This window comes from Salvia hispanica, chromosome 3, assembly GCF_029641045.1.
Source record: "Salvia hispanica isolate PSC_SH4W2 chromosome 3, Shi_PSC_v1, whole genome shotgun sequence".
NCBI lineage: Eukaryota > Viridiplantae > Streptophyta > Magnoliopsida > Lamiales > Lamiaceae > Salvia > Salvia hispanica.
Genome location: NC_142694.1, coordinates 9,793,475 through 9,907,363, shown reverse-complemented (window position 1 = coordinate 9,907,363; position 113,889 = coordinate 9,793,475). Strand labels below are relative to the sequence as shown.

The window sequence follows — 113,889 nt, the reverse complement described above, 5'->3', positions numbered from 1 at the left end:
TCGCCGCTTTCTTCTTCTCCCTGTAAGTTTTCTTTTTCACTGTATTTTAATTTCTCTTCCTTCTCTTCTTCTATTATGATAAATATGAATTGATTTGGACTTGAATGCAATAACTCAAACTATAAAAAATGTGTTTGGTATATTTTTAGTGCAAACCTAAAGATATGTATTTTTTCTTCAAAAACCTATAATATGATTGGTTTTGCAGTACTATTGGAGGATATTATTCCACTGCATTTTAGGTTTTGCAATACTGTTGGAGATGGTTTAAGAGTACAAATTTGGGTTGTTTGTTAGGATTAATCTGGGTTTTCGTTTTTTCAATATAGGAGTATAAATTTAGTTCGTTTGTTAGGATTAAATTTGGTTTTTGTATCCGGCAGTATCAAATTGTTAATGATTTTTAATTTTTATCAATTATTATTATTTTAGCCTGAAAATATATTTTAAAAATTTTTATTTCCCTTTCTTTATCTTTTCTTTTTCGTTAAATTATAAATAATTACTGTTATTTTAGCCTGAAAATCTATTTTAAAATTTTTTATTTCCGTTTCTTTATCTTTTCCTTATTTATACTTGAAAATTTTATTTCCCTTTCCAATTATCTTTTCCTTATTTATTTGTCTTTACAAGGGATTAAACCGTCGCTTCCTTCTTTAAACCCGCCGCTGCCGCCTCACCTCCTCCTCCCTTAAATCCTTCGCCGCAGCGTCGCTTCACCTCCTTTCACAGAGACACCTTTCACAGAGACAAATAATGAAGCCGTCACAAAATTCTAACGCCGTTGTTGGACTGAATTCAAGGTTTGAATTCATTTACTATTCTTAAAATTTGATCGGTGGTTTGCGCAAGTCAATTTTGGTTACTGATTTGTCGATTTTGGATGAAAATTAGCTCGGAGATTGGTGGCGGTGACTTAATCATATTGCCGCCTAAGAAAATGAAAGATAAGAAAGGGAAAAGTCAGGTTAGTTTTAGTTTTAGCTTGTTTTTATGATTTGGTTAGTTTAAAGTTTTGATTTTTATTTAATTTTAATATTGGGTGTTGGAATAGCTCAATGTGAGGCAGCAACCGAAACTAAGTAAATCTCAGAAAAGAAAGCTAAAGAAGCTTGAGGTATGTGTATTTAGAAGCTTGAGTGATTCTATTACTATTGTTTGTTGTTTAATTGGACCTTTTGCTGTGTAGGAAGAGAAAGAAAAGGAACTCCTTATGTCAAAAAGCATTGAGACATTGGAGTAAGAACATTGATTTCAGGCCTTCTTAGGATTGCTTATAATCACATTGATCGGAGGCATTGGGTGTTAATGGGGTTTGGTTTGTGTTTTCAGGAAATACAAGATCAAAGATGATGTTTTTTCACTCATGTGGTCTTCAAGGAACTTGGGGCAGGTATTCCATTATCTGATAATCTGATTAGTATGTTCTGTTTGATGTAGTAAGGGCTCTTCGAATTAATAATATAATATTCCCATTGCAGGTTGAGACTGTTCGTGAGAAACGGAGAAGAGAAGTTGAGTTTTCGAAAGCTGGTTTGGAACTCCCACATGCTGAAAAGGCTCACACTAAAAGGAAAAGAGATGTTGTGTCTCACAATGATGATATTGAAGTGTCTGAGGATGATGTCTGTTTGCCGGATAGAAATGTGCATTCAGATGTCAATATGCAATCGTTGAGTGATGAACCTGATACCTCTGATAGACGAGTTGGTGATTCATTCGAAGAAGTGGCCAACGGCAATACTCAACCATCATTGCCAGGATCTGAGGAAAAATCAACTGAGTCATGCCAAAATGAAGAAGTCATGAAGCCTAAGGTAGCTAACTATATTTGTTTCTGAAGTTGTGAATTGTTTTACATATAGGAAGTAAATAAAACAACAGCATGCTTGTTTCTATGTTTCGTACAACATATTGTCCTCTTGCGTTATTTGTGTCCTCATTTTACAACTACATGTACTCCACTCACAATGACTCTAGCTTTACCTGTTTCTTTGATTTACAACTACACGTACTCTACATTGTAATGACTCGTGCATATCTTGGACAGGATGTGATGGATGAAGATCCAATTTACAATCGTGAAGGTGAAAATAACCATAGCAACTGTAATTCATCGAGAAATCATGTTGCTCCAACTGTGGTTCATGTCTCAAGACCTAAGGATGTTGAAAAGCAAAGGATGGGTCTGCCCATAGTCATGATGGAACAGGAAATAATGGAAGCTATAAATGAGAATATCAGTCTCATTATATGTGGTGAAACTGGTTGCGGAAAAACAACCCAAGTTCCTCAGGTTAGCCATGTTTCAAAATTTGTTTGTAACATGAATTTCTTGGTGGAACTTCTTTTACTTATTGCAAATATGGAAAACTTTCAGTTTCTTTATGAGGCTGGTTTTGGTTCGCGTGGTTCAAACACTGGAGGTGGCATTATTGGCGTCACCCAACCTCGCCGAGTTGCAGTACTTGCAACAGCCAAGCGGGTGGCTTATGAGCTTGGGCTTCGATTCGGGAAGGAGGTGGGATTTCAAGTAAGGCATGACAGAAAGGTTGGAGAGAATTGCTCAATCAAATTTATGACTGATGGAATTTTGCTTCGGGAAGTGCAGGTTTGTTTTCATGCTTTACAAAATGAATTGTTCTAGCAGTTTTATGAATGTGAAAGTTAAGTAGATTTTCTGACTGATTGTAATGGTGATTTTTTTTTCACTGCAGAATGATTTTCTGCTGAAGCGATACTCAGTGTTAATATTGGATGAGGCTCACGAGAGGAGTCTGAATACAGATATTCTCATCGGGATGCTTTCTCGGGTTATCCAAGAGCGTCAGGTAACAACTCTCACCTATTTGAACTTTATGTTGTACTTGTTCCCTTCTTGCATATGTTTAGATGGCTTGCTTCTTTATTTGTGCATGGCAGAGGGAATACGAGATGCAGAAGAAGAGAATTCTTGCCGGGGAAACTATTGAATCTGAAAATAGGATATACCCGTTGAAGCTTGTGCTCATGAGTGCTACTCTACGCGTGGAAGATTTTGTGTCTAATACAAATATATTTCGCAATCCTCCACCAGTGATTGAAGTTCCAACTCGACAGTTTCCAGTGACCACACACTTCTCAAAGAAGACTGAAATTGTTGATTACATTGGCCAAGCTTATAAGAAGGTTCTATCAATTCACAAGAGATTGCCACCTGGGGGTATTCTTGTTTTTGTAACTGGGCAGAGAGAGGTCGAACTTCTTTGTCAAAGGTTACGAAGAGCTTCTAGAAAGCTAGTTGAAGACAAGGCTTCAGCCGTATCTGTAGAGAAACCACCCGAAGAAAATGATATGAAAGAGATAAGTGAGGCATTTGAGTTCCAAGGGAGTTCGGGTCATGAGATAACTGAGCGCTTTAATTCTCACATGGAGGAAGATAATGAAGATTTTCCAGAAGACGCATCTGATGCATCTTATGACTCGGAAGAAGAAAGTGATCTGGAGTTCTTTAGTGATGGTGAGAATCAGACGAAACCTGATTCTGAAGGCGATATTTTGGGAGAAGAGGGAACTCTTACATCACTGAAGGCTGCTTTTGAAGCATTATCGGGGAAAAGAGTTTCTGATTCCAACACCAAAGGCAAAGATGTTCCCGAGACCCCTGAAGGCGGGTCAGATCCGTCCCGTTCCCTTTCTGAACGAGATGACAAAGATAAGGGATATTCCCCTGGTAAACTGAATGTGCTACCACTTTATGCGATGCTTCCTGCATCATCCCAGCTTCGTGTTTTTGAAGATGCTAGGGATGGAGAGCGGCTTGTTGTAGTTGCTACTAATGTGGCTGAAACCTCTTTGACGATTCCTGGAATAAGCTATGTTGTCGACACTGGAAGAGAAAAGGTGAAGAACTACAACTCTTCGAGCGGCATGGAGACATATGAGATACAGTGGATAAGCAAAGCCTCTGCAGCTCAGCGTGCTGGAAGAGCCGGAAGAACCGGCCCGGGACATTGTTATCGCCTCTATTCCTCAGCAGCCTTCAATAACTTATTTTCTGATTTTTCAATTGCTGAAATATCAAAGGTGCCGGTTGATGGTGTTGTCCTCCTTTTAAAATCCATGCATATTGGCAAGGTATGTTGCTATTTATAGATTGGTTTGATTTTTATATTTAGTTTGAACATGTAAGTAAACTCCACGTTATCTATCATTTCAGGTTGCAAATTTCCCTTTCCCCACACCTCCAGAGACCGATGCTTTGATTGAAGCAGAACGTTGTCTGAAGATTCTTGAAGCGTTGGATGAAAATGGCAGACTGACAGCTCTGGGGAGGGCCATGGCTCGGTATCCAATGGGTCCTCGTCATTCCAGAATGCTTCTCACGGTTATTCAGATTATGCAGAAGGCAAAAAAGTGTGCCCGAGCAAATCTCGTTTTGGCCTATGCAGTTGCAGCAGTGGCGGCTTTAAGCTTGACAAATCCTTTCCTTCGGCATTTTGAAGACATTGGAAACAACGCAGACGGTAAAAGCCATGCTGAGGAAGCTGATTCTAAAGCAAGCAAGAAAGCTTCAGAGAAAGAAGAAAAACCGAGGAAAAAGCAACAGAAACAAATCGCCAAAGCTTCTCGTGAAAAATTCGCCAACCCTACTAGCGATGCTCTAACTGTTGCGTTTGCGCTTCAAAGCTTTGATCTTTCTGAAAACCAGTCAGAGTTTTGTGATGAGAATGCTCTACACTACAAGACCATGGAAGAAATTTCCAAGCTGAGAAAGCAGCTTGTGAAACTAGTCTTCGCCTCGCATGATTCACAGCAGGACTTCTCCTGGGCGCACGGAACTATCGAGGATGTAGAGTCTGCTTGGATGGTTTCCTCGGATAAGCATCCTCTTCAGCTGAACGAGGAGGAGATATTGGGCCAGGCTATCTGTTCCGGCTGGGCTGATAGGGTTGCGAAGCGCATCAAAGGAGCTTCACTTTTGGCAGAGGGAGACCGAAACACGAATGCAGTCAGATACCAAGCTTGTATGCTGAAAGAAACCGTCTTTCTTCACCGGTGGTCGTCCATCTCTAGATCTGCACCCGAATTTCTCGTATACAGCGAGTTATTGCATAGTAAGAGGCCATACATTCATGGAGCCACTAGCGTGAAACCGAATTGGCTTCCTGAATTCGCTCGGGTATCATGTAGTTTCTCTGCGCCGCTCTCAGAGCCAAAGCCTTATTACGACGCTACAGCTGATCAAGTCATGTCATGGGTGGAGCCGACTTTCGGCCCACATCTCTGGCCGCTTCCTCTGCACGGCCTGCCTATCAAAGATGATTCCACGAGAGTCGCTGTGTTCGCCTATTCGCTGCTAGAAGGCCAAATCTTACCGTGCCTGAAAGCTGTCCGGAAATTCATGGCAGCCTCCCCTGCAACCGTGCTGAAGCCAGAGGCGTGTGGGCTGAAACGCATTGGCAATCTGTTGAGTAAGTTAAACAAGAAAGGAAGAGTAATCGACACTCGTGCTAAACTAGGAAAGATGTGGAAGGAAAATCCTAGATTTCTCTTCCCAGAAATCCAAGATTGGTTTCAAGAAGGATTTTTCAACCGGTTCGAGGAACTCTGGGAGGAGATGCACAAGCAAGCTTTGGGAGATCCCAAGCAAAGGTTGAAGAAAAAGGCCAAGAAATTGAAAAGAGAGGTATTATTTGCAGTTGAATATTAGCTTATTATTTATGGTGTTACTTATAACTACTTAGGGGTTGTTTGGTTAGCTTGAAAATGCTTGAAAATGAACTTTTTAAACCACTGTTTAGGATGAGCAGTTCATATTTTTAACTTATATTCGATAACAACCGTTATTTTTTTCATGTTTTATACTATTCATCTGTCATAAAGCTGATATGCTATGTTGGTATTGCTCATTTTCTTGCATTGTGTGATCTTCTATTGGTGCTTGGATCAAAATCCACTTCACTGAGAAGGCTGTTAATCTTTCAGGAGCAAAGAAGATGATCTCGAGTGGCTGTCGTGCCAAGGTTGGGTAGGTTGCTGGAGATGGGAGAACTGAGAAGCCAGTGTTGAAGGCTGGAAATGCCGGAGTGAAGAAGAACTCATGGCCCAAGGTTCGTAGTGTTGCTATGAATCCCCACGGTGGTGTTAACCGATCAACACATTGGTCATGCCACTACAGTTTGTCGCGATGCACCACTGGCCAAAACGTTGCTCTTATCGCTGCCAGAAGAACCGGTCGTCTCAGGGCCAAGCTGCTGGCCTGCTGCTAAAGCTGAGATGGCCTAAGAATTCTTATCTTGTTCTCTGCTTTATATTTGAATTTGCAATGTTTTGTTGAGGTTAACACTAAATTTTGTTTGGATTACCGAGTTTTGTATACTATTGCATTGTTTTCATATGGTTTATTTTTTTAAGTCATAACTATAATTGTGCTTAGCCTTTCAAATTCTTTTTACGGTTTAGTTCCTCCATCCACATTTATTTGACCACAAAAAAAAAACAAAAACTTAAGAGGATTTAAATTTTAAATATACTGTTTTTGTTATTTCAATTTTTTCTTTCTGTTTTCAAGTAGGGCAAATTGTTTGGAAAATAATCAAGTTTGGTTAATTTCTGGTGAATCGTGCAATTTTCAAAAGCCTATATGGTGGAGAGCAGCAACTCAAAAGTGCGTAGCCACGTTTAGGCCAAGGAGCGCTAAACATGGAAAATATTCCTAGATAAGGTTGTTCCATGATGAAAGGTAGCTTGCCCCATCGTTATCACAGATCTCGTTATCATATGGTTCTTCATCACAAAAACACAAGGAATCCCCCAAACTATACAAGCAACAATTGAAATCATCTCTATTTTCAGAATTCATGGACTTCACTGGCCAGGAAAAGTGCTGAAACGTTATGTCTCAACATCAAAATAACAAAAGAAGGGATCTCCCCGGTTTTTGAAACTAACCAATAGAGATTGCCATTAACAAATACACCAAAAGAGGAGCCGCCGTGAGCGCGATCAAATGAGAAGGTAACACGTCTCCACGAACATCCCGTTTCCAGAGTTAATACATAACATCCGTACTCCGAGTTAAGAAGGGCAACCTTGTACTGTCCACTTATTCTGCTCACTCCAAGTCCATAATGAACTCGGCTCCGAGGAGACGGGGGCCGTTGAGCTCAACAAATTCGCGGGTGATCGGATTACATACATAAAGATGATCATCACTCTAAAGATTATGTCCTAAAAGAAGCAAACCATTGGCCGAACCAATTATCGATGTTGCTCGAGGGAAATTGAACTTGGCGATTGGATCATGCTTGTGCTTGGCTTCCAATTTGGAAAAATTGAACCAATTTGAAGCCGTCAAGGGAATGTCTTCATCCAATTTGAAAACACAGAATAAATTTGAATCAGAACCATCCTCGTCCATGACAACTAGGGCAGGGGCAGATTCGGAAAAACCGAGCTTGAGAAAATCGTCACTCTTAATCAAATCGCGCCATGACTTACAAACGCATTTACAAATTGCGATGTTTCTAACCGAGAGTCTCAATAGGATGTCGATGACGATTTCCGATTATAGGTATCTCCAATAATCTTGTTTCATCTTTCCTTCACCCTCTAGCTTTCCTTCTAGTATAATTCTATCACATAAACTATATGATGCAAATAAAATATGAATCAAACACGATTTTGAGAAAGAAATATGTTCACATATTACCATATAAACGTGGATACAAAGAAATTAAATATCTAAGGAAATAAATCAAATTATAAGAATAAGGCAATATGTTCTAGATTTCTAAATATGCATATTACCATATAATCCATAGGAGGAGGAGGAGATGATCAAAGTATAACTAATCTTAAGTGCATAATTAGAGAATAAGAATTTAGTTCACTATAATTTATAGTGAAGTATTTACTTCCAGAAATATTTAGTTCACTACAATGGCATTTTGGTTCACTCCGTGTTTTCAAATTCGCGTTGCCTTTAATTATAGTGAACTAAATTAGTGGACGTTGCTCTATTCTATCACAAATACTAACTTATACACCCTCGAATTTTAAAATTCAAATTCAAGTTATTTTCTATCATTTTTATTTATAACGCTAGATAAAAAATTGTGTCTATTTGTATGAAAGTTTACCGTGATTAACTCTATTTTTCTATTTGGAATAGGGTTTGGACATATTGTGCTCAAGGGTTTCGACATTGGGAGTCCAGGCTTCACAGCAAGGAATTTTATTTTTTACCGTTCGATCAGATGTATTAACTTTTTATTAACTGTTTAATAGAAAATTAATTTGCAATAAAAAATATAAATTTTAATTATGTAGTAATTTTTAGTATGTAACTAATGCAATTTTTGGAAATTTAATTATGCGATTTTAGTGCTTTTAATTTTCAAACTCTATAAATACCAACGTATTTTCAAACTCTCTGAATATGATATAATTAGAATTAAATTCATAGACAAATAGTTGAAAAACAGAAAAGTTTATTAAATGTTGAACTTATATATACTAATAACAGTAGCCTCTTGAGATTTTTGGTAGATAATTTAAATGGATCAATAATATTAGGTTAATGATAAAAAACAATCATCAAAAGTAAATTATAATGAACGAACGAAAAAGGACAACCTTGTGTTGTCCACTTATTTTGCCTACTCCAAGTCCATACAAATTGGGTATGGAGGGGATCTGGCCCACGGATTTCAACAAATTCACGGGTGATCGAATTGCATGCATAAAGAGGATTATTAGTTAAACAACCTTCCAAAAGAATCAAACCAATGGCAGAACTAAGTATATTAATCGTGTTTGAGGGAAATTAAACTTGGTGATTGGATCATGTGTGCTTGTGATTGGCTTCCAACTTGAAAAAATGAAAACAATCTGAAGCCGTCACGGGAATGGAGTCGTCCAATTTAATTTGAAAACACTGAACCAATTTGAATCATGGCTGAGCATCGAGACAACTAGGGCAGGGGCGGATTTAGAAAAACCCAACTTGAGAAAATCGCCACTCTAGCTCAATCAAATCGTGCCATGGTTTGCAAATGCATTTGCAAGTTGTGATGTTTCGAAGAGAGAGTCTCAATAGGATGTTGATGAAGATTTCTAAGGTAGTATTCTCCACAAATCTTGATCAATTTTTCCTTCACCTTCTAACTTTCTATCACATACACTATATGATACTCCTACTAACAAATAAAATATGAATCATAGACGTTGTGTTAATTAGGTTTAGGACATAGTGTGCTAATGCGATGTGATCTCTTTAAGTTAATTAGCTCAATTTAGTTAAGTTTATTAATTTATAGAATTAATTGAAACTTACCAAAAAACTAGTCTCGGAATCCAATATAATTTAATCACGCATTCTTGCTATGCATGTTCTGAAAGCGCATACTCCAAATAAAATATTGGTTCTCGTTTGTTATTTCAAATTTTCTTTCTGTTTTCAAATAAATTTTTGACAGTACAAATTCCGGAAAATCAAACAACTTTGGTCAATTTTGGCTAATTCTGCAACTTTAAAAAAGCCGACTATATAACTATCTTTAAAAAAAAATTCAATTTTTTTATGTATACTCCATTTTTGTGCAATATTTCTACCAAGAGTACCCACCAGAAAATTGCTAAAGACATACTTACTATAGATAAAAAATGAAACACGTAAGAAACAATATTTTTAGGCCATGAAACAAATTAGGAATTTTGCCAAAGTTATGATATACTTAACCTATTTACACAAATTAAAAATATTGACTATAAATTGATCAAATTTAGTATTTTTTTTTGACAATTTGCTATTTTTATAATAAAATTGTGATTTCAAGCTTTAAATACTCTCAAGTGTTAAGAAGACAATAATAGATACACGATATTACATGTTATAATTTACAAGTACAATAGCTATTAATTAATGTTGTAGATGTTCAGTAGCAATTTGTAGAAAATACAGTACTACATAATTCATAAAAGAAAAATGTTTATCACTATAAAAGCATGATATGTTATTATTTCAACTTACAAGTACTTTTGCAATTAATATTGCCCGTGTTCTTGGCAATTTTCTAAAAACCATATATGCTGTTATTACAAAAATTACAATTTATAATATATACATGCTTATCACCTTAAAAACATTCAATGTTATTATTAGAGTAGTCTATTTATGTTGTGAAAAATACAATTTATAATAATATTAATTTTTATCTCTCTAAAAACATTACGTATAAATTTGATTCGCACCTTAGGCCGACCTAGCTACTCAACCGTATGGATTAGTATTCTACAATTAATATACTAATAAGTTTTGTATGCTACAATTATTATATATTAAAACCAGTACTTAAAATTATTAATTATCTTTCAGCACCTAATCTTAAGACGACAGCACGAATAACATAAATTATTAGACGTTACTAGAGGCTAAGACCTAAGAGTGTCTAAAATAAAATCTAATTACTCAATTAGTATATATGAGAGTTCGAAGACTTAATTATAAGAGCCAAAAAATTCAAATTTTATAGATTACTGTACTATATGCCGACCTATCCATTTTAAATTAAACACTGTCACACACACTAAAGACTATACATCAGTATTATAGGAAATCAAGATTTGTTGCTAGCATTACCAAAAAGTTAAGCAAATTTATGCATTAATTGTAATCATTTATAATCAATAAATTTTTATTATAAATTAATAAATCCAATTGTGAATATAACAGTCGTTTTAAATCTAATTACAGTTATTACCAATAAATGTCGATTAAAAATGAATAAATGAGAAAAATGAATATTTTCTCATAAAGCTAATCACCAACTTGCATAAGCTTTTTTCACAAATTTAAAAAATAGCGTGAACTATGTAAACATCCCTAAATAATAGTATTTGCATTTTCATGGTCATTGGTTAAATTTTATTAGCATTAATAATATTTGGACAATGAGAATAATCACATTATATAAGGTCTTATTTTTGCATATATTTGGGATATCTCTACCCTTTGTCATTTTACTGGCTTTGAGGGCATATCCGTCCATTTGCCCTCAAAGCCAAAGGAAAATTGATAAAGGATAAACATATATGTACGGACAAAAAACATGATTACTCTTATTATTCATACACTATTGGTGCTAATAAAATTTATCGCAAAAATACACTTCTCAAAGGACCTTCTATACAGTTCTCTTTAAATTAAATATCTCAGATATACTTCTTTGTTACTTATGTTGAAGACAATAATACACTAGGACTAAATGATGTGTTAAAATGACAACCCCTCTTAAAATAACAATATAGCACCATTCCTAGCCAATCATTTGTATACGTGGATGAATAATCAGCTGCCATGTGACAATCATAAAAAATTCGCAAGGGTAAATTTACGCGGACTGCAACATCCAATACTCTAGACTGCAATATCCAATACTTTAAATTGCAAGGTGATGCGACCTGCAATATCCAACGCTAGACTGCAATCTATAGATTGTTGTAGATTGATATCTAGCGTTTATACTATGACAGTCTAGCATATATAATTTGATTATTTATTTCCGAGTGATCAAAATTAATCAAATCAAACTACGATACCTAACTAAATTAACCTATATATACCCTCTTTCTTTCTATATATATTTATCAGTGATCGACCACCAATTCCAAGACTTAGATAATATTACTTCATTATTTGCAATGGAAATTCAGTTTCTTGAAAACAAAAGCATTCTTCTCACTGGCGCCGCTGGCTTTCTTGCAAAGGGTAATGTAGTACTTGTATAATTTACACACACACTCACAATAAAAAGATTATATATTAGCAACACTTAAGACGTGTGTTTGTGAATCTATCTCTATATATACATGTAGTTGTGATTGAGAAGATAATTAGGGTTCAACCAAATGTGAAGAAGCTATATCTTCTCTTGAGGGCCGAAGATTCCTCCTCGGCTTTACATCGTTTTAATACCGAGGTTTGTTAACATACTAGCATGCAAGATTTAATACTATGGTTTGATTTTTTATGTCTGGTTAGTCAGTAAATATTTTGATTTTGATAGTGCATGTAGCTTCATTAATTTTATTTTTTTTGTGATGTTTATATTTTGAGCTATTTCTCGCTATCTTTTTTGTCTTGAGAGTCGCGCAAAAAAATAGTATTGATTCTTTAATATGCATGTCAATAATGAATTACTATCTTATTTTCCTTAAAACTAATTAAATGAAAGATCATTCATAATAATCTACATGATTTAATCATATAGTATAATTTGACAGGTGATGGAGAAGGAGTTGTTTAAGGTAGTGAGGGAGAAGTATGGTGCAAAATTGAATTCATTTATGGAGGAAAAGGTGTGTGTGTTATCCGGCGATATCACTTGTGATTGGTTGGGATTAAAAACCTCTATTTTGGAAGAGCTCTTTGAAAAGTTGGATTTTGTCATCAACTTAGCCGCAACTACTGATTTTGATGAAAGGTATGTAACATGTATGTGCACATGTCAATTTCCTCGCCATCTTCATACAATGGCGAATTCAGATAAGGTCAGGGTCCACTAATTCCACTGCCGATCCATGAGAATAAAATATTACTACTTCAATTTAGTTTTCTGAGCTGCCAACGACCCTATGTGGCAAGTATAGTCAAGGGCAAGGGACAACTTCTTCACTGTGTCCAATCTCATGAGTTTCGTTTTATTCGATCAGCCATATATTAGTAGTACAAAAAATGGCCGATTACAATTTTATGTTATTTCTGATTTTTTTTCTCTTTTTGTGTTTAATTTGAAGATATGATATTGCGTTGCGAGTCAACACAATTGGAGCTGCAAATGTTTTGAGTTTTTCGAAAAAATGCAGAAAATTGAGGATGCTTCTTCACGTATCTACTGGTTAGTTAATGCATATATTAACTTTTTAAATTTTTTTAAAAAATATTGTGAATGACCATTCGCAAATAATTGTCTCCTATACTCCTATTAGATTTTTCCCGCTCGTATGCGAATAACCGTCTTATTTACCTTTTATATTCTCAGTACTAAATATAAAAGTAAGATCCACATTCTATTAATTTTGTCACTCATTAATACGTATTATATTTTTTAAAATTCAAGCCGACTCAAAGTGAGACAATTGATAATTATGTGCGAGTTTTGTTGTGGATAGTATAAATGTAATAAAGTCATGGTCATGTGATTGTAAAATGTGCTATATATATGTCACTATAGATCTATATAGTATAATAACTAATGAAATGTTGATTTTGTAGCATATGTGTGTAGAGAAAATGAGGGTCTTATTCTCGAGACACCAATAAATGAGATAGAAGGAGTGGATATTGAAGAGGAAAATCAAATTATCCAACAAAATCTTCAACAACTACAAGCTCATGCAGCCTCACACAACCATATTACATCAGTTATGAGAGATTTAGGACTCCAAAGGTTTGCTAACAATTTTCACTTAATTACATACTAAAATGACAAGAGCTACATGCAATTTCGAAAATTTCTAGAGTATTTAAGTAATTTTTTGTTATTCATCTTTGTTTTGAGATTAATATCAAGCTAGCTATTATAAAACACTTTTTTGGAGATTCATAAAAATTTATGAAACTTGAATATAGTTTTTATTTTTATTTTCAAATATAATTTGTAGTTGGAAAATTTGTGAAAATTTTTATTAATTGAATTTGATTTATTGTTGTAACAGGGCAAAGAAGTATGGGTGGCCAAATACTTACACTTTCACAAAGGCAATGGGAGAAATGGTGTTGGGACGATTTAAAGAAAACATACCTCTTGTAATAATTCGACCAACCATGGTCACAAGTACCCTAAAACACCCCTTCCCCGGTTGGACTGAAGGGGTTCGGTAATAACTCAAGTGCCCTAAAACACGTGTCGTCTACTATTAAAAATATTTTTTTGGACGTATGCAGTATATTGTTTATGATACATTATTTTGGGTGAATGCATGTAGAACCATTGATTCCTTTATCGTTGGATTTGGGACAGGCAGACTGACTTGCTATCCAGGTGATCCCCAAAGTATACTAGACATGGTAAGGCACCATTATATATATACTACTATAATTAAACAAGACATTCTTACACACATAAACACAAATTTTAATTTAATTTAAATGGATTAATGAAATAATATGCAGATACCAGCAGACATGGTAGTGAATGCTATGATTGCATCAATGTCATCACACGTGGACAAAACGACACGCTTAATTTTCCACGTGGGATCTTCGTCATCGAACCCAGCTCCATATCACCAGGTTCGAGACAACATCGTACGTTTCTTTACAGAGCAACCATGGTTCCGCAAAGATGACACACCTGTCGTTGTCAGAAGGCCCACGCAGTTGCCTACTAGGGTTGCGGCCCGAATATACATGGAACTCCTTTACTTTATTCCCATTCGGGTTCGTGTTGTGCCAATCGTTGTTTCATTTAAAAATTTATTACTACTATAAGCTAAATATTGAATATTTTCAATGCTAATTGAATTGGGTCCATTTCAGATTTTAGGGATTGTAAATGCTGCAAGTTTTCGATATTTTGATCGAATCTATCTCGATCTTTCTAAGAAGGCTAATTTCTTGCTGCGGTTGGTCGATCTATTTAGCCCTTATGTCTTCTTCACTAAAATGTAAGTTATGATGAAGGTATCAAATATGTCCCTATTTTAATAACTTTGTTTTAATAATACAAATAAGTATTTTTCATATATATGCAGATTCGATGATACGAATGCCGAGAAATTGAGAAATGCGGCAAAGGAGACGAGTGGCGATATTGAGAATGAGATATTGAACTTTGATCCGAGAAGTATAAATTGGGATGATTATCTCATGCATACTCACATTCCTGGCCTCGTCAAATATTGTTTCAGACGTTAATTCACAAATTAAATGGAATTATATATGGTGCTTGTATCAAGTTAAGTTAATTGATTGTATAAAATTTAATAGTTCCAAATAAAATGAATTATATACGGTGGTACTATTAATTTCAAATATATGAAAACGTTGATTTATATCTGTGTTGTATGGATGATAGTAATGGTTTTTTTTTTTTGGAAATGTATCATACTATTAAATACCGTTGAAGCAATTAAAATGCCACTGGCCACATACATATTTTTTCTTTAATCGTAGTTATTAGTCCACATAGACATCAACTATAGTTTATATTTTCACTTATATATTATGATAAGGATAGTATGATAAAATGCAAATTTATATATCATACAAACTTCAAACTCCTCGATACAGCTTTAATACAATATCAACAAAGTGTAAAATTTCAAGATTTTGATGTCAACACAATATCAACACAACATCAATCCTTGACTACCGTTGAAACTCTGTTGACATTTTCCTATTGATATTTTTTGTGATATGTTGACATTTTGCAATGTCATAGTATGGAGTTATATAGTTTGCATTTGATCACATTCCTTATAAACCAATTATTATATTCCTAAACTCACTTATAATTTATCTTTATGTGAATATTTTTTTTAAAATTATGACAGGTTTAATAACACAGTAATACCAAGAAACAGATTTATATATAGACTTTTCTATTTGTTTGATATTACAGAAATGCTTAACTTGAACCTCAGTCAAATACAAAGGCCCGCCTCGACCCGGCCAAAAATACATTGTTGTGGTCATTTTATGTATCCCACCTCCCCACTCTCACAGACACCCCTCTTCCCAGATTTTACCCCTTTTTTGTATTTGACCGATTTTTCTCTTCGAATTATGTTCAAATGGTTTGAGTGATGTTTTTTCTTTGATTCTCTAAGGCAACTATTTTTATTCTTCATTTTCTTGGTGATGAAAAATACCACATATATATGATTACGTTGTTTAATCTTTTTTATTTTGTCCATTCAAATGGCAAATCATCTGAGCATATTAGACCCATCATTTGGAAAGCTATATTTAGCCCAATAACAAATGGGCTTTCTACCATTCGGATTGTACACTCTATCCGGCCCATACTTTGTAGCCCTATTTGTAATTACCTATATTCTAATTTCAGGTTGTCAAATTGGTACACCGTACCCGGTATTTATGTTCATGCCATATGATAGTGTCTTTATATAGAATGTAGTTTATTTAATTTAATCATTTTATTAAATTTGTAGTACTGTTCGAAATATCTTGTTATATAGTACTTCCTCCGTCCCATAAAAGATATCACACTTTCCTTTTTAGTTTGTCCCGTAAAAGATGTCACATTTCCTCTTTTAGAAAAAGTTCATTCTCACGTCAATTATAAAATTATATTTTCTCTCACCACTTAACACACAAAATAACATCTCCTAAAATCTCGTGTCATTTCCCAAGTGTGACATCTTCTCTGAGACGGAGGGAGTATAATAGTAGTATACTAGTTTCATATTAAGTCGTGCAGATTTTATTAAAATAAGAAGAAGAACTATATAAATTTCACACGTGCTATGATAGATTTTGGTATGCTGTATTAGGTCATATCCAAGTATTTACACAAACTCAAATTAATTTTTGATAAGTGTGTGTCACACCAAAAAATAATTTTACTTCAATCATTTCCTCCAAACTCAAACCCAAAATAATATTCCATATTTATATATTTTTTCAATTATATCTACATACTTATTTAAATTACATATTAGTCTCACAATATTTTATCAATAATTTGTATAAATTAAATAATTATACATACACTAAACTTACTATAATATAGTCAGCTTGCTAATTTGTTAATTTTTTTTAAAAAAAGACATAATTTATTATAATATGGTCAGCTTGATAATTTATTAATATTATTTGGAAAAAAAATATATAATTTATTATAATATAGTCAACTTGCTAATTCATATTTAATTATTTTCAATAGAAAAAAATATTTGCAAATTCCATGAAAAAATTGTGTGTAAAAAGATTTCCCAGACCCCAGTACAACGTTAACATGTCTCTACTCAATATGTGCAAATTATGCCAGCTGATTCAACTAAGTAGTGCACAAATTATGGCCGGCTGATTCAACTAAGTAGTGCACAAATTATGGCAGGCTGATTAACTACCTCAAAATAATCTCCCTCTGTCTCTGAAGAGTATGTACTATTTTCTTTTTCGTCCGTCCCCAAAGAATATGAATATTTCAATATTAGAAACTCTCTTATCTCTAATGAGGTGAGACTCATTATCCACTAACAATAGGTAAAAACTTTCTTTATCTATATCTCTTTTACTTTACCAATAATGCATTAAAATTCGTGCTGAACCCAAAGTTCATATTCTATGGAGACGAAGGGAGTAGTAAGGACTATTATGCAATATTTTAAAAAAATTGTTGTAGCTACTCAATTTTGGTGTTTACTTTAAATTTGGTGTTGTTTAATTAAAAAATCCAAAAATAAGTTTGGGTATGAAGTATAATTGAAGAACTTTTTTACATAAAAAATGAGATTTGGTGTATGGTCGGAGGTGGTCTTGGTCACGTATTTCGTACTACAAGTTTGTATTGTTCACTTTGATTATTTCAATTTTTTATTCTGTTTTTAAACAATTTTGTATAATAAAATCAAGGCTCGAAGATTCAAACAGTAGAATTATTTTACAAATACTTTTGACATTGAGTTTCTGATAACTGAAAAATAAATTATAAATTTATATATCACTCACGTTAAATATATCATGTACTCATAAAAATTTGAGTAGAGTATTCGTAGTATGAACACCTTAGGCTGGCCCGATCTATCTCAACCGTATGGACCAGTATTATACAATTAATAAACCAAGGTTTGGTGACTCGTATTTTTTAAAAAAATGAAGGAATATGATTAAAAATTTAATGGAAATATGAGTCAGTATCATTTCATATATTAGTTTTCTACCATAAAATATGGACACGATGATTTAATAAAATATGAAACTTTATTGTATTGTAAAAATAAATTCCGTAATTATATTAAACATTCTAAAATAGTAAAAATTGTGGCATTTTTATATTTTCCACACTTACCAGTATAAACAAAATTTACACGTTACTAGAGGAGAGGCTAGGAGTGTCCAATTAAAATCTGATCACTCAATTACTGAAAATTAATGAGAGTTTGAATACATCATTTATAAGAAAACACAAAATTCAAATCTGATTAGGGCACTATATGCCGACCTATCTCAATTTTAAATTTTATAAACTTTTACTAAACTCATCCACAGTCAGCAATTAAAATTAAACCCAACACTCAGTCACAAAATTTCAGCTATAAAACCTACAATTCCACGTTTTCTTACTCAATGTATCCCGCAAGTATGTTTCTGGCGAGCCTAGTCAAGTTCAAAGCATGTTTTTCAACCATAAACGTTCGAGTTTCTTGCTAAACCCTAAACATTTAATTATAAAACAATGGAATATATGCTTAAACACGAACATAAATAAATGTTACTAGTATAAAAAAATTATATAAGATAAAAATATGTTTATTAAATTTGGGTTAGCCCTTGGGTTTTGGATTGCACTAATATCTATACATTTATTTTATCATTCATTAAAGAAGGTACACTAGAATTATTAATAATAAAATGTATTTTTGATTATTTATATCATGAGTAATAAAAATCAAATCAAACCACGATACCTAAATACATTTAAGTTTAATAATAATGCTAAATTAGCAGGGACATGTTGGTTTTGTAGAAACCTCACAATTTTCCATCAAATTCACCTACCCTATTTATTTCTATTTATATATATATCAATGATCGATCATTTCCGAAACATAATTAGATATTACTTTATTCTTGAACTAATTACTATATAGCCTTGTGTTTGCAATGGAGTTTCACTTTCTTGAAAACAAAAGCATCCTTCTCATTGGCGCCTCTGGCTTTCTTGCAAAGGGTAACATACACTATATTTATACACACGAAGATTATATTTACAGTTGAGTCCACATATATAAAGTTCAGCTTACAAACTAACACTTACATGTGTGTGTGTGTGTGAATTTATATATATATATATATATATATATACAGTTGAGTCCACATATATAATGTTCAGCTTACAAACTAACACTTACATGTGTGTGTGTGTGAATTTATATATATATATATATATATATATATATATATATATATAGGGGCGCACTATGGTCCATAAGGCAAATTCTGTCAAAAATCAAAGCAAATCTCAGCCCTTGGATCCTCAGATTAGATGGTTGTGGTCATAATATCCGAGATACATTATTACACTAAAAGCGTTACATTATTAACTAGGCTACATTATTAGACTGCACAATCTACATTATTAGACTACAGCGTGTTACATTATTAGCCGAGCTACATTATTAGACTACACAATCTACATTATTAGGTGACACGTGGCATTAATCTAACGGTTACATTACAGGATCCAATGGCTGAGATTTGCTTTATTTTTTGACAGAATTTCACTTATGGACCTGATCACATCCCTATATATATATATATATATATATATATATATATATATATATATAGGGATGTATTCAGGTCAGAACGCTAAGTATGAGTAAAACTCAAAACACTTGCAGTCCATTGGATCATATGATCTAATGGTTAGATTAATGCCACGTGTCATCTAATAATGTAGAATTTTAGACTAATAATGTAGCGCGGATAATAATGTAGCATTTTAGTTTAATAATGTAGCATTTTAGTTTAAAAATGTACAGTTTTAGTCTTACAATGTACATTTCTAGTCTAATAATGTACCTCGCCTAATAATGTAGATTTTTAGTATCATAATGTAACAAATCACAGCCATCCAATCTAATGATCCAAGGGCTGTGATTTGTGCTGTGTTTTACGCTAAGACGCTGTAAGGACCCTAACACACCCCTATATATATATATATATATATATGTATATATATATATATATATATATATGGGAGATGATCAAAACAAGTATGTGCTTAAATCAAGAAATGCAGCCCAAATCATGACCCTAGGATTAGATGATCTAATGGTCAATAATTAACCAAAAATACGGAAGGTCATAATTAAGCCGTTTTAGGTCATATTATAAAATTCGGGTTTATGTCATGTTAAGATCATTTTAGGTCATGCTTTGTTAGCATGACCTAAAAATAAACTAACTATGACCTAAAAATACCCTACGTATGACTGTGTTCTGCGTTTCTGTATTTAAATCTAGTTTTCATAGATCAAAACCCTATATATATATATATATATGTATGCAGTTGTGATTGAGAAGATAATTAGGGTTCAACCAAAAGTGAGGAAGCTCTATCTTCTTTTGAGGTCCCAAGATTCTTTCTCTGCTTTAGATCGTTTTAATACCGAGGTTTGTTAACGTACTTTCAAGATTTATTATTCATTCATCGACTTTTATGTCTGAGTAGGCGAGACTCAGTCATTATTTTGATTGTAATGGTGGACCTTTTGTACCACACTGAAAAGGTGGTGTGAATGTGCCATAAGAATGACCAAATTGTAGAGATATTAGAGGAATCCTAGTTTTAGAAATCAAAATACATTAATAATAATCATAAGTGACTACGAAACAATAAAACTCACTATTTGGAAATCCTAGGATCTCAAATAAAAATAAAGCGAACTTACCGAAATTGAAATAAAATCCTTAAAACAATAAAATGATGATTTTGCCCGTTTTACAAGCCCGTGCAATTTCAAGCCATTTCGACACGTTTAAGAACTACAGAAAAAAGTTTCAAATCTTTGATGCATGCTGTCAATAATGAATTATCTTTTTTTTTTTCCTTCTAAAATCTTATGATTGAATTATATTGTACACCATAATTTGACAGGTGATGGACAAGGAGTTGTTTGGGAAAAATATGGAGCAAAATTGAATTCATTTATGGAGGAAAAGGTGTGTGTGTTATCCGGCGATATCTCTTGTGATTGGTTGGGATTAAAAACCTCTATTTTGGAAGAGCTCTTTGAAAAGTTGGATTTTATCATCAATTTAGCAGCTACTACTGATTTTGATGAAAGGTATGCATCATGTATGTGTACATATCAATTTCCTCACCACCTCGATACAATGGCGAGAGTCCACCAATTCCACTGTCGACCCATGAGAATAAAAAATTACTACTTCAATTTTGTTTTTTGAGCTGCCACCGACCCTACGGGGCAAGTATAGTCTGGGGCTAGGGACAACTTTTCACTTTGTCCAATCTCATGAATTTCGTTTTATTGGATTTGTCGTTGCTTCTATATAGTATATTATTAGTACAAAAAGTGGCCGATTACTATTTTATGTTATTTTTGATTTTTTTTTTCTTTTGTGTTTAATTTGAAGATATGATATTGCGTTGCGAGTGAACACTATTGGAGCTGCAAATGTTTTGAGTTTTTCGAAAAAATGCAGAAAATTGAGGATGCTTCTTCACGTATGCATATATTAACTTTTTAAATTTTTTTAAAAAATTGTGAATGACCATTAGCAAATAATTGTCGCATATACTCCTTTTACATTTTTCCCGCCCGTCTACGAATAACTGTCTTATTTACCTTTTATATATATTCTCAGTACTAAAGAAAAAAGTAAGATCCACGTTCTATTAATTTTGCCATTCATTTATACGTGTTATATTTCTTAAAATTCAAACCGACTCAAAGTGAGACAATTGATAATTATGCGCGAGTTTTTGCTGTGGATAGTATAAATGTAATAAAGTCATGGTGTGATTGTAAAATGTGCTATATATATGTCACTATAGATCTATATAGTAAGTACTAGTATTAACTAATGAAATGTTGATTTTGTAGCATATGTGTGTAGAGAGAATGAAGGTCTTATTCTCGAGACACCAATAAATGAGATAGAAGGAGTGGATATCGAAGAAGAAAATCAAATTATCCAACAAAATCTTCAACATCTACAAGCTCATGCAGCCTCACACAATCATATTACATCAGTTATGAGAGATTTAGGTCTCCAAAGGTTTGCTAACAATTTTCACTTAATTACATACTAAAATGACAAGAGCTACATGCAATTTCGAAAATTTATAGAGTATTTAAGTATTTTTTTTGTTATTCATCTTTGTTTTGAGATTAATATTAAGCTAGCTATAATAAAACAATTTTTTGGAGATTCATTAAAATTTATGAAACTTGAATTTAGTTTTTATTTTTATTTTCAAATATAATTTGTCGTTGAGTTTGATTTATTGTAACAGGGCAAGGAAGTATGGGTGGCCAAACACTTATACTTTCACAAAGGCAATGGGAGAAATGGTGTTGGGACGATTTAAATAAAACATACCTCTTGTAATAATTCGACCAACCATGATAACAAGCACCCTAAAACACCCCTTCCCCGGTTGGACTGAAGGGGTTCGATAATAACTCAAGTGCCCTAAAATACGTCTCGTTTTCTATTAAAAATATTTTTGGGGATGTATGCAGTATATTATTTATGATACATTATTTTGTGTGAATGCATGTAGAACCGTTGATTCCTTTGTCGTTAGATTTGGGACAGGCAGACTAACTTGCTATCCAGGCGATCCCCAAAGTATAGTAGACTTTGTAAGGCACCATTATATATCTATACTATAATTAAATAAGACATTCTTACACACATAAACAAAAATATTAATTTAATTTAAATGGATTAATGAATTAAATAATATGCAGATACCAGTAGACATGGTAACGAATGCTATGATGGTATCAATGGCATCACACGTGGACAAAACGACTCACTTAATTCTCCACGTGGGATCTTCGTCATCGAACCCAGTGCCATATCACAGGGTTCGAGACAACATCGTACGTTTCTTTACAGAGCAACCATGGCTCCGCAAAGATGGCACGCCTGTCGTTGTCAGAAGGCCCACGCAGTTGCCTACTAAGGTTGCTGCCCGAATATACATGGAACTCCTTTACTTTATTCCCATTCGGGTTTGTGTTCTGTCATTATCGGATCATTGTTTCATTTAAAAATTTATTAATATTGAATATTTTCAATGCTAATTGATTTGGGTCCATTTCAGATTTTAGGGATTGTAAATGCTGCAAGCTTTTGATATTTTGATCGAATCTATCTCGACCTTTCTAAGAAGGCCAATTTCTTGAGGCGGTTGATCGATCTATGTAGCCCTTATCTCTTCTTCAGTAGAATGTAAGTTATGATGAAGGTATCAAATAGTATGTCCCTATTTCAATAACTTTGTTTTTGATAATACAAATAAGTATTTTTCATATATATGCAGATTCGACGATATGAATGCCGAGAAATTGAGAAATGCGGCAAAGGAGATGAGTGGCGATATTGAGAATGAGATATTGAACTTCGATCCGAGAAGTATAAATTGGGATGCTTATCTGCTGCATGCTCACATTCCTGGCCTCGTCAAATATTCTTTAAGACGTTAATCCACAGAATGGTACTAATTAAATGGAATTATGTGAATTATTTTAAATAAAAGAGAAAAGGGTCAAGAAATTGAAAAGACGGTAGTTGAATATTGTTCTCATAATTACTTAGAAATATGATTAATTTATATTTCAGATTGCAGTTTATGTTTTTTCAATTTGGTTTTGTTGGGAGTTTTTTTTACTCTCTTTCTTGATGATGTGCAATTGTCTATTTAAAAACTTGGTTTGAAGATTTAAATAATAGGAGTACAATTATATATTTTCATCAGTACTTTTGCACTTTTGCAGTTGAGTTTGCCGATATTCCTACTATATGTTACTCCAAATCTTCTTTCTATTGTAACGATCTTCCTCATTTAAGAAATACAAACAAGTTAAAATCTTGTAAGTATATTTTACGTGATTTAGTTAAGATTTAGGAGTAATATAATAATTTTGAATAAGATTAATGCTATACGTTTGTGATTTTATTCATTTTTCAAATTAAATGAAAAACATTGGTTTGTAGGTTTGTGTTAAAATGGACCTCTTAAAGTGACACCGTGACACCACATATCCAACAATATTATAAATGCTACACAACAATATTACAAACGCTACACATCAATCTATAGATTGTTGTATAGCGTGTTGGATATTGCTGGCCGAAAAAAAATTGTTGTATACAGTGTTGTATATTGTTGGCCGAGATTTTTACACTTGAGCATTTTTTTTATTGTCACATGACAGCTTATTATACGTCTATGTGTACAAATGATTGGCTAGGAATTGTGATATGATGTTATTTTAAGAGGTGTTGTCATTTTAACGAATCCCTTGATTTGTATTTATAGGTTTTCTTATTGGAAGAAGCATATATATTTGTTCTATCAAGACTTATTGCAAAAAATCATTAATTAAGTTTGGCCAAATTCTTACTTGTCATATAACTTTTCAAAATTTCTAAATTGTTGGGACAACAATAAATTTTTTTTTTTTTTTGGAAAAAGAGGCACACTAAGGTTATTTTTCGTGAAGTGGATGACATGGATGATTGAACGACATAGTATTTTGTGTATAATAGAAATTTGGTTGATGGACCAATTGAAAAATTATGAAATTTTGTATTTTGTCATTCAAAGTTAGAAAGGTTTGGGACAAACTATAAATGACATATTTTTCGTGATTTAATAGGCAATTAACCATTTTGTCAAATTATAACATATTTTTCTTATTAATGTATATTGCCTTTTGGTGAAAATTACTTAATTTATTGTAGTATTTCTTTGTATACAGACATTTTACATACCATTGCGTTATTCAGACCCATAAGGGATTGACTTATATTGGGTCCAATAATAAATGGGATTTTACAAATCGACTTCTACTCTATTCGGCCCATATTATGTCACCCAATTTGTACACATTAATCTTTTGATATTCTAAAAAAAAACATTTTTCCTATATTAAATGTTCAGCTAATTTTCAAATTCAATTTCCAACCATTAGCAAGTAACCTGTCAAAATTCGTAGATGTAAAATAATTTTATATTATTACGATCATAGCAGAATAGTTGATACGTACATGTATTTATATAGTATATTACTCCATAAATATGATATCTAATTCGTTGCCACTTGTTTCTAAATTCAATGGGTAGTTTATTTATGTACATGTATAAATTATAATGAAAATTTCCATGGGAAAATATTGTAGTTCGTGCAATCAATTTTACCTTTGAAATTTGAATTTGAGAGATACCCTATTATTTAAGATTAAATTTGAATTTCTGATGCTTCTTCGAGCATTTATTTTAGCTGTCCAATGGCTCAGAGAAAAACTGACTAACAAATTAAGTAGTCATGGAAAATATCAAATTTTTAGTCCATGCAAATAAATGAATTCTAACACTAGAAAATTAATTTTAAAAAGGTCGTACCAATCACATCACATTTATAAAAGACTCATAATATTAATATTCACAAGCTTTACAGTCTTAATAATAAATTAATGTGTAAACTACCTATCTTATTATTTTTCTTCACATATTATCAAATACCAAATACTATACATTTTAGATTACTTGAAAATTACTCCTATCTCATTTGACATGGCCAAAAACCTTTTTCTTTAGCCTATAATGTTCAAAATTCAAAAAATACCTTAATAACTAGTTGGGTCTTTTTTATTTATTGACACAGGTATGTTATTTAATTTCTGCCTAGAATATTTGAACCAACTACATGCAGCCAACAAGGGACTTAAAACTTTACTAAATTAAAAAAATATAGCCTCAAATTTAATATATTATATTCGAAACGTTATGCAAAAACATCTATAATCACAATAAAAATACTCATGTATAATAGTTATTGTCTTAAATATTTGAATTGGATTTTAGAATATATTGTTCCTATCACCCACCACTGATTCGAAACACGTAAACCGAGACGGACATAATATCATGTACTCCATATACTTATATAGAGTATACCTTAACTTATGTTAAGCCTTCGTAAACTTGGCAAATAAGCTAAGGGCATCCACAATGGGGCGGATTATAGTCTGCCCTAAGTCTCGTCCTATGCACTGTCACATCAGCATTTTATCCTCTATCCCTTCCACCTGCAATGGGACGGACTACATCCACGACGAGGGGCCTATCCAAATTTGGTTAGATTAAGACATGCTACTAAATCACTTAAGTTTATAGACTTAAAAAAATCCCTATAATTATAGGACATGTTAGTTTGATGATAAAAAACCCATGATTGATGCAAATCAAGAAGACATGATTTGCTCTATAACTTCACAATTATAGCAAGCAAAAGAAGCAATTTCTTACCTCACTCGAGTGCTTCTTGGAAGGTATTTATTGAAAAGGTGTTACTCCATGATTAAGGAATTCTTTGCATATTTAAATCAGTCCTAATAAAAATGATTTGAAATCATCTTGAATCTTGATTAACCCCTAAGAAATTGCAATTATCATCACACTAGCTACATTACAAAAATGTTTTGAGCACATTATAATTAAAATTTATATATCCTCTTTGAGAAAATTTATATGAATGGGGAATAAAAGAGAGAAATTTTTAAGCCTCCAATCAATACCTTTAAATAATAGTAAAAGTCAAATTTTGTGCTTTCTTCAAATATAATTTACATTTTGATTTTTAGATAACTAAAAAACCATGAATTTTGGTCCATCCCGCGACTTTAAAAATCAATTGTAAACTCTATAAATTTTTTAAAAAAGATATTTTTGCCATGACTGAAATATTTTGATTCCTATTTATAATATGTTGTTGATTTATATAGTTCACACTTCACATGAATTACAAATTGTTTCGTAGTTAAATATTTGCTAAGTATGTTAGAGAAAAATAATAAAATGTACGAATGGTCTCGTCTCCGTAGATTCGTAGATTTTTAAGAAGTCATCAGACGGAGTACCTAAAATTTTATCCAAATCAGACCCATTGAAAAATTAAGGAAAAAAAATTCACAAAATTCACAACCGAATCACTAAATTACAGGAGAAGCTACAATGTTATCAAAATTCATGTTTTTTTATAGCAATCTGATTTATACTATATTCATCTCCAAGAATGAAGAAAGTAGTCAATAAATAAAAAATCTCATTTATGACAGGAGTATTTCACATTTTGAAGTAAAGGCAAATGATATTAAAGTGAAAAATCGGATATCCGCGTGGTCCGCACGTGATTGGGCGAAGGAGTAGTATGTATTTGTAAAATGTAAATGAAGCGCTGCGCCCCAAATCCAATGCTCCTTTTCCGCCCCAATTAACTCTTAGCCGAATTCAATGGAGCCATGGTCCGACGACTTAGCCGACGACCTCCAAAGCCTCAGCTTCAATTCCACCAGCTCCGGCTCCGACTGGTCCTCCCACTTCCCCCCTCTCTCCCTCACCGATCTCCGCTTCCTCCACCGCCTCGGCTCCGGCGACATCGGCTCCGTCTACCTCGCCCAACTCAAACCTCCGAAACCAACACCGCCGCCGCAGCTATTTGCGGCCAAGGTGATGGACAGGAAGGAGCTGGCCAGCCGCAACAAGGAAGGAAGGGCCAAAACGGAGAAGGAAATCCTTCAAATATTGGATCACCCGTTTCTTCCCAAGCTCCACGCCGCCCTCGACACGCCCAAATGGTCCTGCCTGCTCACCGAGTTCTGCCCCGGCGGCGATCTCCACGTCCTCCGCCAGCGCCAGCCCTGCAAGCGCTTCCCGGAATCCGCCGTCCGGTGCGTACTTTTAATTAATTTTTTTGTCTTAATTTACTTATTACTACTTAGGTCTGTTTTATTAATTGTTATTAGTAGTATTTTAGTAATCCATATAATTGAGGAGCACTAGTGTGTGTCGCTTTGTGAATTAATAATCCTAAATCGGTGATTAATAATAATAATGGTACCTAATTAGTGTCTCCATTTTGTTACTGTATTATGGGATTTGCTAATATTTATGGGATTTCCTAATAGGTGTAGGAAATATTTTGAATGCCAAGTCTGGAAACATGTCATTTATTGTGGTCCATGAATTTTTTATAGAAACATAGAGCATATTTATGATGGGGAAATGGAGGGGGAGTTTTTGAATGTGTTTTGGTTTGTGATGCTGAAATAGAAAGCCGGTGAGAGTGACAGCTCAGCACCAACCCCACGCTTGAATTTTTTTATTAACATTTTTAAAGTACACTAATACTCCTATCAATTAAAACAAATAATCCTGCTTAGTATGGTGTAATATCTAATTACAAGGTGCGGGGCCGACACTGGTCATTATAATTCTCAATTCATCTTGCGATAATTTGAATCTTTCAACTTAGTTGATAGAGAATACCAATTAAGTTGATATTGACACTGCCAATTTGGTCAATGTCTTCGGGTGGGTCCCGGGAAATATAGTACGAGTAACGTATATTGTATATTGTACATTGTGAAAGGTTAAAATTGGAAAACTGGAAGGTTAAAAGTGGACCTACAGTTACAAAACGTGCAATAACACACGTGATCCATGAATAAACTATTTGGTACATATGCTATTTTAATGAGTTTGAATCGATTGATATAGTCAAAAAATTTAATCTTTAGTAAAGTAAATTACAAAGTTCTCAAAGAAACAGATCTTGGAACATGTGTGCCTGAAATTACAAAAGTACCCCTTTGAATTCTTAACTTTAATCTAAGAATTTTCTGTTTTGTCACATGCAATCATATGATCCCTAAAATGAGGACCATAAGAGGGTATGAGATGCTAAGGTTGCAACTTTTTGCTTAATTTGTGGGATTCCAATTTGATTATTATATAGGAGTGTACTAAAATAATTTTGCAAATGCAATATCAAATGAAATTATATTACTATTTGACAATTAGGCCATGTTGTATGATGCTAGTGAAGCTAGAATGATGTGACAATGTGTGCGATTTGGCATCAAATTAATTTTGGTTGTCCTAATTGAGCAATTTGTGTTACAATAATGAATATAAGTTTTTTATTTGATATTATATCGACCAATATTAGGCTATTGATGTGTAGCAATCTATTAATGCCGACTTTGTAGCTATCTTCTTCGATTTTTTCTTCTTGACTTTACAACAAATCTTGCTCCACGACAAGGCATGCATTGCATTATTGCATCAAACATGTTTTTGCTGGTTGATATCCTAATCGCATCATGTGTCTTGATAGCATAATTTAATAGTTTTGATGGTAGCTATAAGTTTCATTGTAATTCGTACATTAGACCTACTTTTTAAAGTTTGAAGAGGACATGTCTTACCAATTAAGTTGTGTTTTATCATTGCATGATTTCATAGGCTTGATGGTAATAGTTCCACTGAAACTTGAACCAATAGATTGAAGCGAAACATCTTACTACCTAAGATTTGATTTATCATCTCATAATTTAATAGGTTTGATGGTAATAAGTTTCATTGTAACACTAAAATGATTCATTCGAAGTTTGTTATTTTCACATGTGAATATTTGACTATTGGGACACTAATAATTGTAGTATAATTGAAGTGTGTTTTCCCTTTCAAGAAGTTTAGGGAAACTTCACTATCTTGGGTGTATAAAGATCCTTCTTTTTGATAGTTGAGAAGAGATACACAACATTAAGAAAGTAACAAAAAGCAAAAAACAAAGGGAAAAATATTGGCACTGAGTTTTGTATATTGTAGGGTATGGGGGCTGAGGCCCCCCTTACTAGTTTTGGTTTGCCTTCGTTGGAGAATTAAGGGGGCCTAGACACTATATAGTTGTACCGACATGAAAACACACTGGTCTCTTTAATTTGTATGATTAATCACATGATAGATTTGAATATATCTCTTCTTTTAATGGTGTAATGATATTACTAACATTTTTAGGTCAACAATTTTTGGTGCATTCATTTTCCAAGGTGTGACAACATTATAAGTTGGACCACTTTTTCTAGGCTATTTTGCCAACTAATCAATAACTGATCATTAGATACGTGTGAGTTGACCTATTAGTAGAGTGGTTATTATCTAAGACCAGAGGTTTCAGATTTGACTTACTGGTAGAGTGGTTATTATCTAAGGCCAGAGGTTTCAGATTTGAGCTCACTGTCTGTGTTTGTGTTTTTATTAGGTTCTATGCGTCTGAGGTTGTGGTTGCGTTGGAATACTTGCACATGATGGGGATCGTGTACCGCGATCTGAAGCCTGAAAACGTGTTGGTCCGATCCGACGGCCATATAATGCTGACGGACTTTGACCTGTCGCTAATGTGCGACGACTCGACCTCGACTCCAGCCCAGGTGATCCCGGCCCAGAGTCAACTTCCGACCACGCACCCGCCCCCACAGGGCGACCACGCGCTCGACCGGCCGGCTTTCGGCTCGACCTCGTGCATCCTCCCGAACTGCATCGTCCCGTCCATGTCGTGCTTCCACAACAAGCGCAGACGGAAAAAAAAGGCCGGGAGCCAGGCGGGCCCGGCCTTCGTGGCCGAGCCGATCGACGTCCGGTCGATGTCGTTCGTCGGGACCCACGAGTACCTGGCCCCGGAGATAGTCTCCGGGGAGGGGCACGGGAGCGCGGTCGACTGGTGGACCCTAGGGATTTTCGTGTTCGAGCTATTCTACGGAGTGACGCCTTTTCGCGGGATGGACCACGAGATAACCCTAGCGAATATCGTGGCGCGGGCGCTCGAGTTCCCTAAGGAGCCGGCCGTGCCGGGCCCGGCCAAGGACTTGATCGCGCAGCTGCTGGCGAAGGATCCGGCGCGGCGGATGGGTTCGACGATGGGCGCGTCGGCGATCAAGCACCATCCGTTTTTCCAAGGAGTGAATTGGGCGTTGCTGAGATGCAATCGCCCACCGTTCGTTCCACCTCCGTTTAGTCGAGATGTTTTGTCGGATGAGAGCTGTCCTGATACACCTGTGGACTATTATTAATTAGTATGTTAGAAAATGTTGAAATATGCAAAAGAGTTTATTAAACTTATATGTAAATAATGTTCAATTTTTTTTATATCTTAGTTTAACTATTGTTGGCAGTTTACTTTATATTAGTGATATATTTAGGGCCGATGTGTGAACTATGGCGTGCGCAGAAAAAAAATGTTTTTAAGAACTTAACTATTTTTATAATTTTCTAGGCATCAGTTTAATACTCCATGGAAAGTGATTTTTATAATTGTCATAAAGTAACAAATACTAGAAGAATATATAGAAAAAAAAATACTCCGAATCATCTATTTTTCTTTATTACTATATTTGTTTTATGTCAATTATACATGTTGCCAGAAAATATTTTTACGGAAGTGAAAAAAAAAGGAAAAAGAAAAATGAGTTGAAATATTTAAATGCCCGTGATACATTTGTTGATGAAAAGATAGATATAGATTTCCATGACAATTTATTAGTTAAATGAAAATTCCGAGATAATCAAAATCATGAATCCCAATAGTTATCTATAAACCTCACATTAGTTCGTCTTCATAACCGATGTCCTTGTCAGTCGATGCATACAAAGAACGCACACCAGTTACTTTCTAATCTGACCCCTCGTTAGTCACTGCTACAATGGTCGCGGCAGATTCTTCTTCGTTGTCCATCATTACAAGTTGTTCCTAAATGTTCTCATTGGTCATAATTGTATTCAGCAGGCCATCACTACGAACCTGCTCTCAGTTGCCCTTCACAACCGATATGGGATGTTAGAGTCCATAACACGCTTTATTTTAGAAAATTTAGCAATGCATACAATATAATTAGTGGGAATGTAAAACTCAAATTTCGGGTAGAAGGAGACAAGAATGTGTAATAATTTAGGTCGACAATGTACTTGAAGTCAATGACAATAACATGGATTGCATGAGGTGCACACAAACTAGCTGTCATGTTTCTTTAAAGAACAATTTCAAGTACACTTGGACTAAAACCTAAAGCATTTTCAATCACAAGATCGTCTTCACCAATTTATTATTGAGACCACACCTTTTGCTGTAATAAATCGTTCTTCATTGCAATAAAGTTTCATGGACTTTCTTAATGTCCTACTTATATGTAATATATAATCATTTTCAGAACAATTGATTATTCAAGTGAATGTGGACTTTGAAAAGTTTATGTTGGTGAGAGGTCTATTCTCTCTTTAGATAGGGGATAAGTGGACTAGTCATCAATACCTTACGTGGTTGGACTAATCGAGTGTTGGATCAATCTTTTATCGAATTGAGTCAATTTGAAGCTTATATATACGGTTAGATTAGTTCTTTTTTTGGTTCAATTATATTGGTTGGCCGGTTAAAATTTCAAGCCAATTGGTTATGGGAGCAGTGACGGTTCGAGGAAACCGAACTCTTGGGTCGAAATTTCCCTCATTGTATACAATACTACAACTGAGATGTCATGTTCTTTGTAATGACCGACTCTACCTGACTACCTCCTCAGTCCAAAAATAAATAATTAGTAGAAATGAGAAGGGTTGAGGTAGAGTTTTTTTGGGGTCGGAAGTGGATCTATCATGAGCTATTAGACCTATTAAAAAAATATTGCAACGATACACATGGGCAGACACAGGGTTGGGCGACCTCGCTCAAACACACCTCCAACTGTCACTGCTTGGGACTAGCCAAGTAGCCCATGAGATGTTCTACTGATCTCTTTGCTTATAATAATGTATTCCCACCGTTCCATAGTAATAGAGTCATTTTGCTATTTTGGTACGCTCCATAGTAATATAGTCATTTCCCTTTTTTAGTAAAATTCAACACATTTTTCTACGCCTACTTTACTCTTTCTTACTTTTTTTCTCTCTTCATCTTTCTACCTTTTTTTTTCTCTCTTCATCTTTCTATCTTTTTCATTTTTCACTTTATTCTCCCTTTACTTAACTCACCCAACACAATTTTTCTTAATCTTCGTGCCGAAAAAAATATCTCCATTACTATAGAACAGAGGAAGTAGGATATTTATTCGTTTCAAATGTCACAAATATTAAAATTGCAACAGAATAAGAGCATCCGCAATGGTCGGCTAGCGACCCGCTAGCCGATTCGTCGCGCTAGCCGATCGGCTAGCCGAACCATTGCAATCGGCGAGGACGAAATCGGCGAGCGGATCGGCGTGGGCTGGCCAATCGCTCGTCGCTGGCCGAAGCGCTGGCGATCGGCTAGTCGCCATTGTGGCGGCCCGATCGGCCAGCGATCGGCCAGCGCTATTTTTTAATTTTTTTTTAATTCTTTTTTTAATTTTTTTTAATTCTTTTTTTTTAATTTTTTTTTTATTCTTTTTTTTAATTTTTGAAAAACTATATAAACGCGATTTTCTCTATCTCTAAATTTCTGTACAAGAGCAACATCTAGCGATGGACAACAACAACTAGCCCAATACAAAATTAAGACCTAAAACAAAAACATGGCATACCGGGGGCCTCTCCGCGCCCCCGGACCCCCATGGCAAGGGGGCGTCGCCCCCCTTGACCCCCTGACTCGCTGACCGGCAGCGAGACCCCCGTTCGGCTAGCGGCAAACTATAACGGATTCAAGGCATACTAACATTTTTTTATGTATTTTTTTAATAAATTAGTGAGGAGTAGAGTGGGGCGGTGGCTCGTGTGTGGAAGCCCGGATTTTTTTTTATTATGCAATTTTTTTTATTTTTAGTTAATGTACTTTTTTTTAAAATAAAATTAATGAATTTTCCCGTATATGTCTCGTAAATTTAATTCGGTAATTTAATCGTGATTTTAATTCCGTAAATGTAGTATATTTTGAATTATTTTTATTACGGCTGCCCTATGGCTGGCCTAAATCTAATGTGGCAGGTGGATTTTTTAGTGTTGCTGACGTGACAGGGGAGAGAATGACTAGCCTATTGCTGGCCTATGTACCATTGTGAATGCTCTAAATTGACGTGTCTTGGCAATTTGAAGAATAATAAAGGATCGAAGTCCAACTTCATATTTGCCACATATTACATACGGAAAATGCAAAGGACAATGTTCCCACCACGTGATTTTGTGTATGTGATGGCAGAAGTTGTAGGGCTGGGATGTTTTTATACTCCAAATGATATAATCGATTATGTAATTAATTTAATAAGCACGATTATTTGACAACTACTACTAACTAGTAAGCACACAACACACAATTTGACAACTCAACAAAATGTTCAGCTTGACATTGAAATCAATTGAGTTCAACAAAATCAACCATTTACTAGTCCAGCAAATATATTAGTAGTAATCGGGTATAACTGACGCCTGATTAGGTAACCAGATACCCCAAATCCCCCCCAAAAATACTATATTATGTCCCTAATAATAGGGTATGAAAGAGATATTGAATGTATTAAATTTTACCAAAAATAAAAATAACTTAATTATATTGGAACGTCGTAAATAGAAAATAAAACTCTATTAATGCAGAATACAGGCAATAAAACTAAATATTATGTACTTAGTAAATTCAAGACAAGAGTATGGAAGCATGGATAACAAAAACATTAAAGAGGGTATAGCATTCAAAACCAAGAACAACACTATAATTAGTCCTCAAATTGTTCGTACACGAAATTCCAGTACCGAAAACATAAAAGAAAATTTCTCTACTATCGTAAATTGAAGAGAATGCATCGAATGCTTTCTCGATACACGGCTGCATTTGCAAAATCTAATCAAAAAGACCGAAGCCCATGTCCTGAAACAGAAGGAAAAAGAAGAATCGGTTCAGATAAACAATAAAGCAATTGAGGAAACTTATATCAATACATTCATAATACTATACTTACATCATCAGACTCTTCTTTCTCTTCAACCTTCTCTTCTTTCTTAGCCTCGGCAGCAGCAGGGGCAGAACCACCTCCTGCACCACCAGTGGGAGCAGAAACTGCAACCCCGCCACCACCTGAAGGTACTGAAGCCAATTTTTCCCTCCCGGCAGCAATCAACTCAGTAATGTCTTTTCCGGCAACTTGAGAAAGCAACAGCTCAATTCTTTCCTCATCAGCATCAGCCCCAACTGGAAAAGGAAAAGGAAAAGGGTGTGAAGTAATCAATATAAGAATTAAAGTGACTCATACACATTATTCAAGTATAGCCAAAGTCATATTACCAATTAGCAAATCCATTAGTCTCACATTAATGTATTCTGCACCAATCTAAGTCATACAAAGACCGAACAAACAATAGAAAGAAACAATCCAGATATAAGTGCGCACAACTGTGACAAGTACGACATGGTCACTAATCATATTCAGACTATACAGTTGATCAAAATAAAGAAGCATACAACACAGTGTAAGCTCGTTATAAACCACTAGTATGCTTAATTATAATACGATTAATCTTGAAACACGCCAATGTTCCAAGTGAGCAATGATAAAACTTAGTTTAAGTCTCTAAATCCAAAACTTGCCTAACATTTACACTGATAGTATCAAATTATAGATACTCTAATGAAATCTATTCTCATATTCAAATGTATAGTCTTTTAAGTATTTCGAGAAGCATTGCGAAGTCAATAATGCAATATAATAACTTGATAAGGTAAAAAAATCAAAAGATATCATTTAATCCTAAAAATAGATTAAATTGACAAAAGCAAAAAATAGTACTAGTATTCATTTGCCGCATTCTCTTCAATTCAAAAAATGCAATCCACAACAGAATCCAGAGTTTTTTTCATGTAGAAGACCGAATATACAATTACAAAAAAGAGATTTAAATACAAAAACAAACATCAAATTAGCCCCAAAACAAGTAAGAAAAGCAAAAATAACAATGAGTGTAAGAGAAACAGCTATTTGGAAAACTCCTCACCAATTTCAGATTGTACAATCAATTTTCATGCAAATCAAATGAATTTTTTTCAAAATGTACAAATCTTAAGATGAATGAATAGAGGTGGAAGAATGAGCTATGCAAATCAATACTACTCCTAGTATAGTAAATTTAGATCTAATACCATAACACAAATAACTTAGAAAGAAACACAATTAAATAAATGAAAATCGCGAAGATACAAACCTGAGCTCAAAATTCCCTTCAGATCCTCGGCGGAGGGGGCGGTGTTGCCTCCCAAAACAGCCAACAGGAAAGCTGCGACAACCTTCATTGCTATTAAAACCAACATAAAAAAAAATCATCAATAATAGAACATTAGAATTCAAATTTCATCGAGAAACCTAGACACAACAAACAACAATCAATAACTAGATAGAGAAGCAGCATCCAAATTCACCTGAGAAATTTCACAGAGACAAAAGCACAAATGAAAATCACACCACTGAAACTCGCGACCTCTTCTCGATTGAAGATTTAGTTTTTATATTAGGGTTTAGACAGTTTGGGCCGGATTATTGTTGGGCCTTTTTCATTTGGGCCGAACTAATAGTCCAACTTCTTAATTCCGGAATATTTGGGGAATTTCAGTTGTTCACAAATTTTTAGCAGATTTTCTGTTAGTAATCGGCGGTGAAATTTTTCGTCGCCGGAAAAAAAATTCCGGTCATATTTGCAGCTGATGTTATACACTTTTTTTTCTGTAGTGGTTTTGATAGTTTTGTTTGTTTGTTTATATCCAAGTGAATTGCTTTTTTTCAGAGGCATTTCGTCGAGCAGCTTCTGTTCTATAACGAGTTGCCGCCATGGATGGTAAGCTAGCTTTTTCTCTACCTTTTAAACGTTTTTTTTCGGTTTGAATGAAGTTGATGAATTCCGTTAACTGGTTTCTGACGTTGAGAAGGTGGAAAATGATGAGAAAATATAATTATTGGGATATTTTGTTGATCATTACTGCTTTTGATGAATGTTAACACAGTCGATTCGAAGCCGGGAATGGAGGAAACTATACTGGTGGGTGATGATCTGATGATGGGGCCGCCTTCTCCGGTGATTCCACCGGAGATAGCTTCACACGTGCTTGAGGGAGTCGATCTCTGTGATGGAATTTTGCGGAATTTATTCCTGTGTAACTTTTCTTTATCATTTCTTCAGGAATTAGTGATTGTGGATGATGTCGAGTTTTCGGATTTTGATTGGTTGTGTGTTTGTAGGTCTGCAAATTAATGACATTGAGCCCTTCTGTCAAGATGAGATTGCATTGTATAAGCAATGTGCTGAGAGAAGGGTGAGTTTTAGTAATCAATTGTTGGTAGAGAAACTTTTTGTGAGAGAAACTCAATTTTTGTAGGATAAGGAGCTTAGACAGAGGCTGCAAGATAGTGAGAGGAAATTAGGAATGTCTATGCCTTTGAATCTGGCAAACGAAAGATCCACGCAGTTGGAGGCAGAAGCAACTCAATTAGAGAGGTATGTCAATCACCACTTAAATGCTTTAGCAACCTTCTCAAATGCATTCTTATAGTGAGCTAAGTAGCATGAGGAACGAGAATTTGGACGTTTTCTTTGTATAGATAATGAGTTTAGTCTAGAGAAGTTTGGATACTAAGTTTTTGTATGTGATGATCATTAAAAGACATAATTTTCTCCTTTTTTGTTAATGCTGAACCGGGCAAGTACTGGTGTGGGGAAAGGTTAATGCGAATTGTACTGAGTCGCCTGTTGCGTATCCTCTATATCTAGCACGAATGAGTCTTTGAATCGCCTGCATATGCAATGTATAACCTTACTAGATTGTCGAAAGTCCAGGCTAGACTTATTGCTGATCGGCTTAATTCTTGAATATTTTCGAATTCCTTTGCAGCCTACAAAAATGTATTATTCACCTACAATATTTTCTTATTGTGAGCTATCTTCTAACAACTGAACAAGAATTAGGATGTCTTTGATAAATCATCCTCTAAAAAAGATTGGATATTAGGTTTTTGTATGTGATGTTCATTAAAAGACTCTTTTTTTGGTAATTCATGAGCCACATTTTCTGCTGGTTTTTCTCCTTTTTGTTTGGTAATGCTGAACTAAAGTGGGAAAAGGGTAACTCTATCGTTGTACTGAGTTGCCTTTGCAGATCCTCTTGATCTAGCGCTAATGAGTTGAATCGCGAGCATATGCAATGTATAAGCTTGCTAGACTAGATCCAATGCTGCTTGTTTAAAGTTTATTGATTTGCACATTCTTGCCTTGTATTGGTAGGCGCTTGATTTTGGCAAGTGGAGTCGAGGGCATGGAAGGGTTTCGACAAAGATGGAGTCTCCACGGCCGCCTTACTGATACAAAGTAAGTGCCTTCTGATCCTGAACCTTCATGGGTCAAAGATTGTTGCATAACGTTTTTACGTGCGTTATCATGTAGAAAGCGGCTGGATGCCCTAAAGCTAGGGATGGAGAGTAGGAAGAAAGATGAACCCGTTGCTGAATCGAGTACCAAGAAGAGATGGTTCTTCTGGTGAATGATGGCCCTCATATATCTAATTTGATTTTCACCTAAATGATTGAGGAATATAATTCATTAATAGCCAAACAGAGTCTTGTTTTCATCCATTTTGTTGTATAATATATGAAGTGAGAGTGTTCAGTTTCAGCATAGCATTTGCAGTTAGCAATGCTTTCATCGAATAAAATAAGTTTAGAAAAATACAAACAAAAGTACCTTGTGATCAAATAATGGAATGTTCATATATTATTCTTGTTTTTCAATATTGATTTTATATGATCTATAAACTCATGTTATTATCTTACACAACCGATACAGGACAAGTTTCCTTGCATTTGATTCCGTAACTGGATAAACTGTGTATATACTGTTATGCACGCCTATATTCGTCGCCACAGTCGCCGATAATCTTCATGAGATCTTTGCCTTTCTGGGTGACCTGCAGTATGCTGGTTACATCCTCTTCGTCAAGAACAAGTAAGAAGATAGCATTGTTGTCTTTGATGTGCTCCGCCAGACCAAGTCTAACTCCGACCATCGATCCAGCCACGCCAGGCTGATCGAGAACGTATCTCACAGCAACCGTTGGAATCGAAACCCCATGCTTGATAGCTATCTTATTCAAAGTCTGCAGCAAAACTTGGAAAAGACTCCATCCTCCCCAGGCATCAACCATCTGCATTTTGTTGAAAGAGGATACAGAGGTGAAATACGGGAGAGAAGAAGATCTCATGCCGTTCAAGATATGTCACTTTGATTGGGACGACGAAAAATAGTAAAATTTCAACTGCTATGTGGGGCTTTATCCAAAAAAGGGAGCCCTTCCAAAAATTCTCGACGGCCAGAGTCAAGCAATGGCCGAAGAGGGGGTTTGGAAATAGTTTTCAACCAGCAATAGACGCGCCTCGGTTAGAACCTCACTAGCTGCGTCATTGCCCCAAGCGCAAAGATGCCTTTCACTCTCCCACTCACCCACCCTTTTATGGGAAAGAAACCACACTTCATTTTTCAATTTACTAACCGATGTGGGAAAATATGGTTTAGGCATTCATTCATAAAAAAAAAACAACTCATTTACCCGTTTATACTTCTGCAGCGAAGGAGTGTTCAACGGAGGGCCCGCGAAAGGGATCGTTAGATTCGTGTCGAGGAACTTCTCTGATAGTAATCCACCCATCACCGTGCCATACCTGTCGATGAACTTCCAGTGAGGCATTTGGCAGTCTAGATTATGCAACGATAACGCAAATGCAAAGAGAAAGAGAGAGAGACGTTATAAGCTTAACTCCGGTGAGCTGACAAAGCTCGGCCATCTTCTGCTGCGGACGCATGTCAACAATCGAATGCTGCACCTGAAGAAAGAGAACGTACGTCAAGAATTACACCTTGCAGCGAAGATCTGAGAAAGCTAGGAAATCTCTTACCTGGTTGCTCACAACCGGAATCCCATTTTCTAGAATCTTCTGAAGCCTCACAGTATCAAAGTTGGTTAAAGCAACTGTCTTTATCTTACCTACACAACAAATGCTAAAGTAATCCAACCTAATCAAGTCCCATTATAGCAACATTCACATGAGCAAAACAAATAAACAAACCTTCTTCCTTCAAGTCTGTGAGATGTTTGAGAGCGTCGAGGTAGCCAAGATTCGAATAGTCCCACCTACACAGAACAGCGAACGAGTTCAACACACAAAAGAAGCCGCGCAGAGTAATTAGCAAACGGATAAATTGATAAAACAAACTACCAGTGAAACTGAAGCATGTCAAGAGAGGCGACATCCATTCTCTTCCGGGAAACATTAATGCTCTCGCGAACATAGCTGCTAGTCATCTTCACCGGCGGAGGCACCCATTTTGTAAGACTGCATTCACCACAGTTTTGTTAAATTTCAGAAATTTCTTAACCCGAATAGTTGCTTACTTTACTCACTTACTTACCCTCTAACGCTTTCTAGGTACTCCGGTGGGCGCTCTCTACGCACTCTGTTAATAAAAATGCCATAGAGATCTTCCGCGGGTCCATCTGTCAAGCAACAAGCGTGGCATCAAAACAACGCCAACGACATAAACGAGACGAGTCAAGAAGTGGTGCAACAAGTCATATGTAGGTTTTGTTACATATATCAGCCAAATCAAAAGTGTTGAGGCCAGCATCAGTGTACTGAAGCATGGCCTCGACTGCATTGTCTTTCTCGATTCTACCCCAGCCACCACTCGTCTGCCACGTCCCATTGATCACTCTGCAGATGTTTAAGGAATCCTTCCCATTCTTGACCTCAGTTCTCTTCTTGTCATTGGTTAACAAGCATTGAAAAGGGGTAAACACCAATTTTCTAATTGGGATTGATCTATTGTGTTTAGCCCTGTTCTTGATTGGATTGGATTGAAGAAGATTCCATGAACATGGGTTGCTCATAATCTCTGCCATGGGCAGATTGAATCCCAAAATTCCTAAGGCTAAGAGTCACTACTTAGCAATCTATTCTCCACCATTGGTATTTTCCTATGTTGTGTGACAAAATATGCCACGTTATCTCTTATCTATTTTTACTTTCTTTTTTGTTCTTTCAGATTTTATTCACTGAAAAATTATGACATTTGGTCAAATTCTGGTCTATTCAAAAAATTAAGAATTTTGGATTTGTATAATATATTATTAATGTTAACCAAACAATGTCATTTCCATTATGAATAGATTGTATATTGACTTCCACATACTAATACTAATATACTACAAAATTTGGAAATATTTTTCAACTGATTTTAAAAACACCAAAATTTGACCAAATTTAATTGTTTTTCCAACATTTTGTATTTTACTAAATGTATGCTAAATTAATTTCAGGAATGGTAAACTTAAAAACGCAATCAAATAAATTATCTGGATTTTTCCACTCTCGTCAGTGAGGGGCAAAATTGTAAAATCACTTACAGTGGTCAGCCATGTCGAAGGTGGAGAGACCGGCGTCGGCGTAGCGGAGCATGGCATCAACGGCGGCGTCGCGGTCAATTCGACCCCAGCCGCCGCTGGTCTGCCACATGCCGTTGAGGACTCTGCATATCTCGAGCGAATCGTTCCCATTCTTCACCACCGCCGTGTTTCTCTTCTCGGCGACCTCAACCGCAGGCCCCTCGCAGCACCGCACCACAAGGCGGCTCGAGCTCCTCGGCCGCCGGAATCCGGCGGAAGAGCGCGGGGTGAATGGATTGGAGATGAAGTGGTGCACCGAAGCTGCGGCAGTCGCCATAGCTAAATGCCGCAGGTTTTTTGGGGGCTATTTTGGGTAATTTTCTACAGTTAATGTTGGTTTGATGGTTGGTACTTTCATCATTTCATGTATTTATTGTTTTTAAAATTTCATAGAAATTAATTCTGAGTAGGATTACTACTGGATTTTATTCGAATTTAATTACTAAAATTTGGATTAAATATTTCGAATTTTTTGTTATATTCAGAATGGTTTTCAAAGAATCGAATGAATTAGAATGTATACAAACATGCTAGTTGCTTTTAAATGGAGTATAATATATATTTTTAAATATTTCTATCATAATAATAATTATTAGTATTATTATTATTATTATATAAATACATTGCTTTGGATTTTTGAATTTTTGTAGAAAATTTGAACTATTTCTAATTTTCCGATTCTGTTTGTAGTAGCATAGGAGGATGATTTTTGAAAAATTGGATATGTAGAGATTTCAGATCTACTTCAATTTATATTCTTTCAAAATTAAATTTGGTTTGAAATATAAAAAAGTCTAATTCAGTATTCGAACATAAATGAAATATGAAAAGATCATACCTGGCTAGCTTTTAATTTTTTTAAAAGGTCTGTTATTAGGGGGTGTAAAGAAAATGATTAGAAATTAAGATATTCGTTCTTTATTCGTCTCGTATATGGTATGCCGTATGCAGACGAAATCATCATTTTTCGTATAACGAAAATAGGAAAAAATTAAAATACATCAAGAATTAAACACATACACAAACAACCATCGTACTTCAAAAATCCATACTACTACTATATTGATATTAGTATTAACTTCATTGTGCAAATGAATCATTCTAAGTAATTGAAATTCAAAACAAAGTAAGTACTAATGTATTATCTTCACTGTGCAAAAGGCCCTCATTCAAGCAGCAAAATCTTCTCCAGCTAAAACTAAAACTAAATTTCTTCATTGTTCACAAATTTCTTAGTCGTCAAAGAGACCGAACACCATATCCTGCAAACGAAACAAATAATTAGTTCACGTCCTCCAATTCAAGCACGTAGGATATACCATATGCATCAAGACAGACGGACAAAGTATCCAAGTTCGACAGCTTACCTCTCCATCAGACTCCTCTTTCTCTTCCACCTTCTCTTCTTTCTTCGCCTCAGCTGCTGCTGCAGGTGCACCACCGCCACCTCCAGCAGGTGCAGCGACAGCAACTGCACCACCTCCTGAGGGTACGTTAGCCAATTTCTCCCTCCCAGCTGCAATCAACTCGGTGATATCTTTGCCAGCAACTTGAGACAAAAGGAGTTGAACCCTTTCCTGATCGCACTCAGCTCCAACTGAAACACGGCTAGTATTAGAACAGCGTCCCAGTAAATGCAAAACAGAGCATATAACTATAATAGACTGTCATTCGAAAATTTAATCATATGAAATCAATCTTTTATAGAAACAATACTGCACTTGTTTAGTAATGCAAATTAACATTTGCATAGATCTTGATATCATAAGCAGGAAATTTCTGGAGCCTTATTTACTACTACTTCATAAATAGGAAAAGTGAAACAGTATAAAAATACCATGAAACAAACCAAATTACTACTACCATTCAACTTAATTCCTAATCTATAAAAAGGATAAGTGTCAAATAATAAATCACCAGATTGAACAATTTCACATACACACGGAAAGTCATATGTGAAACAGTAATAAGACGAAAAATAGTTCGATTTTACTTGCAAATATGGACTTGTAAGACAACTTCAAGTAAAATAGCCTATACACTGAAAAATACACAGTAACTAAAAACCTTGATGAATGTAAATGCAACTAAGAATTCATGAAAACAACCCTAACTACAATTATTTAGCAATGCAGATTTACAAGCAGGAAATTTCTTCCTACTCCATAAACATTAAAAGAAAACAAAAATCGTGGTTTACATCAATAACGATATTCAATTTCATATGCATACACCGATAAGTAAGACAAAAATTCCAGTAAATTAGAATTCTGTGAAACAAACCTAATGATCAACCCTCGGAATTTCCCCAATTACGATTGTAAACAATAAAAACGCGCGAATACACACAAAATTCAAAATTCTAAACACAAACAAGCAAATGTAAACAATTCCAGGAGCAGATATTACTTAATTTTGTGGGGGAAACATTCGATTTCACACAATTCAATGATTGAACAAGAAAGAAGAGTTAAATAAGTATTTATGCGAAGAGAGTATGTATGAACCTGAGGCGAGGATGTTGGAAATATCATCGGCGGAGGGGGAGGTGTTGCCGCCCAACACAGCCAGCAAATAAGCAGCAACGATCTTCATATCTCTCAAACCAAAATCAATAAACGGCGGAAAAAGAAGAACTAATTCTGAGAATTACTCCGAGGAATTACCCTTCAATTCTTCCGTTTAGAGATTTACCCTTCTGAGTTCAGAATTTATAGAAATTCTTTGCTTGGGCTAATTTCGGGGCCTCGTTTAATTCATAATTACCTAAATTAAAGGTATTTAAACGGCAATTTACCAATTTAGATATTCTTTCCTAGTTTTCTCTTTTATATTAGCCTATTCGGCATCGGGGCCTCGTTTAGTTCTTAATATAATTTCCTTAATTAAATGTATTTAATCGGCAATATACTTTTTAGGTATGCTTTCCTCTCTTTTATTTCCTTTTTGTATTATTTGCCAATTTGGTGCCTCGTGTGATTCTTAAAATATTTAGCTTTATTAAAGGTAAGGCAATATACGATTTTAGATATTCTTTCCTTTTTTTCCTTATTGTGTTTAATTCTTAACATAATTAGCTTAATTAAATGTATTTAATAGGCAATATACCGATTTAAGTATCTTTCCTTTTTCCTTATTGTATTACATGTGTTTGAAATTTTGGTTGAAATTTTAGGTATCTTCCACCATAATTACATATAATAATATATCTCAATTATTTTGTATGCATAATATAAATATAAGTAAGGAAAATGACATTTTTCCATAATATTTTTGTGTCATAGTATTCCTAACTTTTTTAGGATAAATTGTCAAATAAATCATGAAAATTTTCCTACTACTACTTATGAGGGTAGCATTTTTTAATATTTCCAAAATAACAATAATAATAAATTGAATCGAAAATTTCGAATTTTTATAAAATTATACTACTCCACTTCTTATGATATTTTCCATTTGCGTGACTTTATCGTGACAAAAAAAATCGGACATTCAAAGAATTCAGATATATTTTAATTCATACTATTATTTCAAGATCCAAATTGGTTTGAATTATTATGGGATCTGATGTGGCGAGATTTTTAAATTTTCAAAGTGATTTTTGTTTCATGTTAGTAATTTTAGGGGGTATGAACACAATGACTAGAAATTGAAAAATTTGTTCTTTCTTCATAGTCTGCAGATTAAATGATAATTAAACACAAACAAGCATCGTAATTCAAAAAATGATACCACTATATTAGTATGTAGTAAATGACATGATTCAAAGCAATTAAAATCCAAAACAAAGTAGTAGTAGTATGTAACACATATTGAGTGTGCAAAATGGCTGTCATTCAAGCAGCATCTAAAACTAAAACAAAATTTCTTCTTATTCGTCGTCGAAGAGACTGAACACCATATCCTGCAAAAGAAACAAATAATTAGTTCGGGCGCATAGGATATAGCATATGCATCAGGTTGACAGCATACCTCTTCATCAGATTCCTCTTTCTCTTCTTTCTTCGCCTCAGCAGCTGCTGCGGGTGCACCAGCAGCAGGTGCAGCGACAGCAACAGCAACTGCACCACCTCCTGAGGGTACAGTAGACAATTTCTCCCTCCCTGCAGCAATCAACTCAGTCATATCTTTGCCAGCAACTTGAGACAAGAGGAGTTGAACTCTTTCCTGATCGCACTCAGCTCCAACTGAAACACAAACAACATCACAGTGAATGGGAAACAGGGCATAACTATAATACTTTCATTCAAAAATTTCATCATATGAAATCAATCTTTTACAGAATTAATAATGCAAATTAACACTTGCACAGATCTAGGATCATTTTTGTTTAATCATAAGTAGGAAAAGTGAAACAGTAACTATAAACCTTGATGAGTGTTTATGCAACTAAGAAATTTCTTCCTACTCTATAAACAGTACAAATAATAATAAAAGAAAGCTAAAATTATGGTTTACATCAATAACAATGTTCAATGACACTTGCGTATCACCGATCAGTAAGATAAAACTAAAAATCTTGATGAATATAAAATCAACTTAGAATTTCGTGAAACAAACCTAATGATCAACACTCAGAATTTCAAAAAAAACGTGTCAACATACACAAACATAAACAATTCCAGAAGCATATACAAATTACACTAAATTAACTCAATTTCCAAGGGGAAACATTCAATTTCACACATTTCAATGATTAAACATGTATGCGAAGAGAGTATGTATGAACCTGAGGCGAGAATGTTGGAAATATCCTCGGCGGAGGGAGAGGCGTTGCCGCCCAACACAGCCAACAAATAAGCAGCAACGATCTTCATATTTCTCAAAATCAAATTCAATAAACGGAGGAAAAAGAAGAGCGAGTAATTTCAGAATTACTCACAAGAATTACCCTTGAATTCTTTGGTTAAGAAAATTTTACCCTTCTGAGTTGAGAATTTATAGAATTCTATGGTTTAGGGTTTAATAATTTGATTGAGCTTTTTGGTTGGGCTATTTTTGGGGCTCGTTTAATTCTTAAAATAATTTCCTTAATTAAATATATTTAATAAACAATGTTCAATTTTAGGTATTCTTTCCCCTCTTTTTTCCATTCCTTTTTGTATTTGGTGCATCGTTTGATTCTTAAAATAATTAGCTTAATTAAATTTAGGGCAATATACGATTTTAGATATTCTTTTCTTTTTTCCATATTGTGTTTAATTCTTAAAATAATTAGCTTAATTAAATGTATTCCATTGGCAATATAAGATTTTAGGTATCTTTCCTTTTTCCTTATTGTATACTCACGATCTTCAGCCATAATTACATATAATGATACATCTCAATAATTTTACATAATATAAGTAAGGAAAATGACATTTTGCCATAATATTTTTGTGTCATAATATCCCTATTTTTTTAGGATAAATTGTCAAATAAATCATGAAAATTTTCAAAGTTTGTAATTTCACGGAAATTGGTCAGTCCCACATTTTAATAAAATCTGAATTGTAAATTAAGAAGTTTGTAATTTTCACAATTTTTTTCAACTAAATATATGATGAGGTAGCAGCCCAATTTTATTTTCCACATTTAAGATAATGATAATTTGCTACTATAAAATTTGTCCGGAGTGTGAAATATACTGGCGTGCGCGAAACTAAATTTTGGAGATATATTTTAATTAAAGGATATACTTGGAATACGATTCTTTTTCCTTTTAACATTTTGATTTTTCAATGTAGATTAATTAGGTATATATCTAAGTCGTCCTTTCTAAATTACAACGATTTTTTTTTCTTACGACACCAAGTTTTTTCATATTTTGACTAATGTTTGTCAGTTTAGATAGCGATAAATCAATTAACAATAGTAAATCCCTAATTAAATCAATTAACTCAATATCATAAACTAAAATTTATTTTGTAAAGTATAATTTGATTAGCTAAATTATCTCTCAGATAGCAGTCGTCGTAATCATTCTCAAAATACATATTTTATTTTTCAAGCATGGAAATAATTGACTGGGCTTTTTTCATAAATCTGAGCTCAATCCAAGTGAGTTGGGCTGGGCTGAGAAAATTACTTATATTTTATTGCATTATGCTTTGTTGTTTTAATATTTTCTAAAGAATGACATTAAGTAGTAACCTTTATTTTCTGAAGATAATACTAGCATGTATAGGTAGTTATTTCAAGTGATGGGACATGGGAGTAGCCAAAATATTGATAGATGCGCAATTAGTTCATAATAATTTTATAAATTTCGGTTTGATAAATATTAAAGTTTTTTATAATTATTTTCACATATTTTAAAATAGAAAAAAATATAATAATTGGTAGGGTCTCAAGCCCTAACACTGCTTACTATGTAATATGTATGCATATGGTTCATTGTAACATCGTACTCTTATTTTTCTAATTCATACCCATAAACTTTGTTTGAGTATAATCGAACCGAATAAAGATGAAGTATCTTGTAGTAAGAACAACCATCTCTTTAAACCACAACTATTTATTCGAATACATTATGACTTTTAGTTCTAACAATAATTACTTTTAACCAATTAGCATATAAACCGAGTGAAGATGAGCCCCTCATTTATCGTCATTCAGGCCCCCTGTCCATTTTCTGATATCGTTGAGCTCATCTATCATATTTGGAAAGACCCTTTGTCTATTTTCTGATATTGTTGAGCTCATCTATCATATATTCCAAATAGAGGGATAGCTAGGACGCAAACCTCCCTAAGATCATCTTCATCACAACCCAAGCCTTCTTCCACAACTTTAATCATGTTGAATTTGGACTATATTTAAAAAAAAAATTAACATTCACGTGAAGTAACACTAGATTTGAGACACACACACCTATGTAGAAGCTAACATCATATCACATGGGTGATTAATTGTAATCAAAGCTGTAAGATAGCTGATTAATTACACACATCCCCTCCAAAAAAAGACAAATCTAAGATGACAAGTTTTAGTTAAAAACATGATCAATCAACCGACAATCGAACACCATCGACGCCAAAATCTATGAGTGTGTCGAATATTAAGACATGCGGCAGTTTTCTGCAGACTATTATACAAAAAAAGTAGAATTTCGTTAATATATTTTGTGTTGGTTAATGCTTTAGTCATTAGTTTGTGGCGTAATTAGTGGTGTCTAATCTCGTGACTTGGCAAATGTGCTACCTTTGGTTAATGCACATTTTTCGATTCTAAATCTAGAGGCTGCATTTCTATTGGCTAGAGGTGATTAGGTCTAAGTGTGCTAGATAAAGATTCTTGATCGTGCGCATGATTAATTGGATCATTATTTTATTCACTGCAATAATTAAACTTAGAGAATAGGTATATATATGGTGTAGTAAATAGAGTAGACATTATATTTGAGGTGTGTTTTAATGTTATAATATGTGCAATAAAATTATGGAGCCAGTGTAGCTGTCCACACTCACAAGAAAATATATAAATAATTAGTATTTCTTTTATAACTATGTTTGGATGTTTTCTTCTTCGAACAACAATTAGACGGTGAATTTTGCACAATATATATGTTGCATCTATTGGCATGTTCTCTAATTTATCCCACGGAATCATAATGAATTTGGAGGAAATTGTAGAGAACTAGGAGTATTCTAATATAAATTGCGACACTTTATTTTGTTAGAGATTCTAATATACAACATATATAGACGTTGTCCCATTGAGGAAACACTAGTTGCCAAATGGACTTAATATATGAATCAGTTAAGTATGAACGGTTTAAAAATGTCATTAAATCAATTTATGAAGTTGATTAAACAAAGTGTATGCATCCCTTTCTATGACATAATAAAGCTCGATCTATCCCTTTATCTATTATGCAAATATTTTTATATGTACTCGTATAATATATTGTTGATGAAGGACCCCAAGTTATCTAATTAATTAGTTAATTATGTGAAACCGTACGTAGATAATGCAAGAGGAAGAAAAAACTAGTATAGGGTTTTTACTTCAGATTTCTCTAAATTAATTAACATAAGAAATTACCCTTGACAATTTCTATAGTCGATCCCTTTAACATGCAACATCAATTTTTAATAGTACTACTTATTTACCTTGTCTATACATACAATTATACAAATAATTGATAAAATAAGATAAGATAGAATTGCATATGGATTCCACAACCCCATGATTTGAATACACATATACACATAATTACACATAATGGCCTTGACCTTGAAGTTGGAACAATCGATCTAATTGTTTCATAATATTATATTATCGGAATGAACTTGCTTAATATCAACGATCGTTTATACTAAAAAATAAATTAATATATGTGTGAAAGTGGGCATGGGCGGCGGTGTATTAAAATTTATATTTGAGTTGACTAATTTGCGTACTTGATTACTCAGCCTTAATTTAATTAAATAAAATTATAAGATAGACAACTGCAAACTGATAAACGGCATTTAAAAATGACTTGATGTAGCAAAGTAATATTTTAAAGAGACTAAAATATAAATAATAAGTTAAATATGTGGGATACAAATATCCAAGTAATTTGAACACGACACTGTTAATTAATTATTCATGAAAAAGTAATACGTCGACGTGCATGGCTCTTTGCCTAGCAAAATTAGGCAGAAAAAAACAAATTAAATAAAAAATAAAACAAGGTTATTTATACATTTGTTAGTTAATTTATTGGATTATATATGTATGCTTGTCGACATGAAAATGGTATAGTAATTAATCAATTAATAATTATTAACAGAAACATTGGGCGGTAATGCATGTGAAACACTATCTAAATTATGTAGGTAGATATATAGGATTTTAATTAAATTAATCATCGAATAAACTTAATACATCTGCATAAAGTCCAAATGGAGGAGACATAATTTTCAAGATAAGTCCATTGTATCTTACGACAAGTAGGTATCAATATATTCCAAAGTGAAATGTTTTTATAACTTATAATTGAGTTATTATGTATGTGCATGTAACGACTCCAAGCCTTTTATACTAGTTATAAACAGAATAAATTATTTGACAATGACCCCAAGTAATACATGTTCATGAAATAGACACAATACTAATTAATTACAAAAATAAAATCATATAGTGTGACGAAACACTTCACGTTGGTCTATTTGGCTTATCTAATTGATTATAATGTGTGGTCCTACCTTAATAAACAAATAATACAATGTCCAATTTATTGTATCCACTATGTGAATCTGATTTCACATTGTATGAACTATGAACCATATTCTAATTAATTACAATTCTCTTCTTTTAGTACTCGCGAAAACGATCTTTTCTTATACATGTGGCGTATACTGGCATATAATACAAAGACAAGTTACGAATACTCAAACGCCACGCCATATGTATAGTACAAACATATGGTGTGTGCTATGTCGGACTGCCCGAAGACACGAACCATAACTATTGCCTACCGATCGTCCCCTCGGCGGCTCGGCCGCAGTTCCCACGTGAAAAACGTGGTCGTTTTGTACACACACGAGTTGTGTACGTCCAAATCTGAAGTGGAAGCATATATATTTTTTCAAATCCTAATGCTTCCGCTCCTGAACAATTGCGGGTAGGCCACCACGCAGAGTGGCGGTCAAACCGGGCATGAACTTTGGACCTTGACCCGACCCGGTCACATGAATGTCGAACCTTCGTATTAGAGAGAGCGCGACCGCCTTCATTTCCACCAACGCCATCTCCTTGCCCAAACAAACCCTAACCCCGCCCTGAAAAACCGGGTACTTAAACGGGTCTTCCTGCTTGAAAACTCCGTTTTCGAGCCATCTACTCGGGTCAAATTCGAGCCGGTCTTCCCCCCAAATCCGCTCCATTCGCCCCATCGCATACGGATGGTATGTAACCCTAGTTCCCCTCGAGACAAGAGTGCCGTCGGGCAAAACGTCGTCGTTTTCGCAGAATTTCGAATCGAATTGCACCGGCGGGAAGAGGCGCATGCTCTCGTGCACCGCCGCGTGCAGGTGGTGCATCTCCCGGAGCTCCGAGAACGTGGCGCCCTCGTCTCTCGACTCCCCCATCACGCGGTCGCACTCCTCGCGGATCGATTCGACGGCGGAGGGGTTCCGGCTGAGCAGCCAGAAGAAGGTGGTGAGCGCCGACGCCACCGTGTCGCGGCCGGCGAGGAGGAAACTGACGACGATGTCTCGTAAAAAGACGTCGTCGTCGGTGGTCGCCATGAATCTCGAAAGGAGATCTCCGCCGCCGCCGTGCTCGCGCTTGTGCCTAATCACCTCCTCCGCGAGTCCGTGGACGGATCTAATCGCTTGCTTCAACCTCTTCTCGGATCCGAGATTAAAAAACCGCTTCATCCTCCACACAATCGGCGACGTCGCGACGGCTCTCTCCGCCGAGAGCCTCGACGCGAGATCGAACGCCGCCGCGAAATCGCTCGCCGGAAGCGACGGAATTAAGCACTCCGGATCCAATCCGAAGGAGAATCGGCATATGCTGTCGAAGGAGAATCGCCGGAAAATATCCTGCAGATCGAAATCGGATCCCGATCGGAGAATCGGAACGAGCCTCGATTCGATCTCGGAGCTCACGATATCGAACGCGTAGGATCTCACCGACACACTCCCAAGCTCGAGGCTCGCCATTTTGCGCTGGAACCGCCAGAGATCGCCGTCGACGTTGAAGATGCCGCGGCCGAGGAGATCTCCCAAAATCGCGGAGAACTGCTTCCCCTTGGGATAATTGACGAAATTCGTCTTCAGCATGTGCTCGACATTAGCCGGATTGGCGGTGATCACGTTGCCGAGGACGTGAACGTGGATCGTTCCGGTGGGGGATTCGGCGAGGAGGTGGGTGTACCAATCGCATAAATTGTTGTACCTCAGCGTCCACCGCGAAGTGAGGAAAGTTTGGCAAGTTTCGCAGGCGCAATACGGCTTCATCCGCGCTACAAAAACCATGGCGGCGGAGAGGAGGAAGAGGAGGGAGGCGAGACCGAGCTGCAGCAACTCCATTGATGGATTCTAGAGAGAGAGAGAGTGGTGTGAGTGTGTTTGAATTTTGATGATGGGAAGGTGAGAGGCGAGATGGATGTGAATATATATTGTTCGGTTGTGTGGGGAAATTGTGGGCTGGTTTTGAAATCATTAATTAAAATATTGAAATGAATATTTAAATAATTTTATTAGTGGTGGGTTGGATTTTTTGGGATGATTTTGCAGTTATTTGACAGCTGAAAGTGGGAATTAGGAGAGTGGTCGATTTTTTGGAAAATAGGGAAAAGGCACGAAGAAATTGGCACAAAAAACGCGTGTTAAAAGACAGCGTAGAATGTGGGTTCACTTACATAGATGCAAATAGGTGTCGATGTGTTGTATGCGTGTGATAATCATTTAGTTTAATAAACTTAACACGAAATTTTTGGGATATAAATCATATCTTAATTAGCTGTTGATTACATATTTTCTATTTATATTATATATAAGGTTAGGTTTGTAAATTTCTAAATTGATAAAATCACAATCTAATTAGTATGCAATTCAAATAGGATTGATCCAATGATTTGGATCTAAGTGCAGTTATTGACTTATTATTCGCATTACTTGATGACTAATTTAACATTTCAATAATTATTTTTATGAGATAAATATCTAAGCAAAATATTAATCTTCCATTTTATATATAAGTATTAAGTTTTATTAATATGACTAGTTTTCATTATTATGCATTAGATAGGTTATATGTGAACTTTCTTGTTAGTTGTTGGATTAGTCTGAAACCCACATATTTAAGATTATGATTGAAATTTTATAATTTCATAAAATTTAGTTAACTTGTAACTCAAATAGGATTGTGTTCAAATTTGGTGGGGTGACCAGATTAACATCTTTGTTTAATGTACATGTAAGATCGCGATATAATAAGGAACTACTAACGTTTCTCTTCAGAAAATGTTAGTAAGGTTTGAGTAATAATAAGTACTACTAGTAACTCAACTACTCTTACCATTAGTTTTATTCTTTGTTCTCTCTCAAGCACTAACTCAACTACTTTAACACTAGGTTAAATAAGTATGTTAAAATTAGAATAAAATAGTCTCATTTTTTACTTGTATAATTTTGGACTAGTTAGTTATGTGTCGTGAGTGGCATATGTAAGTTACTCATTTTCGTTTAAATGAAGTTTTAATTGAAGTGATCAAGTGTTAATTAAAACAGGTAATCGTCATCTCTTTTGGCATGAATGAATTAGTCGAGCACAAAAGAGTTGTTCTCTAACAATAATTCATGTGATGATGAGCCAATTAATGACAATAATTGGTAATTAAAAGAAGATTATAATTAAATGAGTTATGTGGATTTGTATAGTAATTAAAAACAAATGAGATATTAATCCTTGCTTTGAGTAAAAATATAGGCGTTGTTTAGGTGAACGACATCAAGATCAATTGTAAACTTAACTATTCATGGTATTGTTAATTGTTAATAATATATATAGTCCTTTTTTGAATTGTCACACAAGGTGACCACGTTTTAGATTGCCAGTCCAAATAGGAGGTTGGCCTTGAATTTGGAGGCTCATTTTTTTAATTTCATAATTTCTAAAGAATTCTAGACTACTTTCCAAATAATTTTAGAAAAAAAGGGTTGGTCAAAACTCGAGTTTTTGACCATCGATACATTATGTTTCGTTGTTTTATTCATGGATGCTGCTTGACTAGAAAACTTGAGGTATATATACTGAATTATATACACACACATCAATTTTTAAGATTTGAAAAATACTCCTTATTATGATATCCCTTTTTAGAGTTTGAACTATTATAGGAACAATCTTTAAATTGTTATATACACAAAGCTCGTTATACCAATTCCAACCACCTAGAATTAAGACATCATATAAAGTAATACTGCCTCACCCTGAGGCAATAAATACAAATTCGGCATATATTTCAAATTTAAGTTTGAAATTTTTATATAGGAATTGTGTATTTTAAATTTTACTTGATAATACAATATTTTTAGTTTGTTCAGATAATTATAGCCACTTTTGCATAACAATTTATAAGAAATTTGAATAAATATAAATATCATATAAAAAAATTACAAAAATAAGTTTGGTAGGGGTTCAAGCCCCTGAGCCCTCTATATGTGTTCGCTATATTTTTATAAATATATGGCTCAATAATTAAGGAAATTATATATAACCATGAAATATTTTGTAAGCATGAAATTTTATTCCCATCAATTTGCTTGAAAATATGTTGTTTAATTCGACTCTACACATGAAATATTTAATTCCCAAGTCATAGTCAACCAATACGAATTTAGTGGATATTAGAAAATAAAAAATCAACTTGTTGAAAATTGATTTAGCCCTCCGAGTATAGTGGAAGCTAATTTTAATTCTTTTTAATATACTTTGAAAATTTCAGTAAGCAAAATAATTTAGACAGCATGCGACAATCGGATTTTCTAGATAACTTTTGAATCAACATTTGTCAATCTAAATATCATACTTATTAGTATATATTAATTAATTCAAACTTACATTAATCAACTATTCGTTCTTGGATAGCATGTGTGTCAATATTGCTAGAATCATGTCGACGTCATCGGCCAGTCGGAATTTAATAATCATAATTATAATAATATTGTAGTAAAATTAATAATGCATGGGGTAATTTGGTTCTGGACGAATTATTGATTTGTTATGACTTTAAAATTGATCAAGATTCCGGCAATAAAATTGTTTGATAACTTATTTATGTGTTTTTATCGGATCAATAAAAACAATGTTACATTATAGACGTAAATCAAAGTGATATTATACCACATAAAAAATTTCATTTGGCACACAATCTTACGTTATTTTTGTTAGAGATTGATAGTGCCACGTAACTAAGTCTTATATAATTATATATGTTAGCACCGAAATCAAAATTTCATAATTTACATATAATTTAAAATAAATATACAAAATTAAGTTTAGAATTTTTTTAGCACATTACCGATTATTAATTTATTAGCAATAAAAATCTCACCAAACACACCCGGATATGCTACGTGTGAATCCAATATATGGACCCGGTGATGATACTATAATTAATTCAAATATAATTCGTCTTATATTAAATAAAATCCCATGATATAATTTCTTAATAATGACGTCTATTAAAACAAATTCGACTTTTATTGCAAATCAAAATGTGCCCATGCCTAATAGAGACTACTGTCACTAACGTTTTGCAAGTCATGTTTGGTAAAGTGTTCACATGAGTCCAATGCCAATATTTTTCAAGCCACCAAAATTAACTATAATCGGTTGGAAACGTCTAAAGGTTGTTAAAAGCCTTTCGTCTTCGACAACGATCTCGGTCTTTCAGTTGACCGTAATCGCTATTGGGTGTGGATGTGATTTCAAAAGTAAAATACATATATTAAAAAAATATATGTATTTTCACACTTTTCATATAGCTTTGGCTAGATACATAGCCGGTTTAATCTCCGAACTTCATCAAGTTAGCTAACAGGACAAATTAAATATACCATACCGGAATGATAGAAGAGTGTTTCTTCTTGTAACTTACAATTCTTCTATTTCGTTCATTATTTTTCTTGGTTTCAACTATATAATTTGTCCAGCTAGGAATTGTCTATTTAACTTACAATTATTCTATCATAAGTATTTTAATAACACATTATCTACATGCTACAACGAAATAAAACAGTCTGGTTCGAATAATGAACGCTATTGTGTTCAACTTTGACACACTAAAATTTATTTTTCAATGTTCCACAATAAATTGAACCATATTAATTACCATACACAGATTGGAATTAAAACAAATTAAACTAAATTAAATTCACTTCTAAATCATTTCAACATGATTCCTTATGTTTTCTCTATTCACAATAGTGTGCATGCTGGACTTAACATCGTTTTCTCCACTTGCATAATAAGTCAATTTTATTACAACCTATTTAGCCAGTTGTAGGCAATCAACTGTGCAATTTGAAGTCGGTATCTCATAAAAATTAACAGGCAGGAAAAAAAGGACATATTAAATAATTGGTGTTACTTTTGGAAAATTGATGACTGACATTTATCTCGAATCTAAAAGGAGCAAAGTCACATTTTGCACGTTTTAAATGAGAAATTAATGTATATTAACAATTTCACGTACGATGATGTTGACAAGTATCTATTGCATATACTATTCCTCCAAATCAGGAAAAATATACCTATATTTGCTCGCAATTATTTCAATAGTTAACTTTTTTTTTTATAGATTTTTTTCATCGTTTTTTATCCAAAAATAGATCTATATTTGCTCGCAATTATTTCAATAGTTAACTTTTTTTTAGATTTTTTTCATCGTTATTTATAAAGATAGTTGTTGAGATAATTATACCAGCCAATATTTTTTTCCAAGAAAAATTAATAATGGTTCGAATTAAATTGTGATCTACTATTAATTAAATAGTACTTCCTCCGTCCGAATAAGAGTCATGTTTTGTCATTTTCGTCCATCCATGAATAAAAGTTCTATTTCACTTTTACCATAAATAATAAATATGCTTCACATTCCACCAACTTATATACTCCCTCCATCCCAACTAAGTTGAGTCGTATTCCTCTTTGGGATGTCCAAACTAAGTTGAGTCATTTTTTTTAACAAAAAACATAACATCCAATCACTATTACTTTATTCCATCATCTACTTTACTCTCTCTTTATCTTTCCTACTTTATCCCCTCTCCTATTTTTTTCAACACAATTTCTTAACTTTCGTGCCCGAAAGATTTGTCTCAACTTAGTTGGGACGGAGAGCTTATTTCACTAACTTATTCAGCCCACTTTTCTTTTACACTAATATATGTAAGTGATATTTATATTCCACTAACTTATTCAGTCCACTTTTCTTTACATTTCGTAAAATTTGTGCTCAAGATTCAAAATAGAGTTGTTTGGGCACAAATTCTAACCTAGAACCACACATCAGTAGTAATTCTTTTTTCTAACTTAATCATTTTTATTCTTTTCGTAGATTTATAATCTTTATCAAATTATTTGGAATTAATATTTAAATTCATATCCAAATCCTTTTCGTTTTCCATTTACACATTGCGTTCCTTATTAATTAAATTAGTATCGATACTCATTTTCAACTTTTAAAAACAAGAAAGGGAACTGAATAAAATGTTGAGTTAAATTTTTGTAAACGAGCCCATCGACCTCTTGCTAGTTGGGCCTGGTTTAACGGCCTATAAAATGAAGCTAGTTAATGTTTATTTATGAGACCCCAAATTTATAATTCAATGTCGTTTACTTTGAATGAAAGTTTTTCGAGCTCTCATTGATACCTTTAAATTTAATTGGGTCATGAACTTATATTTTAGACACCTTTAGACAAAAACAAGTGTGGGCATATCACATAAAATGCGATAAATTCCATTTAATTATATCAAACGAGAAGCACATTTGTTGATGGACGTTCTAATATTCCAATTTTATTTTATTTTATTATTTCCTAAAGTGAAATATAAAGTAACGACATTTGGAAAAACTGAACACTTTATAAAAAGCAAAAATTTGATGCCTTTCAGAATAAAGTGCTTCAGAAATATGAATGAGGATGACATTGCTTTAGAATTAGATAAATAAAATCGGCTAAACAAGAATATTTTTGTACTACTACTATCTAAGTTTTAGATAAATAAAATCGGCTAAACAAGAATATTTTTGTACTACTATCTAAGTTGCTTTTCTTTGTATCATATCCATATCAATAAAGTACAATGTACCCACACAATTCACGAGCATTCTATAAAGTGATTAAAAAATTTATTAGTTTATTATTAAACTTTTAGATATCTCAAAAATCTTATAATGTCTCAACCTCTTCAATTGAGTAATAGAAAATTTTTCCACTAATCACCACAGGTTGGGGTTGTTTTGTCGTTGACAATTAGTTGTGTTTTTTTAACAAATCCTTGTTGATTGTGTTGTTGAACTCTTGCTCGTTGTTTAATTTTTACTAGAGCCTTTTATTTTAATAAAGAAAAATTTATAGAGTATGCTTTAATATTTCTTGCAATGCCATCATAATATCATATACATGACACCCAATTAATTCACAAAAGCTTATGTATATATAATAGTCCAATAAATACAACTCAAACAACTATCAAATAGTATTGAAATATTCAAACTTATTTGTAGCAATCAACGTTTGAAAGCATATTTGACAACACCAGCAATGTGTGTGTTGACAAAATAATCATCCCAATTGATGATTTTTGGATCAAAGTAGAACATCTCATCCTCATCAATTCCACACCTCTCCTTTACTACCCTCCTCAATTTTTCAGTGTTCATGTCATCAAATCTGCATATACACATACATAATACATACAAATTGGATTAATCGAAATACAAAATTAAAAATATATTCATTTTTGTGTACTTACACTCCCTTGAAGAAGAGATAGGGGCTAAAGAGTTCGACCAAACGCATCAAAAACATAACCTTTCTAGAAAGATCTAGATAGGCCCTTTGAAAATAGTTGCAGCTCGCTGTGTTTACAAGGCTAAGAATCTGTTAAGGAACAAAATTCCATCAACACATAAATATTAGCTAAATGTAGGGTCAGACGCAGAAATTTGTTCTCGGTGTAGACTATATATAATCTATGTTTCGTATTTGAAATGTTGAAAGAAGAGTTTTCATATAATTTGTTTTGATAATAGGAGTTTTTTACAATAATTTACACAAAATATCAAATATTTGATAATACTAAAATACTAATTATATTTATTTGATTTTGGAAGGGGCTTAACACCCTTGTGACATTATTGTGTGTCCGCCACCGGTGAATATTACTCCTTTTGTCCGTAAAAATAGTCTAATTCTTTGCTTCTCATATTTTTTAGCAACTATTTTTATAATGACAATCATTCTCCCTTCCTTTTTTCATCAACGATATATTTTTTAATCATTACTAATACTGCTATCTTTTATAGTGAGATTCATTCTATGCTTATAACACTATTTTTATAAGACGGAAGACTGAACTAACCTTAAGGGGAAGCAAGTAATGGAGTTCCATGTATGTTCGGACCGCAACCCTAGTGGGCAACTGCGTGGCCCTTCCGACAACAATAGGCTTGCCATCCTTGGCTTTCCACGGCTGCGTTGTGAAGAAAAGCAGGCCATAATCTTGAAGACGTTGATACGTCACTGGATTCGACATCGAAGACCCGACATGGTAGATAGTCAGCGCTGCTTCGCCCGCGGGCGCCGCCATTGATGCTATCATAGCATTCACTACCATATCTGATGGAATCTGCATCAAAAATATTCATTACAATAGAATTTGTTTTATAAGTGAAAATAAAAAAAAAATTAAAAAAAAGCAATGCAACTTACCAAGTCGGTTATAGTTTGAGGATCGCCAGGAAAGCAACTCATTTTGCCCTTTCCATATCCCACCACAAAGCTATCAATGTGTCTGCCAAAAATATAATAATAATAATAATAATAATAATAATAATAATAATAATAATAATAATAATAATAATAATAATTTACAAATATATATATATATATATATATATATATATATATATATATATATATATATATATATATATATATATTACCTGACCCCTTCAAGCCAGCCAGAAAAGGGTTCTCTCAAAGTACTAGTGATAATAGAAGGACGAATTATTACAATAGGGATGTTAATTTTCAAATGTCCCAACAACATTTCTCCCATTGCCTTTGTGAATGAGTATGTATTTGGCCATCCATACTTTCTTGCTCTATCAAAAAGCAAAACACCAAAAAAAAAAAAAAACAAAAAAAATATATGATCATATCATATGGATTTTTGTTTTGAAAAAAATGAGCTTGGTTTAGTTAATCAAAGGTGAAATTTGTACTGACCTTTCAATGCCTAAATCCTTCATCTCCATTGTAATTTGCTTTTCAGAAGCTCCATCATTGTATAATTGTTGTAATTTATTGTGAATAATTTCCTTCTCTGTCTCAATATTGAGTCCATGCATTCCATTAAGACTGTCGCCCAACTTCAACTGTGTCTCCAAAATCAGTCCCTCCCTCTCTCCACATACATATGCTAATTTTATACACTTGTTTAGATCATATGTGCAATTATATAAATAACTTCATTAGCGACGAATAATGCCCATCAGAGCTTTTGCCGACGGCCAATTCGTCAGTACACTATGACATACATCTATTCGTCGTGCTTCCCCTTTTAAGTAACCTTTCATTGTAATTGGCATTCTTACTTTTCTTACTCTCTCCATTTCAGATTAAATGTTTTTTTTACGTGATTTAAGAAAATGATAGTAGCATTTAATAAGTTAAATTAAAAGAGATTAAAAGTGTAAATTTTACTAATTTAAGAAATTAAAAAAGGAATACAATTGAAGATGGTACTTTAATTCCTAGACTTACTTCATTGGCTAGTGTTGGATATCTCAATTAAAGTGATTTTCAAATTAATTCCAATATTTCATATTAATTCCATATTATAATACTAGTAAAACAATATAATAATAATGCTAACCGGTAGACACGTGGAGGAAGACAACCAATTGGGTGCATTTAGCCGCAAATTTTAAAACGTTCGCAGCTCCGATAGTATTGATTCTCAGCGCAGTATCATATCTGTAAAAATAAATTTTTTATTATAGACTATATTTAATCAATAAAGATATAATAATTGATATATGTTGATTTCGATAGTGATTAATACAAGTTTATATAGGGAAATATTTAGTGCACAATACATTCTCCTTATTATGTAATCCTCTAGGGTATGCATTATAAGAGGCATTTTTTTAGGCACACAAAAAAATATAGTGATATTTAGCAAGTTAAATAAATAAAGAATAAAGTAAACAAAAAATTGAAAATTAAATTTGATTGGAAAATGAAAAAGACCCAGTTACCTCGACACGTTTTGGAAACTCAAATTCCTTATATTCTTGTGTTTTTTTTTTCTATTGTTGAATGTGTATTAGTATAAAATAAATGATCGCATCACATATGCATGCACATTTTTAGAAGATGGAATCAAATTTTCAGAAGTGGTGTACTCTAAAATAAAATTTGCAAAGGGAATAAATATTGATAGATGAAAGAGGCAAATAATACCTTTCATCAAAATTGGTAGTTGCAGCTAAATTGATGACAACATTCACTTGTCCAAACAAATTTTCCAAGGTGTTGCTGTCTAAACCAAAGGAATCACATGTGATATCGCCAAATAGTACAATCACCTTTTCTTGTATAAGGGAGTTTAATTTTCCCCCATATTTCTCCCTTACTACCTTGAACAACTCCTTCCCTATCACCTTCAACATTTAAACAGAGTGTAAATTATATATATCAAGAAATGTTAAAATTGTAACACATTCTTGATACTAACCCGATATCCAAAAGTAATAGGCACTCAACATGTAATCTCTCATGATTGAGTCGAATCTCATCAGTACATCTTTTATTAATATTGTGAAGACCTAAGTATAAGGTCGTTGTAATTAAATTTGTGAAAAGTGGTCGGATTCAGATCAAGCATGCCCAACAAAGATTTTTGACGTGAAAACTTTTCTTGGTCTCAAAGTGCCACTTTGACTCGAAAAACGGGTGGGTCCAATCCTTTTCTCTATATGCAAGTATTTATCGAGCTTGATTAAGTAGGTGAGACGACAACAAATATTTTTTGAACAGGAATAGGTAGGTGAAATTACAATCAAAATTATAAAATTGGACTCATCCCCATTTTCAGCCTCGGCCCATTTGACAATTCTAGCATATTGTATTTAAGTACATGGAATATTTTTTGGGTAAATATGCAATTTACCATATTATTGTTACACATGCAAACATACTTACATACCTCAGTGTTGAAACGATGCAAAGCTGATGCAGAATCTGCAGCCCTTATAAGAAGATACAGTTTTTTCACATTTGGTTGAACTCTCAATATCTTCTCTATGAACACTGCACAACCAAATTAATTCATCAATATTGCTTATATATTTGAGAATTCTCGAATAAAAAAAATAAATATGTGTGTGTGTGTGTGTGTTAGAGAGAGAGAGAGAGAGAGAGAGAGAGAGAGAGAGAGCCTTTTGCAAGAACGCCAGTGGCACCAGTGACAAGAATGCTTTTGTTTTCAAGAAAGTGAAGAATGCTTTGCAATTCCATTGCAAAATTATAGCTAGCTTGAGAATATAAACTGGAGAACTGAGTTGTGAATAAGTGGTGATACATATATATAGAAAGGAAGCTTCATGGAGAAAAAAGTGAGGTTCTCATCAGTAATTTTGTTAGCTCTTGTATGTGTTATTCTTTTTTTTTTTCAATAAACCATAAAATTATGCAGCTCTTTCTTGGACCATATGTTCTACTAATAAACTTTGGCATTTTGTCTAATATATAGTACTCTCTCATATTCAAAATATAGTCATTATACAATTTTTGTAAGAAACTAGAAATTGTATCATGATAAGGTGTATCTTGTACTTCCATAAAAAAGAACAGTTCTTAATTCTAATTAATTCATAGTATAAGTTCTTTTATACTCCATTTAGGTAAAGTTTCAACTTTCGAGCTTCCGTTAATTTTCGGTTTAATTGGATGTTTGACTTTTGTGCTTTCTTATAATTAAAGTGTTCCGAAACTCTACGAACGAGTTGTAGCACAGTGGGCAGTACAGAATTATGGTGACCTTGAGGTCACGTCATCCGTTGAGAGACTATAGCCCCTGATCCGAAAATGCGATCGAACAGGATTAGTCAGATTCCACTAAAGACGAACTCGTAACACCTGTGATAAAAAAAAAAGTGTTTGAAACTCTAATACTGTACAATCTTAAGTTTGACTTTTGTAATCCAATACCTATGATCAGATTTGTGCTGTGCTTACCTAAAGGCTTAGAGCCAAAGGGAAATTGATATTGAAGTATAATGAGTTAATTAAAAGGACAAATTGTCACAAAAAACTCTAGTATGTCAAGACAAGCAACTGCAAAAATCAGTTAAAAGAAATACTCCTATGAAGTTAGGGTTTGTTAAATTGTAGTAGCACTAATATAATAGTCGGGAAATCACATGTAAACGTCACGTCACCACTCCTGAGTTAAACGACAATATCTATTTATACAAAAAAATTATATGGTTCAATTAAAAATATCAATAATATATTATAAGTTGAAGACAATTTTTTTATTAGTGAATAATTGCGAGCACATCCTAATTTCATGACTGATTTCCCAAGTTACTAAAACTAACCGGAATATCATTAAAATTTTACTAGTATAAGTTTTCAATAAATTTGCTATTAATTGAAACAAGCTATAGCCTACAACCCCTCAACTAAATAGAACTAATTAATGACATGTTCCAATTAAAATTTAAAACTTCTTTTTTCGAAAGTGAAACTTTAACTTGACGTCTTCATCTTACCCACAAACTTTGGCTAAAAAAAGCTAAACAGTTTCAGAATAAAGTGTTTGAGAATAGACGATGAGAATTCGATTGCATTAAAATAATCTGATATATATAAATTAGGCTAAACATGAATATTTTTTAATATCAAAGATTTCTATTCCATGTATCATATCCCTATCACATAAAGGACAATTTACCCACACAATTCACCATCATTTTTGAATGATCCAAAATCTTGAAATTGTTATGGTTTTGTTTAAAATATTTATGGTTTTGTTTAAAAGTCATGTCATTTGAATTATATTACCAATTCAACATGGATAAATTGAACTATTTTAAACACTCCATATAATATACTCATAATAATGTAAATTATTGATAAAACTCTGTATTAAGTGATTTTCAGTCGAATTTCAATTGAATAATATGGCAACCTTAATATAAATTGTTTATATTCAACAAATATACGTACATTTTAATCTACCTTATCATTTGACTCAAAATAAATAAATCTTGTCTTTATTTATTCAAGAAACTATAGATATTTGAAACTAATCCATGCATGTATAAAAATGGTTTAAAATAATGATTTTAATAGACAACTTACATTGGAATTACATGGAGTTTTAGTATTTAAAAAAATGATTTTTAAGTTAAATTTTTTTAAATTTTATCCCCAAAATACACCATAATAACGAATCTCAGAGCATAGTTTAGGGTTTCCACAAACAACCACCAAATTACGCCGCCGCAGCGCCGCCATGAGCAACCAGAACACACGGCGGAAGAAGCAGAAACTGACGCCGGAGTCGCAATTCCGGTGTACATTGGATCAGTGCTCCAAATCGAAGGACCTCTCCGCCGCCATCACTCTCTACGAATCCTCCTCAAATCCAACCCTCACTCTCAACAATCTCAATTCCTTGCTATACATCTGCTCCGAAGCCCTATCCAATCCAAATATCCGACAATCCGCAATTGACTTCGGATTCAAGCTGTTCCGCAACCACAGCAATGAAAACCTCAATCCAAACGAGGCGACGCTCACGGCCGTGGCTCGGTTGGCGGCGGCGAACGGCGATGGAGACTACGCGTTCGACCTCGCGAAAAGCGTGATGAAACAATGTGCAGCGCCGAAGCTTAGGACTTTCACGCCGGCGTTGAATTGCTTTTGCGGCGCCGGAGCGGCGGATAGGGCTTATGAAGTGGAGGAGCATGTGGTGTCGGCGGGGCTTCAGCTGGAGGAACCTGAGCTCGCGGCATTGCTGAAGGTTTTGCAACTCTTTCTGCTCATGAATTATATGCTTTTGTTCCTAATTTGAGAAATTGTTAATTTTTGAATTTTTTTCTTAATTGACTTCTAATGAATTTGTGTGTGTTTCAATCGCTTAATTCATCGAATCGATTATTCTAGAAACTGATAATGCATTATGTTAGATGTTTTATATTGCTTTTTTGGTACAAGGAATAATTGTATCCATTCACCTTTATCAAGTGAAGGAACGTAATTTTCCAATGCTGGTTTACATATGCTCTTAGTGTGAGGAAGTCATGGAGTTTCTTGACATGGATGAATCTGATTTGTGTTTCTGAAGGTGAGTGTCGAGACGGGATGGGAGGACAAGGTTTACGAGTATTTGCACAAACTGAGAAGGACAGTAAGAGGGGTCGAAGAGTCAACAATGGCAACCATAGAGAGTTGGTTCAGAAAGGACAAGGCACTTGATGTGGGTTTAGTTAGTTTGGATACAGAACAGATCAAGGAAGCGGTTGCAAAGAATGGAGGTGGGTGGCATGGACTTGGGTGGCTTGGGAAGGGCGAGTGGGTCCTGCAGAAAACGAATGTGGCCTCAGAAGGAACGTGCCCTGCCTGCCGTGAACAGTTGGTTTGCGTTGATACCAATAGAGCAGAGACTGACAAGTTTGCGCAATCAATTGCTTCTTTAGCCATGGAAAGAGAACGTCAGCCAAATTTTAAGGAGTTCCAGGTTAGATTATTACCATCCATTTTTGGTGTTTTGTGTAATGAACTTAGAGACGGTGGTCCTATCACGTTCTTCTACTACTTTACAAGGTGGATGTGTTCTTGCTTGTGTATGTGAAGATGTACATTCTTGAAGTATAGAGTGCTTGACTGATAAGTGATGTGCTTCAATAAAAAAAGTCATCTTGTGATTCATGTCTAACTTGTAATTTGTGTCAACCCCCAAAAAGAGTACATGTATCATGTATGGCATAGATCTACGTTCTTTTATTTACAAGCTGTTTGAGAAAACAAGTATACTTTGAATATCTTTGAATCCTGAATTTTCACCAATTGATTTTTAAGGAGTGGCTGGAGCAACATTCTGGATATGAAACTCTGGTAGACGGAGCAAATATTGGTCTATACCAGCAAAACTTTGCACAGGGTGGCTTTAGTATTACACAGGTTCTAAAATTTGTGTTTTCCTTGAGGTGTCGCCTTCTTTGAACAATTTTTTTTAAGAGGTAGACACCACTAACTACTCTTCTCATTTTTTTTATAGAGCAGCTTGATGCCGTTGTGAAAGAAGTTCATAGAAAGACACAAAAACAGCCACTTGTTGTGTTGCATAGACAACGTGTGCTCTCGCTACTCGAGGATGCTTCTAAAAGAGAGCTCATTGACGAGTGGATGGATCAGGGAGTGCTATATGAAACACCATTCGGATCAAATGATGATTGGTAAATACGACCCCATGAAGGGTACACATTATTTTTTATGCGGCTTTCATCTCGTCTTATATTCGCAAGAAAGTATAGCTGCTAATGCCAAACTTTCATAGTTCATATTTGGCGAAAATCTCTAATCAAGTGCTATACCTGAGTAATCTCTTATTGTGTTTGTGACGTTGCATTTTCTATGACACAGGTATTGGCTTTATGCTGCTGTGAAACTGAAGTGCTTGCTAGTAACAAACGATGAAATGAGAGATCATATCTTTGAGCTCCTCGGGAGCAATTTTTTCTCCAGATGGAAGGAAAGACATCAGGTGGAAATTGTATTCTCTCGTTCTTGTTTTTTTTTAATGAGCCATTGTTTAGGACCTGATACCTCTGGCTAGTGGAATTTGTTTGTTGTTTCTGTTATAGTATCACTTATCTTACTAAGTTCTACCCTTCGTGGTAGTCAACGACTGATATCCCGCTTTCTGTGATGCAGGTGAGATATACATTCGTAAAAGGCAGTTTAAAGCTTATCATGCCGCCTTCATATTCTGTCATTATCCAGGTAAATAACTTGCAGCTCATACAACTGTAAACCTTTTGTATCTTTCATATCACTTTGTATATAATACAACGAACGATTATATTTCTTGAGGTAGCACCGCCAAATGCACAATGGATGCTTACTGAATGTCATCAAAACTTATTCCTATGTACAATGTTAAGTGAGGATTGATGTTTTTGCACATTTGTTATCAATGTTTTGACAAATTTTTATATTTTAGGAGTCTGAGAAGGGATCATGGCATGTACCCTTAGCTGGGGAAATTAGTGACGAGTCTTCACGAACTTGGCTATGTGCAACAAGATCAGGATCAAATGAAAGCTGATAGTAATTCTACACAGGCGTCTGTGTGAACCAAGAACACGGTAACAACTGTGATGGTTTCTTGAAAATCTAACTTTATACCCTTGCCCGGGGAATTTAGTGATGAGTCTTCACGAACTTGGCTATGCGCGACAAGATCAGGATCGAATGAAAGCTGATAGTAATTCTACACAATCGTCTGCTGGAACCTAGAACGCGGTATCACTAACAACTGTGATGGTTTCTTGAAAATTTAATTTTATACCCCCTGGCTTACAAACAGATCAACTCCCAGTGTTTGTTTTTTTGTTTTGGATTTTATCCACCTACTTTATTCTCTCTTCTCTCCTCTACTTTTCCTTCTCTCATACTTTACTCTCTCCACTTTAACTTATTTAAATATCATTCCTTAAATCTCGTGCCCAAAAGAAGTAAGCCACTTATCTTGGGATGGAGGGAGTATATCTTTTGTCAGTAAATAATTTCATTCACAAATCCATTTTCTTTCTTTATGAGTTCAAATCTTAATAAGAATGTTATTTCTTACTTTTATATATTATAATAGGAATATACCATACCAATTCACTGAGATTTGATATGTTGAGGGACAAAATGTGGGGATGCAATTCCTGCTATGCCAAATGAGCGCCTAATGTATTTTCTCTCTTCCACCATTTTTCCATCTCTCCACGCATCTCCCCTCCCCACGCATTTCTCTATTAGTTCCTCCCTCTTCCACCATTTTTCCAGCTCTCCATGCTTTTCTACCATCATATGACTGAGTGAGTAAAATCAATAATTTTAATATTTTGATCAAGCACAGTCCGTCATCCTACAAGAACTTATTGATTTTGTACAGTGAATCCTCCTTTGATTTGCAAATCAAAGGCCTACGCAAACAAATTATAAATCAGAAGCTAACCTTTTTATCTCAACCCCAAATTCAACTTTGCATATTGAATCTAGACTCACCTTCTCCACCAAAAATCCAATCTTGCATATCAAATCAACTTTCATTCTCATGAAAAGCTCCCTCGAAAAAGCAATTTTTTCACAACAAAAGCTAGAATTCTACCATTTCTGCTTCCTTGGGGATACATATATGTTGGGTCTAATTTCCCCAAGAAATTGTGTACTCAGAAACCGACGAGTAATATATGTTGGGTTTAATTTCCCCTAGAAATTGCGGCTTCAACAATCAAATTATTGTCGACGACGGTAAGTTGAATGTTTAAATTAAGAATGGGGTAAGAGGCTGTGAATCTGCTTCATATTGAATTTGAGAACCCAAAAATTGGTGTAAAAGAGAGGGCCTGATAATAGCGTGATTGGAGAAAATTAAGAATTGGGCAAGAGGGGGTTGTTGTAATCTTTTGATATTAAATTTGAGAAACCAGAAAAATGGTGAAAGTGAGAGGGATTAGCAGTGAAATACGTGGAGATGAGAGAGAGATTATGAAGTTGAGTTTATCAATTGAGAAAAAGATTAATGGAGTAAACGGATGAAGAGAGATTAATGAATGGAGCAGATGGATAGGTGATGTATAGGTGAGGAAAAAGATATTTTGCAAGGACTGTAAAAAAAATAATGAGAATAGAGGCGCTCATTTGTCTCTCACATTTTGTCTCTCAGCATATCAAATCTCCAAATTCGTTATATGTGAGTGATGAGATTGCATTAATGCAGAGCCAATTCCAATAGTTTTATTGAAGATTTCCATTGGCATGCATTGAATAGAAATTAAACCTCAATTTGGAAATTATGAGTTGGACACTTTAACCATATGTATATATGTCAAATTGATTGATATAATCTATGAATAGACAATGCATGTGATCTTGGACCATTACAATTAAGACAACTATATTCAATAGGTATAATAGTACTACTAATTAACTTCAATTATATAAGACAATTTAAACTCTCTCGATCTCTATGGTGATAGTTTGGAGTTTGGACACGTCAACATTAAAAAGAATGTTCTTCAAACAAGGCAAATAATATCTTAGGCTGTCTAAAACCGTAACATGAAAAACATATGATCGGTTACTCGCATAAGCAGCCGAGCTCTGATGACACTCGACTGCTTCTGCTACACTTAATCGTATTGTGCGAAAATTGTGCGTTTTAGAGACACGTTACTGACGTTAAGCTTTAGGGTAGAATTTACTTTACAGTCTAGTTAAAAATTGGGAGCCTAAAGCAATCAACTTTACACACGGAAATTGGGAGATCCATGAACTCGTTTGATAGCCGTTCGACTTATTTATTAATACAAATGCTTGCTATTTCAAAAGCAAAAAATGTATCTCGAGAATTTAAAACTAAAGAGAAAGACAAGTGTAGAAAAATAGTAGTACTAAATTTAATTAATTCGAGAAATTTGGAAAATTGATTAGAAACGAATTGCAATGAATAATTTACATATAGAAAATTATTAATTGAAAATAAAAAATATATAGAGTTAAAATTAGGCATGTGAAGATTGAGAATTTTTATAATAATTAGTTTTTTTATGTATTGAAGTGTGTATTAATTAAATAAACTGATTAGAAGCGTGAGACTAGTAAAAATAAATTAAAATTTTCAATACGATACATGTATATAACTTCTGGGCTTGTTATTCAATTAGACAAAAAATAAAAGCACAAATACTTTACATATACATAATTAAATTAGAACCAAAAAAAAAAAAAAAACTAATTGGTTTTTCCTTTGCATGACCGTGTCATCACATTTTGAGAGTGACAAAGATCCAAATTATTGAAAGTGGAAATAGTTTGTTAGTACTTTGAAAAAGTAACTTATGTTTCACGTATAAACTTGAAAGATAATGCCAAACAATAAAGTTGAAACACACTAACTTCATACATTTAGCACAAATTATAAATTGTTACATTCAAGAAGTAATACAGATAAATTTAATACTAAGGGCTTGTTTAGTTTCCTTGTTATCTCAAGAACAAGGAAACTAAACAGACCCCAAATAATTTGACGAATATATAGATAATATTTATCAGAATTCCGACGAATATATAGATAAATATTTATCAGAATTCCGAATATTCTTGTCAGTTTTTGAATACTCGTTTCACTATTCCGGGAATGTGAGTGTTCATGAAATAATCATCCCAGTTTATGATTTTGGGGTCGAAATAGAACATCTCCGTCTCCAAACCGCTCTCGTCTACTGCTCTTCGGAGTTTCTCTGTGTTCATGTCATCGTAGCTGTGGAGACAAAATCATGAAATGGTTAATTAGAGGAGAATTTTTTATTTTTTTTAGTACATCTCGTGTTTCACTTACAAAGCTTTGAAGAACAAGTAAGGCGCGTAGAGATCGATCAATCGCAGCACGAACTTGATCTTTCTGCTTTGCTCTAGGTACCTTTTTTGGAAATACTGGCAGCAAGCCGTGTTCAGTATTTGCAGACCCTGGTTATATCAGATTCACAGAAAATCATGAAAATAAATAATACCAAAAAAATAGTTGACGTATTGTTATGGTGATTGGTGGGTAATGTTACCGAAAGTGGACTATATTTTTGGAAGGAATGGAGTAAAAAAAGAGCAAACTATCGAAAAATTATGAAGTTTGGTCAAATTTTGGTTTGTTAATCAATTTAGATTGCAGTCCTAATCATAGGGTTTAGATTTATTTGTAATTTTCCCACACCGAAAAAACTAGTCTCATACTTCTAATACTCCTATTATTTTATGGCTGCCATGTTATTTTTCCAAAAAATTCCGCCATGATATGATTGCAAATAAATGTTAACTTGATGATTTTTTTTATCTAATTTTAAAAGTTGCGGGTCGAATCAGAATTTGACCAAACTTCCTATAATTAATAGTATGTATAATCGAGATTTTTATCAAACCTTTAAAGGAAGTAAATAACGAAGTGTCATGTATCTTTGGAAACTCTTCATCGTGTTGAAAACGGTGACATTTCCGACGACGACAGGGCTACCATTACTGTCGATCCAAGGGTGCGAGGTGAAGTGTCGTTGGCCGTAGCTCTGTAGCCATGCGGACTTGACCGGGTTCGACATCGACGATCCGACGTGGTAGACGCTCTCATTGGCTTGGTCCGCATGAGCCACCATAGCCACGACGATTGCATTTACCACCATGTCCGCCGGAATCTTAAAAAAATCCCACAATTTTATAGCAATTTAACCTCTCTCTTAAATTAAATAAAACTTGGATTTTGAGAAGTAGATATTGTTACTAACCACATCAACTACACTTGTGAGATCTCCGAGAAAACAAGTGATTTTTCCCTTTCCATATCCCACAGCTAAACTGTCAATAGTCCTGACAATGAAATGCAACTTAGTTGGTAAGACATTTTATCGTTACGAGGAGAGAGTATCGTATATGTACCTGACACCTTCGACCCAACCCGGGAAAGGCTCTTTGTAAGTGCTAGTCACAATTGTGGGACGAATTATTAGAAGAGGTATATTTTCTTTCGATTGTCCCAACAACATCTCTCCCATAGCTTTGGTGAATACATAAGTATTTGGCCATCCAAACTTCCTTGCTCTGTATTATCAGATTCATCACATAATAATGAGTAGAATTGTCTATAAACTAAAAAATGATAGTGTCAGTGATCACAATACTTTTTAATGATGAAGAGGGCAAATTGCTAAAAAAAATACTTAAATTTTGAACAAATACTGACTCATCTCCCAATTATAAAAGTCGGCAGTAAAAATTGCATATTTTAACATTTTTCCCAATTTCCCACTAGATTTAATTTGGGTGACATTTGAAAATTTATGCAATGACGAATTAAGCCACCCTTGAATTTTATCACTTTTCTCAACAGAGTTAATAAATACTCAACCACGACATTAATTTGAAATCAAAATATTACAAAATCGGAAAAATTGAGAAAACTACTAAAATTCATCGACTGATTTTTAAAGTTATGGGACGAACTATAATTTGACTAAACTTACATAGTATAGACTATAGAGTAACAAAACAAACCTTAGAAGTCCCAAGTCTTTCATGGCTGATTTGACGGAGTCTTCATCAAGATTATCAACCTTGAACTGTTTTAGTGTTTCCTCTACCAATTCCTTCTCTGCATCGATGTCGAGTCCATGTGTTCCATTCAGTGTCTCTCCCATTACACATGGCGTTTCTAATATCAACCCCTCTCTTTCACCGGATACATAAGCTGCATAATTAAAAATAAATAGTATATCAATCATGTTTCCGAACACAATCGCAAATCCAAGATACAGAACTCGTGGGGTCCATCATTGCCCGAACATTTAATTAATTAAAGGCTGATATAAAAGGAAAAAAATATACTTAATTTCTACTATAATTTTTTATTTTTATTAACCATTTTAATAAAAGGGTGGGTTTAATAGTACTAACCGGTTGATACGTGTACCAAAATCTTCAATTTCTTCAATTTTTTGGAGAAGTTCAATACATGCTTGGTTCCAAGTGTGTTTGTTCCAAGTGAGACATCATATCTGCATGCACAAATCTCAATTTAATTTTATGTAATAAAAGAAGATAATTGTAGTATTGTTTGAATGATTGCTTACCTTTCATCAAAATTTGTGGTTGCAGCAAGATTAACCACAACATCAATTTCAGTTAACATTTCCTCCCACAAAGACAAATCCTTCACTCCCAATTTCTCAAAGGTTATATCTCCTGCGACAACTTTGACCTGACGATGAAACGCAACTCAGTTGGTAAAATATTTTTCCTTCATTCAATAGGTCTAGGGTTCGAGTCGGAGAATCATTTTAAGAAAAAATAATTTAACCTTTTCTTCAATTAGGGTACTTAGATTTGCCCCATTTTTCTCTTTCAGAACTTTGAATAACTCCTTTTCAAGAATCTGCACATGCATGTTTATAAACATTCATTAAATATAATTATGAACTGATTTATAGAAATTTTAAAAAATATATAATTTAATAATTAGTTAATTAATTACCTCGTTATTGAAACGTAGCATGGCTAAGTGTGTGTCTGAAGCCCTCAAGAGAAGATATAGTTTCTTGACATTTGGTTGCACTCTCAAAATCTTCTCAGTAAAAACTGCATCAATCAAAGCCATTATAATATTTTCTCCGTCCCATAAAAATAGACATTTTGAAGACGTCACATGTTTTAATGCTAAATTGATAAATATGAGAGAGATAGAAAGAAAAAGTGTAGTGAAGAGAAAATATTTCCAAAAATTAATAGATGTGGATTGTTTTTGTTTTTATAGGACAAACGAAAATAAAAATAGTGTCTGTTTATATGTGACAGAGGGAGTAACTAATTTCATTTTTTTTAAAGCAACACTTAAAGACAAACAAAGAACAAGCGAGACGACACAACAAAGAACAAACGAACAAGAAATCGAGAACTCACTCTTTGCAAGAAAGCCAGTGGCTCCAGTGACAAGAATGGACCTGTGTTCCAAGAACTGGAGAATGCTGCCCAATTCCATTAAGCAAACAAGATGATTGACAAATTAAGATTTTATGTGTGTGTGTGTGTGTGTGTGTGTGTGTGTGTGTGTGTGTGTGTGTGTGTGTGTGTGTGTGAGAGAGAGAGAGAGAGAGAGAGAGAGAGAGATTAATTATGGCAAATTGGCTGTGAAGTACTAGGAAAGGGTGTGTGTGTGTGTGTGTGTGTGTGTGTGTGTGTGTGTGTGTGTGTGTGTGTGTGTGTGTGTGTGTGTGTGTGTGTGTGTGTGTGTGTGTGTGTGTGTGTGTGTGTGTGTGTGTGTGTGTGTGTGTGTGTGTGTGTGTGTGTGTGTGTGTGTGTGTGTGTGTGTGTGTGTGTGTGTGAGAGAGAGAGAGAGAGAGAGAGAGAGAGAGATTATGGCAAATTGGCTGTGAAGTACTAGGAAAGGATTAGAATATAGAAATTTGTGCACACAATTATGTTTCATTTCAATAATCAGTACTTTCTACAACCACAAAACATAGTCACATATGCATATATATGAAAAAAAATGTGTTGTAATGCACAATTGATACTCAAAAGAGAAAAAATGAGTCATATAGGAGAGAAAAGGATAAGGTGGCGAGAAAGTTTTTTTAAAATTAGAAATGAAACTAATTTTACTTTACAGACAAAAATAGAAATATTAAACTATTTTTTATGGACAAATAACACTACCACACAATAAGCTCATAATCTAAAAAACAAAGTATAATTATTTGGGCATTACCATTATAAGCTAAACATGAAACTAACTAGTAACCATTAATTTCAGACATTAGCTTTTAGGAAGAATTACAAAAATGTGTAATTAGGTTACGTATGGGAAATATTATTATAAGATCAATGGTCTATATCTGTAAATTTGGTTAATATTAGCATATATTATCAAATGTGATTATATTTTTTTCACAATCGAACAAAAGCATTACTAGTATTAAATTACACGATTAATCACCTCAAATTGTAAAATTCATTTATGTGAGCTTCATGATCATTGCTCTCGTTTGATTCTGATACTATTTTAAAAGTATTTTTAATACCTCAAAAATCTTCTTCATGTTATAGTGAAAATTGATAAATCGTGAGCTTTAATTTTGATGTGACTTGTAAAAGTTAAAGACATAAATATTTATATTTAATGTACTACTATAATTAAAATAAATTAATAAAACGAACAATACTCAGAAATATATGATTCTTTGGCCAACTTTTTGCTTTTTGACTAATTTTTCCTCTCCTTTTTGGCCAAGTAATGATTAAAGTAATTAACGGGTAAATGATCAAAATGCCGCCCTTCTTTTTTTTGGAGAAGTCCAAAAATACTATGATGGCTCCGCTACTTTCTATTTTAAAATGGATTCTTTTTTTTGTCTTTGATTCAGCAATCCCAAAGTTTCGTTTTGAGCTAACCAAAAAAGGTATTTATCATAATTAGCTGCTTTAATTTCATCATTAACTAATTTTTTATGTGTCAATCATTTCCAGTTACAGTGATTATATCTTTATCGCTCATTTTTCTAGACTAAATAGGACCAAATAAAAACGTTTTAGTTCTGATTTTACGAAATAAGGATTATCTTTGGAGTCGAGCAGAATATGAATTTGTTTCTGTATTTTCTTTATTGATCCTTTCCTGCACCTTTCGTGATTTTTTATATTAAAATGACATTTATTTTGATGACAATTATGTATCATACGAATATCACACGTACATATTGTTCTTTCCCATTACTATAGGTTAGCAACCTAGGACATTCGTGTTTTTTTGTTTTTATGTTAAATCATAGTATTCCATAAATATATAAATAGACAGAACTAAATTAATGATGTGAACTGTCATTTGTTGTCTCTACCTAACTGTTTTATCCTTACATTAATATCGATTAGTATTATTTATTTCAGTACACCTTTTTGTAAATTTCAATGATTTACTTCTGGTTTTGATACTCCAAAAAATGATTTTATTAAACTTTATTGACTCAAAATTGTTATATTCGCCAAAAGTTTACTTTAGCACACATTGGTAAACGTTTCCCCTAATAGGTTAGGAATTCTGAGTCACCACAGAGTGGACAGGGATTCTGAGTTACAACGGAGTGGACGAGAATCTATTATTGATTTTCTTAAAAAAATAAAAAAGAAGTTATATAATTAAATGTTGGTTGTAAGACAAATCGTTAAAGTGATCTTGGACCATTAGAGTTAAGAGTTTAAGACAAAATAGAACAAGATCTACTAGTAGTACTTACTAACTTCAATTACATAAGACAATTTACACTCTCACTCTATGGTGATAAATTGGGTACATCAACGATAAAAAAAACCGATCTTGAAACAATGCAAATGCTCTCTTGGGCTATGTCTAAAACTGTAACCGGAAAAATGAATAACCGGTTACTCGCAGAATCAGTCGAGCTCTGATGAGGCTCGACTGCTTCTGCGACCCTTGTCAAATATTATGCGAAAATTGTGCGTTTTTAGAGACATGTCACTCACCGACAAGCTTTAGAGTAGAGTTTACTTTACAGCCTATTTGAAAATTGGGAACCTAAAGTTACATACAGAAATTAGCTAAATGTATGACACAATTAGAAGAAAATGAAAGCCGAAATGATGATATAGTCTACCCGAGTACCTCAAGTGTGCGACGCTCTGTCAGCTGGAGCTTCGAATGCAGCAGCTCCCGTTGGTAACAAGCAGCATAATCAGTGCAGGATTCTGAGATCCATGAGAAGAGCAGAGAAAGGCGAGTGGTGGACATTAGCATTTAGGGTTTGGTTTTGAGCCGGGATCAAGAATCCTTCTCTTTTGGAGATGGGGCGGGATTTTCCACTTGACCCGAGGCAGGGACGTCTATGTCCATTTGCTCTGTTGCTTGGGGGGTGTTCTGAACAGAATCTGCTTGAGGTTGTGTCGTTGTTGTGACAGCATCCATTTCATCGGTAGCCTGCAGAGTATGATCAGCTGGCTCGACAAGATGCTCTCGAGAGGTCTCTGCTGGATCAGAATCTTGCTTGTCTACCGTAGGAGGATTGGAATCCACTACATCTTTCGCAGGCTGGGATGGTGCAGTTGGCTGTGGTGGATTCTTCGGCTCAGAGTTGGTCTCAGTAGAGTCGTATTCAGATAGGAGATCCATGAACTCGTTGAGTAGCCGTTGGACTTTCCTGTTGGATGCCATCGCCGGAAGAATGTCTTCACGGAGGAGCTTGTGCTTGTTCATTCCCTGACAAACCAACAGAGGATTGCAAATCAAGAGTTGTACACGCACAATCGTGTCGAAAATAAAATCTTCGAAACAAAATTAAGAACGAGGCCTTACAAGAATAGAAGGGTCCCAAAATGGTGATTTCGAATCTGATCCAGATTCAGCCATTCCGATGGGAGGTCCGAGAAAGTTCTCACAAACTTCTCGTAAGCGGGATTCATCCGCCTCCCTACAAAGTTCTCACAGTAAGGCTACAAAATGTGTGTCGAGCATAACATAATGCACAGCAAGATCAATAGTAATTAGCATTTGCACTCGTAACGTTCTATATTTAGGTATCAACAACGATCTCGTGATATTTTTTCATACCATTGTCCCGACTATAATGATCTCTCTTGTTATTGTTTTTAATTTCATTTTATATACACTCCATTCTAGTAGATTTACCGAGGAAGGAAAATGAGAATAGCAGAAACATTTATCCGGATACTTATCCAGAAACAAAGAAACATTTACCTTGCTAAATAGCGAACGTAAGACAGAAGACACTGGCGATATTCATTAGGAGAATTCAAAGCCAAAGCAGATGCCAGCTGAGCTTCCAAATGAGCACGTGTTTGCATTCCGTCGTCAGTCACTCTGTATTACAAAAATACGGTTTAAACAAAAAATCGTTTATGCAACCACAAATCAATCATTACATAGACAAGCGATGCATTCAAACCTGCTCCACCCCGGTTTCCGTGCCAGATATTTCCTGACATCAACCTGTAACGCGGCCAGCTCACCACCAAGAGCAGAACCTAGGGTCCAGGAGCTAGAGAAATTTGAAGCAGGAAAACAATCATCTGCGACTCTCAGCCAACACTTGAGACTCATGTCAAATAAATACGCATGGCGTGTGGCCAAGACAACGAGGGGAGAACCGGATTTGGATAATTTTGCAGATATAACTTTAACTGTACCTGGATGAGTGAAAAGAAGAGATACATTAACAGCATTTTCTCACACGCTTAACATAACCGAACTGCTATAGTTAACTATTTATTCAAAAAATCAGATTTCGTGGCTTACCAGCATCAGATTTGAGATCCGTTGTTACCAGTGAAGCTAAGGAATCCTGAAGTAGACACGTCTTGTTGAAAAGATCCCAAACATACAAGGACGCCTTCCTTGTGACAACTAACAACTTCCAGAATTCATCACAATCGATAAATACTGCTGCAGAACCGATCATCAGGGTTGGCATGGCACGCCTCCCACATCTTGTGTAAACCTTTACAATGACGAATATTTGCAATCAATAAATAGAACTAATATTTATCACATCATTCACGCAGAGAGAAAAAATGTGTCCATAACAAACTATGCTCACATGGCTTGGAGACACTAAATTACGACACATTTGAAAAAACATGATGTTTAACATCTAACAGCATGTAATTACATATAGAACGCGTAATAAATCCTCTAAGTAACATGAAATTGGGAAGTAGAGCTATAAACCTGGAGTGATCCATCTTCACAACCAACAGCCCAGAAGTTCGAATTTCCAGACAAGACAGTGACCTTCCCAGAGATGCTGTCGGACCAAAGATTCTGAGACCCTCGTGTACAAGAAAGTTCTGTTTCTCTGATCGTTAAAGTGTTTCCTGCTCCCACAATATCGTTAACTGCATGCTCTCTCAGACGGGCTTCCAAGCAAATTGCATCTTCCCCTTGTTTGTTATCAAATACTCGTATCGAAAGGATACTACTACCAGAAGGTAGTTGACCAACCTGCTCAACATTATAGCTTGTGTCTTTACTCCCAGAGGCAGGAACCTTCTCGATAATCAAGTTTTCACTAATAGATGCTCTAGCCGTGACACCAGAGCGCTCTCTTAGATCGGCACTCCCACCTACAACCTTTCTTATTGACCCTTCTCGACTACCATCACCAGTATACATCACTCCGTTATTGTCCTTGCTATGATCTGAAGATTTTATAGCTAACGGAAGACCTTCAGAGTGATGATCAATAGATGTTGTCTCCTGATGGGCAGTGACACCAACTGCTTCTGGTATTATCCTTTTCCGACCGTCAGGGCGTCTATATTCTTTCTGCCTTACAGGGGTTGACATCCGAGCTGAGGCCATCTTATTTGACACATGACCGATAGCTTCATCAATTTTCTTTCCAGCATTTACAACAGTCTTACTAATTTTTTTAGTGACTCCTAAATCAACTGAAGGTTTCAGAGATGCCCGACTCTCTGGAACAGCTGTATGCGTCTTTTTATTTGGAGTTTGCTTCGCAGAAGCTGCTTCAAGCAATAACTGTGCAGGAGTCTCAGCTAAGTTTCCCTGCCGACCTCTGACATCGCCATAGCGATTCCTCTTCAAATCATCTACTTCAGCATCAGTCAATTTATATCCAATTTCACTCACTTCAAAATGGAATGTTGCCACTGTCCCATCCAAGGAACAAGCGAATAACGAGTAGCCATCAGGGCTCCTGCAATCACCAGTAAGATGCAAATATAAGGATCCAGCTAACAAAAAAGGAAGCACAGCATCGAGGAATAAGATAATGCACACTAAATTTAAATTACCAGGTGAGATCCACCACACTTTGAAAGAAGAAATGCTTTGCCACGAAAAGAGGTCTCGGGCTAGTTGTAGTCCATACAGTTATGGTGCGGTCCTGACTTCCTATTGCAATAACATTATATGGTGTTGAATCTTTTCCTTCAACCTTTGAAGAGCCATTGCTCCAACCAACTGGTGAAGTTTTTAAGTCCTCAGAACTGGAGGGAGTCCTCCGAAACATTGAATGGTTGAACTTAGCAACAATTATTGGTGCATTATGTCCTAAGAAGTCAAATGTGGCGGACCATTCTCCTCTCTCAAGAACAGGTGCAGAATGCCTGGGCTTTTGAAAACCATGAGTCGTAGTTACAAAATGACCACACGGTGACCAGTCTAGCCGTCTGAAGAAGGTGGAGCCAAGCTGAAAATGATAATTCAAAGTATAGCATGTAAATGGTGGGTAGAAGGAAAATGAAACAAGTATACGTTTTACTGCCGTTCATTAACTTACAGATTTAGCCCAGTGACCATCGGTTCGATGAGCAAGGCTCCAGTCACTTGTTCGCCAAATTATGACAGTCTTGTCATCTGATTGACTAGCTATAAATGACCCAATAGGATCCCAAGCTACACCCTTTACGAGACTAGAATGACCACGTAGAACTGCAGTGCATATTCCGTTACTCATGTCCCAAACATGAATGGTGTTATCCAGACTCCCACTGGCCAATGTCGAATCATCAGGAGACCAATTAAGATCCACCTACTTTAAGCATAGAACAAAATTAAAACATTGATTAGAGCACACAACAAAATATAACGAACAAAAGGTGCCAATGCCTGCAAGATTTAAGCTAGCAACAATACACAATAGCACTTGTATTACCACATCAGCAGTGTGCCCTCTCAAAGTAATGGCAACTTTCCAGTTCTCAACATCAGGTGGTTCGCCACTGCCAAACTCGGTGGTTCCCGAGCCAGGCTTCCGCTCGTGAACAAGAATGACTTGATCGTCAGATCCAGATGCAATATACCGCCCATGCTTAGCCCACCTAACACAGTTAACAGACCCAAAATGGTCCCTCAAAGTTGCCAGAAGCTTCGAAGCCGAATCATCTTCCTGCATCTCTCTGCCAACAGACTTCGTGTTCCAAATGCGAACCTGAGATTTTAGCCAACCACATTATTAAGAGAAGAGAACTCCAGTGGAATTTCAGTAAATAAAATACATAATTATAATAAGATTTCTCAATCTACTAAAGTAATAACTGTATAATCCCAAATCCAGACACAATAAACGGGAGCATTGAAACGATAAACCATGGATTCATCCGTGACTTACCTCCCATAGACATATGTATAAAATCAAGATAGTTTATAGTTGTAATCCACAAAATGTCCCTTAGTTTTAAGCTTTCTTGATCTTATTCTCAGCAAGCTAACCAACAAAGACACTTTCTGGTTAAAGATTCATAAAAGTTTAGCATAACTCTATCAATTCGAATACATACAATCGATTACTTGAACATCAAATGCCATATTCAAAAATACATCACTACTGCATATTTCTCAATAACTGAAACTCTGCACGTCTCAACTTCTAATGTTCCAACAGAAACACATTACCACAAAATAGAATGCTGAAATTACAAGCTAAAGCTTTGAAGATAAAGAATGCATTAGAGAGGAAGATAACATACCTTGTGATCACCACCACCAGTTGCAAACCTGAGGCCACCAGGCTGAATATCAATGGAGAAAATCTGAGTGGTGCCATGCTTAATCCAGCTAGGTTTCTCTGCTTTCATCTTTAACCACTCCAAAAAGGCTTCACCTCACAAACCTAATTAATTTTAGGAGAAAATTAGGGAATTGAATAAGGGTTCTTCTCTCACTTAAAACCCTCAAAACCCATCCAAGGTCATGCCTTGCAACTCAATCAGATCCCAATGAGTACCTAAAAACTCTAAATTGGGAACTCCCTCAAACCCAGAAATTCAAGACTCGAACAAATTCATGAATGAATTGGGATTAGGCGGAACATTCCTAGCGGGAAAGGGGGAATAGGGGGAAAAAGGAAAACGTTTTCGAGCAATTAGCAATTAGCAATTAGAGAGAATATTATTGAATAAAAAAAGAAAAAGAAAATCCAGAGTTTGGGAAATTGGGAAAAGGTTTGAAACTTCGGTGACAGAGAAAAACCCTAGTAAGAATTTGTGTGGGTTAAGTAAAACAGTGTAAGAATTTGTTGCGAAGAACAGAGAAGAGGAGAATTTTGAATGAGAAATACTTTAAAGTTATTCCTTTATTGCAAAACACAGAAAAGGGAGCTCAGTTAATGAAAGCGAATCAAGGCATCCAAAGAGAAAAAAGCAAGAACCACCGATTTTTGTATTTTGTAGCATATAAAATGATAGAAATATTAATTATCTTGATTAAATAACTTGGTTGTATGTATATTCAGCACGTGCTCCAAAACGTCTAATTACTCTGAAACTGAGTTTAAACAAAGTGTACCTCTGATCTTTGTAAATGTCATGGAATCTCTTTCAATTCACAAATCTCAAATCATAGTTATAATGGATTGAAAATTGTAGCTGTGTTATATAATGGTGGAACAGTTTTCATATTACATGAATGCGCCTAACCTGTTTGATGAATTTCTGCAGAGAGATGTTTCTGATACAACCATTATGCTGTCAAGAATGGAAATTTGGATGATGGGGAGTGTTTCATGAGATAGAGTGAAGAATGTTGCTCACGGATTGTGCTGTCAAGAAGATGTCGGAACTGTTCTCGGCCCGTTTGAGGGGTTGCAGTATATCAGCCAGATACGAATGATGTACGCGATGATATTTATCAGAGGGACGAACAGAAGGAAGCCATCCTTTCTCGGCTCGTCCAAAGGCCAGCTATTGCATTCGGTTCGAATAGATTCCACCACTTCAGCAGAGGCTTCTGATCTTGTGTGGATTTTCTGGTAATTTCTCTTACAAACTACAAGCATTAATGAATTTATGATAGGGGAAGCATGAATTGATTTTGGATCTATCTCTGCTCTGTGAAACTTGAAAGTGTATTTCTATGTTGAATAATATAGGATTATAAATGACACAATGTTTTCGATTGCAAACTTGGTTACATTTTGATGAGGTTGAATTCAATGAAAATTACATGAGCTGTTTGAATGTGTTTCCTTGCCTCACTCACACAGTTCCTAGAGAGAGATGTTGACAGCAATCGGACTCCTCACGACGTGCGTTCCATCAGTCCATGTCAAAGCTCCAAACACGAAGTTCTCGTTGCTGCCTTTGTAGGGCGTGAAATTTATCACGAAAGACATCTTTTCCCCCGTCTGTTTGAAGCTTAGTTCGTTCGGAGAGACTGAGATGTATGCACCAGCGGGAGAGTCTACTTCCGCCTTGTAAACAGCCGGCCCTTCCCCATAATACGTAACTGTTCTATGCACTGATACGTTCCCTTTCAGGTCCGAGACTCCAATTGACGGATAATTGAAGTCATACGAGGATGCTGTGATGTTCCTGCAGTATGTCGTCTCACCGGTGAGGTTCTTCAGCTGACCAGGGCTTGCACCGGTGCTGCACAGGAAATCAATGACGTCGCTGCTGTCAAAATCATAAACCAATCCGGGGTCGACTGCTGCAGCCGGATTGACATGGCCGGATCCATAATCGAAAGGTGAGGCTTCAGTGCCATTCGGATGTCTTCTAATCGAGCTCCTAACGTTGTCTTGAGTCGTTGCTACAACAAAATGGACAGAGTTAGAACATGAAGCACGTTACAGGCTTAGTTTAAACGTTACCTGTTGTCATTATCGCAGACTTGATCGCTGCAGGGCTCCACGAAGGATGGACAGATTTGACAATAGCAGCAAGCGCTGAAACATGGGGGCAGGACATTGAAGTGCCCGAGATTATGTTGTAGTCGATTGCTCTTCCAGCCGTGTTCTCAGTTGCCAAGGGAGACCACGCTGCCAGCACGTTCACGCCTGGTGCTGTTATATCCGGCTGAAAATCAAAAGGTGAAAGATATGAGCTTTTTATCTCTTCTCCACTTGTTTGTTTCTGAAAACTACTTATAAACACATACTTTGATTATATCCGGGCTGATGACATTCGGCCCTGCAGACGAGAACAATGCCACCTGGGGCGCTGGTTTAGTCGGCTGAACTGTCACTGTCTGGGATATTCTAGCCACTGGGTTTCTGTTACAAGTTACAACAAATAGTAAATGAATTGAATGTCGATTGCTTGAATGATGTTTAGATAGACGAAAGTCGAACTTACTTGTTCGAAACCATGTATGCTTGAAGCTTTCCTGCTTCTTGAATGCTGATTACAGTGCCTGGGATTTCAAACTGAAATGTGATGTCTTCAGCTAGTGGATCGACCAGAATTATCCCCATACCACCGGCTTGTTTCACCGTAGCACCCTTTTCATTTCGTGAATCAAGAATTTCTTCGAGCGAGCAGACAACGATCCTCCCCTTAACCAGAGCCGGATCTAGCGTGTCGCTCTTACAAAAACTGGCAGATAAAGCAGAATCAGAGTCGCGAAGATTCAAGAGTGGGAATAAGGAAAGTACCTCGCGTTTGCAGAGGGAACCCCAGCCGCTGCTGCTGCACTCCCGGCCACTAAACTGTAGAAGTTGTTCATCTGAAAAGGGTTTATGCTAAAACCCTTCAAACAAGCAAGACTTGATATCAGAAGCATGAAGAATAACAGGTATTATCTAATCAATGTAGGTGTTTATATGATTGATTGATTGATTACCTTTATAAGTTGTGAATTTCCTAGATATACATTACTCTGTATCTCGCGATCCATGGTGCTCGCTGCGACAGTGAGGATCCACGGAGCAGCATTGGTCACAGTTCCGGGGAGAAAGCTGTTACCAGCGGATGCAGAAACGACTACTCCTCTCTGGAACGCGTGAAAGCTTCCAATGGAATTTGAATCTCCGAAGTAGACAGACTGTGGCGGATCTGGTCCGAGCGACATTGATATAACATCCACGCCATCACTGACTGCATCATCCATCGCGGAGAGGATGTCCGCATCACTGCAGAAGCCAAACCAGCAAGCCTTGTAGATTGCCAGTCGAGCTCTTGGCGCGCCTCCTCTCGCAGTGCCTTTCCCTATTCCGAACACGCTGATGTTGGGAACTTCTGAGCCAGCAATGGTGGATGCAGTGTGCGTTCCGTGACCATCAGAGTCTCTGGCCGACAGGAAAAATGTCTCGTTGAACGATTCAAGAGGCCCGACGTCTGCTACAATTCCTTGGTAGTAAAATCTGGCTCCTACTATTTTTCTGCAAATAGGAATCAATCACAATGCATCCATCATAAACAAGTAAACTGTGAAAATATGAGCATGCTTATTTTACCTGTTGCAGTTTGACAGAGTGAAGTTTTCACCGGTTGAGCACACCCCCTTGAATTTCTCGGGAACTGGAGCAAGTCCATAGTCGTTGAAGCTCTTGGACTCGGGCCACACCCCTAAACGTAAGATCATTCATTTTTTCGTTCTATAGTTGATTAACATATAAACAGAAATTCTAGAGGAGGCATGTACCCGAATCAATAACTCCAATGATCATGTCGGATGTAGAGTCCATCAACGATTGATAGCTATTTTCCAAGTTGGTTACACCAAGAAATTCCCATGAGTGTGTTGTATGGATGCGGCTTGTCTTGCTCTCGAACACAGACACTACTGAGTCACTCTCTGCAGTCAAAAGAAACAAATTGTTATCAGAACACAGATTATTCTTGCAAGAGATATTGAATTCAGGAATGGACGAACCTTGGAGCTTTCTTGCTTGATCCGAGGTTAGCATTGCGGAGAAGCCTCTGAATGTCTTCGTATAATGGTGGACCGTTGCACCCTGCGCCCCCTCAAGACTGAAAAGTGAACCAGCAAAAGAGATGTCAATTCCAGTATGGTTTTAGCATATTCGTTTTTCGGTTTCTGCTCACAGATGGAAAAAGCTCAAAGCTTTACCTTCCCATTACCGAGGTAAGCATCTCATGGTTAGCTGTGATCACTGACTCTGAGTCCTCGAACGAGTGGTCACCCATGTAAACTACATAATGCTGCATGATTCAAGAAAACGAGGGGAAACATTAGTCGCGTGTAGTGCACAGGCACGACGTTGTACTGGTGCACGTATCAGTAGTATGAGTTCATGCAGTTCGTACGTACCTTTCTAGTAAGACCGTCTCCATTCGCTAGTGCGAATCGAAACAAGAGAAGTAAGGTAAAGAGTTTCACCACATCCATGTTGCTAAAATGAGTGTTTTTAGGGAGGACAAATGGTGGTGGTGTTGTGTTGGCTATATGATTGTTTGTATAATTTATACACTTGAGTTTGTGCTGAAACTAGTTTTTCAAGCCGGCTTTCATAAACTTTTTGCCTGAGTACAAAACATCATGCAGCATTTTCAGATAATTGATTAAGTATAAATGTATGATTCCAAATGGAATTCTGAAGCCGGCTTCTGTTAGTATTCTTGATGTGTGATTCCAAATTTAATTAGTTTTTCAAGTACAAAATATAACAATTAATCAAGAAATTTGAAGTATGAGAATTGGATTGAAGTAGTCCATGTATATAATATATCATCAGACTATTATCATAATATTGAAGTTACATCCATTTGGAGCAAGATATATCTCAGCAAATATGATTGATGTCTAATGGTTTTACTTGGTCAATAACAACTAATTATGTGATAAACTCCCTCCGTACACGAAAAATAATTTCATTTGTGGACAACACGGATCTTAACATGCAATTAGTAAATTATGAGAGAAAAAAATGGATAAGATAGGAAAGGAAAAGAGAAAACGCGGTGAGAAAGTTTTCATAGATTAAAAAATGAGACAAATTTACATGGAGGGTCAAAATGAAAAAATGGGACTATTTTTTGTGGACAAAGAGAGAAACTATTTCTTTGAGTCTCTTATAGCAGCTACTCCACTACCATCATCAGCAACCGTTGATCTGAATACATGAAAAATGGCAGAACAGCGACCAGCAACAGCAGTCTCTCCTGCCTTCGCATACCAGAAGGAGTAAGTGTCGCCTGCAGCTTGCTCATCCGAGCGCGAGGGTAGTGCCTCGTCACCATTGAAATCTATAGACGTGCGAAAAAAGAGGACACGTTCACTCCTGTAGATGCCATATATCATTACAAATTTACTACGTAATGAACCTTTTTTCTAAACACGAATATGGAATGTAAGAATTGCTAAAATAAGATAATCAAGAATCACATAACACACCATATTGACAACGTTTCTTGGAGTGGTTTTAAATTTTTATGTTTGTACATAACAATAAGTACAGCAATTTGGGAAGTGTCGGCACATTTTTCTGGCCAAATGCTGGAGGAGAATGCAAAGCCGTCTAACCTTCCCGTTTGATGAGGCTAATATCAGAATGCAGTAGAAAAAAACATAATATACAAAAGTCACCAGGTACACAAGTCTTAGCAGGCTAAAGCACCTCATGTTCGTCGGTCAGCCTTCCTCGCCAAATTCCTTTGTGAATCTCTCATGCACTTCGAGATCAGATTTGCTCACAGTTGGTCGTTGCCTTGCGAGCACCTTGTCAAAGTCTGTTTTCGATATAGGAGGTGGGTTGATCTACAAAAGCATCACGGTATAGACAGCATTTAGTTGCTAATGAGGAGAAAGAGGCCCGTGCAGAAATATATACCAACGTACATTTACTCACATTTAAACATCATATGTTTTACACAAATTACAATATACACATGTGCTTCAACTAAAGTAGGTACCTGTGCAGCAAGTCCTTTTGCAGCAAGCTCCTGCATGGTTATCTGGACGGCACCAGGTTGCTTGGGTCCACATGGTACCCATGAGCCGCTAGGTGTCTTAATGAAAAACATTGCATCTTGTGTTTTCCGTACAGGCTCAAATAGGACGTCTTTAACCTGTTAAAGTCATTCGCATCAATTCTAAGTCCAAAAAGATATGGGCAGGTTCCGATGTGAAATAAACAGTTGCAGACTTACACAGACAGAAATATCTGAACCAGAAAAACCTTCCGTTTTACGAGCTAGGCTTTCAAAATCGCTTTCATTCAGATTATGAGGAGTGTCTCCTAAATGCACCTGCAAGAGTAACAAGCCGCAGGAGATTGTATTAAGCTTTAATTAGTCCTGGTTCCATTTCACTTAGTGAGATGAAAGAGTGCTTCATACCTTGAACATGTGCTGCCGTGCCTTCACATCTGGTAGAGGGATATAAATACGCTTGTCAAACCGCCGCCTTATAGCCTATATGAAACATATATATTAATAACAAAGTAATAACGACGTTGAATGAAAAATGTCTATTTTCTACCATCAACAGTGCAACTAACTATTACCTGATCAAGAGCATAAGGAGTGTTAGTGGCAGCAAGAACAAGAACTTTGTCATCATTGTGTCCCACCCCCTGATATATATAAGATAACAATAGAACTGGAAAGTGTCAGAAGTTCTTTTGAAATGATATAGGCAAACCAAAACCAGCAGACGCATACCAAACAGTACAGGATAGAGCTAGGATTCCTATGAATCTAAGCTTAATTGCCATCTTATACACTTGTAAGCTGAACATCACATAAAATAACTTCTGAAGTTTTGAGATACAATCCACATTTATTTTGTACTGTTTCTTGCTCAAGGGTATTATCTAAAGTTAATGTTGAAGTCTTGTGTTCAATATCAAATAATAATGTCCCAAGTGAACAGCATGAGAAGAATAAAAACTTTCCCAATACAGAGACCAACTAAATCCAGGATAATAATGAAGGGAAAAAGCGATACAATCAACCCCATTTTTGGTTCAAAATAACCCATAATATTTGAATCCGCACCATAAATCCAACTTGCAATAATGACAAGCCATTTCTATATATCTCAAATGTAGCGACAGGGAAAATTCAAAATGTAGAAAAATTAAAAATTGAGTTCGAGAATAAAGGGCTGAAACCAATCAACAAGTCCCAAAGTCATATTCAGATGAAGCAGCTAGTTTGAGAGGTCGAAACTTGTAACCCATGTTATGATGCAGAGTTCTAGATGCAGGGTATCCATGTTCATGAATGATAGAAATTCTATCAAGAGATCTTCTTAAGAGATGCAAAAGAAATTTCTAGGCTTAATTTCAATCATTTCAACCCGTAACTACAATTACCTGCATCTGCACAAGCAATTCTGTTTTGATTCGTCTAGATGCTTCACTTTCATTCCCTTCCCCACGCTGTCCACAGAGGGAATCTATTTCATCAACAAATATGATTGAGGGAGAACTTTCACGTGCCATTTGAAAGAGATTAGAGACTAGCTTTTCACTTTCACCCATCCATTTTGAAACCAAGTCTGAAGAAGAGACACTGAAAGAAAACGGCAGATGCAGTTTAACAACTTCACAACTACTAGATCATTGAAAAAGAAGAAAGGAAGACAAAACCGGATAACAGAATTTCAAGCAACATTGCAAGCTTCGCATCCATTCATTTATCAAAAGCACAAGGAAAATACATATATCAAGGAAGATAAATGACCTGAAAAATGTTGAGTCAGCTTCAGTGGCAACAGCCTTGGCCAAGTATGACTTTCCCGTTCCAGGAGGACCATACAAAAGAAAAGCCCTCCAAGGACGCCTCTTACCTAAAAACACAAAGTGCATTACATTAAACGTAACAAGCAGGGCATTCAACTTATTGACCACGCTCTAAACAGAATGTGCTTCCTCTATTGTGTACACAGCTACGGAAAAGGACCTCGTTAAGTTCCATACCCAAAAGTATTAATACATCTCTACTCATGATATAAACAGAAGGTTAAATCTTCCATCCTTCCTCATACCATTATCAATTGTAAGGATGAAATTGACATAAGTCTCTAAATAAACTTATCAGTTATCAGTATCAGAGCAAGAGACAACGAATTACATTATGCACAACAAAAAACAATGCAAGCAATTTGAACTCACAACCATGCCCTCTTTCTCAATGTGTGCTCACCACCTCTTATCCTTAATCTATCGTGCCCTAAAATTATGATTCCGACCACGTACGCATATTCACAGTTCAAAACCACAACAGGCTTAATACGAACAAGGATACCTATTAACCAGGCAATACATACACACCACCATAAACCAATCACTTGTCACACATTATACTCTTGCAATGCACGCATTTCAAAATACAATGGCGAAATTGTACCAGTAAAGAACTGCGGGAACTTCACGGGGAGAATCACAGCCTCCTGCAGTGCCTGCTTCGCGCTCTCCAATCCAGCCACGTCATTCCACTTAACATTGGGCTTCTCCCTAACAATCGCCGAGTTGAGCCCGGCCCGAAGCTTCTCCTTATCGCCATCCTCCCCCTCACCGTCCTTCCCATCCTTGGGCTTGGTCTTCGGGCGCGTCGCCACCGCCGCATCCCCATTCGCGGCGGGGCCCGATCCCCCCTCGTCGAGCACGGCGCGGATCTCCTCCGCCCGACGCAGGTACTCGGTGAATTTCTGCGTGATCGCCTCCTTAATCTTAGGGTTCTTCTCGTACTTGAGGTGCGTCTTGAAATACTCGAGCGCGTTCATGTAGAGAGGGAAAGCCTTGGCGTAGTTTCCGGCGTTATCCTCGGCGACGGCTTGCCGAACATACTCGATCGCTTGCTCCTTGAAATTGCTATACATCGTCGCCGATCATAAATAATTGAACTTTCCCGGCGGCCGAATTGGTCGATTTCAGCTCGATTTCGAGACGGATTTTGGAGGCGAGGTGGATTGGGAGATTATGTGAAGAACAAATTTGGGATTTCGCTGTGGACTTTGGGATTTTTTGGAATTGATGAAATGAATTGTTGACTTCAAAATTAAAATCCAGTCTCGATTTATTGGGCTTTCTTATATGGGCCTTGCACTGAATTGGACTAGTCCAAGATTTCTGATAATAAAACATTTTCTATTTTAGGAAAAAATTTCTCTCATATTAATATAAAGTAGTACTACCTCCGTCCCCCAAAATTTGCTACACTTTGATCCGACAAATAGAGTATACTCCCTCCGTCCCACCTCTAAGTGGAACATTTTTATTCCGGCAAGGACTTTATGTAGTGTTGTTTTGTGAGTTAAATGGAAAAATGAAATAAGAGGGAAAAAAAGTAGAGATGGTGATTTTTCTATTTTTAAAAATGTGTCATTTAAAATAGGACATTCCAAAAATGAAAATGATTCACTTAGAGTGGGACGGACAAAATATTATTTTAGCCACTGTTGATCTGAATACGTGGAAATCGGCGGAACAACGGCCTACAACAACAGTCTCATCGCCTTCGTGTTTGCTGGTGGAATGATATCGACTGTACCAGGAGGAGAAAAATGTCACCTGCAGTTTGCTCATCCAAGTGCCATATATCATGTAAAAAGAGGACACATTCACTCCTGTAGATGCCATATATCATTACAAGTTTACAATGCATGATATGAACCTCTTTTCTAAACACAAATATGTAATGTAAGAATTGCTAAAATAAGATAATCGAGAATCACAAACACACCATATTGACAACGTTTCTTGGAGCAGTTTTAAATTTGTATGTTTGTACATAACAATAAGTACAGCAATTTGAGAAGTGTCAGCTCATTTTTCTGGCCAAATGCTAGAGGAAAATGCAAAGCCGTCTAACCTTCCCATCTGATGAGGCTAATATCTGAATTTGGTAGAGAAAACATAATATACAAAAGGTCACCGGGTACACAAGTCGTAGCAGGCTAAAACACCTAATGTTCGTCAGCCTTCCTCGCCAAATTCCTTTGTGAATCTCTCATGCACATCGAGATCAGATTTGCTCACAGTTGGTCGTTGCCTTGCAAGCACCTTGTCAAAGTCTGTTTTTGATATAGGAGGGGGGTTGATCTACAAAAGCATCACGATATAGACAGCATTTAGTTGCTAATGAGGAGAAATAGGCCCGTGCAGAAATATATACCAACGTACATTTACTCACATTTAAACATCATATGTTTTACACAAATTACAATATACACATGTGCTTCAACTAAAGTAGGTACCTGTGCAGCAAGTCCTTTTGCAGCAAGCTCCTGCATGGTTATCTGGACAGCACCAGGTTGCTTGGGTCCACATGGCACCCATGAGCCACTGGGTGTCTTGATGAAGAACATTGCATCTTGTGTTTTCCGTACAGGCTCAAATAGGACGTCTTTAACCTATTAAAAGTCATTTGCATCAATTCCAAGTTCAAAAGACATGTGCAGGTTCCGTTGAAAACGGCAGCACTGAAAATTTAGTACAGAGACTATCTAAACATCATCAACAAATAAAAAGTTGCAGACTTACACAAACAGAAATATCTGAACCAGAAAAACCTTCTGTTTTACGAGCTAGGCTTTCAAAGTCGCTTTCAGTCAAGTTATGGGGAGTATCCCCTAAATGCACCTGCAAGAGTAACAAGCCACAGAAGATTGTTTTAAGCTTTAATTAGTTCTGGTTCCATTTCACTTAGTGAGATGAAAGAGTCCTTCATACCTTGAACATGTGCTGCCGTGCCTTCACATCTGGTAGAGGGATATAAATACGCTTGTCAAACCGCCGCCTTATAGCCTATATGAAACATATATATTAATAACAAAGTAATAACGACGTTGAATGAAAAATGTCTATTTTCTACCATCAACAGTGCAACTAACTATTACCTGATCAAGAGCATAAGGAGTGTTAGTGGCAGCAAGAACAAGAACTTTGTCATCATTGTGTCCCACCCCCTGATGTATAAAAGATAACAATAGAACTGGAAAATGTCAAATTTTCATTTCAAATGATATAGGCAAACCAAAACCACCACAGACAAAATACATCTCATGGACTACAGGAAAGAGCTAGGAAACCTACGAATCTACATTTATTATGAAGTGTTGCTTGCTCAAAGTTATTTTCTACATTTAATGTTGGAGTCTGATGTTCGATATAAATAATATTGTCCCATGTGAACTGCATGAGAAGAATACAAACTTTTCCCAATACAGAAACCAAAAATAAATCCAGGATAATAATTACTCCATACAGAACCTCACCATTTACGATTCAAAATAACCCATAATAATTAACACTACTTGCAACAATGACAAGCCATTTCCAAATATCTCAAATGTAACAACAGTCAGAAAATTCATAATGTAGAAAATTAGAATTTGAGTTCGAGAATAAAGGATTGTAATCACTCAACAAGTCCCAGGGTCATATTCAAATGAAGCAACAAGTTTGAGAGGTAAAAATTTGCAACCCACATTAAGATGCAGTGTTTATGTTCATAAATGAGAGAAATTCTCCCGAGAGGTCTTCTTAAGATATGTCAAAGAAATTTCTGGGTGTACTTTCAATCATTTGGACCCTTAACTACAATTACCTGCATTTGCACAAGCAATTCTGTTTTGATTCGTCTAGATGCTTCACTTTCATTCCCTTCCCCACGCTGTCCACAGAGGGAATCTATTTCATCAACAAATATGATTGAGGGAGAACTTTCACGTGCCATTTGAAAGAGATTAGAAACTAGTTTTTCACTTTCACCCATCCATTTTGAAACCAAGTCTGAAGAAGAAACACTGAAAGAAAACAATAGATATCATTTACCAACTTTACAACTATTAGATCAAAACCAGATAACATACTTTTAAAGAACATTGCAAGCTTAACAGTCATTCATCTATCAACGGCAAGCAGAAAATACATATATCAAGGAAGATAAATGACCTGAAAAATGTTGAGTCAGCTTCAGTGGCAACAGCCTTGGCCAAGTATGACTTTCCCGTTCCAGGAGGACCATACAAAAGAAAAGCCCTCCAAGGACGCCTCTTACCTAAAAACACAAAGTGCATTACATTAAACATAAGGAGCTAGGCATTCAACTAATTGACCATGATCCAAACAGAATGTGCTTCCGCTACCTATTATATATACATGGTACAGAAAAGGAACTCTTTAACTAAATCTCTAACACAAATACATAATAGTAGTATAAATGTCTCTTCCACAAGGGTAACCCCTTTTCATGATATAAATCTTCCTCATACCATTATCCATTTCCATAGTAAGGATGAAAATGGCATGAGTAGCGCAAAGATTTCAAAATCAACTTATCAGTATTAGAGCAAGAGAACGAATTACAACACGTACAGGCAGCAGAGCAACAAAAATTGCAAGCAATTTGACTCACAACCATGCCACCTCTCTCAATGTCTGCCCATCTACGTGCCCTAAAATTGTGATTTCGACCACCTTTTCTTAGAACAAGCGCATATTCACAGTTTAAAATCACAACAGGCATAATACGAGCAAACAGGATAGCCATTACCCAAGCAACACATAAAGACTACCATAAAGTAATCACTTTATCACGCATTATACTCTTGCAATGCACGCATTTCAAAATAAAATCTCGAAATTATACCAGTAAAGAACTGCGGGAACTTCACGGGGAGAATCACGGCCTCCTGCAGTGCCTGCTTCGCACTCTCCAATCCAGCCACATCATTCCACTTAACATTGGGCTTCTCCCTAACAATCGCCGAGTTGAGCCCGGCCCGAAGCTTCTCCTTATCGCCATCCTCCCCCTCACCGTCCTTCCCATCCTTGGGCTTGGTCTTCGGGCGCGTCGCCACCGCCGCATCCCCATTCGCGGCGGGGCCCGATCCCCCCTCGTCGAGCACGGCGCGGATCTCCTCCGCCCGACGCAGGTACTCGGTGAATTTCTGCGTGATCGCCTCCTTAATCTTAGGGTTCTTCTCGTACTTGAGGTGCGTCTTGAAATACTCGAGCGCGTTCATGTAGAGAGGGAAAGCCTTGGCGTAGTTTCCGGCGTTATCCTCGGCGACGGCTTGCCGGACATACTCGATCGCTTGCTCCTTGAAATTGCTATACATCGTCGCCGATCATAAATAATTGAGCTCTTCCCGAGGCCGAATTGGTCGATTTCAGCTCAATTTCGCGTCGGATTTTGGAGGCGCGGTGAATTGGGAGCTGATGCAAAGAACAAAATTGGGATTTTGCTGTGGATTTGGAAGATATTGGAAATGGACGCGATGAATTGTTGACTTCAAAATGGAAATCGCGTCGCGCTTTATTGGGCTTTCTTACATGGGCCTTGCTTTAAAATATATTGGACTTTGTGTTAGCTTATTTGGGCCATATATGTATATTGGCCTAGTGTAAAATGTCTTTGATACTCCCTCTCCTCCCAAAGCATGCTGTTTTAATTTTTTTATTAAAATGCTTGTACGTCACTCGATGTACACTACATTGACAAGTTACTTACACATTCACTTTGGGCCTTTTGCATTGGATGTTCTTAAATCCTTACTATCCTATCGGGTCAATTTAACACTATATACCAGTACTTTAGAAACATCTATTTACGGAGATTAAAAAATGATATTTTACTAGATCAAGTCCTTTATTTTCATATGATTGTGGTTCAATCGGTTAGATCAGAGCAACATTGCTCTTCCAAAGCGGAACTTGTGGGTTTCAGCCCTACTAAGAACTGGTAAAGAATGTTGATATCCGATATATTGGAATTCCCAAAGTCAAAAATAGTTGTATATATATCCACCAACTACTTCTCATTGGCCGCATCTTATAAGAAACATTGCAAATCAAACTTGAAGGCTGAAGTGGGGTATATTTTTTCTAACAAAAATATTACTTATACTACTGAAAAAGTAAAATATGTACTATTCAAGTATTAATTCTGTCATGATGTCTGAAGATTGTGGATAACTTTGCTGCACTAAATTTAGTGTAAAGAGTAGATGAATTATTTAACCTAATCATAGGGCAAAAAGATTGATGGTTTGATGGCATGAGTGCGCATGATACTCCACCTTTTTGAATTTGACCACTATAATAATATAGGTGGGAAGGGAACATGAATTGAAGGTTGTGTTAAAAAAAATATGAACCATATTAATTATTATAATAATATAGGTGGGAAGGGAACATGATTTGAAGGTTGTGTTAAAAAAAATATGAACCATATTAATTATTAATCACGATTAATTATTGTGGGCAGGGTGCCATATTAGTTATTAATCACGATTATTGTCCAACCATTCAATCTTGGAACCACAACAGATGAATTGTTGAGTACTCGGAGGTAATATTGATTTAATTGATTTTTTTATAAAAAGATGTTCATAGCCAAGCCAATAACAGCTAGCAATAGAATAACTAATGAACAAAATGTTCAATTCAAAATCATTATAAAAAGAGAAAGGTAATAAAAAAACATGAAAAAATAAAAGCAAAAATATACAAAATAAATGATGTTATAAATACATGAAGGACGATAAATAATAATGGTGGAAACATTCGAAGGTAGACCGTAAACAACCACTAAATTGCGTTCGTGACCGTTAGCATACATATGGTTACTAGTCATGTTGAAAAAAAAATGAAAGAGAAAGTATTATAAAAAATTTATGTCAAGATTTAAGATGGTTATTAGATAACTGCATATGATTATTAGATGTAGAATTCATAACACGAGCATTCCCTGATTTATTTAGTTTTTTTTTTTTTTTTGGAAAAAGACGACAGTCATGACAAATTTGGATGCCAATAATTTGTAAATATTTTAACATATTCATACGTGAGGGAAATACACTTTCCAAATGAATTCTGGTTACAACATGACATTAAATTGACAATTCTATGGTACAGTACTATTAAATAATCCAAGAATTTTATCAATGCAATTATTAGTTTACTTTTTCAGAAAAAAAAATTCAATAATAGCGTTAAGAAAACAATAAAGTAATTTATTGTTTCCAAAAATTGCTACACTTATTATAAACCAGCATTGTCACCGCCGTCACATAGAGTGACAACGAAATTTTAAATTATTTTAGAAAAGGTTAAATTTTCGTAAATAACAATCAAGAACCCTTTAATCTTATTTGTTGCATCGGTTAACACGATTTTTTAAAGCCTACTGTATTTCTTAACAATTCGCTGAGTTAGGATACAAGAAAAGTGGATCAACCCTTTGTTTATTATTCTTACTATCTGTCAAATGCCAATTTAATACTGCTCCTTCCGTCCCAAGATATTAAAATCCTTTCTTTTGGGCATATAAATATAAGAGATGTTGTTTAGTGATAAAAGTGGAGTTGATAGTAAAATAAATTTTTATCATAAATAAAAATAACTCAAATATATTGGGACACCAAAAAAGAATAAGAATCTAATATCTTGGGACGGAGGAAGTATATATTAATAATTTCTTCAAAGTGATCTACACGTTAAAAATCTTACTAAGTATAACTTTTTTTTCTAGAGTTATGAGTTATATGACTTATCACATTGAGCAAGTAGCGGATCTAAAATTCAGAAATGAAGAAGCGGATATGAGTAAGTATTATTTTACTCTTCATAGCGGTGTTGAGAGCAAACGAAAGGGACGGATATAGAAATTTTACCTCCGAACATGGAAAAATTAGTCGCATAGAGGGGGTTGTCGACCCCTGGAATCCATCAATGCATTGAGCAATGCTAAAAGTGATTATTAAAACCCCCTAAATTATTTTCAATAAAATTTACACATCTACCATTTATTTTAAAAAAAAATAAAATATAATAAATAAAAATAAAAATGAGCAAGGCCACCAAACAATTGGACTGCGGGAGGGACTTGGATAGCTCTCAAACAACAAACACCTTAATTGATTTTTTATATAACAAGTGTATAAATACATTGGTTCCACCATCCATATGTAATCATGGCAATTTTATTAGGATATATTGTAGACTTCCCATAATCGAAGAAGTAAAAATGTTTTTTTATTCTCAATAATATTATACTGTATATAATATCAACACAAAATACAAGAAAACTATTTTCAACAGTTTGATTGTAAAACTATTTTCAAACACTATTTTCACAATACATGCATCACTCTAATGGATGAATACGATATGAACTGAAATCTCATCAATAAAAAAATCATTTTTTTAGGATAGATTATGTAAAAAAAACATGAAATTTAGTCAAATTATATCATTACCCGCAAAATAAAATAAATTGAAAAAAATCATGAATTTGAATATATTAGCAATTATTTTACAAAAATCTAATCATTTGCATTATATTGTCTATGTTTTTGGCCTAGCGATATTATTTCCTGTTTGAATACTCAACATCAGTTAACTTATCGATGATATCATACACATGAACTCCGACTATCATATTAGATATAATTCTACCGTTGAAATAATTACAAATAAATTCAAATTTGATAGTAAAATTATTTATTAATATGAAAGTTACAAGACAAACCTTAATACTTCCTCCGTCCCACATTTGGAGTCACTTATTGTTATGGCTCGGGTTTTAAGAAAGAGTTGAAGTGTGTAATAAATGAAGCGAGATGGTGGAGTGTGTAATAAATGAAGTGAGATGTTAGGGTGTGTAATAAATGAAGTGAAATGATAGAGTTAGTTGAAGGTGGGTCCCTATTGACTTTTGATTTTTGTTTTGGTTTATTTTAATGTAGATAATGACATTTTGATGTAATTTTGATGAAGAATGAGGTAAAATTGTATGACCAAATATGGAAAATTTTAAAAGTGACTCTTAAACTGAGACGGACTTTTATGGCAAAAAGTGACTCTTAATCTGGGACGAAGGGAGTATAATTTTTTTTGAGAGTTACCCCCTTTATAAGAGTTCAATTAATAGCGAATCCAATATTGTCACATAGTTGTCATAAATAAGTTGAAAATCCCCCTAAAAATTCGCATCATTTATAAAAAATTGTAAACTAAACTCTAGTTCCAAGCATACTACATAAATTAAACACCTTTTTAAGTCCTTAATTACGTCTCCCTCTCTCTCTCTCCTCCACAGATCCATTATCTCCCCACTATAAAAACCAATCCACAATCCCCCGCCGACATCCGCCATTTCTGCAACCTCAAACCCAATGCCTCTGCGCCCCTCCCTCTCACTCCCTCTCTCATCATGAACCACAACAGATCCCTCCTCCTCTCCTCCAAATTCCTCCACATAATTTAGCCTCTCCAGATCCAATGTACCACTCGATGAAGCGCACTCTGCGGCCGCTCTACACCGCGCTGCTCCTCCTCGCCCTCGCCGGAACCCTAACCCTCAGAGTCGCGCTTCATCACCAGAACCGAACCTCCTACCTCCGATACGACGCCGCATCCGCATCAGCATCACCTCCAACCCCCAGACCGCCGCCGTTCAACGATACGCTCCTCCGATTCGCGGCCGTCGATGCCGCCGATGCCAAATTGAAGAAGGAGATCGAGGATTTGCTGGAGGGGAATTTCGCCAGCCGCGGCCGCCAGCGCTCCTTCCTTTCCTCGGGGAAGTACCACATCGATGTGAGGCTGCGCACGGCGCGGGGGATGCCGCTGCAGCTCCGATCGCCGGAGTTTCACCGCATTTGGCAGAAATTCCGCCGGCATCTGAGCGATTGGGCGAGGAATCGGAGGTTTTTCCACCCGGATATAATGTCGGAGCTCGTGAATGAGATCAAATCCTCGATCGATGATTTCAACGGCGTGAAACGATCAATTGACAAGTACAGGAGCTGCGCCGTCGTCGGAAACAGTGGAATTTTACTGAAATCGGATCACGGAAACCTAATCGACAGCCACGAAATCGTGATCCGATTGAACAACGCTCGGATCAGGGGATTCGAGCGCAATGTAGGTTTCAAAACCAACATCTCCTTCGCCAACAGCAACATTTTGCATCTCTGCGCTAGGAGAGAGGGCTGCTTCTGCCAACCCTACGGCGCGAGCGTCGCCATGATCATGTACATTTGCCAGCCTGCGCATTTCCTCGACTATTTAGTCTGCAACGCATCTCACAAATCGCCGTTGATCGTCACCGATCCGCGATTCGACGCCTTATGCGCGAGGATTGTGAAGTACTACTCGTTGAAGAGGTTCGTTGCGACGACCGGGAAGGATCCGGTGGAGTGGGCGTCGGCTCACGACGCGGTGAACTTCCACTACTCGTCCGGGATGCAGGCAGTGATGGTGGCGCTGGGGGTTTGCGAGAGGGTGAGCGTGTTCGGGTTTGGGAAATCGAGGGAGGCGAGGCACCATTACCACACGAACCAGAAGGCGGAGCTCTCGCTTCATGATTACGAGGCGGAGTATCAGTTCTACAGGGATTTACAGAGATCGGAGGCGGAGGTGGCAGTGCCGTACGTCTCAGATAAGTTCAAGTTTCCCCCTTTTGTAATGTACCATTGATGTTGTTTGAGTAGTGTAGCTTTTTGTGGAAATTGGTTGAGTCAGTGTTAGTTTTGTTTGTATTGTGAGAGATGCATCACCTTCCAAGATTAGGTTGTGTTGTTGTGTTGTTGCTTTGCTGATCTAATTGTAAAGTGAAATCAAAGAATTTTTACACGTTTACCTTAAAAAGCAGCTTCTGCAGTGAACCGAATTTAGTTTCTCTCTGTGCAAAAAGCTTCCTGAAATGTGCCTGATTGATCATGTTTTTGAGCAAATAAGACTTTGAAGTTGAAATAGGAAAGGGAATCCACTTTTTCACAAGTAATCATGAATCATCTCAAATTATTGAACAGCAGCATTGATGATTCATGATTCATATACCAATTACCAGCTCTTCCAGATCATACTTCTCAACTTATGTTAAGTTCTTTGAAAAGAAAAGGGAACATATTACCAAGAGTGAGATTCAAAGGAACTAACACTTTGTCACACCTATCACTCCCATAAGGTACTCACTCCTCATCCAAAGGGAAGAAACAAAACCATGTACTTCAATAGTTAGGAACGGCTAGCGCTATTCAGACTCTGGCAGCAGTAAGCAGTATCATACTCAATATCCGTCTCCTCGAACTTCATAGCCACTATGGACCTTATACGAACCTGAACAATAAGCGACATACGAAATGATATTCGACTATATTCAGTATGTAGTGCGCGGCCATCACTTGCTTTGGGTCGTAGATGGCCTACTCATTGAGGTAGAATGCTCTGACTCGTCCAGTTCGCGTTTCTTCTTTACCAGCTCTGCTGCGTCATTTGCAGAGCCCGTATCATGTTGGCTGGACAATTATACCATGATAAGAATGAAACATGAATGCGCCGATGAGATTAGTGATCAATCCATGTGCCTCTAGAGCACCAGTTAGCTCTGTAACAACTTCACCTAAAGATGCAACTCCCACCAGTAACAAAATGAAGGCAAACGTCTGCAACAAATTGGCAACCATCTTGTAGTTGTCAGTGTCTATTTTCAATTGGAGGGACAGAGCAATCCAACTTCTTACACCGATCTAATATAGATCGTAGCATCGTCCTTTGTGCATGTGCTAATTCCGGTGGAATATCCTCAATCGGTCATTATCATCATACACAGTCAGGAATGCCAACTATCATCCTGATATAAAGCAACAGTTTGAGAAATAGCTCTTGCATCTCTTCAAGTGTATTCCCTTATCCATGAAATCATGTCTCGGAACAATTGATTTGAAGCAAAACACCAGCATCAAATCCCCTGAACTCCCAAGTCCTACCAGGAGATAAACACAATGAAATGCTCAGCAATTCTCACATTGCCTCAGTCTGCCACCACGTTCCCGCTCAGCTTCTGGAGACACGATCAGGCAAGTCGCCCCTGTAAAGTGGCACACACCCTAAGCTGCTTAGTACCTAAGACAGGCGAACAGTATCATAAACGAGCCCATCACCGATTTGACAACCTTCCCCCGAGCTTTCTTAATCTTTGATCTGACAGACTCTGTCAGAGGTAAAGGTGTAGCTAGACCACACAGTATATACATCCGAACTTGAAAAGTTCCTCTAGGACATCTTCGAAGTGCCACCACAAGCAGGACATTTGTCTAACGTCCCACAAAATAGAACATCTTGACTGCAATCCAAGTGTAAAGAACACCATAATAAAATAACTATACAATGAGTAATCTTGTCCATTTTCTTCACACAAAAACAAAAAAAAGTAGTACTAACTATGATCCTTACCATCCAGGGACTACAACATCATTCACTCCGCCATTTGCCTCCAGAATCTCACGCATCTGCTGAAGTGACAGATGCTCGCTCATGGCTTTACAGAACTTCTCAAACTCTGCTATGATCTCCTCTGTAGACTTCTCATTCCCATTTTCCTTCTCCACATCCTCGGCTTGCTCCTTACCCTTGGCTTTTGCCTTCTTCACATCCTCAGCTCTCTCCTCAGCCACAGTTTTGGCCCTCTTTGCCCAATGATCGGATCCGCCTTCGCTTGCTTTGGCCTCAGCCTTGTGCTTCCTTGTCGCCACTCTTTCCTGATCACCAGAGCAACGAGCGTCTGATCTCGTTTCATGAACCTTAAATTTGCAACAAAACTCAATATATTTGCAAGCATAACCACACAAGCATCCTCCAAATCTAGCAAAAGCTCAACTTATTGCTTATCATGCATACTCCTTTCGGATAATTCAGATACATGAAAATCATCAAATAACTGCTTCAAATGAATTAATTATACATACACATAAGCCCTAAAATTACTTCGCATTTCTTCATCAAATCACAATCATGAAAACAGATAACACAAAATGCAGCAGAAACAGAACAAAACCTTCATCTTCAATCGCAAATTTCAGTAGAAGAAAAAAGAGGAATAGTCCGAAATTGTGCTTGCGAAATACAAATTCCGAGTCCTTTTAACACAGTAATGTCGGTGGCGGGAACTGACCTCGGAAACAAGCTCGACTGCGTGTTTTTCCTCGCGAGGCAACAGGTGTGCTGCGGTTTGCCACGACTCCGAGATGCTCAGGTGCAGTTTCCATGCTTCGTGACAAGTGTTTCGTGTTGTTCCCCGCGCTTGGATGAGTTGTACCTTTTCGATCTGCATCAAAACGTAGTCAATTGGGAATTGGATTAGGTTTTGCACTTCAACATGAAATGAATCGGGACACTGCTGCAAATTCATGAATTTGGCGGCAAGCGTCGCCAAATATGGATTTATAATTCATTTTCTTTGTTAGTGGGCTTACAATTGTTTTTCTTTGTAGCCCAATTAAAAACTGGGCCTATAGGTTGATTTTGGCCCAATAAAGTCAAACTAGTCTAATCCAAATTATTTTAACACTCTATTTTTAGATTTCAATATTAATTCTAAAACACACGAAATTGCAGTATTATATACAGTACTAGAAAAAACTTAATTAAAATAATTACGTGAAAGAAAATGATTTTAAATTATTCAATTGTTGAATGAAGAACAAGTTTTTTCGTTTTACAAACGAAATGAAATTTAGGAACCCAATTCCAAGAAACAGAAAGAAAGAAAGAACATAAATAAATAGCGACATCTCATTGAAAATATTTTGAAATCTGAAGTACACACTTGCAAATAAAAGTACAGAGAATATTTTCTGTATGTACTTATAGTATAATTATTTTCTGTTTTTCCTTTTCTTTTATAATTCCTTTTTTCCTCTATTTTTCTTCTTATTTTACTATTTATTTCCTTGTTTTCATGTGTTTTAATAATATATTTAAAATTTTAAATATAATTGTCCACAAAACAATGTGGCAAAAGGTGAAAATAGAGTTATACTCTTGAATTCCACAAAATAATGTAGTCCATGACTAATTCTATATGAAGGAAAGTTTGAGGTTTAAAAATTGATTTTTCAAAAAGAAAAAACAAACAATGTGGCAAAAGGTGAAAACACATAATCTCAATTGAATCTTTCTAACAGACTCATGATTCTGCATCAAATCGATTCAGACATTAATTTTGTCTGCGTGTGTGTGTCTATTTGTGTAAAAACCGATGGTTATAAACGTATCATGTAAAAACCGATGGTTAAAACCCTAGTAATTATTCTTGTTGGTGCATATTTGACATTTTTGACAGTATAGACCAGAAAATAATTGAGAGTTGGACGAAATATTATGTACTTTAAAGACGGCTTTAAACAATGAGAGCATGTGTATGTCATAGTAATAGTAATAATAATAGTAGTATGGTATTATCTTCCAAAAAAGATTGAGTAAACAGTTTAAATTGTTTTAGGCTAGAAGCCTAGAAGTAGTAATACATGGTTTACTATTTTCATAGTTAAATAAGGAATCAAACTATCTGCTGATTTTTTTAAATTTTTGTATTTATCAATATATAATTATTATTTCAAATTTTGAATGATTGGTTAAGGCATAAAAAATTATACTGTATGGAGTATCATTTTCGAACTTCATTACAAATAAAATCTACATATAATCTTTATTAATTAAGAGGGTAAAATATGACACAATTTAGGGCCATTATTTTTATTTTTTTAATTATTTATATTGTTATTTATTCTTTAGGGTCTTTAGTTAAGAAACCATCAAATTTCTCAAACAACTACGATTAAAGATATGTTCCTAACTGCCTAAATCACATACTATAAATAAAACGTAAAGGTCAATTTTGGTCTTAAACATATGGTTGAAATATTAATTTGGTCCAAAACATTTACTTTTTAAAAAATGGGTCCTTAACAAATGAAATTCGTGGCGATTTTGTCCATTTTTTTACGGCTCCGTCAAGTTATGACGGTCAACTGTCAATTAGTGATAACTCGATTAGGCAAAGGTCAAAAGTAGTCCATGATATTTATAATCAAGATCAAATCGGTCCCAAACATTATACAATTGAATTCAAGGTCAGTAGTGTATGATGTCAAAAAACATGTTTCTGTGTCACTGGCACAATCAAAACCATCATCAAAATCAAGTATCCACCATAAAACAACAAGTACCTACCATAAAAAAACCAGTACACACCATCAACATAATAAACAAGTATTTAGAGTATTCATTACAACACAACCATCCTCACAAATAGACAACATGACAATGGCAAACACCCTTCCATTAATTCTTCTTCTCCGGTGGGACAGATGTTGAGGCATCAATTTCGGAGGTGGCTGAATTGGGGAAAGCTCAAAATTTCATCTCTCCTTTTCTTTCTTCTCTTTCTTTCTCAAGAACCCTAAATTCTGCAACACCACCATAAATCGTCCGACCCATCGGATATGGCCGAGTCAATGTGCAATAGGGGTTCCGGCGATGGCGTCGGCTCGCGGTCATGGTCGGAAGTACTCCACGGTCATGGAAAATTGAACGGCGGAGCTCCACGGTCATGGTCAAAAGAACTAGGGTTCGTCATCGTCCTTCCTGCGTCGTCTTCTTCCTCAGAGCCAACAAGATAAAATCGGCGGCTTCGACGGCGTTGTAGGTCGGAATCAAACTTAGGGTTTTTGTGGTTTTTGTGTGGCGAGAAAGAGGAGAAATAGATAGAAGAAAAAGTTGGAGAGTTGGGACTTGGGAGGGAGTCGATCCATTTCCAAGTATTTGGAGTGTAGTGTGAAGGAATATATTTGAATTAGAAATAGAAAACAAATTAAAAAAGTCTTAAAAACAATTTAATTAGAAAAATAATTAGCAAAATAATTAAATGACTAATAATCTGCTTAATCGGGTCAAAATTTTACTAATTGACGGTTGACTGTCAAAATTTGACGGAGCCGTAAAAAATGGACATAAATGACACAAATTTCATATGTTATGGACCCCTTTTCAAAAAGTGAATGTTTTTGACCAAATTGATATTTCGGTCATATGTTTAGGACCAAAATTGACCTTTACTCTAAAATAAAACCGAAAATACTACAAATTCCCATCCTTTGCTGCAAGGTATAATCCAATTAATTAGCCAAATAATTTGTCCGTTTATTCTCGTGCATATATTTTACTCCATAAATTACAACTGTCACACACAAAGATGATGAAACGTCCTACCAACTGATTTGTACTATGCATAATTTGCACAAATATCCATAACCAATCCTAAATGAAGCTGTGATTATATAAAATGGTCGTTTATGTATCGATTGAGCATTTCACAGTGCTCGGTAAGTTTGCTTCAGTGCTTTGTACTTGCTCAATCGGAGCATTTTTAGCCAGTTTAGCAAGCAGTCCGATGCTCGTTAAACACCGTTTTTCTTAATTAATGCACGCAGAGATACAAATAACAAGAGGTCATTGGCATAACTTTATTAGACAACATTGATGCAAACATGACTAATTTACATACATAAATTAAAAAGGAGTTACATAGCTAGCAATAACAACATGATCACCTTCATTACAACAACATCATCAATATATATAGTTTACTTTATTTAGGTAGAAATTTATGACGAAGATGATCGATCAACGCCTTCTCGCAGCAGTTTCACGCTGGCAGTTGAAGAATACAGCAGCAACCGGAAGCTCGAGATCATTATCCTCAGCAAACTTCCTAGTATTAAACCGATCTCTGCAAATCGGTGCCTTAATCCCGTCTCTCTTCTTCTGTTTGAACAGCAAGAACACGAACCTGTGGATTCCTATGTTTGGACGAGGCATCTCGTAGCTCACTACTTCTTTTCCTGTTTTTTTTTTTTCATGTAATTAAACTCAAATATATATAGTACATAGTAACTTTTTTTTATCAATTAAGATAATGCATATAAAAATTTTACCAAATGAAGCATCAGTGGTGCCTGGAATATCTGTGACTATCCTGTGATCAGGTGGTCAAATCAGATAAAATCATTAGTTAGTCTCCAATTCTTGAATATTTTGTTTTATAAGAAACACAACTGCTTCCAAAAATAGGTGATATTTCAATCATGATCAATATATTTGGTTCTTGTAATTCATAAAAATATGTATTTTTGTTTTGTTTTTATTTTTACACAATGATTGTGTAATTGCCAATTAAAATACATATACTCCTTCCGCCTCACTAAATATATCATATTTCAATAGATAAAAATTCCATTTTTCTAAGCAAAACTGCGTAAAATCTTGTGTCAAAAAAAAATATTTCGCTTTAAATGGGGCGGATAATCCTACCAGTGCAGGTGTTCCCTTAGATATGGATCACTAGGACCAGGAACATCAGGGTCTGTCATGATCTGAGCAAAAAATTTAACAAAATTAACACTATCACTCAAAACACACACTCTTTCTCTCTCTCAAACACACACATACACAAAATGAAATATATGTAAATTAGTATGTAATATTACCAAGGTGAAGAATGATCTCATGTCACCACCATGAACCTCAACCCTAGGTTTGGGGGTGACTATGGAGGGGAAGAGCTCATGCCCATTGTACACATGCTTGTTGGAGTTGTACGTCACCGAAATTTTCACCGTGGCCGTGAAGTTATCCACCACGTCTCCGATCACTCTTCCGATTATCAGTGGCGTTGATGAAGACATTTTCAAGTGATGTGTGTGTGTTTATAGTGAGCTCTACTTTTTGCTTAGAATGGAATAGCAAACGGTGTGTATTTATAATGAAAACAACAACTAACAGATTGCTCATGTGTCATTGGCTAGTTGTACTCTATTTTTGTTCATTATTTTAAAAAGTTTTAACTTTAAGGAATAAAGGAAAAAAAAGCCCAAGTAAGAGGCCAGAAAAAGGGATTTTATTGTAAAGAAAAGGAAGAATTTGAGCAACAAAAATATGTTAAAGATGATTTGACACTCTAACTCTTTCTCTCTCTTGGCACATTGATATATGCAGGCTTTAAATGGAGGATATTCATCTTTGAATTCCCTAATAATGTACATATAAAAATGAAGTGAGAGAGCAAGGGAATTTGGAGATACTGTTTGGGACTTCTGTAGATACTAAAAGGAGATGTCACTATTGGTATTTTAGGTATAAAAAGGGGAATTTTTTTCATGCATTGAAGAATAAAAAGTTTCATAATTAAAGGGACTCCACAATTGTTAAGTTGTGGTGGTGGACATTTCAAGAAAAGGAATAAAATGGTGGGAATTTCTATCTTTTTGAAGGTTTTGGTAGTGGTTCCTAAAATGGAAAATGGGAAGGGGCAAAAATTGATTTTTGTGCTCTAAATGGAAAGCCCTAGGTTGATGAGTTCTTAATCTATATAGACTATATAGTCCACTTAATTGGACTTTCTATGCATACTCTAGGTTTATATATAGTTTCTAGTGCATTTCCTTCTATTTTCCTTATTTGTTTAGTTAATGATTCTATGATGTGACGACTTCATATGTGCTACTTTAATAGTGAGATGTTGCACTTAGGAATGTCAGTCGAGCCAACTTGTTTGATTCGAATTAATCAGATTAAGTTGTCTGACTATTCACTTCAACAATTCTTATTGAAAATTGTCACTGTCTTGTTTAACTCGATTGGGGTAGTAATACTTTTCATACAAAATATTTTATTTTATTTCATTTGTTTCATGTCAAACGTGAAACAAAATAAAACATTTTGTGTGAATACTGTTTCATTTGATGTGAATATATAAATTGAGATAATTATATGTTGTTTACCTAAACAAAGTACTCCTTAAATAATCTTTAAAATAAAACTCTATAATAAATAACACGTGTAACCCAATTTACTTAGCAATTTATGTTACAATAATCGTTCGATGTGATATAATCCTATATTATTTATCTAAATAAAAACTAAATGATCAAAATAATAATATATTTATATCAAAAGTTAATAGGATAGAAAGAAGAAAGAATTTACAAATTATTTATTTAGCCAAAACATTAAGAGTAAAAATTTAGATAAAAAAAATACTATTATAAGTTAAAACTGTGCTAAAGTAATAAGTGTATAAATTGAGATAAAGAAAGAAAAATAGGCATAAACCATGTATACTGTAAAACAACTCAATCTCATGTCTCAAATTGAGAATAAAAAAAAATTAAAATTAAGATAAAGAAAGAGAAATGAAACATAAAAAAGTAGATGAACCAATAAAAAAATTAAAATTAAGATAAAGAAAGAGAAATGGAACATAAAAAGGTAGATGAACCAAAACGAACCAATAAAAAGTTTAAAATAAAGATAAAGAAATAAAAAAATTAAATTTAAGATAAAGAAAGAGAAATGGAACATAATAAAGTAGTTGAATTGGTAGGACTCGATCACAGGGCCTACAAAGTGAAAATGTTTTTGCTCTACCCCCTGATCTCTTATGATTTCAGTGAATTACACCTCAATACTATCTTTAAGTACAAAGTTTTGGAGGTACAGTTGTACCACCAAATCACCCCTTGCATACGCCATTGATTTCATAATAGTGGAGTCATTTTAATATTTTGGTACGTTTCATAGTAGTGAAGTTATTTTTTTTTTAGTAAAAATCAACATATTTCTTCCCATTTAGTTTACTTTCTCCTACTTTATTCTCTCTTCATCTCTCTACCTTTTTTCATTTTCTACTTTATTACTTATTTCTTTATTTAACTCACTTAACACAATTTTTCTTAAATCGCGTGCCGAAAAGAAATGCATCCACTACCGCGGAACGGAGGGACTAACTAGCATTAAACACCATATGCAAAATCGAACATCTTGTCAGCAGTGTGGATCCAGACCTCGAAAATGGAAGGGGTGAAATTTAGTAGTACTCCTACTACTATTTAATAAAAAAAATGACTTAACTATAATGAACGGACCGTGAAAGAGGAATGCGTCTCAACTGGGAGACGTCGTAGACATTCTAATCAAGTTGTACTGAATACACAATGCGGCAAAAGAAATTATCCGTGTTTGTTGACACACATATTTTCTTACTTCCTTTTAAATTTTTTGAATTAGAAAGATGCTCGACCCAAGTGAAAATATCTTTTATTATCTATTTTGACCAAACAAAAGATTTCATTTGTCGGATATTATTGGAGTACGTATATGAGAAACTTTTTCTTTTACTAATGAATTTAAAAATGAAATTTCACTAATTTGAGTATTCTTTCCTTAACACATTTTTTTCTCTGTCTTATCTCTTCCTCGTAACATTATATTTTAAGCTATTTGTGCAATCTCATCATTATCCAAGAAAGATCAAAAAAGTTTTTCATTTCTCTTGTCAAACTTCTATATACTAATTGAAGACGTTTTATCAATCTAAAGTACTAGTGTGTCACATTCTACCTTTTCAAACTTAATCCAATACAGTGGAAATTTTTCTAATAGGAGTTGTACTTAGAGATAGAGCAAAACAATCGAAAACCGATATTTGATCTGGATCAAATCAAATTGAAATTTAAAATTCAGTTTCTTTTTTCGATTTTTCGATTCAGGTGTAAACTTTTGGCTAATTCAGTTTTTTGGGTTCGTTCGGAAATTAAAAAAAATTGAAAAACTAGAAAAAACTGATTGTTTTTTTTAAAAAAAAATTAGTACTATAAAAATAATACTATATTATACCTAAAACAAATTCTATTTATGTTGATTTATATATGAAAAAATTTATGTAAAAAATTACAATCACATTAGTATAAAAATACATGAATATTTTACATCTTAATTTTTCCATAACTAAATGAGAAAGAAAATAAAAAGAAGAGAAAAGTGAAATTACCTACTCCATTATATTAGTTACCAAAAAATATATTTCACGTCCCGTCTGGCCAAATATATATACTCCATGAAATCAAGAGTGGAAAAAATCTCTATCCACATAGTACTATTTAATATTTTGTCTTTTAGTTAGTCTTCTTTCCCAAATACGTCTTCTTCTTTCCTAAATAAGAGAGTGGCCATTGTTACTCTTCTTCGAAGTTTAAATTCAGCCCTTTTTCACATTCAACTTCTAGTTATTTACTCTGTAGCATCATTAGTTTGGGAAGGGCTAAATATCTATATCGAAATTTTTGAAAAAAATTAAATTAGAAAATTCAATAAAAAAATGAATTGGGGAGGGCTTAAAAGTACTAGTATGTCACGTTCTGGCTTTTCAAACTTCAATATACTAGCCATTGTTACTCTTGTTCGAAGTTTAAATTCAGTCCTTTTTCACATTCAACTTCTAGTTATTTACTCTGTAACATCATTAGTTTGGGAAGGGCTAAGTATCAATTTCGAAATTTTTGAAAAAATTTAAATTAGAAAATTCAATAAAAAAATGAATCGGGGAGGGCTTAAAAGTACTAGTATGTCACATTCTGGCTTTTCAAACTTCAATATACTAATTGTAAACGTTTTATCAAAAGTGGCTAGCTTGTATACATAAGGTTTATTATTTCCTCCGTCCCACATTTATAGTCACAATTAGTTAGAGTATCCACTATACTAGAGCCGCGGCCGGGCCACGGGAGAGCCGCGGGCCGCGGCTCACTATAGTGCAGGGGGTGGGCAGCCGCGGCGGGGGGGTGGACATGGGCGCGCCACGATCGTGGCCTGGCCGCGGCGCTTGGGCGCGAGCCGCGGCCCTCCTATAGTGATGGCCACGAGCCGCGGCTCCCCCCTTTTTCAGATTTTTTTTTTTTTTTTAATTTTGAAATTTTTTCTATTTATACCTAAAATTCATATCTTATTTTTACTCTACTCTCACACACAATTTACCCTATTTCCGTCAATTTGAATTTTTGTGAAATGCAAGGCGGAGACGATCCCGGTTATGGAGATTCGGGACAGGGGGCTTTCCACCCCACCAACGCTGGGGATCGAGTCCCACCCCTCCTCCATCCCAGATGTGGAGTCCGCCATCGCCGGCGCCGTGGCTACAAACACCCCAAAACCGGGGGCAGTCCTCGGCCTATCAGCAGAGATATGCGGGTCGTACCCAACCAGGGACGGGTGACTATCGACCCAACATGGACGCAATTAACTTCCCGTCTCAATTTCAAGCCTCCCCATTTCAGAGCAGTCATTCTCCGCTTGATGAATCTGATAGATTCACATGGGAACAATTGATGGGGTCGCCTGATATCCCGACGCCGACGCCGACGCCCGGTCGTGTAGAGACGGGGAGAGGAGGCGGTGGAAGAAGCGGCGGTGGCGGCGGCGGCCGAAGTGGCGGCGGGAATGGTGGGCGAAGGGGCGGCGGCGCGGCGGGCGTGGCGGAGGATCCGCGCGAGGTGGCGGCGACGGCGACGGCGGGCAGGGCGGCGGCCGCAGTGGTCGCGGCGGGCAGGAAGGCGGCGGCAGCGGCGGTGGTCGACGAGGGTTTTTGTACACCGACGCCGAGTCCGTTGCTATTGCTAGGGCATGGGATGCGGTGACGACAGATTCCATAGTTGGCACGGATCAGACCGACTTATGCTTCTGGCGGAAAGTCTTGGTGGTGTACAATGAATTCAAACCGTCGGGGAGCGTCGACCGTACACCCGATCAGATTCGGAAGAAGTTCGGCAGGATCACTACAGCTCTTCAGAAGTTCATTAGTATATACGAGAACCAATTGCGCACTGCTGAGAGTGGCCGCAGTGAAGCCGACGTCAAATCCATGTCGCTGCAGTTGTTCAATGTGCAAGTAGGCAAGAAGTTTACCTACTGGGCAGAATTCCTCGTTCTGCGGGACTCCCCAAAATTCCGAGCCATCTGCGAGAACGCGTCTGATTCCGGGCCTAGCCGTACAAGACGGGGCAGGGGCGGCAACTACAGCAGTAGTAGCGGCGGTTCAAGGACCTTCGACCTCAACGACGAGGTCATGGAGGAGCCCCCCCCCTCACTATCCCGGCGTCCACGGCCCCTGGGTCAACAGTCCGCCATCCGAGCCGCTAGATCCGCCTCCGCCGCTGCCTCCCAACACTCTGCTGCGGGCCCGTCTGCACCCCCTCCCGGATAGGCCCGAGCGGCGTTGCAAAACATCCTAGCCGTGCAGATGATAAAGGAACTCAAGGACACTCTGGCCTTGTATGAGAAGTCGACCGACCCGACTACCAAGGTGATGTACTACGACCTCATAGTGAGGCTGAGGTCGTTGTTGGGGTGGGAGGACATGGCGGCGGCGGCGACGGGACCTCAGAGCGGTGGCGGTGGTGGTGACGATGATGACGTTGGCGGTGACGATGCAACGGGTGAAGATGAAGTGGCGGATTCTGATGATGAGACCGAGTAGTCGGCGATGGCGGTGTTTTTTTATGTTTTTGTTTGCGTGTTCCTAAACAATTTTCGTTGTATAATTTTATCCCGTTCTATAATACAACGAAGATTTGGTTTTCGATTTAGTTTTCATTAAATTATGCATTTTATTTAATTATTGTAGTCTAACAATTTTAATTGTAGTAGAATTAAAATATAGACAAAATGGAAAAAATAAAATTTTTGGTGGCTTGGCCATGTCCACTATAGTGGGAAACATGGGCATTGGTAGCCCGGCCACGATTTTGTGGCCTGACCACACTTTGTGGCTTGGCCCGGCCATGTATAGTGGACACTCTTAGGGTACGAGTTTTAAGGAATTGGTGGAGTGTGTAATTAATGAAGTGAGATGATGGAGTGTGTAATAAATGAAGTGAGATGGAAGAGTGAGATGGTGGAGTGTGTAATAAATGAAGTGGGATGAAAGAGTGTGTAATAAATTAAGTGAGTTGGTTGAAGGTGGGTCTCTTGTTGACTTTTTGGTTTTTTATTTTTGTTTTGGTTTATATTTGTGTTGATAATGACATTTGAGTGTAATTTTAGTGAATAATGAGGTAAAATTTTATGTCCAAATATGAAAAATTCTAAATGTGACTATAAATATGAGACGGACTTTTATGGCAAAATGTGACTATAAAACTGGGACGGAGGGAGTATCTTATTGTTGTAATATTTGATGTACAACAGATGGCCTAATTAAAACTTCAATCGAGATTATACTGTACAACAGATGTATAATAGATGATTGATTCACCATTCAAGTTTTGCAGTGTATAGACAATTATATTAGTCTAATAAATCGTGATGACCCTTCAAAAGAATAACAGAAAAGCATGATGGACCATTAAAAATGTGTCACTACGTACAGCAACCTCCACCATCCTAAATTATGTTTATCTGTAACTGTCCACTAACTAAAAAAAGAGTCATTTGAGAATTCTTCGTGTCATAGTAGTTACCGTATGCAAAATTGAACATAGCAGTAGGGGATCCGGAACTCGAAAATGAAGGTGGTGAAATTTAATATTTAATAAAAAAAATGATTCAACTATAATGAAAGGACAATAAAAGAAGAATACGATTCAGCTCCAAAGGACGTCAGAGATATTCTGTCAAATTGTACTGTGCGTACTCATTTGCGTACTCATTTGGACAAAAGATTATCCTTGTTTGTTGACACACATATTTTTTTTACTTTTAAAATTTTTTGAATGACAAAGATGCTATATTTCTGTTTCACACGAAAGAGAGAAAATATCTTTTATTATCTACTTCGACCAGAGTCTTTTGTCGATATTATTGGAATACATAAATGAGAAACATTTTCTATTA

General features: G+C 35.6%; 19 protein-coding genes, 1 long non-coding RNA gene, 1 other non-coding gene and 1 pseudogene across 36 annotated transcripts; 8 read left to right on the top strand and 14 right to left on the bottom strand.

Annotated features, from left to right (window-relative positions):
• The first annotated feature begins 622 nt into the window (after positions 1 to 622).
• On the top strand, positions 623 to 6,386 carry LOC125213342 (ATP-dependent RNA helicase DEAH13). Its single transcript, XM_048113832.2, has 12 exons — positions 623 to 803; positions 895 to 967; positions 1,055 to 1,117; positions 1,190 to 1,239; positions 1,333 to 1,393; positions 1,482 to 1,817; positions 2,051 to 2,296; positions 2,381 to 2,611; positions 2,718 to 2,831; positions 2,923 to 4,116; positions 4,199 to 5,668; positions 5,968 to 6,386. Exons 1-12 carry the CDS (start codon positions 757 to 759, stop codon positions 5,980 to 5,982), a joined length of 3,900 nt encoding a protein of 1,299 aa, XP_047969789.2. The 5' UTR covers positions 623 to 756; the 3' UTR covers positions 5,983 to 6,386.
• A 5,261-nt stretch (positions 6,387 to 11,647) lies between these two features.
• Positions 11,648 to 15,044, top strand: LOC125215831 (fatty acyl-CoA reductase 3-like). 2 transcript variants are annotated; one of them, XM_048117399.2, is made up of 10 exons: positions 11,648 to 11,752; positions 11,860 to 11,963; positions 12,268 to 12,467; positions 12,781 to 12,881; positions 13,259 to 13,433; positions 13,702 to 13,863; positions 13,972 to 14,053; positions 14,159 to 14,425; positions 14,525 to 14,652; positions 14,740 to 15,044. In XM_048117399.2, the coding sequence occupies exons 1-10, from the start codon at positions 11,686 to 11,688 to the stop codon at positions 14,900 to 14,902; spliced, it is 1,449 nt and encodes a 482-aa protein (XP_047973356.1). In that variant the 5' UTR covers positions 11,648 to 11,685; the 3' UTR covers positions 14,903 to 15,044. The 2 variants fall into 2 exon arrangements, with proteins under 2 accessions (XP_047973356.1, XP_047973357.1); XM_048117400.2 differs by lacking the exon at positions 11,860 to 11,963 and having other exon boundaries at positions 11,652 to 11,752.
• A 3,775-nt stretch (positions 15,045 to 18,819) lies between these two features.
• On the top strand, positions 18,820 to 23,563 carry LOC125209177 (alcohol-forming fatty acyl-CoA reductase-like; annotated as a pseudogene). Its single transcript, XR_016136587.1, has 7 exons — positions 18,820 to 18,947; positions 20,838 to 21,428; positions 21,808 to 21,982; positions 22,491 to 22,572; positions 22,681 to 22,947; positions 23,040 to 23,167; positions 23,259 to 23,563. The product of XR_016136587.1 is annotated as an alcohol-forming fatty acyl-CoA reductase-like (transcript).
• Positions 23,564 to 27,129: 3,566 nt separating this feature from the next.
• On the top strand, positions 27,130 to 30,959 carry LOC125215832 (serine/threonine-protein kinase AGC1-5-like). The gene is made up of 2 exons (XM_048117401.2): positions 27,130 to 27,670; positions 30,046 to 30,959. Exons 1-2 carry the CDS (start codon positions 27,234 to 27,236, stop codon positions 30,851 to 30,853), a joined length of 1,245 nt encoding a protein of 414 aa, XP_047973358.1. The 5' UTR covers positions 27,130 to 27,233; the 3' UTR covers positions 30,854 to 30,959.
• A 3,438-nt stretch (positions 30,960 to 34,397) lies between these two features.
• Positions 34,398 to 36,288, bottom strand: LOC125212512 (large ribosomal subunit protein P2-like). Its single transcript, XM_048112707.2, has 4 exons — positions 36,145 to 36,288; positions 35,931 to 36,020; positions 34,694 to 34,923; positions 34,398 to 34,602 (listed from the first exon to the last, which is right to left on the bottom strand). Exons 2-4 carry the CDS (start codon positions 36,016 to 36,018, stop codon positions 34,576 to 34,578), a joined length of 345 nt encoding a protein of 114 aa, XP_047968664.1. The 5' UTR covers positions 36,019 to 36,020; positions 36,145 to 36,288; the 3' UTR covers positions 34,398 to 34,575.
• A 36-nt stretch (positions 36,289 to 36,324) lies between these two features.
• LOC125212511 (uncharacterized) lies at positions 36,325 to 38,486 on the top strand. 2 transcript variants are annotated; one of them, XM_048112703.2, is made up of 7 exons: positions 36,325 to 36,410; positions 36,507 to 36,557; positions 36,724 to 36,873; positions 36,959 to 37,032; positions 37,096 to 37,214; positions 37,998 to 38,081; positions 38,157 to 38,486. In XM_048112703.2, the coding sequence occupies exons 2-7, from the start codon at positions 36,551 to 36,553 to the stop codon at positions 38,251 to 38,253; spliced, it is 531 nt and encodes a 176-aa protein (XP_047968660.1). In that variant the 5' UTR covers positions 36,325 to 36,410; positions 36,507 to 36,550; the 3' UTR covers positions 38,254 to 38,486. The 2 variants fall into 2 exon arrangements, with proteins under 2 accessions (XP_047968660.1, XP_088924055.1); XM_089067929.1 differs by having other exon boundaries at positions 36,334 to 36,557.
• On the bottom strand, positions 38,439 to 41,553 carry LOC125212510 (NAD(P)-linked oxidoreductase superfamily protein). Of its 2 annotated transcripts, none has more exons than XM_048112702.2 (8): positions 41,170 to 41,553; positions 40,176 to 40,260; positions 39,983 to 40,099; positions 39,833 to 39,897; positions 39,662 to 39,750; positions 39,510 to 39,589; positions 39,316 to 39,427; positions 38,439 to 38,913 (listed from the first exon to the last, which is right to left on the bottom strand). In XM_048112702.2, the coding sequence occupies exons 1-8, from the start codon at positions 41,483 to 41,485 to the stop codon at positions 38,608 to 38,610; spliced, it is 1,170 nt and encodes a 389-aa protein (XP_047968659.2). In that variant the 5' UTR covers positions 41,486 to 41,553; the 3' UTR covers positions 38,439 to 38,607. The 2 variants fall into 2 exon arrangements, with proteins under 2 accessions (XP_047968659.2, XP_088924054.1); XM_089067928.1 differs by lacking the exon at positions 41,170 to 41,553 and adding an exon at positions 40,356 to 40,746.
• LOC125217284 (U4 spliceosomal RNA) lies at positions 39,036 to 39,188 on the bottom strand. The gene has a single exon (XR_007175698.1). It is a non-coding gene; the product is annotated as a U4 spliceosomal RNA (small nuclear RNA).
• A 692-nt stretch (positions 41,554 to 42,245) lies between the features above and the next one.
• On the bottom strand, positions 42,246 to 43,982 carry LOC125215727 (large ribosomal subunit protein P2-like). The gene is made up of 3 exons (XM_048117253.2): positions 43,716 to 43,982; positions 42,576 to 42,805; positions 42,246 to 42,470 (listed from the first exon to the last, which is right to left on the bottom strand). The coding sequence occupies exons 1-3, from the start codon at positions 43,801 to 43,803 to the stop codon at positions 42,441 to 42,443; spliced, it is 348 nt and encodes a 115-aa protein (XP_047973210.1). The 5' UTR covers positions 43,804 to 43,982; the 3' UTR covers positions 42,246 to 42,440.
• Positions 43,983 to 44,922: 940 nt separating this feature from the next.
• LOC125216289 (large ribosomal subunit protein P2B-like) lies at positions 44,923 to 46,168 on the bottom strand. The gene is made up of 3 exons (XM_048117962.2): positions 45,938 to 46,168; positions 45,181 to 45,395; positions 44,923 to 45,112 (listed from the first exon to the last, which is right to left on the bottom strand). Exons 1-3 carry the CDS (start codon positions 46,023 to 46,025, stop codon positions 45,080 to 45,082), a joined length of 336 nt encoding a protein of 111 aa, XP_047973919.1. The 5' UTR covers positions 46,026 to 46,168; the 3' UTR covers positions 44,923 to 45,079.
• A 4,080-nt stretch (positions 46,169 to 50,248) lies between these two features.
• CYP94C1 (cytochrome P450, family 94, subfamily C, polypeptide 1) lies at positions 50,249 to 52,315 on the bottom strand. Its single transcript, XM_048116360.2, has one exon. It carries the CDS (start codon positions 52,212 to 52,214, stop codon positions 50,772 to 50,774), a length of 1,443 nt encoding a protein of 480 aa, XP_047972317.2. The 5' UTR covers positions 52,215 to 52,315; the 3' UTR covers positions 50,249 to 50,771.
• A 6,017-nt stretch (positions 52,316 to 58,332) lies between these two features.
• On the bottom strand, positions 58,333 to 62,497 carry LOC125215056 (fatty acyl-CoA reductase 3-like). 2 transcript variants are annotated; one of them, XM_048116358.2, is made up of 10 exons: positions 62,368 to 62,497; positions 62,136 to 62,239; positions 61,391 to 61,590; positions 60,801 to 60,901; positions 60,152 to 60,344; positions 59,866 to 60,027; positions 59,633 to 59,714; positions 59,283 to 59,549; positions 58,674 to 58,801; positions 58,333 to 58,591 (listed from the first exon to the last, which is right to left on the bottom strand). In XM_048116358.2, exons 1-10 carry the CDS (start codon positions 62,444 to 62,446, stop codon positions 58,429 to 58,431), a joined length of 1,479 nt encoding a protein of 492 aa, XP_047972315.1. In that variant the 5' UTR covers positions 62,447 to 62,497; the 3' UTR covers positions 58,333 to 58,428. The 2 variants fall into 2 exon arrangements, with proteins under 2 accessions (XP_047972315.1, XP_047972316.1); XM_048116359.2 differs by lacking the exon at positions 59,866 to 60,027.
• Positions 62,498 to 64,384: 1,887 nt separating this feature from the next.
• Positions 64,385 to 67,599, top strand: LOC125216302 (proteinaceous RNase P 2). Its single transcript, XM_048117982.2, has 7 exons — positions 64,385 to 64,961; positions 65,286 to 65,678; positions 66,020 to 66,121; positions 66,224 to 66,396; positions 66,584 to 66,704; positions 66,875 to 66,943; positions 67,164 to 67,599. Exons 1-7 carry the CDS (start codon positions 64,452 to 64,454, stop codon positions 67,266 to 67,268), a joined length of 1,473 nt encoding a protein of 490 aa, XP_047973939.1. The 5' UTR covers positions 64,385 to 64,451; the 3' UTR covers positions 67,269 to 67,599.
• Positions 67,600 to 70,111: 2,512 nt separating this feature from the next.
• Positions 70,112 to 74,110, bottom strand: LOC125215369 (fatty acyl-CoA reductase 3-like). Its single transcript, XM_048116768.2, has 11 exons — positions 73,652 to 74,110; positions 73,227 to 73,330; positions 73,053 to 73,127; positions 72,826 to 72,953; positions 72,650 to 72,750; positions 72,251 to 72,443; positions 71,636 to 71,797; positions 71,485 to 71,566; positions 71,128 to 71,394; positions 70,554 to 70,681; positions 70,112 to 70,475 (listed from the first exon to the last, which is right to left on the bottom strand). Exons 1-11 carry the CDS (start codon positions 73,728 to 73,730, stop codon positions 70,319 to 70,321), a joined length of 1,476 nt encoding a protein of 491 aa, XP_047972725.2. The 5' UTR covers positions 73,731 to 74,110; the 3' UTR covers positions 70,112 to 70,318.
• Positions 74,111 to 75,950: 1,840 nt separating this feature from the next.
• LOC125214212 (protein HIRA-like) lies at positions 75,951 to 81,894 on the bottom strand. 3 transcript variants are annotated; one of them, XR_007175082.2, is made up of 11 exons: positions 81,212 to 81,894; positions 80,398 to 80,673; positions 80,023 to 80,274; positions 79,535 to 79,932; positions 78,447 to 79,437; positions 78,015 to 78,216; positions 77,665 to 77,905; positions 77,457 to 77,579; positions 77,055 to 77,169; positions 76,368 to 76,958; positions 75,951 to 76,280 (listed from the first exon to the last, which is right to left on the bottom strand). XR_007175082.2 is itself a non-coding variant. In XM_048115134.2 (10 exons), the coding sequence occupies exons 1-10, from the start codon at positions 81,317 to 81,319 to the stop codon at positions 76,524 to 76,526; spliced, it is 3,141 nt and encodes a 1,046-aa protein (XP_047971091.1). In that variant the 5' UTR covers positions 81,320 to 81,894; the 3' UTR covers positions 75,951 to 76,523. The 3 variants fall into 3 exon arrangements, 2 of the variants coding, with proteins under 2 accessions (XP_047971091.1, XP_047971092.1); XM_048115134.2 differs by having other exon boundaries at positions 75,951 to 76,958; XM_048115135.2 differs by lacking the exon at positions 81,212 to 81,894 and having other exon boundaries at positions 75,951 to 76,958; positions 80,023 to 80,277; positions 80,398 to 80,527.
• Positions 81,895 to 81,970: 76 nt separating this feature from the next.
• On the top strand, positions 81,971 to 85,739 carry LOC125212969 (uncharacterized). Of its 4 annotated transcripts, none has more exons than XR_016136682.1 (7): positions 81,971 to 82,491; positions 82,726 to 82,902; positions 82,999 to 83,210; positions 83,353 to 83,553; positions 83,660 to 84,257; positions 84,330 to 84,815; positions 84,928 to 85,739. It is a non-coding gene; the product is annotated as an uncharacterized LOC125212969 (long non-coding RNA). The 4 variants fall into 4 exon arrangements; XR_016136681.1 differs by having other exon boundaries at positions 82,726 to 82,935; XR_016136680.1 differs by having other exon boundaries at positions 82,726 to 83,210; positions 84,928 to 85,036; positions 85,143 to 85,739.
• LOC148930141 (subtilisin-like serine-protease S) lies at positions 82,617 to 85,814 on the bottom strand. The gene is made up of 11 exons (XM_089067660.1): positions 85,737 to 85,814; positions 85,536 to 85,627; positions 85,338 to 85,435; positions 85,107 to 85,259; positions 84,919 to 85,030; positions 84,306 to 84,843; positions 84,118 to 84,212; positions 83,819 to 84,058; positions 83,622 to 83,736; positions 83,335 to 83,539; positions 82,617 to 83,273 (listed from the first exon to the last, which is right to left on the bottom strand). The coding sequence occupies exons 1-11, from the start codon at positions 85,812 to 85,814 to the stop codon at positions 82,729 to 82,731; spliced, it is 2,271 nt and encodes a 756-aa protein (XP_088923786.1). The 3' UTR covers positions 82,617 to 82,728.
• A 560-nt stretch (positions 85,815 to 86,374) lies between these two features.
• LOC125214397 (protein SUPPRESSOR OF K(+) TRANSPORT GROWTH DEFECT 1-like) lies at positions 86,375 to 90,412 on the bottom strand. Of its 4 annotated transcripts, none has more exons than XR_016136666.1 (9): positions 89,780 to 90,412; positions 89,114 to 89,219; positions 88,744 to 88,942; positions 87,931 to 87,999; positions 87,764 to 87,838; positions 87,575 to 87,673; positions 87,338 to 87,493; positions 86,820 to 87,182; positions 86,375 to 86,706 (listed from the first exon to the last, which is right to left on the bottom strand). XR_016136666.1 is itself a non-coding variant. In XM_048115403.2 (9 exons), the coding sequence occupies exons 1-8, from the start codon at positions 90,249 to 90,251 to the stop codon at positions 87,057 to 87,059; spliced, it is 1,302 nt and encodes a 433-aa protein (XP_047971360.1). In that variant the 5' UTR covers positions 90,252 to 90,412; the 3' UTR covers positions 86,375 to 86,706; positions 87,043 to 87,056. The 4 variants fall into 4 exon arrangements, 3 of the variants coding, with proteins under 3 accessions (XP_047971360.1, XP_047971361.1, XP_088923745.1); XM_048115403.2 differs by having other exon boundaries at positions 87,043 to 87,182; XM_048115404.2 differs by having other exon boundaries at positions 86,375 to 86,671; positions 87,043 to 87,182.
• A 655-nt stretch (positions 90,413 to 91,067) lies between these two features.
• LOC125215043 (protein SUPPRESSOR OF K(+) TRANSPORT GROWTH DEFECT 1) lies at positions 91,068 to 94,645 on the bottom strand. The gene is made up of 8 exons (XM_048116335.2): positions 94,025 to 94,645; positions 93,328 to 93,433; positions 92,981 to 93,179; positions 92,271 to 92,339; positions 92,104 to 92,178; positions 91,915 to 92,013; positions 91,629 to 91,784; positions 91,068 to 91,473 (listed from the first exon to the last, which is right to left on the bottom strand). Exons 1-8 carry the CDS (start codon positions 94,494 to 94,496, stop codon positions 91,348 to 91,350), a joined length of 1,302 nt encoding a protein of 433 aa, XP_047972292.1. The 5' UTR covers positions 94,497 to 94,645; the 3' UTR covers positions 91,068 to 91,347.
• Positions 94,646 to 98,476: 3,831 nt separating this feature from the next.
• On the top strand, positions 98,477 to 100,049 carry LOC125213730 (Glycosyltransferase family 29 (sialyltransferase) family protein). Its single transcript, XM_048114433.2, has one exon. It carries the CDS (start codon positions 98,662 to 98,664, stop codon positions 99,859 to 99,861), a length of 1,200 nt encoding a protein of 399 aa, XP_047970390.1. The 5' UTR covers positions 98,477 to 98,661; the 3' UTR covers positions 99,862 to 100,049.
• A 1,024-nt stretch (positions 100,050 to 101,073) lies between these two features.
• On the bottom strand, positions 101,074 to 102,557 carry LOC125213731 (protein ADP-ribosyltransferase PARP3-like). 3 transcript variants are annotated; one of them, XR_016137184.1, is made up of 4 exons: positions 102,338 to 102,557; positions 101,620 to 101,966; positions 101,340 to 101,509; positions 101,074 to 101,254 (listed from the first exon to the last, which is right to left on the bottom strand). XR_016137184.1 is itself a non-coding variant. In XM_089068659.1 (3 exons), exons 1-3 carry the CDS (start codon positions 102,494 to 102,496, stop codon positions 101,440 to 101,442), a joined length of 576 nt encoding a protein of 191 aa, XP_088924785.1. In that variant the 5' UTR covers positions 102,497 to 102,557; the 3' UTR covers positions 101,074 to 101,439. The 3 variants fall into 3 exon arrangements, 2 of the variants coding, with proteins under 2 accessions (XP_088924785.1, XP_088924786.1); XM_089068659.1 differs by having other exon boundaries at positions 101,074 to 101,509; XM_089068660.1 differs by having other exon boundaries at positions 101,074 to 101,509; positions 101,620 to 101,924.
• Positions 102,558 to 105,659: 3,102 nt separating this feature from the next.
• On the bottom strand, positions 105,660 to 107,016 carry LOC125215298 (CEN-like protein 2). Its single transcript, XM_048116673.2, has 4 exons — positions 106,713 to 107,016; positions 106,537 to 106,598; positions 106,161 to 106,201; positions 105,660 to 106,067 (listed from the first exon to the last, which is right to left on the bottom strand). Exons 1-4 carry the CDS (start codon positions 106,908 to 106,910, stop codon positions 105,850 to 105,852), a joined length of 519 nt encoding a protein of 172 aa, XP_047972630.1. The 5' UTR covers positions 106,911 to 107,016; the 3' UTR covers positions 105,660 to 105,849.
• Positions 107,017 to 113,889: the final 6,873 nt, after the last annotated feature.

Coding starts and splice junctions, on each gene's coding strand:
- LOC125216302 (XM_048117982.2), top strand. CDS start 64,452: ATGAGCAACCAGAACACACGGCGGAAGAAGCAGAAACTGACGCCGGAG. Junction 66,122..66,223: donor GTGGCTTTAGTATTACACAG/GTTCTAAAATTT, acceptor TTTATAGAGCAG/CTTGATGCCGTTGTGAAAGA. Junction 66,397..66,583: donor TTCGGATCAAATGATGATTG/GTAAATACGACC, acceptor TCTATGACACAG/GTATTGGCTTTATGCTGCTG.
- LOC125215056 (XM_048116358.2), bottom strand. CDS start 62,446: ATGGAATTGCAAAGCATTCTTCACTTTCTTGAAAACAAAAGCATTCTT. Junction 62,240..62,367: donor CACTGGCGTTCTTGCAAAAG/GCTCTCTCTCTC, acceptor TTGGTTGTGCAG/TGTTCATAGAGAAGATATTG. Junction 60,028..60,151: donor AAGGATTTAGGCATTGAAAG/GTCAGTACAAAT, acceptor GCTTTTTGATAG/AGCAAGAAAGTATGGATGGC.
- LOC125215369 (XM_048116768.2), bottom strand. CDS start 73,730: ATGGAATTGGGCAGCATTCTCCAGTTCTTGGAACACAGGTCCATTCTT. Junction 72,444..72,649: donor TTTGGTACACGTATCAACCG/GTTAGTACTATT, acceptor TTAATTATGCAG/CTTATGTATCCGGTGAAAGA. Junction 71,798..72,250: donor AAAGACTTGGGACTTCTAAG/GTTTGTTTTGTT, acceptor CTGATAATACAG/AGCAAGGAAGTTTGGATGGC.
- LOC125216289 (XM_048117962.2), bottom strand. CDS start 46,025: ATGAAGATCGTTGCTGCTTATTTGTTGGCTGTGTTGGGCGGCAACGCC. Junction 45,396..45,937: donor TTCCAACATTCTCGCCTCAG/GTTCATACATAC, acceptor TTTGTGTTTCAG/TTGGAGCTGAGTGCGATCAG. Junction 45,113..45,180: donor AAGAGGAATCTGATGAAGAG/GTATGCTGTCAA, acceptor TTTCTTTTGCAG/GATATGGTGTTCAGTCTCTT.
- LOC125215043 (XM_048116335.2), bottom strand. CDS start 94,496: ATGTATAGCAATTTCAAGGAGCAAGCGATCGAGTATGTCCGGCAAGCC. Junction 92,179..92,270: donor CTCCTTATGCTCTTGATCAG/GTAATAGTTAGT, acceptor TGTTTCATATAG/GCTATAAGGCGGCGGTTTGA. Junction 92,014..92,103: donor CACGGCAGCACATGTTCAAG/GTATGAAGGACT, acceptor TTACTCTTGCAG/GTGCATTTAGGGGATACTCC.
- LOC125215831 (XM_048117399.2), top strand. CDS start 11,686: ATGGAAATTCAGTTTCTTGAAAACAAAAGCATTCTTCTCACTGGCGCC. Junction 12,882..13,258: donor GCTTCTTCACGTATCTACTG/GTTAGTTAATGC, acceptor TTGATTTTGTAG/CATATGTGTGTAGAGAAAAT. Junction 13,434..13,701: donor AGAGATTTAGGACTCCAAAG/GTTTGCTAACAA, acceptor TTGTTGTAACAG/GGCAAAGAAGTATGGGTGGC.
- LOC125213731 (XM_089068659.1), bottom strand. CDS start 102,496: ATGCAGATCGAAAAGGTACAACTCATCCAAGCGCGGGGAACAACACGA. Junction 101,967..102,337: donor CAGTCGAGCTTGTTTCCGAG/GTCAGTTCCCGC, acceptor TGCAAATTTAAG/GTTCATGAAACGAGATCAGA. Junction 101,510..101,619: donor GATGTTGTAGTCCCTGGATG/GTAAGGATCATA, acceptor CTTGGATTGCAG/TCAAGATGTTCTATTTTGTG.
- LOC125214397 (XM_048115403.2), bottom strand. CDS start 90,251: ATGTATAGCAATTTCAAGGAGCAAGCGATCGAGTATGTTCGGCAAGCC. Junction 88,943..89,113: donor GCTGACTCAACATTTTTCAG/GTCATTTATCTT, acceptor GTTTTCTTTCAG/TGTCTCTTCTTCAGACTTGG. Junction 87,839..87,930: donor CTCCTTATGCTCTTGATCAG/GTAATAGTTAGT, acceptor TGTTTCATATAG/GCTATAAGGCGGCGGTTTGA.
- LOC125213342 (XM_048113832.2), top strand. CDS start 757: ATGAAGCCGTCACAAAATTCTAACGCCGTTGTTGGACTGAATTCAAG. Junction 1,240..1,332: donor AAAAGCATTGAGACATTGGA/GTAAGAACATTG, acceptor TTGTGTTTTCAG/GAAATACAAGATCAAAGATG. Junction 2,612..2,717: donor TTTTGCTTCGGGAAGTGCAG/GTTTGTTTTCAT, acceptor TTTTCACTGCAG/AATGATTTTCTGCTGAAGCG.
- LOC125215727 (XM_048117253.2), bottom strand. CDS start 43,803: ATGAAGATCGTTGCTGCTTATTTGCTGGCTGTGTTGGGCGGCAACACC. Junction 42,806..43,715: donor TTCCAACATCCTCGCCTCAG/GTTCATACATAC, acceptor GCCGTGTTTCAG/TTGGAGCTGAGTGCGATCAG. Junction 42,471..42,575: donor AAGAGGAGTCTGATGGAGAG/GTAAGCTGTCGA, acceptor TTTCGTTTGCAG/GATATGGTGTTCGGTCTCTT.
- LOC125212512 (XM_048112707.2), bottom strand. CDS start 36,018: ATGAAGGTTGTCGCAGCTTTCCTGTTGGCTGTTTTGGGAGGCAACACC. Junction 34,924..35,930: donor GAAGGGAATTTTGAGCTCAG/GTTTGTATCTTC, acceptor TTCCTTTTCCAG/TTGGGGCTGATGCTGATGAG. Junction 34,603..34,693: donor AGAAAGAAGAGTCTGATGAT/GTAAGTATAGTA, acceptor CTTCTGTTTCAG/GACATGGGCTTCGGTCTTTT.
- CYP94C1 (XM_048116360.2), bottom strand. CDS start 52,214: ATGGAGTTGCTGCAGCTCGGTCTCGCCTCCCTCCTCTTCCTCCTCTCC.
- LOC125213730 (XM_048114433.2), top strand. CDS start 98,662: ATGTACCACTCGATGAAGCGCACTCTGCGGCCGCTCTACACCGCGCTG.
- LOC125214212 (XM_048115134.2), bottom strand. CDS start 81,319: ATGAAAGCAGAGAAACCTAGCTGGATTAAGCATGGCACCACTCAGATT. Junction 80,674..81,211: donor CTGGTGGTGGTGATCACAAG/GTATGTTATCTT, acceptor CTAAAATCTCAG/GTTCGCATTTGGAACACGAA. Junction 78,217..78,446: donor GTGAAGATGGATCACTCCAG/GTTTATAGCTCT, acceptor GTCATTGTAAAG/GTTTACACAAGATGTGGGAG.
- LOC125212510 (XM_048112702.2), bottom strand. CDS start 41,485: ATGGCGACTGCCGCAGCTTCGGTGCACCACTTCATCTCCAATCCATTC. Junction 40,261..41,169: donor CTTCGACATGGCTGACCACT/GTAAGTGATTTT, acceptor GTTGCTTGACAG/ATGGACCCGCGGAAGATCTC. Junction 40,100..40,175: donor TACCTAGAAAGCGTTAGAGG/GTAAGTAAGTGA, acceptor TGGTGAATGCAG/TCTTACAAAATGGGTGCCTC.
- LOC125212511 (XM_048112703.2), top strand. Junction 36,874..36,958: donor TTTGCGGAATTTATTCCTGT/GTAACTTTTCTT, acceptor GTGTGTTTGTAG/GTCTGCAAATTAATGACATT. Junction 38,082..38,156: donor GGCCGCCTTACTGATACAAA/GTAAGTGCCTTC, acceptor GTTATCATGTAG/AAAGCGGCTGGATGCCCTAA.
- LOC148930141 (XM_089067660.1), bottom strand. CDS start 85,814: ATGGATGTGGTGAAACTCTTTACCTTACTTCTCTTGTTTCGATTCGCA. Junction 85,628..85,736: donor GAGACGGTCTTACTAGAAAG/GTACGTACGAAC, acceptor TGAATCATGCAG/CATTATGTAGTTTACATGGG. Junction 85,436..85,535: donor CTTACCTCGGTAATGGGAAG/GTAAAGCTTTGA, acceptor TTCACTTTTCAG/TCTTGAGGGGGCGCAGGGTG.
- LOC125215832 (XM_048117401.2), top strand. CDS start 27,234: ATGGAGCCATGGTCCGACGACTTAGCCGACGACCTCCAAAGCCTCAGC. Junction 27,671..30,045: donor TTCCCGGAATCCGCCGTCCG/GTGCGTACTTTT, acceptor TGTTTTTATTAG/GTTCTATGCGTCTGAGGTTG.
- LOC125215298 (XM_048116673.2), bottom strand. CDS start 106,910: ATGTCTTCATCAACGCCACTGATAATCGGAAGAGTGATCGGAGACGTG. Junction 106,599..106,712: donor TGAGATCATTCTTCACCTTG/GTAATATTACAT, acceptor TTTTTTGCTCAG/ATCATGACAGACCCTGATGT. Junction 106,202..106,536: donor CTAAGGGAACACCTGCACTG/GTAGGATTATCC, acceptor ACCTGATCACAG/GATAGTCACAGATATTCCAG.